Below are 144179 nucleotides of genomic sequence, written 5' to 3'. Positions count from 1 at the left end.
GTGGTGGTTAATGGAATTCGCTTGGAGGACGTAAAGGTGAGTAATGGAGTCCCTCAAGGATCGGTGCTGGGGCCAATCTTGTTCAATATGTTTATGAGTGACATTGCCGAAGGGTTAGAAGGTTCGCCTTTTTGCGGATGATACCAAGATTTGTAACAGAGTAGACACCGAGGAGGGAGTGGAAAACATGAAAAAGGATCTGCAAAAGTTAGAGGAATGGTCTAATATCTGGCAACTAAAATTCAATGCAGAGTAATGCATTTGGGGATTAATAATCGGAAGGAGCTGTATATGCTGGGAGATGAGAGGCTGATATGCACAGATGTGGAGAGGGAACTTGGGGTGATAGTGTCCGAAGATCTAAAGACGAAAAAACAGTGTGACAAGGCGGTGGCTGCTGCCAGAAGGATGCTGGGCTGTATAAAGAGAAGGTGTTGATGCCCCTGTACAAGTCATTGGTAAGGCCCCACTTGGAGTATTGTGTTCAGTTTTGGAGATCGTATCTGGCGAAGGACATAAGAAGACTTGAGGCGGTCCAAAGGAGGGCGACGAAAATGATAAGAGGTTTGCACCAAAAGACGTATGAGGAGAGACTGGAAGCCCTGAATATGTATACCCTAGAGCAGACGTGTCCAACCTTTTGGCTTCCCTGGGCCGCATTGGCCCCCAAAAATTTTTCTGGGGCCCGCGCAAATGTTGCAGCAAGACAAAGGAGGGAGCTAGCAAGACGGTAAAAACCCGGGGGCAGCAGAGGAAAACACTGCATCGCCCTCGACCGGGGCTGCACAAAATACTTCATGGTGTCGCATGCGGCCCTCGGGCCACAGGTTGGACACCCCTGCCCTAGAAGAAAAGAGGGACAGGGGAGATATGTTCAGACGTTTAAATACTTGAAAGTATTAACGTAGAACAAAATCTTTTCCAGAGAAAGGAAAATGGTAAAACCAGAGGACATAATTTGAGGTTGAGGGGTGGTAGATTCAAGAGCAATGCTAGGAAATTCTACTTTACGGACAGGGTAGTGGATGCCATGGTGTATGTGGGCTGGAGTGGGCTTTGGCAGGGACTTCAGTAGTTGGAACCTAAGAACAGTCCCGGGCAGAGCTTTGTATTCTTGCCCAGAAATAGCTAAGAAGAAAAAAAAAACTCAACAACAAATTTTTAGATTGAATCAGGTTGGGCAGACCGGATGGACAATTCAGGTCTTTATCTGCCGTCATCTACTATGTTACTTGAAAGGTATTTACATAGAGCAAAATCTTTTCCAGAGAAAGGAAAATGGTAAAAACAGAGGGCAAAATTTAAGGTTGAGGGGTGGTAGAGTAATGTTAGGAAATTCTTCTTTACAGAGAGGGTAATTGATGCATGCATGGCAGAGTTCAAACAAGCATGGGATGAACACAGAGGATCTAGAATCAGAAAATAATGCTATATATTGAAGAACTAAGGCCAGTACTGGGCAGACTTGCAAGGTTGAGGATGGGCTTCAATGGCTGGGATGGTTTAGATGGACTGGAGTGAGTTTTGACAGAGACTCCAGTAGACAGAGCCTGAGCACATTACCAGGCAGAGCTCTGGGTTTCTGGCCAAGAAATATCTAAGGAAAAGGACCATTTAAATTAAATGATTAATTTATAGAGCGTGAATGAATGTGTCAACTACTAGGATTTTAACCCAGAAATGGATAAATATAAGTTCCGAAAAACTCTAGCTGTGAAAGCCTGGCTGGCTCAAAGGTTGAGTGCTGGGTTAGTAACAGGAGGCTGAGGGTTCAAGTCTCAGTTAAGGATTAGGGATAATACTTCCTCAAGAGAAAAGGGTAGTAACCTGATGTTGAAGGTTCAAGTCTTTTTGTTTTTACTACTAGGTTTTGAACCTAGAAATGGATAAATATAAGTTCCGAAAAAGTCTAGATGTGAAAGTCTGGCTGGCTCAATGGTTGAGTGCTGGGTTAGTAACTGGAGACTGAGGGTTCAAATCTCAGCTAAGGAGTGCTGGATTAGTAACAGGAGACTGAGGGTTCAAGCCTCAGCTAAGGAGTAGGGATGATACTGTCCCAAGAGAAGAGGGTAGTAACCTGAAGTTGAGGCTTCAAGTCATTTTGTGTCTACTACTAGGATTATTTTGAACCTAGAAATGGATAAATATAAGTTCCAAAAGGGTCTAGACGTGCATGCCTGGCTGGCTCAAGGGTTGAGTGCTGGATTAATAACAGGGCTGAAACTACTCCATGTGAAGACAAGGGGGTAGTTTTACTCAAATCTAGTCCATTTTTCATAGTGAAAAGTTGCATAATCCCCAGCTGCTGCTGCTGGTGGCTCTTGCAAAGAGGGTAGTAAGATGTGAAGGGAAGAGGTTGAAGGTTCAAGTTTCAGTTTTACTGAAATTTAGTTCATAGTAAAAAGTAGCTTAAAATGTCTACTAGATTTCTTGCTTTCACTGTAGTTACTGAACCTATAAAGTATAAAGACACTGAAGAGAAACACTTAAATGTTCTAAATGTGATAAGTATAAAGACACTGAAGAGAAACCATTTAAATGTTCTAAATGTAATAAGTATTAAGACAATGAAGAGAAACTAATGTATCATAACACCTTTACAGAAGCTCATGTAGACCGCTCTGAATTGACTCCACTGTCATTAGTAGCGGTATAGAAGCTCTCAATAATCATCATCATAAAATACTGTTACCAGGAAAATTAACATCATTCTTTGTAAGAGTATCTGTGTGTGCTATGCAGTTATTTAATTATACTATGTATGCTGATTTGTAACCCATTCTGTACTCTTTTGGGAGGATGTTCCTCAGGGTTGCGGGGATCCCATGGGGATGGAGGCAGCTCGAGCTGAGTGGCTCTCGTCTTCTTTTTCTGCCCTCCTGATAAAAAGAACTTACTGCGTGCGCACTAGGAAGAAACCGATACTCCTGCTAATTTGTTCTTGCCTATTCCAGCCTTGAAATGGTAATAGAGTCTCTTGTTTTCTACAATGCTCCCAGCCACAGCAGCTTAGTTACTCAGCGAGTATCCACCCACTGGCACCCTATTGCATCATTCTGTCCATTCAAACCGGAAAGGTACCGCCTCTTCCCTTAGAGAGGAACCAGATTGGCTGTCTGCCATTCTTTGAAGACGTAACTAGCCCACCTAATAAGGTAGGTTGAGCTCTTGCTACTTAGCTTCCCTTATCCATTTGAACTGATTAAAGGGGAGAAGGTGGGTGTGGATGGCGGCATCTTTAAATTGGTGGGACCCTGAGGGATTAGTTGCCGTAGTATATCCTGGTTAGAACTGATCATAGTGGGCAGATTAGCGTGGTTTAAAAATACAAAAAAAAAAAAAAGGAGCAAATGAAGGTGGGAACAAAAGCATTGTTGAAGAGAAGTAATTGATCGTTTCTGAGTTGTATATTGACCATGCTGTTCTTCTGCTTGCTATCTATTTTTAAATTAACTAGGTTCTGTAGTTCAGAAGGTAACTTCCGTTGCTGCATAGCCAGTCTTCTGTGCCTTTTTATTTATGTTTTAAATCGTTAATGCTTTTTGAAAGTTGTTAAAGACTAGTTACTTTTAGCTGGGGTTTTCGAGTGTTTATGTAGAAACTATGGTCTCTTAATATAGTACCTCTTAGTATTTCTATACTGGTCCTATTATCTCGGTTTTGCTTGTGTAGGTTACTGTCAAGCTAGCAGGAGTATACTAGTCAAGTCTCAGCTGCCCTTTCCTATCATTTCTGTTAAGAAAGAGGTACCATATTTAAAGGGTTGAGGGATGACCGCAGCACTATAGAATTATTGTGTGATTAGAATTGTGTTTTTTTTTCATATAAGAGTTAATAAGGAGCTAAATGAGGGTCAATATCCGGCAATGGAAATCTGAAAGAAAACAACTGAAGGACTAAATTTCATTCAACAGCTATGTTTAGAAAACAACTGCCTCCAATAAGGAGTTACCCTACCTTTTAAAATGTATTTTATTATAGTATAGCACGCCATATGTGTGTCAGTGAGAGGGAAAGAAAAATGGTGTACACGGGGAATGGAAGCAAGTGGTGAATTTTTAGTCATAGGGAGGGAGTGAGGGAGGTACAGATAGGGAAGTGAAAGATGAGAGGGAGAAATGTGGTAGAAAGGGAATAGTGGGACAGATTGAAAGGGAGGAATGTTGGACATAGTGGTGAAGGGAATGGAGGGAGAGATGTGGCATGGTGCTGGAGAGGGGTGATAGAAATTGAAATGTTGGGCATGGGGCTGATGGGCAGGGGCAAAAGATGCTGCACATGGTCCGGGGGATGAGACATGAGAGAGGGATAAATGCTGGACCCTGGTAGGAGGAACCAATGGACAGCAACAGAAGAATTTACAGAAGACGGGAAAGCAGAAAAAAAGAAACTGGGACCAACTTGATGGAAAAATAAATCTCCAGACAACAAAGGTAAAAAACAGAATTTATTGACTAAAATATGTTAGCTTTGGGAAATGTATATAGCAGATGTCTTTGTATTGTGTTCAAAAGAAAAGGAAATGCATTTCTGGTTTTATTTCTACAGTGTAGTTTAAGTACTTGCTGACCCCTGGCTGTGGCTGCTGATGATCCCCAAGCACTGCAAGCAGAGGACCTCTTCTAGAGACAGCCAGAACTCCCTTCCACCAAGCACAGCAGCCACTGGCAGCATCCATGAGACACTGAGGTGCCAGCATCTGTGACTCAGGGACGCTACTGCTGCCTGCCAAGCTTGGTAAAAGGGAGCCTTGGCCACCTTCAGAGGAAGTCCTCAGCTGACATAGCTTGGGGGGTCCTCATAAGCTGAGTATTTATATTTTATATTTACATTAGAGGCTCTGGTAGAAACCATTTACAAAGTATGTATTCTTCCCAATTAATATTTCCAAATTAATAAAGTGTCTTTGCTTATTTGTAAATAGGTCTCTACCAGAGCCTTTAATTCACTAGCATAATTAAATGAAATAACTAATTCTGAAGTTTATAGGGATGGGCGGGGACGGATGGGATTTCTTTCCCCGTGCAACTCTCTAGTCCAGAGAAGAGTGGCTAAAATGGTTAAGGGGCTGGAGGAGTTGCCTTACAGTGAGAGATTGGCGAAACTGGGCCTCTTCTCCCTTGAAAAGATGAGATTGAGAGGGGACATGATCGAAACATTCAAGATACTGAAGGGAATAGACTTAGTATATAGGACAGGTAGTTCACCCTCTCCAAGGTAGGGAGAACGAGAGGGCACTCTCTAAAATTGTACAACCAAATGCTTCCCAAAACCCTTCAAAAACACCCCAGGGTTACTCCCCTCCCAGCACCTGTACCCAGCCCTCTACCTACCCAAGGTAGTGTAGAGGAGAGCAACAAATCCCGGGGAAGTCCAACCCTTCCCAAACTGATGGAAAACAAACTGCACCCCAGAATCCCCAACAGACTGCCAGCAACATAAACATCCCCCTTCAAGCCAAACAGGTTAAAAGTACAGACATTCTATAAAATCGTCTAATATTAGAACAAAAGATGAGAGCCAAAGGCAACAGACAACCACACAGTGGCTTTGCTGGCTCACAAATAGCTAGAAAAGCCCATGAACAGCACCCCTCCCCCCAAAAAAAAAAAAATCAAGTGGCAGATCTGACAGGTTTCTTTCCAGATCTCAACACTGTAGTCCATGTCCCGCTCGGCCTAGACGTCACTGCTATCTCAGGAAGGTTCGAGCAGCCCAGATCTTGCATCTCCGACCACGCTTCTGCTATGGTGCTCACTCGCTTAGATCTTCCATTCACAGTCAACCACACCCCAAAGGGAAATAGCCAGCGAAATCTATGTCCACCTGCACGCAAAGAAGCCTGGGTGACTTCTTTAAAGACCTTGCGTTTCTGTAGCGTAGACCATGCTAGATCCTGAAATACTCCCACAGCCAGATCTTGCCAATGAAAAGTCGCCTGCAAAACACGCTCCTTTAAATTGTAATTGCCAAAGCAAGCGATAATATCCTTAGTGCCCAGACCTCTAGTTGGCCCCAGGCTACGATGTGCCCTTAGTAAAAGCATGAGATCCAGCACGTCTGCTCCATCAGCCCACAACAATTGTTCGTAATACTCCTGCACCACCATTTTGCAGTCCTGATAGGCCTCCACCTCTGGTATGCCTTTAAAATGCAGATTACTGTGCCGGGATCGATTTTCAAGATCCTCCGCCTGTGCTTATAGGTCTTGCAGTTCAGTAGATATACGATCGGTAGATTCTTTAATCCCAGACACCGATGTAGAAAGGGTTTCCATGTGGTCTTCAGAGGTGGAAACTCATGCACCCAACTCACTAACATCAGAGTGAGTTCTACGCTTTAACATCGACGTGGACCCCAATCATCTCCTCCTTCAATGCTTTAAACCACATCTGTGAGCCTCCTCCGTATCTGAATGAGTCGCCTGCCCTGCCACCAGCTTTTTACTGGTCAGAATGGGGATGACCCAGGTGATAATAATCTCTTCATTAGGGTTGTGGGTCCCCCCAGTCAGTGGCGTACCTAGGGGGGAGCGGGGGGGGGGGCGGACCGCCCCGGGTACCAGCCCTAAGGGGGTGTTCCCGGCCTTGCCGTTCAGTCCCCCGCCACCCCCGAAGGACCGCTCGCCCCACTGACCTTCCTGCACCACCTGTGAAGCAGCCCGCAGCAGGATCGCGAAGTCAGCGTCAGCATCCCTGCGCTGCTTCCTGCGCCGCGATCCCGCCCCTCCTCTGACGTCAGAGGAGGGGTGGGACCGTGGCGCAGGAAGCAGCGCAGGGATCGCTGACGCTGACTTCGCGATCCTGCTGCGGCTGTTCATAGGTGGTGCGGGGAGGCCAGGGGGGCGAGCGGTCCTTCGGGGTGGGTCGGGGCATCAGGCCTTCAGGGTGGGGCGGGCAGGCAGGCAAGCAGGCTTTCAAGGGGGAGGGGGTGACAGGCAGGCAGGCAGGCCTTCAAGGGGGGACAGGCCTTCGGGGGGGGGGGTGCAGACCTTCAAGGTGTGCAGGCCTTCAAGGGGGGCAGGCAGGCCTTCGGGGGGGGGTGTAGGCCTTTGGGGGGGTGCAGACCTTCAAGGGGGTGCAGGCCTTCAAGGGGGGAACAGGCCTTCAAGGGGGGAAAGGCAGGCAGGCCTTCAAGGGGGGGACAGGCCTACAAGGGGGGGGGACAGGCCTACAAGGGGGGGGACAGGCCTACAAGGGGGGGGGGACAGGCCTTCAAGGGGGGGTGCAGGCCTTCAAGGGGGGTGCAGGCCTTCAAGGGGGGGACAGGCCTTCGGGGGGGGGCAGACCTTCAAGGGAGTGCAGGCCTTCGGGGGGGGGGGGGTGCAGTCCTTCAAGGGGGTGCAGGCCTTCAAGGGGGGGAAAGGCAGGCAGGCAGGCCTTCAAGGGGGGGACAGGCCTACAAGGGGGGGAGAAGCTACAAGGGGGGGGTACAAGCCTTCAAGTGGGGGACAGGCCTTCGGGGGGGGTGCAGACCTTCAAGGGAGTGCAGGCCTTCGAGGGGGGTGGTGCAGGCCTTCAAGGGGGTGCAGGTCTTCAAGGGGGGACAGGCCTTCAAGGGGGGAAAGGCAGGCAGGCAGGCCTTCAAGGAGGGACAGGCCTACAAGGGGGGGGGGAGAAGCTACAAGGGGGTGGGACAGGCCTTCAAGTGGGGGACAGGCCTTCGGGGGGGGTGCAGGCCTTCGGGGGGTGCAGACCTTCAAGGGGGGGGACAGGCAGGCAGGCCTTCAAGGGGGGGACAGGCCTACAAGGGGAAGGGACAGGCTTTCAAGGGGGGTGCAGGCCTTCAAGGTGGGACAGGCAGACCTTTAAGGGGGGACAGGCCTTTGGTGGGGGACCATGATTTAGAAGTACACGGAGGGAAGGGGGTGTTCAAAGAGACATGCATATGCCAAACTTTGGGGGGGGGAAGAAATAATGGGTCTGAAAATAAAGGAGAGGGAGAGAGATGATGGACCATGGGATTTAGGGAGGGAAGGAACAGAAAGGGAGAGAAATTGGACACAAGGGATGGTGTGGAGAAGGGATAGAGATACTGGATAGGAGGGTAATTAGGAAAAGAAACGGAGAGATGGTGGACTCTGGGATGGTGGGGAAGGAGGGAGAGATGCCGGATGAAAGGGTATTTAAGAAAAGGTGGATCTGTGGAGGGAGATGAAAAAAAGGAAAGATACCAGACTTCCTGGGAAGGGAAGGGAAATGGAAAGGGAGGACAGAGTTGGCAGATGGATGGTTAGCATGCAGAAAGAAGGAGACCCTGGCAAGCAAGTTATCAGAAGAAAACCAGAGCCTTGGACCAACAAGATTTGAAATATAACCAGACAACAAAAGGTAGAAAAATTAATTTTATTTTCTGTTTTGTGATTATAACATGTCAGATTTGAAATGTGTATCCTGCCAGAGCTGGTGTTGGACTGCAAACGTGAGCTAGGATTTAACAGAAAGAGGAAAAGTCCTTTTTGTTTCTTTATTTTATTTACACCACAGCGCCAGTGTGGTTAGGAGAAGCCAAAGGGGGTGAAAAAGCTATAAAACCCACCAGGAGTTTTGAAAAAAATCACCCAACTGGGCAGGAAAATCGAATTGAAAAACCAATTCAATAGGGCTGAATCGAATCAAAATGTTTTTTTCCTGTATCTGGCAGCATTAGTTTGCGCTACTGTCTTAGACTTTAGGACCTGGGATTGGGGAGAGATGGCATCCTCAGTACTTTATAATGCAAGTGAAACGAGGATTTGGTCAGACTTTTGAAGGGTCTGCAGAAAAAAAATATTGTATAGGCCGGGGACATGAGACAGCAGGAAATGGGAACTTTTCTTCCTTCTATTTTTGTGAATGGAAATGCTGAGGATGTCAGAGAGGTCAGTTAAAATATGTGCTTTATAAGAAAATATAATAATGTGTTTTATAAAGTTTATAGCATAGCTGGCCTACCCAGTGAGGTGTTCCTAGTGGTGATGGTGGCAGCGTGTCAATGTGTTGAGAGGAAGAGGTGGTCTGGGAAATTCTGCTGAGCAAACTCCGGGCCCATTTCCACCCCCCAGTTAGTCCACTCCACTCAACTGATTCACACACTGAGTGGGTCTTTGGGTGTTGTTTTGGGATCTCTTCCAGTGGTTTATCTCCTTCTGGTCCAAGGAAGGAAACTTTGTTATCCTTAGCATTGACCTACAGAATATGTTTGTAACAGCGCTGCTTGTGTGGCATTAGGCTATGTAGTGATCGAAAGAAAAAAACAGACCTTTGCACATTTTTTGCACTATATGGTGGGTGTATGAGGAGATTCACATTTCCTGCACAGCTAAGTCCATGTGAAGTTACCTTGTGCTGTATTTGACATCTAGCAAGGTCTCTGTTTGAAAGGAAAGATCTAAACTTAAAAATGAAGTGGCCAGAAGTTATGGTAAAAGCAGATAGTGTAGCTGGTTTTAAGAAAGATTTGGACAAATTCCTGGAGGAAAAGTCCATAATCTGTTATTAAGACATGGGGGAAGTGTCTGCTTGCCCTGGATCGGTAGCATGGAATGTTGCTACTCTTTGGGTTTTGACCAGGTATTAGTGTCCTGGATTGGCTACCATGAGAATGGGCTACTGGGCATGATGGACCATTGGTCTGACCCAGTTAGGCTATTCTCATGTTGTGTTCTCATCTGTAGGGGCCTTTGTTTTCACTTCTTATTTTAATGTATTTTTTTCTGTGAACTTATCAGTGTTTTTTATAATGGGAACAAAAATGGAAGAGAATTAATGTGTGTGGAATGGGGGGTAACTAATTTCTTCAGCTAAATAATTCAATCCACTTCAAACAGACATAGGAGAACTTGTGCACCATTCACACACCCTCCAACCAAAAACGTCAAAAGAAAAAAACTGTTCGACAACTTCCTAGCCATTCGAGCTGCAACACTCGACCCCCAACTCTACAACCAATTGATATCAACCACAGACTGCAAAACCTTCAAAAAGAAATAAAAACCCTTCTATTCAAAAAACACATAAAACCGAACTAACACAATCAGAACTGTCCCAAGCATCACCTGCAACTACTCCATATGTACTTCTAATGTCATGACAATTTAGACTTAATTTATGTTATGTTATGTTTGGAATAATGGTTACATATATGAGGTTCAATAAAAGAAAATTTTCACTGCCTGTTTCTATTCTGACCATTTATTCCATTTCATGGTTATTGCAAAAAAAAAAAAAAAAATTTTTTTACATGGGGGGGGGGGGGTGTCAAAAAATGATGGGCCCCGGGTGCCACATACCCTAGGTACGCCACTGCCCCCAGTGCTCTTCCAGTCCAATGATGCTAAAGTGTTTACAAAGTTCCCATAGGATGTGAGATGTTATTTCATTGCATTATTCATTGAAAATTACTACCCTCAGCACCTTGCAGGTGTCTAAAAATAGGGTAACTGTAACTAGCAGTTACATTTCTGGTTTTCCATTTTCCAACTCCTGTATTTGCTGCGATCCGTATCTCCCGTAATGCACTGTCCTGGGTTGCAATTTCCAATTTCTTATCCTTTGGTTTCAGTTCTCCTTTCCTTAAATGTGTCCAGTTTTGTTTGATTTACATTATCCACTCTGTTTCCATATTAACCACCTGTTCTGTTTTCGATGCTGATGGGGGTGATGTTGAAACTCTGCTCAGATAGAGGGAAAATGTTTCAGTGTTTATGCTATACATTTGCCACAGGAGGGCAGCACTGAGCATCTTTGCAGTATAAAGACATTGAAGAGATACCATCTCAATGTTCTGAATGTAATAATCATAAAAAGAATGAAAAGATACCTTTTAAATGTTCCAAATGTGATAAGTATAAAGACAAATACTGAAGAGATACATTTTAAATGTTCTAAATGTGATAAGCATAAAAAACAATGAAAAAATACCTTTTAAATGTCCCAAATGTGATATATATTCAGACATATACTAAAGTGATACGTTTTAAATGTTTTGAATGTTATAAAAACAATAAAGAGATACCATTTCAATGTTTTAAATGTGATAAATATAAGGACACTGATGAGATACCTTTAAAATATTCTAAATGTGATAAGCATAAAAACAATGAAGAGATACCTTCTAAATGTTCTGAATGTGATAAATATAAAGACACGGAAGAGATACATTTTAAATGTTCTATTTATTTTCAAGCATAGAATAAACAACGAGTAATCGTTGTTTATTCTTTGCTTAAAAATAAATAAAACTTTTTTGAACTTAAAAAATGTTCTAAATGTGATAAGCATAAAAACAATAAAGAGATACCTTTATGCTAGACATTTGCCACAGGAGGGCAGCACTGAGCATCTCTGCATTACTGATTCCTGAAACTGCTCAGATAGGGGGATAAAAGGTTCAGCCTTTATGCTATACATTTGCCACAGGAGGGCATCACTGAGCATCTTTGCAGTATAAAGACATTGAAGAGATACAATCTCACTGTTCAGAATGTGATAATCATAAAAAGAATGAAAAGATACCTTTTAAATGTTCCAAATGTGATAAGTTTAAAGACAAATACTGAAGAGATAGGTTTTAAATGTTCTAAATGTGATAAGCATAAAAAACAATGAAAAAATACCTTTTAAATGTCCCAAATGTGATACATATACAGACACATACTAAAGTGATACGTTTCAAATGTTTTGAATGTCACATAAAAAGAATAAAGAGATACCATTTCAATGTTTTAAATGTGATAAACATAAAAACAATGGAGAGATACCTTTATGCTAGACATTTGCCACAGGAGGGCAGCACTGAGCATGTCTGCAGTATAAAGACACTGAAGAGAAACCGTTTTAATGTTCTGAATGTTATAAGTATAAACACACTGAACAGATACTTTTTAAATGTTCTAAATGTGATAAGTATAAAGACACTGAAGAGATACATTTTAAATGTTCTAAATGTGATGTGTGTTTTTTTAGTTCAAAAAAGTTTTATTTATTTTCAAGCATAGAATAAACAACGAGTAATGGTCATGTCACAACAAAGCAGTAAAATAACAATAGTAGGGATTGTATACAGAGCCTGAAGAGAAACCAATTTAATGTTCTGAATGTGATAAGCATAAAAACAATGAAAAGATACCTTCTCAATGTTCTGAATGTGATAAGCATTAAAAAGAATGAAAAGATACCTTTTAAATATTCTGAATGGGTTCAGCATAAAAACAATAAAAAGATACCTTCTAAAAGTTCTGAATGTGATCAGCATAAAAACAATGAAAAGATACCTTTTAAATGTTCTAAATGTGATCAGCATTAAAACAATAAAAAGATACATTTTAAATGTTCTAAATGTGATCAGCATTAAAACAATAAAAAGATACATTTTAAATGTTCTGAATGTGATAAGCATAAAATAATGAAAAGATACCTTTTAAATGTTCCGAATATGATAAATATAAAGACACATCACATTTAGAACATTTTAAAAGTATCTGTTCAATATGTGTCTTTATACTTATCATATTTGGAACATTTAAAAGGTATCTTTTCATTGTTTTACACTTATCACATTCAGATCATTTAGAAGGCATCTCTTCATTGTTGTTATGATTATCACGTTCAGAACATTTAAAAGGTATCTCTTCAGGATGTGTCTTTATACTTATCACATTCAGACTATTTAAAAGGTATTTCTTCATTCTTTTTATGCTTATCACATGCAAAACATTTAAAAGGTTTCTCTTTAGTGTCTTTAACATCACATTTAGAACATTTAAAATGTATCTGTTCAGTATGTTATTTTTATACTTATGACATTCAGAACATTAAAACCTTTTCTTTTCAGTGTCTTTAAATTTATCACATTTAGAACATTTAAAAGGTATCTCTTCAGTATGTGCCTATAATACATATCATATTCAGAACATTTAAAGCATTTCTTTTCAGTGTCTTTATGCTTATGACATTCAGAACATTTAAATGGTATTTCTTCATTATGTGTCTTTATATGATATTGCAGAGACAAAGCATGCCTATAATACATATGACATTCAAAACTTTAAACTAATTTCTCTTGAGTGTCTTTCTACTTACCACATTTAGAACATGTAAATGGTTTCTCTACAGTGTCTTTAAACAAGTGTATCTGTTCAGGTTTTTTTTCATACATATGACATTCAGAATATTTAAACGGTTTCTCTTCACTGTCTTTATACTGCAGAGATGCTCAGTGCTGCCCTCCTGTGGCAAATGTCTAGCATAAAGGCTGATCCATTTATCCCCCTACCTGAGCAGAATTTCAACATCACTCCCGATTAATTAGGCTCATACTTTATCACATTATATTTAGAGAATGCCCTCTTCCCCAACTATGGAAAGCATTTAGAACATTGGTTCTTAACCTTGTTGTCATTTTTGCAACAAAGTCTGTTTCCTTTCTTCATTTTTATGTCCAGCATCCTCGAAAAGGATTGCTCACAAAGATATGTTGTAACAAACGGTATGAAAATTTCCAGAGCTTTCTTAGCAATAACAGGGTATGTTACCAATTGTTGACACCAAAACATTGAGAGCGTTGTTGTTCTGAAGAGTTGCTGTTGAACCTGGCTCTGCTGAATTTCAATGATTTCATCAAGGTATTCATCATTGACATCTGTTGTCTCAACACTAAACGTGAACGGCTGTCTCACCTATGCTGGATATGACTCTGTTGTAGGGAAGTATCCGTTGAGAGACTTTGCAAGCTCATCTAAGTGCGTGGCAATAGTTTGCTTCAGTTCCGCGGGTACAGAAATGTCTCCGATTCCAGATACATCTTCGATCTTACTTACACAGTTGTCTAGCAGGGGAAAGTTTGCGAAGTTATCATTTTCTGTTCGTCGTTTCCATAATGGTAGCTTTTTTGAAAAGTTTTCAGGTTTTCTTCCGCTTCGATGATGTTGACTCCACCACCCTGCATCTTCTTATTGAGATGATTGAGAGCTGCAAAGATATCAGCCAGAATTTTTGAAGCAATCTGCATGACAATGTTGCTGCTCTTGCAAAAACAGAGCTAATTCCACAAGCATGGCAAAAACACAATTCAGCACCTGTCCCAGGGATAACCACCGAACGTTAGAATGGTACAGAAGTACCTCAAATTCAGATCCCATTTCTTTACACAACTCCTTGAAGATGCGGTGCTTCAGAGCATTATTTCACACATAGTTCACACATTCCACAACAATTTTTAAAACTTCTGCCAGTTTTGGAGGCAAGGTTTTTGTTGCCAACGCATGCCTGTGCTGAATGCAGGTAAGCAACTTTGTACGATGCTGTGAGGATCGGTTTGTTGATGGGTACAAAGCCGAGAACAGGCAGAGTAGCCTTTTCATCAAATCTTGCTCTCTTCACCTTGAATTCAGCGAGCGTTGTGTTCTTATATTTTCCATCTCCATGCAGCTTAAGGAAGTGTTCCCTTAGTTTTGCCGGAGCTAGACTAGAATTACTCAACTTGGCATTGCAAATCATGCAATTAGGACACTGACTCCCATCACGTTCCGTTATACATGTGAATCCATATTGTACATATTCGTCAGACCACTTTCGTATTTTGCTCGACATAGTTAGTAAGGGATTAAAATATTAAGATAGGTATCACACGACGTACCATCACAACAGTTACAATTTGACTACTGTGCGCATCAAATCCCCTGCAGCACAGATAGGCCAAGCGATGTTGCGTGATCACCTGCAGCCAATTATGGACAAGCGGGGCGTATCATCACGAATCATAAGCGCTTCGGTCACGTTCAATCATCTATCAGTTAAATCACAAATTTTGATCAGGAATTGATTGATGTATATAAGGCGTTAGTTACAGATTGATAGATCAAGAAACCGAGTACACGATCAGTCTTGATCAAAATCACTGAATAACTGATAGATGATTGAACGTGACCGAAGCGCTATATGAGTCGGAGGTGTGTTTTGACCTCCGCCGGACCTGCGAGACTGACTCACCGAACCCCTGGGGTTCAGTCGAACCCAGGTTAAGAACCACTGATTTAGAAGGTATCTCTTCAGTGTCTTTATACTTATCACATTTAAAACGTTTTAAATGTATGTTCAGTATAAGTTTAAAAAATGAAGAGAAAACTTTTAAATGTTCTGAATGTGATAAGTATAGACACTGAAGAGAAACATTTTAATGTTCTAAATGTAATAAGTATTAAGACAATGAAGACAAACTAATGTATCATAACACCTTTACAGAAGCTCATGTAGACCGCTCTGAATTGGCTCCACTGTCATTAGTAGCGGTATAGAAGCTCTCAATAATCATAATCATAAAATACTGTTACCAGTAAAATTAACATCATTCTTTATAAGAGCATCTGTGTGCGCTCTGCAGTTATTTAATTATACTATATATGCTGATTTGTAACCCATTCTGTGCTCTTTTGGGAGGATGGGCTAAGCAACCAAATAAATATGTGTTTTTTTTAATGCATATAAATAAATTTTATGCTGAATTTCAAATCTTAGATTTATAGGTGCTATTCTAGATAGTGCAACACGAGTGCGCCATTGCCTACTAGAAATGACTATATTTAACAGCTCAGTGCTGTCCTCCTGTGGTCAATCCTCAGATTGCACATTGAATTGTTTAAATCTGTTAATAATAGAGACTTTCCCAACTGTGCAGAGCAACTGCCTGCTCTGCCCTCCTCAAACTGGCTGTGCAGCTGAAGCTCCTCTACGTTTAAATATAATAATAGCTTTATTCTTTTATCCCACCATAACCAAAAGTTCTAGGTGGTTTACACTAAAAAGAGCTGTACAATCAGCGAAATAAGGCTTCCAACTGGATCCAGTGCTGGGTTTACTCCCTTGCAGGTAAGGACTTGGATTTCTGAGTTCCCCATTGCATTCCCTAAGAAAAGCAAGATTTAGAAGGGAGATCATAGGTCAGTTCTGGGTTTCTGACAGCCTTATCCTTGATGCCTTTGATTTTCAGCACAAAGTTCAGTGGGTAGCCTGGAACTGGGCAACTTGCATGCAGAGACTTGTTCTAATTGTCCACTGCTTTTCTTGAAACAATCAGCCTGGCATTCAGTGGGGATAAAAGGTGGACTGGATCCATTCATTAACTAATCCAGGGAGGGATGGAGGCTTCAAATATTCCTGTGTTTCCGCTGCATTTGAAATGGGTCATACAGGACATCACTGTCTCTTAGCTAATGATGTTTAAAGCTTCCCTGGGCTCGACAACGGTGGCACCAGGTCTTCAGGGCAATGGGAGCCTAAGGAGAAAGGATGGGATTGTGCACCTGACACTCCTGGAGTTTGGAGAAGAGTACAGTTCCTCTGAAGAACATCTTGCTGTTAGATATTTTTAGAGAGGGTATATCCTAGATTCAGTGGGTAGCCTGGAACTGGCTTGGTTTGTTTGCTTACCAGCCTTGAGGGAAGATTTGACAGCTTCTGCATAGCACAGACTGTTTCAGTAGCCATCCTGAGGGCTTGTATAGCAAGTCTCATATGTGACCTTGGATTTGCTACGCCATCCCAGGTTGACTAATCTGATCCAGTCCTGAATTTTACCCTAATGCGTGCAGAGACTTGTTCTAATTGTCCACTGCTTTTCTTGAGACAATCAGCCTGGCTTTCATTGGAGATTAAAGGTGGACTGAGGTATGGAGGCTTCAAATATTCCTGTGTTTCCACTGCATTTGAAATGGGTCGTACAGGACATCTTAGCTAATGAGGCTAAAAGCTTCCCTGGGCTAGACAGCAGTGGCACCAGGTGTTCATGGCAATGGGTACCTAAGCAGAAGAAATGGGAATATGAATCGACACTCCTGGAGTTTGGAGAAGAGTACAGTTCCTCTGGGAACTCTGATGAGCCAAGCCTGTCCCGCTGAGGTGTTTGCTGTGTATTTTCCACAACACCTGACCAGTTTCTGTTTGCAATGGTAATAATTGGCAGGGAGCTTATCCAGGCACAGGAACTGTGGCTGGTGCCTCCTGACAAGAAGCATGCCATAGAATATTTGGGGTGAAAAAGGGAAGAATAAGTGCATCATCTCCTATTCACCACCCTCCCCAGATGAATGAACTGGCGTAATAATAATATCCAACCTATTAAACAAAGATGTATATCACTGATGCCTGACATAACATGTCCGGAATCACAAAATTCTGAGGGTTATGGTTCCAGGATAATTATTCTAGAATCGGAGAAAGATGGGGCTGGGAGAGACCACGTGGATTCATCTTCTACACTCCCTTGCCTCAATGCAGTATCCCTATATGTAAAATCTCCCAGATAGATGCTTCTCTAACCTGCTCTACGAACCACTCCCCCCCCCCCCCCCCACATCCTCCCATCATAGGAGTTGGTGGTTGCGTATCACCGAACTGGGCTTCCCCAGCCTCTTCTTCATTTCTGTTTTTCTTATCTTGGCACTGCATACGCCGGGTAACTCTTTATAAATTATCAGACTTTAGAAAAGCAGTAAAAACTTTTATTTTCACATGAACTGGACTGAAATTATAGACTCTGACTTCTAAATTGTTACCTGAACGAGTCTAAAATGTATAGTGTATTTAGCTGCAATAGTAAACCTTGTATTACATGTGTGCATACATAGGGCAACTGATTTGGTATAAACATGTGCATATAAGTAGGCATTAATAAGTCTGTAACATCACCACAGAGCTCTGTGTATTTCAGTATAGAGCCCATGCATTGTAACACCTCACAACTCGTACAGACTCCCAGATTAACATGCCAAGTAAAGTGATCATTCCAGTAAGTTTCTTCTAGTTATCTAGTGATTGAGAGATGGGGAAAGGGAGAGAGAGCAGAAAAAGTTTTCTGCACAGAATCTCTCTGAGATGAAGAGAAGTGGCATTGTGAGTATTAAAAGTGCAAGTTTAGTTTAGACATCCCGGCCAAGTTATGTTTCTCTGAATTCTAAATTGAACAGAAGCTGACACAAACTCAAAAGTGACTGGGCTAATGGCCAGCTGCTGCAGTTGGTTGGTTTTTCCAACCACCACCTGTGGTAGTGAAAAACCGATATCCAGAAGGAGCAACAGGAAGCTGCACGATCGAGATAGCGGTGATATTCACACCACTATCTCTCCACTGGCAGCCACACGAAAGGATGACTCATCTGGATGGTTCTCTGTGACGGTCTCTCCCATAGCCCCTCCTCCTCTGAGCTCCAGGCATTTTGGCCCAAATTCACAAAACCTCAAAACAGTGTGCGATCCATTTCCGTTTGCATGCCGGCCGACGAATTCACTAAAGGCCTGCATGCAAATGGCAACGATCGTTAACACGCCCCCTACCCACGGCCAGAGCGATCCCCGCTCTTGCGCACACCCTGACTGCAGTGACAAGAAAAGCAACCTCCTGTCACTGCTATCAGGGCTCAGCCCCAATCTCTCCTGCCTGATCCCAGACTCTCCTGCTCTCTGCCGCCGTTCCCTGCAGTGCAAGCCTCTATTTATATGTTTGGTTTATGTATATCACATGGAGTCTTACGTCACATCCCATTGTCACTCTATCACATTACTTATGTCATTGTTTTTATTCATTTATCATCACACCATATGTCCATTTTTCATGTCTTTATACATCTGTAATTGTATATTCTTAGCAATCTTTATTTATATTTGTTCAAACCCAGAGGAAGATGTGTTTACTGAAACACGGACCGTGGCGGGTCCTTAGTTTTGTTTGAAGGGTGGTAACACTGACCGCATTTATATTTGATATAATAAAAATAATCTGCATCTTGTACATTTTCTCTGCAGTCCTTTTTGTTTTTTGTTTGTTGGATTTTTTCTTTTGTTTTCGGTAACTCAGTTACTGACAGGTCTGCAGCAGTCGGGTTTGCCAGTAGTAAAACCGATTCGAAATAGCCAAGCAATTGTTAGTGAATCAATCGCTTGGCTATTTTGCATGGGGTTTTGCTAATTTGCATGGGAGGATCGCTACAGGCTTTAGTGAATGGGGTTGGAGAGAAATTTGGACGCAAAGGGCTCGCAAACCCAACAGTACACGATCGGTTTGCTTAGTGAATTTGGGCCTTTGTCCCTGATTTTGTGCATGTACACATACACGCGTGTGCACACACAAGCCACAGCAAATAAACAGTACAAAACAGTTCAGGACTTGTCCAGGGGAGTTCCCTGCAAAGCTCAGAGTTACAAAAGCAGGATCAAACCAGGAAAAACAAGGTTTAAATCCCACTGACCCCAATTGCAATCTTTTCATCCTTCATTGCCCTGGGTACAGAACCTGTTTGTACCTACTTGAAAAATTGAAGGTGGACAAAGCAATGGAAGCGGATGAGCCCCATCCCAGGATATTGAGGGAGCTTAGAGAGGTTCTGGTGGTCCTATTAAAGATTTGGTCAATAAATCTTTGGAGACGGGAGTGGTTCCTGGGGATTGGAGAAGAGTAGATTTGGTGCCAATTCACAAAAGTAGTCACAAGAGATGAAGCAGGAAACTGCGGTTCTTGGAAAAATAATGGAAGCGTTACTGAAAGAAAGGATAGTGAAATTCCTAGAATCATATGGGTTACAGGATCCAAGGCAACATGGCTTTACTAAAGGTAAATCGTGCCAAACAAATCTGATTGAAATTTTTGATTAGGTGACAAGAGAATTGGACCAAGGACATATGCTAGATGTAATTTACTTAGATATCAGTAAAGCCCTTGAACAAACCTGATGAGCTTAAGTTAAGACCTAAAACGGTGAACTGGATTAGAAACTCGTTGACGGACAGATGCCAAGGGTGGTGGTTAATGGAATTCGCTTGGAGGAAGGAAAGGTGAATAATGGAGACCCTCAAGGATCGGTGCTGGGGCCAATCCTATTCAATATGTTTATGAGTGACATTGCCGAAGGGTTAGAAGGTTCGCCTTTTTGCGTATGATACCAAGATTTGTAACAGAGTAGACACCGAGGAGGGAGTGGAAAACATGAAAAAGGATCTGCAAAAGTTAGAGGAATGGTCTAATATCTGGCAACTAAAATTCAACGCAGAGTAATGCATTTGGGGATTAATAATCGGAAGGAGCTGTATATGCTGGGAGGTGAGAGGCTGATATGCACAGATGGGGAGAGGGACCTTGGGGTGATAGTGTCCGAAGATCTAAAGACGAAAAAACAGTGTGACAAGGCGGTGGCTGCTGCCAGAAGGATGCTGGGCTGTATAAAGAGAAGGTGTTGATGCCCCTGTACAAGTCATTGGTGAGGCCCCACTTGGAGTATTGTGTTCAGTTTTGGAGACCGTATCTGACGAAGGACGTAAGAAGACTTGAGGCGGTCCAGAGGAGGGCGATGAAAATGATAAGAGGTTTTCACCAAAAGACTTATGAGGAGAGACTGGAAACCCGGAATATGTATACCCTAGAGCAGGAATGTCCACCCTTTTGGCTTCCCTGGGCTGCACTGGCGCCAAAAATTTTTTCTGTGGCTGCGCAAATGTTGCAGCAAGACATAGGAGGGAGCTGGCAAGACAGTAAACACCCGGGGGCAGCAGAGGAAAACACTGCATCGCTCTTGACCGGGGCCGCCCAAAATACTTCACGGTGTCGCATGCGGCCCTCGGGCCACAGGTTGGACACCCCTGCCCTAGAGGAAAGGAGGGACAGGGGAGATATGTTCAGACATTTAAATACTTGAAGGTATTAACGTAGAACAAAATCTTTTCCAGAGAAAGGAAAATGGTAAAACCAGAGGACATAATTTGAGGATGAGGGGTGGTAGATTCAAGAGCAATGTTAGGAAATTCTACTTTACGGAGAGGGTGGTGAATGCCTGGAATGCGCTCCTGGTGGAATGGTTGTGGAGAGGAAAACGGTGACAGAGTTCAAAGAAGCGTGGGATGAACACAGAGGATCTAGAATCAGAAAATAATAGTAAATATTGTAGAACTAAGGCCAGTACTGGGCAGACTTACACAGTCTGTGTCTGTATATGACCGTTTGGTGCTGGATGGGCTGGGAAGAGCTTCAGTGGCTGGGATGGTTTAGATGGTATGTGGGCTGGAGTGGGCTTTGGCAGGGATTTCAGTAGTTGGAACCTAAGAACAGTCCCGGGCAGAGCTTTGGATTCTTGACCAGAAATAGCTAAGAAGAAAAAAACCCCAACAACAAATTTTTAGATTGAATCAGGTTGGGCAGACCGGATGGACAATTCAGGTCTTTATCTGCCGTCATCTACTATGTTACTTGAAAGGTATTAACATAGAGCAAAATCTTTTCCAGAGAAAAGAAAATGGTAAAACCAAAGGGCAAAATTTAAGGTTGAGGGGTGGTAGACTCAAAAGTAATATTAGGAAATTCTTCTTTGCAGAGAGAGTAATTGATGCATGATACCTATGTGGGATCCCTACGAGGGTCGAACTAGAACATCAGTCGCTAGGTATAGACTTAAGAGGATGGGTCAGCAGACTTGATGGGATGATCGAGACCTGCATCGTGTTGGACTTTAAGAATAAATGGGACTTTAAAAATAAATGGGATGCCTATAGGGGATCCCTAAGAGAGTCAATCTGAATAAATAGTTACTAGGTATAGATAGACTTAAGAGGAAGGGATAGTAGGGTGGGCAGACTTGATGGGCTATAGCCCTTTTCTGCCGTCATCTTCTATGTTTCCATGGAATGCGTTCCCGAGGGAGGTAGCAGAGTTCAAACAAGCATGGGATGAACACAGAGGATCTAGAATCAGAAAATAATGGTGTACTGTATATTGAAGAACTAAGGCCAGTACTGGGCAGACTTGCACGATAGAGGATGGGCTGGGGAGGGCTTCGATGGCTGGGATGGTTTAGATGGACTGGAGTGAGTTTTGATTGAGATTCCAGTAGACAGCGCCTAAGCACAGTACCAGGCAGAGCTCTGGAAATCTGGCCAAGAAATATCTATGGAAAATGACCATTTAAATTAAATGTTTAATTTATAGAGCGTGATTGGATGTGTCAACTACTAGGATTTTAACCCAGAAATGGATAAATATAAGTTCCGAAAAGGTCTAGCTTGGCTGGCTCAATGGTTGAGTGCTGGGTTAGTAACAGCTTCGATGGCTGGGATGGTTTAGATGGACTGGAGTGAGTTTTGATTGAGATTCCAGTAGACAGAGCCTAAGCACAGTACCAGGCAGAGCTCTGGAAATCTGGCCAAGAAATATCTATGGAAAATGACCATTTAAATTAAATGTTTAATTTATAGAGCGTGATTGGATGTGTCAACTACTAGGATTTTAACCCAGAAATGGATAAATATAAGTTCCGAAAAGGTCTAGCTGTGAAAGCTTGGCTGGCTCAATGGTTGAGTGCTGGGTTAGTAACAGAGAGTTGAGGGTTCAAGCCTCAGCTAAGGAGAAGGGTTGATACCGTACCAAAAGAAGAGGATAGTAAACTGAAATTGACGGTTCAAGTCTTTTTATGTCTACTACTAGGATTTGAACCTAGAAATGGATAAATATAAGTTCCGAAAAGGTCTAGATGTGAAAGCTTGGCTGGCTCAATGGTTGAGTGCTGGGTTAGTAACAGAGAGCTGAGGGTTCAAACCTCAGCTAAGGAGTAGGGATGATACCGTGCCAAAAGAACAAGATAGTAACCTGAAGTTAAGGGTTCAAGTCTTTTTGTGTCTACTACTAAGATTTGAACCTTAAAATGGATAAATATAAGTTCCGAAAAGGTATAGATGTGAAAGCCTGACTGGCTCAATGGTTGAGTGCTGGGTTAGTAACAAGAGACTGAGGGTTCGAGTCTCAGCTAAGGAGTGCTGGATTAGTAACAGGAGACGTAGGGATGATGCTGTGCCAAGAGAAGAGGGTAGTAACCTGAAGTTGAGGGTTCAAATATTTTTGGGTCTACTACTAGGATTATTTTGAACCTAGAAATGGATAAATATAAGTTCCAAAAGGGTCTAGATGTGCAAGCCTGGCTGGCTCAAGGGTTGAGTGCTGGATTAATAACAGGGCTGAAACTACTCAAATTTAGTCCATTTTTCATAGTGAAAAGTAGCATAATCCCCAACTGATGCTGGTGGCTCTTGCAAAGATGTGAAGGGAAAAGGATGAAGGTTCAAGTCTCAGTTTAACTGAAATTTAGTTCATAGTAAAAAGTAGTAAAATCTAGTAGTAAAATGTCTACTAGATTTCTTGCTTTCACTGTAGTTACTGAACCTCCTCCTCTGCCCATTCTTCCTCCTCCACCCCATACACCCACCTCTTCCAGTCTATCTAATTCCTTCACTTACCTGCTATTGTCCCATCTAGCTTTGGACTAAGCTAGACTCGAACCTGTGACCTCCTATATTGAGGTCAAGCCCTTTAGCCACTGAGCCACCAGTCAGGCAGGTACTAGGTGCTTTCGGTATCTTCCCTTTATTCCTTTCATGCTTTGATTTGGATTAAAATTCAAATATCCTGTCCTGGGAGTCGAACCCAGGACTCTTTGGTGCAAGGTAACAAAGCATTCCTCTAGTCCAACACTGGACTCATGAAAATTTGTTAATTTTTCTCTTCCTTATACTTCTCCTTCCTTGATTTGGATTTTTAAAATTCAAATATCCTGTCCTGGGAGTCGAACCCAGGACTCTTCGGTGCAAGGTAACAAAGCATTCCTCTAGTCCACCACTGGACTCATGAAAGTTGGTTTAATTTTTCTCTTCCTTATACTTCTAATTCCTTGATTTGGATTTTTAAAAATTCAAATATCCTGTCCTGGGAGTCGAACCCAGGACTCTTTGGTGCAAGGTAACAAAGCATTCCTCTAGCCCACCACTGGACTCATGAAAGTTGGTTTAATTTTTCTCTTCCTTATACTATTCCTTCTTTGATTTCAATTAAAAATTCAAACAGCCAGTCAGGGGAGTTCAACTCAGTACTCTTTGGTGCAAGATAACAAATATTCCTCTAGTCCACAACTGGATTGGTGATGGTTGGTTCACTTTTTCTCTTTCTTATACGTCTCCTTCCTTGATATGGATTTTTTAAAAGTCAAATATCCAGTCCTGGGAGTCGAACCCAGGACTCTTTGCTACAAGGTAACAATCTTTCCTCTAGTCCACAACTGGACTGGTAAGAATTGGCTCACTTTTTCTCCCCCTTATACCTCTCCTCCCATCATTCTGGTTTAACTTTCAAACAACTCAAGAAATAGGGGATTTCAACCCACAACCTTTAAGTACTGATCATGTACACAACCACCATGCCACAAGCTGCTTCATATAATGCTGCTAATTTTGCTCCCTATTATACCTCTCATTCCCTAATATGAATTTAAAATTCAAACAGCTAGTCCGGGATGGGATTTGAACCCAGATTTCTCTGGTACAAGGTAACAAACTATTCCACTACTCCATCACTGGACTGTCAAAGTTTGGCTCACTAATAGCTAATTGTGCTTTTTTTCAGTTTTTGTAAATTGGTAACACTGGTACTGATTGAGGGCAATTATCCAGACCAATTATTACAAATCGCCTCATTGCTTCTCAGGTAGTGCCAGGGTGGTCTTTGGGCAGAATGAGAGGTCTCCAGTGTTACTCAGTTACCAGAGGGTCTTTTTTTAAATTCCATAACCACAGACCTACCCAGATATAGAGTTAAGACAGTATAAAGAAGTTTCTAAGTGTCTTTGAATAGCACTAGCTCTGACTGCCTCTCTGGATAAATGCACTGACTGTGTTTAATCTACTGTGGTAAGATTTACAAAAAAAAAAAAAAAAAATCAAAACACTGATCACCTCAGCTGTTCTTCTTTTCCCTATGATTTGTTGCAGCATATCTCAACTATAAAAAATAAAAGATCTCAAGTGATGGGATTATTCTCAAATCCAAGGCTCTCCACTGATGTCATGTACAGTCTGAGATAAGCACAGAGGATTCGTAGGTGTGAGGGCTTCAAGTCTGGGATTAGGAAGAACCTATTGGTTCAGAGACCAATTTACAAAAACTGAAAAAAAGCACAATTAGCTATTAGTGAGCCAAACTTTGACAGTCCAGTGATGGAGTAGTGGAATAGTTTGTTACCTTGTACCAGAGAAATCTGGGTTCAAATCCCATCCCGGACTAGCTGTTTGAATTTTAAATTCATATTAGGGAATGAGAGGTATAATAGGGAGCAAAATTAGCAGCATTATATGAAGCAGCTTGTGGCATGGTGGTTGTGTACATGATCAGTACTTAAAGGTTGTGGGTTGAAATCCCCTATTTCTTGAGTTGTTTGAAAGTTAAACCAGAATGATGGGAGGAGAGGTATAAGGGGGAGAAAAAGTGAGCCAATTCTTACCAGTCCAGTTGTGGACTAGAGGAAAGATTGTTACCTTGTAGCAAAGAGTCCTGGGTTCGACTCCCAGGACTGGATATTTGACTTTTAAAAAATCCATATCAAGGAAGGAGACGTATAAGAAAGAGAAAAAGTGAACCAACCATCACCAATCCAGTTGTGGACTAGAGGAATATTTGTTATCTTGCACCAAAGAGTACTGAGTTGAACTCCCCTGACTGGCTGTTTGAATTTTTAATTGAAATCAAAGAAGGAATAGTATAAGGAAGAGAAAAATTAAACCAACTTTCATGAGTCCAGTGGTGGGCTAGAGGAATGCTTTGTTACCTTGCACCAAAGAGTCCTGGGTTCGACTCCCAGGACAGGATATTTGAATTTTTAAAAATCCAAATCAAGGAATTAGAAGTATAAGGAAGAGAAAAATTAAACCAACTTTCATGAGTCCAGTGGTGGACTAGAGGAATGCTTTGTTACCTTGCACCGAAGAGTCCTGGGTTCGACTCCCAGGACAGGATATTTGAATTTTAAAAATCCAAATCAAGGAAGGAGAAGTATAAGGAAGAGAAAAATTAACAAATTTTCATGAGTCCAGTGTTGGACTAGAGGAATGCTTTGTTACCTTGCACCAAAGAGTCCTGGGTTCGACTCCCAGGACAGGATATTTGAATTTTAATCCAAATCAAAGCATGAAAGGAATAAAGGGAAGATACCGAAAGCACCTAGTACCTGCCTGACTGGTGGCTCAGTGGCTAAAGGGCTTGACCTCAATATAGGAGGTCACAGGTTCGAGTCTAGCTTAGTCCAAAGCTAGATGGGACAATAGCAGGTAAGTGAAGGAATTAGATAGACTGGAAGAGGTGGGTGTATGGGGTGGAGGAGGAAGAATGGGCAGAGGAGGAGGTTCAGTAACTACAGTGAAAGCAAGAAATCTAGTAGACATTTTACTACTAGATTTTACTACTTTTTACTATGAACTAAATTTCAGTTAAACTGAGACTTGAACCTTCATCCTTTTCCCTTCACATCTTTGCAAGAGCCACCAGCATCAGTTGGGGATTATGCTACTTTTCACTATGAAAAATGGACTAAATTTGAGTAGTTTCAGCCCTGTTATTAATCCAGCACTCAACCCTTGAGCCAGCCAGGCTTGCACATCTAGACCCTTTTGGAACTTATATTTATCCATTTCTAGGTTCAAAATAATCCTAGTAGTAGACCCAAAAATATTTGAACCCTCAACTTCAGGTTACTACCCTCTTCTCTTGGCACAGCATCATCCCTACGTCTCCTGTTACTAATCCAGCACTCCTTAGCTGAGACTCGAACCCTCAGTCTCTTGTTACTAACCCAGCACTCAACCATTGAGCCAGTCAGGCTTTCACATCTATACCTTTTCGGAACTTATATTTATCCATTTTAAGGTTCAAATCTTAGTAGTAGACACAAAAAGACTTGAACCCTTAACTTCAGGTTACTATCCTGTTCTTTTGGCACGGTATCATCCCTACTCCTTAGCTGAGGTTTGAACCCTCAGCTCTCTGTTACTAACCCAGCACTCAACCATTGAGCCAGCCAAGCTTTCACATCTAGACCTTTTCGGAACTTATATTTATCCATTTCTAGGTTCAAATCCTAGTAGTAGACATAAAAAGACTTGAACCGTCAATTTCAGTTTACTATCCTCTTCTTTTGGTACGGTATCAACCCTTCTCCTTAGCTGAGGCTTGAACCCTCAACTCTCTGTTACTAACCCAGCACTCAACCATTGAGCCAGCCAAGCTTTCACAGCTAGACCTTTTCGGAACTTATATTTATCCATTTCTGGGTTAAAATCCTAGTAGTTGACACATCCAATCACGCTCTATAAATTAAACATTTAATTTAAATGGTCATTTTCCATAGATATTTCTTGGCCAGATTTCCAGAGCTCTGCCTGGTACTGTGCTTAGGCTCTGTCTACTGGAATCTCAATCAAAACTCACTCCAGTCCATCTAAACCATCCCAGCCATCGAAGCCCTCCCCAGCCCATCCTCTATCGTGCAAGTCTGCCCAGTACTGGCCTTAGTTCTTCAATATACAGTACACCATTATTTTCTGATTCTAGATCCTCTGTGTTCATCCCATGCTTGTTTGAACTCTGCTACCTCCCTCGGTAACGCATTCCATGGAAACATAGAAGATGACGGCAGAAAAGGGCTATAGCCCATCAAGTCTGCCCACCCTACTATCCCTTCCTCTTAAGTCTATCTATACCTAGTAACTATTTATTCAGATTGACTCTCTTAGGGATCCCCTATAGGCATCCCATTTATTTTTAAAGTCCCATTTATTCTTAAAGTCCAACACGATGCAGGTCTCGATCATCCCATCAAGTCTGCTGACCCATCCTCTTAAGTCTATACCTAGCGACTGATGTTCTAGTTCGACCCTCGTAGGGATCCCACATAGGTATCATGCATCAATTACTCTCTCTGCAAAGAAGAATTTCCTAATATTACTTTTGAGTCTACCACCCCTCAACCTTAAATTTTGCCCTTTGGTTTTACCATTTTCTTTTCTCTGGAAAAGATTTTGCTCTATGTTAATACCTTTCAAGTAACATAGTAGATGACGGCAGATAAAGACCTGAATTGTCCATCCGGTCTGCCCAACCTGATTCAATCTAAAAATTTGTTGTTGGGGTTTTTTTCTTCTTAGCTATTTCTGGTCAAGAATCCAAAGCTCTGCCCGGGATTGTTCTTAGGTTCCAACTACTGAAATCCCTGCCAAAGCCCACTCCAGCCCACATACCATCTAAACCATCCCAGCCACTGAAGCTCTTCCCAGCCCATCCAGCACCAAACGGTCATATACAGACACAGACTGTGTAAGTCTGCCCAGTACTGGCCTTAGTTCTACAATATTTACTATTATTTTCTGATTCTAGATCCTCTGTGTTCATCCCACGCTTCTTTGAACTCTGTCACCGTTTTCCTCTCCACAACCATTCCACCAGGAGCGCATTCCAGGCATTCACCACCCTCTCCGTAAAGTAGAATTTCCTAACATTGCTCTTGAATCTACCACCCCTCATCCTCAAATTATGTCCTCTGGTTTTACCATTTTCCTTTCTCTGGAAAAGATTTTGTTCTACGTTAATACCTTCAAGTATTTAAATGTCTGAACATATCTCCCCTGTCCCTCCTTTCCTCTAGGGCAGGGGTGTCCAACCTGTGGCCCGAGGGCCGCATGCGACACCGTGAAGTATTTTGGGCGGCCCCGGTCAAGAGCGATGCAGTGTTTTCCTCTGCTGCCCCCGGGTGTTTACTGTCTTGCCAGCTCCCTCCTATGTCTTGCTGCAACATTTGCGCAGCCACAGAAAAAATTTTTGGCGCCAGTGCAGCCCAGGGAAGCCAAAAGGGTGGACATTCCTGCTCTAGGGTATACATATTCCGGGTTTCCAGTCTCTCCTCATAAGTCTTTTGGTGAAAACCTCTTATCATTTTCATCGCCCTCCTCTGGACCGCCTCAAGTCTTCTTACGTCCTTCGTCAGATACGGTCTCCAAAACTGAACACAATACTCCAAGTGGGGCCTCACCAATGACTTGTACAGGGGCATCAACACCTTCTCTTTATACAGCCCAGCATCCTTCTGGCAGCAGCCACCGCCTTGTCACACTGTTTTTTCGTCTTTAGATCTTCGGACACTATCACCCCAAGGTCCCTCTCCCCATCTGTGCATATCAGCCTCTCACCTCCCAGCATATACAGCTCCTTCCGATTATTAATCCCCAAATGCATTACTCTGCATTGAATTTTAGTTGCCAGATATTAGACCATTCCTCTAACTTTTGCAGATCCTTTTTCATGTTTTCCACTCCCTCCTCGGTGTCTACTCTGTTACAAATCTTGGTATCATACGCAAAAAGGCGAACCTTCTAACCCTTCGGCAATGTCACTCATAAACATATTGAATAGGATTGGCCCCAGCACCGATCCTTGAGGGTCTCCATTATTCACCTTTCCTTCCTCCAAGCGAATTCCATTAACCACCACCCTTGGCATCTGTCCGTCAACGAGTTTCTAATCCAGTTCACCGTTTTAGGTCTTAACTTAAGCTCATCAGGTTTGTTCAAGGGCTTTACTGACATCTAAGTAAATTACATCTAGCATATGTCCTTGGTCCAATTCTCTTGTCACCTAATCAAAAAATTCAATCAGATTTGTTTGGCACGATTTACCTTTAGTAAAGCCATGTTGCCTTGGATCCTGTAACCCATATGATTCTAGGAATTTCACTATCCTTTCTTTCAGTAACGCTTCCATTATTTTTCCAAGAACCGCAGTTTCCTGCTTCATCTCTTGTGACTACTTTTGTGAATTGGCACCAAATCTACTCTTCTCCAATCCCCAGGAACCACTCCCGTCTCCAAAGATTTATTGACCAAATCTTTAATAGGACCACCAGAACCTCTCTAAGCTCCCTCAATATCCTGGGATGGGTCTCATCCGCTTCCATTGCTTTGTCCACCTTCAATTTTTCAAGTAGGTACAAACAGGTTCTGTACCCAGGGCAATGAAGGATGAAAAGATTGCAATTGGGGTCAGTGGGATTTAAACCTTGTTTTTCCTGGTTTGATCCTGCTTTTGTAACTCTGAGCTTTGCAGGGAACTCCCCTGGACAAGTCCTGAACTGTTTTGTACTGTTTATTTGCTGTGGCTTGTGTGTGCACACGCGTGTATGTGTACATGCACAAAATCAGGGACAAAGGCCCAAATTCACTAAGCAAAACGATCGTGTACTGTTGGGTTTGCGAGCCCTTTGCGTCCAAATTTCTCTACAACCCCATTCACTAAAGCCTGTAGCGATCCTCCCATGCAAATTAGCAAAACCCCATGCAAAATAGCCAAGCGATTGATTCACTAACAATTGCTTGGCTATTTCGAATCGGTTTTACTACTGGCAAACCCGACTGCTGCAGACCTGTCAGTAACTGAGTTACCGAAAACAAAAGAAAAAATCCAACAAACAAAAAACAAAAAGGACTGCAGAGAAAATGTACAAGATGCAGATTATTTTTATTATATCAAATATAAATGCGGTCAGTGTTACCACCCTTCAAACAAACCTAAGGACCCGCCACGGTCCGTGTTTCAGTAAATACATCTTCCTCTGGGTTTGAACAAATATAAATAAAGATTGCTAAGAATATACAATTACAGATGTATAAAGACATGAAAAATGGACATATGGTGTGATGATAAATGAATAAAAACAATGACATAAGTAATGTGATAGAGTGACAATGGGATGTGACGTAAGACTCCATGTGATATACATAAACCAAACATATAAATAGAGGCTTGCACTGCAGGGAACGGCGGCAGAGAGCAGGAGAGTCTGGGATCAGGCAGGAGAGATTGGGGCTGAGCCCTAATAGCAGTGACAGGAGGTTGCTTTTCTTGTCACTGCAGTCAGGGTGTGCGCAAGAGCGGGGATCGCTCTGGCCGTGGGTAGGGGGCGTGTTAACGATCATTGCCATTTGCATGCAGGCCTTTAGTGAATTCGTCGGCCGGCATGCAAACGGAAATGGATCGCACACTGTTTTGAGGTTTTGTGAATTTGGGCCAAAATGCCTGGAGCTCAGAGGAGGAGGGGCTATGGGAGAGACCGTCACAGAGAACCATCCAGATGAGTCATCCTTTCGTGTGGCTGCCAGTGGAGAGATAGTGGTGTGAATATCACCGCTATCTCGATCGTGCAGCTTCCTGTTGCTCCTTCTGGATATTGGTTTTTCACTACCACAGGTGGTGGTTGGAAAAACCAACCAACTGCAGCAGCTGGCCATTAGCCCAGTCACTTTTGAGTTTGTGTCAGCTTCTGTTCAATTTAGAATTCAGAGAAACATAACTTGGCCGGGATGTCTAAACTAAACTTGCACTTTTAATACTCACAATGCCACTTCTCTTCATCTCAGAGAGATTCTGTGCAGGAAACTTTTTCTGCTCTCTCTCCCTTTCCCCATCTCTCAATCACTAGATAACTAGAAGAAACTTACTGGAATGATCACTTTACTTGGCATGTTAATCTGGGAGTCTGTACGAGTTGTGAGGTGTTACAATGCATGGGCTCTATACTGAAATACACAGAGCTCTGTGGTGATGTTACAGAGTTATTAATGCCTACTTATATGCACATGTTTATACCAAATCAGTTGCCCTATGTATGCACACATGTAATACAAGGTTTACTATTGCAGCTAAATACACTATACATTTTAGACTCGTTCAGGTAACAATTTAGAAGTCAGAGTCTATAATTTCAGTCCAGTTCATGTGAAAATAAAAGTTTTTACTGCTTTTCTAAAGTCTGATAATTTATAAAGAGTTACCCGGCGTATGCAGTGCCAAGATAAGAAAAACAGAAATGAAGAAGAGGCTGGGGAAGCCCAGTTCGGTGATACGCAACCACCAACTCCTATGATGGGAGGATGTGGGGGGGGGGAGTGGTTCGTAGAGCAGGTTAGAGAAGCATCTATCTGGGAGATTTTACATATAGGGATACTGCATTGAGGCAAGGGAGTGTAGAAGATGAATCCACGTGGTCTCTCCCAGCCCCATCTTTCTCCGATTCTAGAATAATTATCCTGGAACCATAACCCTCAGAATTTTGTGATTCCGGACATGTTATGTCAGGCATCAGTGATATACATCTTTGTTTAATAGGTTGGATATTATTATTACGCCAGTTCATTCATCTGGGGAGGGTGGTGAATAGGAGATGATGCACTTATTCTTCCCTTTTTCACCCCAAATATTCTATGGCATGCTTCTTGTCAGGAGGCACCAGCCACAGTTCCTGTGCCTGGATAAGCTCCCTGCCAATTATTACCATTGCAAACAGAAACTGGTCAGGTGTTGTGGAAAATACACAGCAAACACCTCAGCGGGACAGGCTTGGCTCATCAGAGTTCCCAGAGGAACTGTACTCTTCTCCAAACTCCAGGAGTGTCGATTCATATTCCCATTCCTTCTGCTTAGGTACCCATTGCCATGAACACCTGGTGCCACTGCTGTCTAGCCCAGGGAAGCTTTTAGCCTCATTAGCTAAGATGTCCTGTACGACCCATTTCAAATGCAGTGGAAACACAGGAATATTTGAAGCCTCCATACCTCAGTCCACCTTTAATCTCCAATGAAAGCCAGGCTGATTGTCTCAAGAAAAGCAGTGGACAATTAGAACAAGTCTCTGCACGCAGTAGGGTAAAATTCAGGACTGGATCAGATTAGTCAACCTGGGATGGCGTAGCAAATCCAAGGTCACATATGAGACTTGCTATACAAGCCCTCAGGATGGCTACTGAAACAGTCTGTGCTATGCAGAAGCTGTCAAATCTTCCCTCAAGGCTGGTAAGCAAACAAACCAAGCCAGTTCCAGGCTACCCACTGAATCTAGGATATACCCTCTCTAAAAATATCTAACAGCAAGATGTTCTTCAGAGGAACTGTACTCTTCTCCAAACTCCAGGAGTGTCAGGTGCACAATCCCATCCTTTCTCCTTAGGCTCCCATTGCCCTGAAGACCTGGTGCCACCGTTGTCGAGCCCAGGGAAGCTTTAAACATCATTAGCTAAGAGACAGTGATGTCCTGTATGACCCATTTCAAATGCAGCGGAAACACAGGAATATTTGAAGCCTCCATCCCTCCCTGGATTAGTTAATGAATGGATCCAGTCCACCTTTTATCCCCACTGAATGCCAGGCTGATTGTTTCAAGAAAAGCAGTGGACAATTAGAACAAGTCTCTGCATGCAAGTTGCCCAGTTCCAGGCTACCCACTGAACTTTGTGCTGAAAATCAAAGGCATCAAGGATAAGGCTGTCAGAAACCCAGAACTGACCTATGATCTCCCTTCTAAATCTTGCTTTTCTTAGGGAATGCAATGGGGAACTCAGAAATCCAAGTCCTTACCTGCAAGGGAGTAAACCCAGCACTGGATCCAGTTGGAAGCCTTATTTCGCTGATTGTACAGCTCTTTTTAGTGTAAACCACCTAGAACTTTTGGTTATGGTGGGATAAAAGAATAAAGCTATTATTATATTTAAACGTAGAGGAGCTTCAGCTGCACAGCCAGTTTGAGGAGGGCAGAGCAGGCAGTTGCTCTGCACAGTTGGGAAAGTCTCTATTATTAACAGATTTAAACAATTCAATGTGCAATCTGAGGATTGACCACAGGAGGACAGCACTGAGCTGTTAAATATAGTCATTTCTAGTAGGCAATGGCGCACTCGTGTTGCACTATCTAGAATAGCACCTATAAATCTAAGATTTGAAATTCAGCATAAAATTTATTTATATGCATTAAAAAAAAAACATATTTATTTGGTTGCTTAGCCCATCCTCCCAAAAGAGCACAGAATGGGTTACAAATCAGCATATATAGTATAATTAAATAACTGCAGAGCGCACACAGATGCTCTTATAAAGAATGATGTTAATTTTCCTGGTAACAGTATTTTATGATTATGATTATTGAGAGCTTCTATACCGCTACTAATGACAGTGGAGCCAATTCAGAGCGGTCTACATGAGCTTCTGTAAAGGTGTTATGATACATTAGTTTGTCTTCATTGTCTTAATACTTATTACATTTAGAACATTAAAATGTTTCTCTTCAGTGTCTTTATACTTATCACATTCAGAACATTTAAAAGTTTTCTCTTCATTTTTTAAACTTATACTGAACATACATTTAAAACGTTTTAAATGTGATAAGTATAAAGACACTGAAGAGATACCTTCTAAATCAGTGGTTCTTAACCTGGGTTCGACTGAACCCCAGGGGTTCGGTGAGTCAGTCTCGCAGGTCCGGCGGAGGTCAAAACACACCTCCGACTCATATAGCGCTTCGGTCACGTTCAATCATCTATCAGTTATTCAGTGATTTTGATCAAGACTGATCGTGTACTCGGTTTCTTGATCTATCAATCTGTAACTAACGCCTTATATACATCAATCAATTCCTGATCAAAATTTGTGATTTAACTGATAGATGATTGAACGTGACCGAAGCGCTTATGATTCGTGATGATACGCCCCGCTTGTCCATAATTGGCTGCAGGTGATCACGCAACATCGCTTGGCCTATCTGTGCTGCAGGGGATTTGATGCGCACAGTAGTCAAATTGTAACTGTTGTGATGGTACGTCGTGTGATACCTATCTTAATATTTTAATCCCTTACTAACTATGTCGAGCAAAATACGAAAGTGGTCTGACGAATATGTACAATATGGATTCACATGTATAACGGAACGTGATGGGAGTCAGTGTCCTAATTGCATGATTTGCAATGCCAAGTTGAGTAATTCTAGTCTAGCTCCGGCAAAACTAAGGGAACACTTCCTTAAGCTGCATGGAGATGGAAAATATAAGAACACAACGCTCGCTGAATTCAAGGTGAAGAGAGCAAGATTTGATGAAAAGGCTACTCTGCCTGTTCTCGGCTTTGTACCCATCAACAAACCGATCCTCACAGCATCGTACAAAGTTGCTTACCTGCATTCAGCACAGGCATGCGTTGGCAACAAAAACCTTGCCTCCAAAACTGGCAGAAGTTTTAAAAATTGTTGTGGAATGCGTGAACTATGTGTGAAATAATGCTCTGAAGCACCGCATCTTCAAGGAGTTGTGTAAAGAAATGGGATCTGAATTTGAGGTACTTCTGTACCATTCTAACGTTCAGTGGTTATCCCTGGGACAGGTGCTGAATTGTGTTTTTGCCATGCTTGTGGAATTAGCTCTGTTTTTGCAAGAGCAGCAACATTGTCATGCAGATTGCTTCAAAAATTCTGGCTGATATCTTTGCAGCTCTCAATCATCTCAATAAGAAGATGCAGGGTGGTGGAGTCAACATCATCGAAGCGGAAGAAAACCTGAAAACTTTTCAAAAAAGCTACCATTATGGAAACGTCGAACAGAAAATGATAACTTCGCAAACTTTCCCCTGCTAGACAACTGTGTAAGTAAGATCGAAGATGTATCTGGAATCGGAGACATTTCTGTACCCGCGGAACTGAAGCAAACTATTGCCACGCACTTAGATGAGCTTGCAAAGTCTCTCAACGGATACTTCCCTACAAGAGAGTCATATCCAGCATAGGTGAGACAGCCGTTCACGTTTAGTGTTGAGACAACAGATGTCAATGATGAATACCTTGATGAAATCATTGAAATTCAGCAGAGCCAGGTTCAACAGCAACTCTTCAGAACAACAACGCTCTCAATGTTTTGGTGTCAACAATTGGTAACATACCCTGTTATTGCTAAGAAAGCTCTGGAAATTTTCATACCGTTTGTTACAACATATCTTTGTGAGCAATCCTTTTCGAGGATGCTGGACATAAAAATGAAGAAAGGAAACAGACTTTGTTGCAAAAATGACAACAAGGTTAAGAACCAATGTTCTAAATGCTTTCCATAGTTGGGGAAGAGGGCATTCTCTAAATATAATGTGATAAAGTATGAGCCTAATTAATCGGGAGTGATGTTGAAATTCTGCTCAGGTAGGGGGATAAATGGATCAGCCTTTATGCTAGACATTTGCCACAGGAGGGCAGCACTGAGCATCTCTGCAGTATAAAGACAGTGAAGAGAAACCGTTTAAATATTCTGAATGTCATATGTATGAAAAAAATCCTGAACAGATTCATTTGTTTAAAGACACTGTAGAGAAACCATTTACATGTTCTAAATGTGGTAAGTAGAAAGACACTCAAGAGAAACAGTTTAAAGTTTTGAATGTCATATGTATTATAGGCATGCTTTGTCTCTGCAATATCATATAAAGACACATAATGAAGAAATACCATTTAAATGTTCTGAATGTCATAAGCATAAAGACACTGAAAAGAAATGCTTTAAATGTTCTGAATATGATATGTATTATAGGCACATACTGAAGAGATACCTTTTAAATGTTCTAAATGTGATAAATTTAAAGACACTGAAAAGAAATGGTTTTAATGTTCTGAATGTCATAAGTATAAAAATAACATACTGAACAGATAAATTTTAAATGTTCTAAATGTGATGTTAAAGACACTAAAGAGAAACCTTTTAAATGTTTTGCATGTGATAAGCATAAAAAGAATGAAGAAATACCTTTTAAATAGTCTGAATGTGATAAGTATAAAGACACATCCTGAAGAGATACCTTTTAAATGTTCTGAACGTGATAATCATAACAACAATGAAGAGATGCCTTCTAAATGATCTGAATGTGATAAGTGTAAAACAATGAAAAGATACCTTTTAAATGTTCCAAATATGATAAGTATAAAGACACATATTGAACAGATACTTTTAAAATGTTCTAAATGTGATGTGTCTTTATATTTATCATATTCGGAACATTTAAAAGGTATCTTTTCATTATTTTATGCTTATCACATTCAGAACATTTAAAATGTATCTTTTTATTGTTTTAATGCTGATCACATTTAGAACATTTAAAATGTATCTTTTTATTGTTTTAATGCTGATCACATTTAGAACATTTAAAAGGTATCTTTTCATTGTTTTTATTCTGATCACATTCAGAACTTTTAGAAGGTATCTTTTTATTGTTTTTATGCTGAACCCATTCAGAATATTTAAAAGGTATCTCTTCAGTGCCTTTATACTTATCACATTTTTTACATTTAAAAGGTATCTCTTCAGTAAGCGTCTGTATACTTACCATATTCAGGACATTTAAAAGGTATCTTTTCATTCTTTTTAATGCTTATCACATTCAGAACATTGAGAAGGTATCTTTTCATTGTTTTTATGCTTATCACATTCAGAACATTAAATTGGTTTCTCTTCAGGCTCTGTATACAATCCCTACTATTGTTATTTTACTGCTTTGTTGTGACATGACCATTACTCGTTGTTTATTCTATGCTTGAAAATAAATAAAACTTTTTTGAACTAAAAAAACACACATCACATTTAGAACATTTAAAATGTATCTCTTCAGTGTCTTTATACTTATCACATTTAGAACATTTAAAAAGTATCTGTTCAGTGTGTTTATACTTATAACATTCAGAACATTAAAACAGTTTCTCTTCAGTGTCTTTATACTGCAGACATGCTCAGTGCTGCCCTCCTGTGGCAAATGTCTAGCATAAAGGTATCTCTCCATTGTTTTTATGTTTATCACATTTAAAACATTGAAATGGTATCTCTTTATTCTTTTTATGTGACATTCAAAACATTTGAAACGTATCACTTTAGTATGTGTCTGTATATGTATCACATTTGGGACATTTAAAAGGTATTTTTTCATTGTTTTTTATGCTTATCACATTTAGAACATTTAAAACATATCTCTTCAGTATTTGTCTTTATACTTATTACATTTGGAACATTTAAAAGGTATCTTTTCATTCTTTTTATGATTATCACATTCTGAACATTGAGATTGTATCTCTTCAATGTCTTTATACTGCAAAGATGCTCAGTGCTGCCCTCCTGTGGCAAATGTATAGCATAAAGGCTGAACCTTTTATCCCCCTATCTGAGCAGTTTCAGGAATCAGTAATGCAGAGATGCTCAGTGCTGCCCTCCTGTGGCAAATGTTTGGCATAAAGGTATCTCTTTATTGTTTTTATGCTTATCACATTTAGAACATTTTTTAAGTTCAAAAAAGTTTTATTTATTTTTAAGCAAAGAATAAACAACGATTACTCGTTGTTTATTCTATGCTTGAAAATAAATAGAACATTTAAAATGTATCTCTTCCGTGTCTTTATATTTATCACATTCAGAACATTTAGAAGGTATCTCTTCATTGTTTTTATGCTTATCACATTTAGAATATTTTAAAGGTATCTCATCAGTGTCCTTATATTTATCACATTTAAAACATTGAAATGGTATCTCTTTATTCTTTTTATGTGACATTCAAAACATTTAAAACGTATCACTTTAGTATGTGTCTGAATATATATCACATTTGGGACATTTAAAAGGTATTTTTTCATTGTTTTTTATGCTTATCACATTTAGAACATTTAAAATGTATCTCTTCAGTATTTGTCTTTATACTTATCACATTTGGAACATTTAAAAGGTATCTTTTCATTCTTTTTATGATTATTACATTCAGAACATTGAGATAGTATCTCTTCAATGTCTTTATACTGCAAAGATGCTCAGTGCTGCCCTCCTGTGGCAAATGTATAGCATAAACGCTGAAACATTTTCCCTCTATCTGAGCAGAGTTTCAACATCACCCCCATCAGCATCGAAAACAGAACAGGTGGTTAATATAGAAACAGAGTGGGAAATGTAAATCAAACAAAACTGGACACATTTAAGGAAAGGAGAACTGAAACCAAAGGATAAGAAATTGGAAATTGCAACCCAGGACAGTGCATTACGGGAGATACGGATCGCAGCAAATACAGGAGTGGGAAAATGGAAAACCAGAAATGTAACTGCTAGTTACAGTTACCCTATTTTTAGACACCTGCAAGGTGCTGAGGGTAGTAATTTTCAATGAATAATGCAATGAAATAACATCTCACATCCTATGGGAACTTTGTAAACACTTTAGCATCATTGGACTGGAAGAGCACTGTGGGGACCCACAACCCTAATGAAGAGATTATGATCACCTGGGTCATCCCCATTCTGACCAGTAAAAAGCTGGTGGCAGGGCAGGCGACTCATTCAGATACGGAGGAGGCTCACAGATGTGGTTTAAAGCATTGAAGGAGGAGATGATTGGGGTCCACGTCGATGTTAAAGCGTAGAACTCACTCTGATGTTAGTGAGTTGGGTGCATGAGTTTCCACCTCTGAAGACCACATGGAAACCCTTTCTACATAGGTGTCTGGGATTAAAGAATCTACCGATCGTATATCTACTGAACTGCAAGACCTATAAGCACAGGCGGAGGATCTTGAAAATCGATCCCGGCACAGTAATCTGCATTTTAAAGGCATACCAGAGGTGGAGGCCTATCAGGACTGCAAAATGGTGGTGGAGGAGTATTACGAACAATTGTTGTGGGCTGATGGAGCAGACGTGCTGGATCTCATGCTTTTACTAAGGGCACATCGTAGCCTGGGGCCAACTAGAGGTCTGGGCACTAAGGATATTATCGCTTGCTTTGGCAATTACAATTTAAAGGAGCGTGTTTTGCAGGCGACTTTTCATTGGCAAGATCTGGCTGTGGGAGTATTTCAGGATCTAGCATGGTCTACGCTACAGAAACGCAAGGTCTTTAAAGAAGTCACCCAGGCTTCTTTGCGTGCAGGTGGACATAGATTTCGCTGGCTATTTCCCTTTGGGGTGTGGTTGACTGTGAATGGAAGATCTAAGCGAGTGAGCACCATTGCAGAAGCGTGGTCGGAGATGCAAGATCTGGGCTGCTCGAACCTTCCTGAGATAGCAGTGACGTCTAGGCCGAGCGGGACATGGACTACAGTGTTGAGATCTGGAAAGAAACCTGTCAGATCTGCCACTTGATTTTTTTTTTTGGGGGGGAGGGGTGCTGTTCATGGGCTTTTCTAGCTATTTGTGAGCCAGCAAAGCCACTGTGTGGTTGTCTGTTGCCTTTGGCTCTCATCTTTTGTTCTAATATTAGACGATTTTATAGAATGTCTGTACTTTTAACCTGTTTGGCTTGAAGGGGGATGTTTATGTTGCTGACAGTCTGTTGGGGATTCTGGGATGGAGTTTGTTTTCCATCAGTTTGGGAAGGGTTGGACTTCCCCGGGATTTGTTGCTCTCCTCTACACTACCTTGGGTAGGTAGAGGGCTGGGTACAGGTGCTGGGAGGGGAGTAACCCTGGGGTGTTTTTGAAGGGTTTTGGGAAGCATTTGGTTGTACAATTTTAGAGAGTGCCCTCTCGTTCTCCCTACCTTGGAGAGGGTGAACTACCTGTCCTATATACTAAGTCTATTCCCTTCAGTATCTTGAATGTTTCGATCATGTCCCCTCTCAATCTCATCTTTTCAAGGGAGAAGAGGCCCAGTTTCTCCAATCTCTCACTGTAAGGCAACTCCTCCAGCCCCTTAACCATTTTAGCCACTCTTCTCTGGACTAGAGAGTTGCACGGGGAAAGAAATCCCATCCGTCCCCGCCCATCCCTATAAACTTCAGAATTAGTTATTTCATTTAATTATGCTAGTGAATTAAAGGCTCTGGTAGAGACCCATTTACAAATAAGCAAAGACACTTTATTAATTTGGAAATATTAATTGGGAAGAATACATACTTTGTAAATGGTTTCTACCAGAGCCTCTAATGTAAATATAAAATATAAATACTCAGCTTATGAGGACCCCCCAAGCTATGTCAGCTGAGGACTTCCTCTGAAGGTGGCCAAGGCTCCCTTTTACCAAGCTTGGCAGGCAGCAGTAGCGTCCCTGAGTCACAGATGCTGGCACCTCAGTGTCTCATAGATGCTGCCAGTGGCTGCTGTGCTTGGTGGAAGGGAGTTCTGGCTGTCTCTAGAAGAGGTCCTCTGCTTGCAGTGCTTGGGGATCATCAGCAGCCACAGCCAGGGGTCAGCAAGTACTTAAACTACACTGTAGAAATAAAACCAGAAATGCATTTCCTTTTCTTTTGAACACAATACAAAGACATCTGCTATATACATTTCCCAAAGCTAACATATTTTAGTCAATAAATTCTGTTTTTTACCTTTGTTGTCTGGAGACTTATTTTTCCATCAAGTTGGTCCCAGTTTCTTTTTTTCTGCTTTCCCGTCTTCTGTAAATTCTTCTGTTGCTGTCCATTGGTTCCTCCTACCACGGTCCAGCATTTATCCCTCTCTCATGTCTCATCCCCCGGACCATGTGCAGCATATTTTGCCACTGCCCACCAGCCCCATGCCCAACATTTCTCCTTCTATCACCCCTCTCCAGCACCATGTCACATCTCTCCCTCCATTCCCTTCACCACTATGTCCAACATCCCTCCCTTTCAATCTGTCCCACTATTCCCTTTCCACCACATTTCTCCCTCTCATCTTTCACTTCCCTATCTGTACCTCCCTCACTCCCTCCCTATGACTAAAAATTCACCACTTGCTTCCATTCCCCGTGTACACCATTTTTCTTTCCCTCTCACTGACACACATATGGCGTGCTATACTATAATAAAATACATTTTAAAAGGTAGGGTAACTCCTTATTGGAGGCAGTTGTTTTCTAAACATAGCTGTTGAATGAAATTTAGTCCTTCAGTTGTTTTCTTTCAGATTTCCATTGCCGGATATTGACCCTCATTTAGCTCCTTATTAACTCTTATATGAAAAAAACACAATTCTAATCACACAATAATTCTATAGTGCTGCGGTCATCCCTCAACCCTTTAAATATGGTACCTCTTTCTTAACAGAAATGATAGGAAAGGGCAGCTGAGACTTGACTAGTATACTCCTGCTAGCTTGACAGTAACCTACACAAGCAAAACCGAGATAATAGGACCAGTATAGAAATACTAAGAGGTACTATATTAAGAGACCATAGTTTCTACATAAACACTCGAAAACCCCAGCTAAAAGTAACTAGTCTTTAACAACTTTCAAAAAGCATTAACGATTTAAAACATAAATAAAAAGGCACAGAAGACTGGCTATGCAGCAACGGAAGTTACCTTCTGAACTACAGAACCTAGTTAATTTAAAAATAGATAGCAAGCAGAAGAACAGCATGGTCAATATACAACTCAGAAACGATCAATTACTTCTCTTCAACAATGCTTTTGTTCCCACCTTCATTTGCTCCTTTTTTTTTTTTTTTGTATTTTTAAACCACGCTAATCTGCCCACTGTGATCAGTTCTAACCAGGATATACTACGGCAACTAATCCCTCAGGGTCCCACCAATTTAAAGATGCCGCCATCCACACCCACCTTCTCCCCTTTAATCAGTTCAAATGGATAAGGGAAGCTAAGTAGCAAGAGCTCAACCTACCTTATTAGGTGGGCTAGTTACGTCTTCAAAGAATGGCAGACAGCCAATCTGGTTCCTCTCTAAGGGAAGAGGCGGTACCTTTCCGGTTTGAATGGACAGAATGATGCAATAGGGTGCCAGTGGGTGGATACTCGCTGAGTAACTAAGCTGCTGTGGCTGGGAGCATTGTAGAAAACAAGAGACTCTATTACCATTTCAAGGCTGGAATAGGCAAGAACAAATTAGCAGGAGTATCGGTTTCTTCCTAGTGCGCACGCAGTAAGTTCTTTTTATCAGGAGGGCAGAAAAAGAAGATGAGAGCCACTCAGCTCGAGCTGCCTCCATCCCCATGGGATCCCCGCAACCCTGAGGAACATCCTCCCAAAAGAGTACAGAATGGGTTACAAATCAGCATACATAGTATAATTAAATAACTGCATAGCACACACAGATACTCTTACAAAGAATGATGTTAATATAACAGTATTTTATGATGATGATTATTGAGAGCTTCTATACCGCTACTAATGACAGTGGAGTCAATTCAGAGCGGTCTACATGAGCTTCTGTAAAGGTGTTATGATACATTAGTTTCTCTTCATTGTCTTAATACTTATTACATTTAGAACATTTAAATGGTTTCTCTTCAGTGTCTTTATACTTATCACATTTAGAACATTTAAGTGTTTCTCTTCAGTGTCTTTATACTTTATAGGTTCAGTAACTACAGTGAAAGCAAGAAATCTAGTAGACATTTTAAGCTACTTTTTACTATGAACTAAATTTCAGTAAAACTGAAACTTGAACCTTCAACCTCTTCCCTTCACATCTTACTACCCTCTTTGCAAGAGCCACCAGCAGCAGCAGCTGGGGATTATGCAACTTTTCACTATGAAAAATGGACTAGATTTGAGTAAAACTACCCCCTTGTCTTCACATGGAGTAGTTTCAGCCCTGTTATTAATCCAGCACTCAACCCTTGAGCCAGCCAGGCATGCACATCTAGACCCTTTTGGAACTTATATTTATCCATTTCTAGGTTCAAAATAATCCTAGTAGTAGACACAAAATGACTTGAAGCCTCAACTTCAGGTTACTACCCTCTTCTCTTGGGACAGTATAATCCCTACTCCTTAGCTGAGGCTTGAACCCTCAGTCTCCTGTTACTAATCCAGCACTCCTTAGCTGAGATTTGAACCCTCAGTCTCCAGTTACTAACCCAGCACTCAACCATTGAGCCAGCCAGACTTTCACATCTAGACCTTTTCGGAACTTATATTTATCCATTTCTAGGTTCAAATCCTAGTTGTAGGCACAAAAAGATTTCAGGTTACTACCCTCTTCTCTTGGCACAGTATCATCTCTACTCCTTAGCTGAGGCTTGAACCCTCAATTCCCTGTTACTAACCCAGCACTCAACCCTTGAGCCAGCCAGGTTTTCACATTTAGACCTTTTCGGAACTTATATTTATCCATTTCTAGGTTCAAAACCTAGTAGTAAAAACAAAAAGACTTGAACCTTCAACATCAGGTTACTACCCTTTTCTCTTGAGGAAGTATTATCCCTACTCCTTAACTGAGACTTGAACCCTCAGCCTCCTGTTACTAACCCAGCACTCAACCTTTGAGCCAGCCAGGCTTTCACAGCTAGAGTTTTTCGGAACTTATATTTATCCATTTCTGGGTTAAAATCCTAGTAGTTGACACATTCATTCACACTCTATAAATTAATCATTTAATTTAAATGGTCCTTTTCCTTAGATATTTCTTGGCCAGAAACCCAGAGCTCTGCCTGGTAATGTGCTTAGGCTCTGTCTACTGGAGTCTCTGTCAAAACTCACTCCAGTCCATCTAAACCATCCCAGCCATTGAAGCCCATCCTCAACCTTGCAAGTCTGCCCAGTACTGGCCTTAGTTCTTCAATATATAGCATTATTTTCTGATTCTAGATCCTCTGTGTTCATCCCATGCTTGTTTGAACTCTGCCATGCATGCATCAATTACCCTCTCTGTAAAGAAGAATTTCCTAACATTACTCTACCACCCCTCAACCTTAAATTTTGCCCTCTGTTTTTACCATTTTCCTTTCTCTGGAAAAGATTTTGCTCTATGTAAATACCTTTCAAGTAACATAGTAGATGACGACAGATAAAGACCTAAATTGTCCATCCGGTTTGCCCAACCTGATTCAATCTAAAAATTTGTTGTTGAGTTTTTTTTTTCTTCTTAGCTATTTCTGGGCAAGAATACAAAGCTCTGCCCGGGACTGTTCTTAGGTTCCAACTACTGAAGTCCCTGCCAAAGCCCACTCCAGCCCACATACACCATCGCATCCACTACCCTGTCCGTAAAGTAGAATTTCCTAACATTGCTCTTGAATCTACCACCCCTCAACCTCAAATTATGTCCTCTGGTTTTACCATTTTCCTTTCTCTGGAAAAGATTTTGTTCTACGTTAATACTTTCAAGTATTTAAACGTCTGAACATATCTCCCCTGTCCCTCTTTTCTTCTAGGGCAGGGGTGTCCAACCTGTGGCCCGAGGGCCGCATGCGACACCGTGAAGTATTTTGTGCAGCCCCGGTCGAGGGCGATGCAGTGTTTTCCTCTGCTGCCCCCGGGTTTTTACCGTCTTGCTAGCTCCCTCCTCTGTCTTGCTGCAACATTTGCGCGGCCCCAGAAAAATTTTTGGGGGCCAATGCGGCCCAGGGAAGCCAAAAGGTTGGACACGTCTGCTCTAGGGTATACATATTCAGGGCTTCCAGTCTCTCCTCATACGTCTTTTGGTGCAAACCTCTTATCATTTTCGTCGCCCTCCTTTGGACCGCCTCAAGTCTTCTTACGTCCTTCGCCAGATACGGTCTCCAAAACTGAACACAATACTCCAAGTGGGGCCTTACCAATGACTTGTACAGGGGCATCAACACCTTCTCTTTATACAGCCCAGCATCCTTCTGGCAGCAGCCACCTCCTTGTCACACTGTTTATTCGTCTTTAGATCTTCGGTCACTATCACCCCAAGTTCCCTCTCCACATCTGTGCATATCAGCCTCTCATCTCCCAGCATATACAGCTCCTTCCGATTATTAATCCCCAAATGCATTACTCTGAATTGAATTTTAGTTGCCAGATATTAGACCATTCCTCTAACTTTTGCAGATCCTTTTTCATGTTTTCCACTCCCTCCTCGGTGTCTACTCTGTTACAAATCTTGGTATCATCCGCAAAAAGGCGAACCTTCTAACCCTTAGGCAATGTCACTCATAAACATATTGAACAGGATTGGCCCCAGCACCGATCCTTGAGGGACTCCATTACTCACCTTTCCCTCCTCCAAGCGAATTCCATTAACCACCACCCTCTGGCGTCTGTCCGTCAACGAGTTTCTAATCCAGTTCACCGTTTTAGGTCTTAACTTCAGCCCATCAGGTTTGTTCAAGGGCTTTGCTGAAATCTAAGTAAATTATATCTAGCATATGTCCTTAGTCCAATTCTCTTGTCACCTATTCAAAAAAATTCAACCAGATTTGTTTGGCACGATTTACCTTTAGTAAAGCCATGTTGCCTTGGATCCTGTAACCCATATGATTCTAGGAATTTCACTATCCTTTCTTTCAGTAACACTTCCATTATTTTTCCAATAACCGCAGTTTCCTGCTTCATCTCTTGTGACTACTTTTGTGAATTGGCACCACATCCGCTCTTCTCCAATCCCTAGGAACCACTCCCGTCTCCAAAGATTTATTGACCAAATCTTTAATAGGACCACTAGAACCTCTCTGAGCTCCCTCAATATCCTGGGATGGATCCCATTCGCTTCCATTGCTTTGTCCACCTTCAATTTTTCAAGTAGTTACATACAGGTTCTGTACCCAGGGCAATGATGGATGAAAAGTCTTGTCCAAGATTGCTATTGGGGTCAGTGGGATTTAAACCCTGTCTTTCCTGGTTTGATCCTGCTGTTGTAACTCTGGGCTTTGCAGGGAACTCCCCTGGGCAAGTCCTGAACTGTTTGATACTATTTATTTGCTGTGGCTTGTGTGTGCACACTCGTGTATGTGTAAATGCACAAAATCAGGAACAAAGGCCCAAATTCACTAAGCAAACCGATCGTGTACCGATGGGTTTGCGAGCCCTTTGCTTCCAAATTTCTCTACAACCCCATTCACTAAAGCCTGTAACGATCCTCCCATGCAAATTAGCAAAACCCCATGCAAAATAGCCAAGCGATTGATTCACTAACAATTGCTTGGCTATTTCGAATCGGGTTTTACTATTGGCAAACCCGACTGCTGCAGACCTGTCGGTAACTGAGTTACTGAAAACAAAAGAAAAAAATCCAAAAACAAAAACCAAAAAAGACTGCAGAGAAAATGTACAAGATGCAGACTATGTTTATTATATCAAATATAAATGCGGTCAGTGTTACCACCCTTCAAACAAACCTAAGGACCCGACACTGTCCGTGTTTCAGTAAACACACCTTCCTCTGGGGTCTGAACAAATATAAATAAAGATTGCTAAGAATATAGAAACATAGAAACATAGAAGATGACGGCAGAAAAGGGCTACAGCCCATCAAGTCTGCCCACTCTGCTTACCCACAATTACAGATGTATAAAGACATGAAAAATGGACATATGGTGTGATGTTAAATGAATAAAAACAATGACATAAGTAATGTGATAGAGTGACAATGGGATGTGACGTAAGACTCCATGTGATATACATAAATCAAACATATAAATAGAGGCTTGCACTGCAGGGAACGGCGGCAGAGAGCAGGAGAGTCCATGAGCAGGAGAGTCCATGAGCAGGAGTCCAGGAGAGATCGGGGCTGAGCCCTGACAGCAGTGACAGGAGGTTGCTTCTCTTGTCACTGTCATCAGGGTGTGCGCAAGAGCAGGGATTGCTCTGGCCGTGGGTAGGGGGGCGTGTTAACGATCGTCCCATTTGCATGCAGGCCTTTAGTGAATTCGTCGGCTGGCATGCAAATGGAAATGGATCGCACACTGTTTGGAGGTTTAGTGAATTTGGGCCAAAATGCCTGGAGCTCAGAGGAGGAGGGGCTATGGGAGAGACCGTCACAGTGAACCATCCAGATGAGTGGCTGCCAGTGGAGAGAAAACTGACTCCCTAACTTTATCTACATAGTGGTGTGAATATCGCCGCTATCTCGATCGTGCAGCCTCCTGTTGCTCCTTCTGGATATCGGTTTTTCACTACCACAGGTGGTGGTGGTTGGAAAAACCAACCAACTGCAGCAGCTGGCCATTAGCCCAGTCACTTTTGAGTTTGTGTCAGCTTCTGTTCAATTTAGAATTCAGAGAAACATAACTTGGCCGGGATGTCTAAACTAAACTTGCTTTTTTAATACTCACAATGCCACTTCTCTTCATCTCAGAGAGATCTGTGCAGGAAACTTCCTCTGCTCTCTCTCCCTTTCCCCATCTCTCAATCAGCAGCTAGATAACTAGAAGAAACTTACTGGAATGACCACTTTACTTGGCATGTTAATCTGGGAGTCTGTACGACTTGTGAGGTGTTACAATGCATGGGCTCTATACTGAAATACACAGAGCTCTGTGGTGATGTTACCAAGTTATTAATGCCGGCATGGTTATGCCAATAATCCATCATCCTACTTATATGCACATATTTATACCAAATCAGTTGCCCTATGTATGCACACATGTAATACAAGGTTTACTATTGCAGCTAAATACAGACTCGTTCAGGTAACAATTTAGAAGTCAGAGTCTATAATTTCAGTCCAGTTCATGTGAAAATAAAAGTTGTTACTGCTTTTCTAAAGTCTGATAATTTATAAAGAGTTACCTGGCGTATGTAGTGCCAAGATAAGAAAAACAGAAATCAAGGAGAGCCTGGGGAAGCCCAGTTCGGTGATACGCAACCACCAACTCCTATGATGGGAGAATGTTGGGGGGTGTTCTTAACAGCAGGTTAGAGAAGCATCTATCTGGGAAATTTTACATAAAGGGATCCTGCATGGAGGCAAGGGAGTACAGTAGATGAATACCCAAGGTCTCTCCCAGCCCCATCTTTAACCATCCGATTCTAGAATAATTATCCTGGAACCATAACCCTCAGAATTTTGTGATTCTGGACATGTTATGTCAGGCATCAGGAGAGATCGGGGCTGAGCCCTGACAGCAGTGACAGGAGGTTGCTTCTCTTGTCACTGTCATCAGGGTGTGCGCAGGAAAAGAAAATTTGACTGATTTCAAACCAGGATAAATAACAATATGCAAGATTGTATGCGGGTTCTCTGAGGAAGCCAGTAAGGCGAAACGCGTCAGGACCCAGCCAAACTAACGCTAGCAGCAATCTTCAGCTAAGTTACTTAACCTTTGAACCATTCATACATTATAAGCAATTTGAAAGTGTGCAAGTTACAAAGTATCACTTATTTTATTCAATGTTTCAAAACAACTTTTCACAGCAGTCATGGTGCAATGATAGATACCACAAGAGTTCTGGTAGGGGTTAATCCCCCACTCTGAGTTCTTACATTCCATCTTGGATTCTGAGCACCGTTGAAAGTGGAAAGTATTTTTTGAACTGGTTCCTCTATCTGTTTATTTGTGAGGCATCAGTGATATACATCTTGGTTTAATGGGTTTGATATTATTATTACGCCAGTTCATTCATCTACCACTCTTGGGGAGGGAGGTGGATAGGAGATGATGCACTTATACTCCCCTTTTTCACCCCAAATATTCTGTGGCATGCTTCTTCTCAGGAAGCACCATCCCAAGTTCCTATGCCTGGATAAGCTCCCTTCTTAATAATTACCAATGCAAACAGAAACAGGTCAGGTGTAGTGGAAAATACACAGCAAACGCCTCATCAGGACAGACTTGGCACATTAGAGTTCCCTATATCGATTTATCTTTTATTTTTGAAATCCATTTAATCAAGGACAGCAAGATGTTCTTCAGAGGAACTGTACTCTTCTCCAAACTCCAGGAGTGTCGATTCACATTCACATTCCTTCTGCTTAGGTACCCATCGCCCTGAAGACCTGGTGCCACTGCTGTCTAGCTCAGGGAAGCTTTTAACCTCATTAGCTAAGATACATTGATGCCCTGTATGACCCATTTCAAAAGCAGTGGAAACACAGGAATATTTGAAGTCTCCATCCCTCTCTGGATTAGTTAGTGAATGGATCCAGTCCACCTTTAATCCACACTGAAAGCCAGGCTGATTGTCTCAGTGGACAATTAGAACAAGTCTCTGCATGGAGTAGGGTAAAATTCAGGACTGGATCAGATTAGTCGACCTGGGATGGTGTAGCAAATCCAAGGTCACATTTGAGACTTACTAGACCAGCCTTCAGGATGGCTACTGAAACAGCCTGTGCTATGCAGAAGCTGTAGAGTTTTCCCTAAAGGCTGTTAAGCAAACAAACCAGGGCTACCAAGTTGCCCAGTTCCAGGCTACCCACTGAACTTTGTGCTGAAAATCAAAGGAATCAAGAATAAGGCTGTCAGAAACCCAGAACTGAGCTATGATCTCCCTTCTAAATCTTGCTTTTCTTAGGGAATGCAATGGGGAACTCAGAAGTCCAAGTCCTTACCTGCAAAGGAGTAAACCCAGCACTGGATCCAGTTGGAAGCCTTATTTCGCTGATTGTACAGCTCTTTTTAGTGTAAACCACCTAGCACTTTTGGTTATGGTGGTATAAAAGAATAAAGTTATTATTATATTTAAAAGGAGAGGAGCTTCAGCTGCACAGCCAGTTTGAGGAGGGCAGAGCAGGCAGTTGCTCTGCACAGTTGGGAAAGTCTCTATTATTAACAGATTTAAGCAATTCAATGTGCAATCTGAGGAATGACCAAAGGAGGACAGCACTGAGCTATTAAATATAGCCATCTCTAATGGCAATGTTGCCCTCGTGTGGCACTATCTAGAATAGCACCTATAAAACTAAGATTTGAAATTCAGCATAAAATTTCCTTATATGCATTTTTTTAAAAAAATATTTATTTGGTTGCTTAGTCCGTCTTCCCAAAAGAGTACAGAATGGGTTACAAATCAGCATACATAGTATAATTAAATAACTGCATAGTGCACACAGATACTCTTACAAAGAATGATTTTTTTAAAGTTCAAAAAAGTTTTATTTATTTTCAAGCATAGAATAAACAACGAGTAATGGTCATGTCACAACAGAGCATACTTCTAAATGTACTGACAGTATCATTATTTCTCGCTGATAGCTTACAGTTTGTTTATGACATATTGATGCATAATCCTTTAAGCTGCTCTATATACAAAGAATGATGTTAATTTTCCTGGTAACAGTATTTTATGATTATGATTATTGAGAGCTTCTATACCACTACTAATAACAGTGGAGTCAATTCAGAGTGGTCTATATGAGCTTCTGTAAAGGTGTTATGATACATTAGTTTCTTTTCCTTGTCTTAATTACATTTAGAACATTTAAATGGTTTCTGTTCAGTGTCTTTATACTTATCACATTCAGAACATTTAAATCGTTTCTCTTTAGCGTGTTTATACTTATTACATTTAGAACATTTAAAATATTTCTCTTCAGTGATAACTATAAAAAAATGAAGAGAAACATTTTAAATGTTCTAAATGTGATAAGTATAAAAACACTGAAGAGATACCTTTTAAATGTGTTCTATAGTTGGGGAAGAGGGCATTCTCTAAATATAATGTGATAGAGTATGAACCTAATCCATCGGGAGTGATGCTCAAACTCTGATCAGGTAGGGGGGATAAATAGTTCAGCCTTTATGCTAGACATTTGCCACAGGAGGGCAGCACTGAGCATCTCTGCAGTACTGATTCCTAAAACTGTTCAGGTAGGAGGATAAAAGGTTCAGCCTTTATGCTATATATTTGCCAAAGGAGGGCAGCACTAAGCATCTCTGCAGTATAAAGACACTGAAGAGACACCGTTTAAATGTTCTGAATGTCATATGTATAAAAATAACGTACTGAACAGATACATTTTAAATGTTCTAAATGTGATAAGTTTAAAGACATTGAAGAGAAACATTTTAAATGTTCTAAATGTGGTAAGTATAAAGACACTGAAGAGAAACCGTTTAAACATTCTGAATGTGATATGTATTTTAAGCATGATTTGTCTCTAATAAAATATAAAACATATACTGAACAAATACCATGTATATGTTCTGAATGTGATATGTATTATAGGTATGCTTTGTCTCTGCACTATCATATAAAGACACATACTGAAGAAATCCATTTAAATATTCTGCATGTCATAAGTATAAAGACACTGAAGAGAAACCATTTAAATGTTCTGAATATGATATGTATTATAGGTATGCTTTTTCTCTGCAATATCATATAGACACATACTGAAGAGATACCTTTTAAATGTTATAAATGTGATGTTTACAGACACTTAAGAGAAACATTTAAATGTTCTGAATGTGATAAGCATAAAACACATACTGAGCAAATACATTTTAAATGTTTTGAATGTGATAAGCATAGCAACAATGAAGAGATACCTTTTGAATGTTCTGAATGTGATAAGTAAAAAACAATAAAGAGATACCTTAAAGATATTCTGAATGTGATAAGCATAGAAACAATGAAAAGATACCTTTTAAATGTCCCGAATGTGATAAGTATACAGACACATACTGAAGAGATACCTTTTAAATGTTCTGAAAGTGATAATCATAAAATCAGTAAAGAGATACCTTTTAAATGTTCTGAATGTGATAATCATAAAAACAGTAAAGAGATACTTTTTAAATGTTTTGAACGTGATAATCATAAGAACAATAAATAGATACCTTTTAAATGTTCTGACTGTGATAAGCATAAAACAATGAAAAGATACCTTTTAAATGATCCAAATATTGTAAGTATAAAGACACATATTGAACAGATACTTTTAAAATGTTCTAAATGTGATGTGTCTTTATAGTTATCATATTCAGAACATTTAAAAGGTATCTTTTCATTGTTTTATGCTTATCATATTTAGAACATTTAGAAGGTATCTCTTCAGTGTTTTTATACTTATCACATTTAGAACATTTAAAAGTTATATATATTGTTTCTATGCTTGTGACATTCAGAACATTTAAAAGGTATCCCTTCAGTATGTTACTGTATACTTATCACATTCGGGACATTTAAAAGGTATCTTTTCATTATTTTTATGCTTATCACATTCAGAACATTGAAAATGTCTTTATACTCATCACATTTAGAACATTGAAAAGGTATCTCTTTGTTGTTTATATGTGACATTTAGAATATTTAAAAGGTATCTCTTCAGTATGTGTCTGTATACTTATCACATTCAGGACATTTAAAAGGTATCTATTCAGTGTCTTTATACTTATCACATTTAGAACATTGAAAATGTATCTCTTTATTGGTTTTATACTTGTGACATTCAGAACATTTAAAAGGTATCTCTTCATTGTCTTTATACTTATCACATTTAGAACATTTAAAAGGTATCTTTATTGTTTCTATGCTTGTGACATTCAGAACATTTAAAAGGTATCCCTTCAGTATGTTACTGTATACTTATCACATTCGGGACATTTAAAAGGTATCTTTTCATTATTTTTATGCTTATCACATTCAGAACATTTAAAAGGTCTTTATACTCATCACATTTAGAACATTGAAAAGGTATCTCTTTGTTGTTTATATGTGACATTCAGAATATTTAAAAGGTATCTCTTCAGTATGTGTCTGTATACTTATCACATTTGAGACATTAAAAAAGTATCTTTTAATTGTTTTTATGATTATCACATTCAGAACATTTAAAAGGTATCTCTTTATTTTTTTATACTTGTGACATTCAGAACGTTTAGAAGGTATCTCCTCAGTGTCTTTATACTTATCACATTTAGAACATTTAAAATGTATCTGTTCAGTGTCTTTATACTTATCACATTCAGAACGTTTAAAAGGTATTTCTTCAGTATCTTTATACTTATCACATTCGAGACATTTAAAAGGTATCTTTTCATTGTTTCTATGATTATCACATTCAGAACATTTAAAAGGTATCTCTTTATTGGTTTTATACTTATCACATTTAGAACATTGAAAAGGTATCTCTTCAGTATATGTCTTTATACTTATCATATTCAGAACATTTAAAAGATATCTCTTCATTGTTTTTATGCTTATCACATTAAGAACATTTAAAAGGTATCCCTTCAGTATGTTACTGTATACTTATCACATTCGGGACTTTTAAAATGTATCTTTTCATTATTTTATGCTTATCACATTCAGAACATTTAGAAGGTATCTTTACATTGTTTGTATACTTATCACATTTAGAACATTGAAAAGGTATCTCTTTATTGTTTATATGTGACATTCAGAATATTTAAAAGGTATCTATTCAGTGTCTTTATACTTATCACATTTAGAACATTGAAAATGTATCTCTTTATTGGTTTTATACTTGTGACATTCAGAACATTTAAAAGGTATCTCTTTATTGTTTCTATGTTTGTGACATTCAGAACATTTAAAAGGTATCTATTCAGTGTCTTTATACTTATCACATTTACAACATTTAAATAGTATCTCTTCATTGATTTTATGCGTATTACATTTAGAACTTTGAAAACGTATCTCTTCATTATGTCTTTATACTTATCACATTCAGAACATTAAATCTGTTTCTCTAAAGTATCTCAGAGATGCTCAGTGCTGCCCTCCTGTGGCAAATATATAGCATAAAGGCTGAACCTTTTATCCCCCTACCTAAGCAGTTTCAGGAATGAGTACTGCAAAGATGCTCAGTGCTGCCCTCCTGTGGCAAACGTATAGCATAAAGGCTGAACCATTTTTCCCCTACCTGAGCAGAGTTTCAACATTAACCCCACCAGCATGAATAAAAACAGGTGGTTAATGTGGAAACAGAGTGGGAAATGTAAATCAAACAAAAATGGACACATTATTTTTTTAAGTTCAAAAAAGTTTTATTTATTTTCAAGCTTAGAATAAACAACCAGTAATGGTCAGGAAAGGAGAACTGAAACCAAAGGATAAGAAATTGGAAATTGCAACCCAGGACAGTGCATTACGAGAGATACAGATCGCAGCAAATACAGGAGTTAGAAAATGGAAAACCAGAAATGTAACTGCTAGGAACAGTTACCCTATTTTTAGACCCTGCAAGGTGCTGAGGGTAGTAATTTTCAATGTAGAAAGATGCAATGAAATAACATCTCAAATCCGCTTTGAAATTTGTAAACAGTTTAGCATCATTGGACTGGAAGAGCACTGGGGGGACCCACAACCCTAAGAGAATGAAGAGATTATGATCACCTGGGTCATCCCCATTCTGACCAGTAAAAAGCTGGATGCCGGGAAACTGGACACATTGGTGAAAGAGAAAACTCCAGATGGGCATTAATCAGCAAAGTTTCTTCCCTTAGCGGTAACTCTATAAGATGCAGGAAAAGAAAGAAGATCCGGACAGAGTAGTTGCCAGATTTTTACATCCCGGTGAATGGCTGCCTAAATCGAGAGCTCCATAGGGGCTGATGAGAATTGTGGAGTTAAAAGCCTCCAGCGCATAGCAATCTCTGACTCTTGGGAGGTCGAGAGTCAGTAAGGTTATGGCGAAGGGGGTGAGAAGTCCTCTGCAGACCTGCCTGGAGGTCCTCTGGAGAAAAATAAGATGGCGGCAGGGCAGGCGACTCATTCAGAGTTGGAGGATGAGGGTATCCCTGCTCAACAGTTGGAGGACGGCGTGGAGGCTCACAGATGTGGTTTAAACATTGAAGGAGGAGATGATTGGGGTCCAGGTCGACGTTAAAGCATAGAACTCCGCTCTGATGTTAGTGAGTTGGGTGCATGATTTTCCACCTCTGAAGACCACATGGAAACCCTTTCTACATCGGTGTCTGGGATTAAAGAATCTACCGATCGTATATCTACTGAACTACAACACCTACAAGCGCAGGCAGAGTATCTTGAAAATTAATCCCGGCGCTATAATCTGCATTTTAAAGGCATACCAGAGGTGCAGGCCTATCGGGACTGCAAAATAGTGGTGCGGGAGTTTTGTGAACAATTGCTGCAGGCTGATGGAGCAGACGTGCCGGATCTCATGCTTTTACTATGGGCACATCATAGCCTGTTGCCAACTAGAGGTCCCGGCACTAAGGATATTATCGCTTTCTTTGGCGATTATAATTTAAAGGAGCGTGTTTTGAAGGTGACTTTTCATTGGCAAGATCTGGCTGTGGGAGTATTTCAAGATCTAGCATGGTCTACGCTACAGAAACGCAAGACCTTTAAAGAAGTTATCCAGGCTTTGCGTGCAGGTGAACATAGGTTTCGCTGGCTATTTCCCTTTGGGGTGTGGTTGACTGTGAATGGAAGATCTAAGCGAGTGAGCACTGTTGCAGAAGCGTGGTCGGAGATGCAAGATCTGGGCTGCTCGAACCTTCCTGAGATAGCAGTGACGTCTAGGCCGAGCGGGACATGGACTACAGTGTTGAGATCTGGAAAGAAACCTGTCAGATCTGCCACTTGATTTTTTTGGGGGGGGCGGGTGATGTTCGTGGGCTTTTCTAGCTATTTGTGAGCCAGCAAAGCCACTGTGTGGTTGTCTGTTGCCTTTGGCTCTCATCTTTTGTTCTAATATTAGACAATTTTATAGAATGTCTCTACTTTTAACCTGTTTGGCTTGAAGTGGGATGTTTATGTTGCTGGCAGTCTGTTGGGGATTCTGGGGTGCAGTTTGTTTTCCATCGGTTTGGGAAGGGTTGGACTTCCCCGGGGTTTGTTGCTCTCCTCTACACTACCTTGGGTAGGTAGAGAGTGCCCTCTTGTTCTCCCTACCTTGGAGAGGGTGAACAACCTGTCCTATCCACTAAGTCTATTCCCTTTAGTACCTTGAATGTTTCGATCATATCCCCTCTCAATCTCCTCTTTTCAAGGGAGAAGAGGCCCAGTTTCTTCAATCTCTAACTGTACGGCAACTCCTCCAGCCCCTTAACCATTTTAGTCACTCTTCTCTGGACTAGAGAGTTGCACGGGGGACAGAAATCCCACCCGTCCCCGTGAGGAATCCCTCCATCCACGCCCGTCCCTGTGAAGAATCCCATCCGTTCCTGCCCATCCCTATAAACTTCAGAATTAGTCATTTCATTTAATTATGCTACTGAATTAAAGACTCTGGTAGAGACCCTTTATTAATTTGGAAATATTAATTGGGAAGAATACATACTTTGTAAATGGTTTCTACCAGAGCCTCTAATGTAAATATAAAATATAAATACTCAGCTTATGAGGACCCCCCAAGGTATGTCAGCTGAGGACTTCCTCTAAAGGTGGCCGAGGCTCCCTTTTGCCAAGCTTGGCAGGCAGCAGCAGTGTCCCTGAGTCACAGATGCTGGCACCTCAGTGTCTCATGGATGCTGCCAGTGGCTGCTGCGCTTGGTGGAAGGGAGTTCTAGCTGTCTCTAGAAGAGGTCCTCTGCTTGCAGTGCTTGGGGATCATCAGCAACCACAGCCAGGGGTCAGCAAGTACTTCAACTTCACTGTAGAAATAAAACCAGAAATGCATTTCCTTTTCTTTTGAACACAATGCAAAGACATCTGCTATATACATTTCCCAAAGCTAACATATTTTAGTCAATAAATTCTGTTTTTACCTTTGTTGTCTGGAGACTTATTTTTCCATCAAGTTGGTCCCAGTTTCTTTTTTTCTGCTTTACCGTCTTCTGTAAATTCTTCTGTTGCTGTCCATTGGTTCCTCCTACCAGGGTCCAGCATTTATCCCTCTCTAATGTCTCATTCCCCGGACCATGTGCAGCATCTTTTGCCCCTGCCCATCAGCCCCATGCCCAACATTTCAATTTCTATCACCCCTCTCCAGCACCATGCCACATCTCTCCCTCCATTCCCTTCACCACTATGTCCAACATTCCTCCCTCTTGCATCCCTTTCAATCTTTCCCACTGTTCCCTTTCCACCACATTTCTCCCTCTCATCTTTCACTTCCCTATCTGTACCTCCTTCTCTCCCAATGACCAAAAATTCTCCACTTTCTTCCATTCCCCATGTACACCATCTTTCTTTCCCTCTCACTGACACACATATGGCGTGCTATACTATAATAAAAGACATTTTAAAAGGTAGGGTAACTCCTTATTGGGGCCAGTTGTTTTCTAAACATAGCTGTTGAATGAAATTTAGTCCTACAGTTATTTTCTTTCAGATTTCCATTGCCGGGTATTGACTTTCATTTAGCTCCTTATTATCTCATATGAAAAAACCACAATTCTAATCACACAATAATTCTATAGTGCTGCGGTCATCCCTCAACCCTTTAAATATGATACCTCTTTATTAACAGAAATGATAGGAAAGAGTAAAAGAGACTTGACTAGTATACTTGTTTCCCTCTCCTGTTAGCTTGACAGTAAACTACACAAGAAAACACTATATACATTTCTTTATCAGGCACAGCAACAAACGGTTCAGCATGCACAACCGAGATAATAGGACCAGTATAGAAATACAAAGAAGTACTATATTAAGAGACCATAGTTTCTACATAATAAGAACATAAGAACATAAGCAGTGCCTCTGCTGGGTCAGACCACAGGTCCATCCTGCCCAGCAGTCCGCTCCCGCGGTGGCCAAAAACAGGTCAAGGCCTGTCTGAATCATCAGAAGGGCTCCCCTGCCACCTTGATTTCCCATTTAAGTTCTGCCCTCCTATCGAAGTCCTAGCCCTCCGGTCTTGCACATGCACGACCAGGTTGGTTTACTCAGTACCCCACGATCCCTCTATCCTTCAGGAATCCATCCAATCCCTGCTTGAATCCCTGTACCGTACTCTGCCTGATCACTTCCTCCGGTAGCGCATTCCAAGTGTCCACTACCCTTTGGGTGAAAAAGAACTTCCTTGCATTTGTTTTGAACCTGTCTCCCTTCAGTTTCTCAGAATGCCCCCTCGTATTTGCTGTCCCCTTCAGTCTGAAGAATCTGTCCCTATCCACCCTCTCTATGCCCCTCATGATCTTGAAGGTCTCTATCATATCTCCCCTGAGTCTCCTCTTCTCCAGAGAGAAGAGCCCCAGCCTATCCAGCCTCTCGGCGTACGAGCAGTGTTCCAGCCCTTTTACCATTTTTGTTGCTCTCCTTTGGACTCTCTCAAGTACCGCCATGTCCTTCTTGAGGTGCGGTGACCAATACTGGACGCAGTATTCCAGATGCGGACGTACCATCGCTCGATACAATGGCATGATGACTTCCCGTGTTCTGGTTGTTATGCCCTTCTTTATGATGCCCAGCATCCTGTTGGCTTTTTTCGAGGCTGCTGCGCACTGTGCAGATGGCTTCAGTGATGCATCCACCAGCACACCCAAGTCTCTCTCGAGTCTGCTGTCTCCCAACAATACCCCCCCCCCCAATTTGTAGTTGAACAACGGGTTCTTTTTCCCTATAAGCATGACCTTACATTTGTCTACGTTGAAGCGCATTTGCCATTTGTTTGCCCAGTCTTCCAGCTTGTCCAGGTCCCTTTGTAGGTCCTCACACTCCTCCCTGGTCCTAACTCTGCCGCACATTTTGGTATCGTCTGCGAATTTTATAACCTCACACTTTGCCTCCTTTTCCAGGTCATTGATGAATATGTTAAAGAGTAAAGGCCCCAGCACCGATCCTTGTGGCACACCGCTCGTGACTCCCCGCCAGTCAGAATATTGGCCCTTTACTCCAACCCTCTGCAGTCTACCCGACAGCCAGTGCTTGATCCATCTGTGCACATCCCCTCCCACCACGTGGCTCCACAGCTTCTTAAGTAGCCTTTTATGTGGCACCTTGTCGAAAGCCTTTTGAAAGTCGAGGTAAATGATGTCTATGGGCTCCCCATTGTCCATCCGGCTGCTTATTCCCTCAAAGAAGTACACTCGAAAACCCCAGCTAAAAGTAACTAGTCTTTAACAACTTTCAAAAAGCATTAACGATTTAAAACGTAAATAAATAGGCACAGAATACTAGCTATGCAGCAACGGAAGTTACCGTCTGAACTACAGAACCTAGTTAATTTAAAAATAGGGAGCAAGCATAACAACAGTACGTTCACTATACAATGCAGAAACGATCAATTACTTCTCTTCAACAATGCTTTTGTTCTCACCTCCGTTTGCTCCTTTTTTTTTTAAACCACGCTAATCTGCCAACTGTGATCAGTTCTAACCAGGATATACTATGGCAACTAATCCCTCGGGGTCCCACCAATTTAAAGATGCCTCCATTCATGCCCACCTTCTCCCCTTTAATCAGTTCAAATGGATAAGGGAAGCTAAGTAGCAAGAGCTCAACCTACCTTATTAGGTGGGCTAGTTACGTCTTTAAAGAATGGCAGACAGCCAATCTGGTTCCTCTCTAAGGGAAGAGGCGGTACCTTTCTGGTTTGAATGGACAGAATGATGCAATAGGGCACCAGTGGGTGGATACTCGCTGAGTAACTAAGCTGCTGTGGCTGGGAGCATTGTAGAAAACAAGAGACTGTATTACTATTTAAAAGCTGGAATGTGCAAGAACAAATTAGCAGGAGGATCGGTTTCTTCCTAGTGCGCATGCAGTAAGTTCTTTTTAGCAGGAGGGCAGAAAAAGAAGACGAGAGCCACTCGGCTTGAGCTGCCTCCAAAACGTGGGATCCCCACAACCCTGAGGGGCATCTTCCCAAAAGAAACCAGAATGGGTTACAAATCAGCATTCATAGTATAATGAAATAATTGCATAACACACACAGATACTCTTACAAAGAATGATGTTAATTTTCCTGGTAACAGTATTTTATGATGATGATTATTGAGAGCTTCTATACCGCAACTAATGACAGTGGAGTCAATTCAGAGCGGTCTACATGAGCTTCTGTAAAGGTGTTATGATACATTAGTTTCTCTTCATTGTCTTAATACTTATTACATTTAGAACATTTAAATGATTTCTCTTCAGTGTCTTTATACTTATCACATTCAGAACATTTAAAAGGTATCTCTTCATTGTCTTTATATTATCACATTCAGAACATTTAAAAGGTATCTCTTCAGTATATCTGTATACTTATCACATTCGGGATATTTAAAAGGTATCTTTTCATTGTTTTTATGAATATCACATTCAGAACAATTAGAAGGTATCTCTTCAGTGTCTTTATACTTATCACATTTAGCATATTTAAAAAGTATCTCTTCAGAATGTGTCTGTATATGATATTGCTGAGACAAAGAATGCCTAAAACACATATCACAATCGGAAGATTTAGAAGGTACCTCGTCGGTCTCTTTATACTTATCACATTTAGAACATTTAAAAGGTATCTCTTTATTGTTTTTATATTTGTGACATTCAGAACATTTAGAAGGTATCTCTTCAGTGTCTTTATACTTATCACATTCAGAACATTTAGAAGGTATCTTTTTATTGTTTCTATACTTTTGACATTCAGAACATTGAGAAGGTATCTCTTCAGTGGTTTTATGACTATCACATTTAGAACTTTGAAAAGGTATCTCTTCAGTATGTCTTTATACTTATCACATTCAGAACATTTAAACCGTTTCACTTTAGTATCTTTATTCTGCAGAGATGCTCAGTGCTGCCCTCCTGTGGCAAATGTATAGCATAAAGGCTGAACCATTTTCCCCCTACCTGAGCAGAGTTTCAACATTACCCCCACCAGCATGAAAAGAAACAGGTGGTTAATGTGGAAACAGAGTGGGAAATGTAAATCAAACAAAACTGGACACATTTAAGGAAAGGAGAACTGAAACCAAAGGATAAGAAATTGTAAATTGCAACCCAGGACAGTGCATTACGGGAGATATGGATCGCAGCAAATACAGGAGTTAGAAAATGGAAAACCAGAAATGTAACTGCTAGGAACAGTTACCCTATTTTTAGACGCCTGTAAGGTGCTGAGGGTAGTAATTTTCAATGTAGAAAGATGCCATGAAATAACATCTCAGATCCTATGGGAACTTTGTAAACACTTTAGCATCATTAGATTGGACCCACAACCCTAAGAGAATGAAGAGATTATGATCACCTGGGTCATCCCCATTCTGACCAGTAAAAAGCTGGATGCCGGGAAACTGGACACAATGGTGAAAGAGAAAAACTCCAGATGGGCATTAATCAGCAAAGTGTCTGCCCTTAGTGGTAACTCTATAAGCTGCAGGAAAAGAAAGAAGATCCTCAAGTACCAAGAGATACGGGCAGAATAGTTGCCAGATTTTACTCTGTAGACCTGTAGAACCCCCCTCCCAGTTCCACCCAACAATTTCTGATTTTTTCATTGCTGTTGACAGTGTGTAGCCTTCTGCAAGAAAGCGCACAAGCAACGATACTGGACTACGTATCCTATGCAAAAGTGACCCATTTGGAGACACTGCTCCTGAGAGAAATTGACTTATCTGTGTGTCCTGTAACCAGAGCATTTTTTAAAAAAAATTCTAATCACAAAAACACTCTACTTTTCTATGCTCTTGGATTAAGGGCGGTTGTCACTTATTATTGCATCCCCCCACCCCATTTCTCTGTTCAGCTGTTTGATATGTATTCTTCAGTTGAGTGTCTGTTTCATCACTTAGTTTTTCCTCCAGCCATCCGTGCTGTATTCATATGGCCTCAGACTACAGGGATCTGAAATTTACAATAGCAAGGCAGTTGTGTTCTATTGGTCCTTTTTTTCATATTCCAGAAAGACGGGAAAAGTTAAAACACACCTGTCATCTAACTATAAATACTTTCTGGAATCACTATGAAATTTCCCTCCCCTGATTTTTAGGGCATCCGCTAAAAATCAAGGGAGGGAAATTTCATAGTGATTCCAGAAAGTATTTCTTCACAGAACGGGTGGTCGATTGCTGGAACGAACTCCCACTGCAGGTGATTGAGGCCAACAGTGTGTCAGAGTTTAAAAGTAAATGGGATTTTCACGTAGGATCTCTAAAGATGTAAAGGGGGTGGGTCTGTAAAATCAAAGGGGTGGGTCATGAGAGTGGGCAGAATTGATGGGCTATGGCCCTTTTCTGCTGTCATCTTCTATGTTTCTATGTTTCTAAGTATAAAATACAAATACACCTTGTATTTCTGGAAAGAATATACAAGCAATTTTAAAATTAGAGAACCTTTACCAGAACCAGAAGTATAGATGGAGCCAGGAAAACACAGTAGAAAGTGTGAATGATAAAGTGTAGGGTTACCCTATGGCTCCAGAAAAAGGAGGACGGATTAAGGCATCTGGGTTTTACTTCCAGTGAAAACAATGGAAGTAAAATTCAGATGACTCAATCTGTCCTCCTTTTTCTGGAGCCATAGGGTAACCCTAATAAAGTGTCCTAATCCCCTGAGTTTATATTGTACCCCCAAGTCTCTCTATTCTTTCCCTCCCTCACATGAAATCCTCCATAGTATCCTGATCTCTATTCAGTTCCTGAACTCACTTCAAGTTTGTTTTCAGAACTATGCTGTCCAGTCAAACTCATTAGCTGGAGTCTCAGTCCCAGGTACTGAACAGATGAGAGATTTAAAGTAGAGGGGCTGGAATTAAAAGCGAGGAAATGCATTTCCTGATTCCTACCCTTACAACAGAGCTGTAACGTTACCCAGTTCCAGCAAGTCCTGGTTTTGAATTTATGTCCCAAGGTATTGTGGGACTTGTAGTCCCTGATCCTAAATCAGTACTGCAGATCCCATAGGGTCAGAAATCTAGGCCAGGCCCAAAATTTCCCTCCTGGAAATGGATATCTCAGAAACTCTGTTATAAGGAGTTTGGTTGGCTAGGGGTGGCAAACTGCAATACTGGAGGGCTGTGAACCTGTCAGGGTTTCAGGATATCCTTAGTAAATACGCTTGATTATATTTGCATATAAAAATAAGATATGCTAGTTACCGACATCATTATGAATATCCTGGAATCCTGGATACTTTGCTGCATTCCAGGACTGCAGTTTGACACCCCTAAAATCTCACCTTGGCTTCTGGGGCCAGGTTAACTGTTAATCAGCTTGGGCAATCAGGGCTGCTGAAAGCTTCACAGGAGACACATGGGGCAGGATAGGAAGGAAGTGCTTCTGTCCTAGTACTGCTCCCGCCTCCCTTTATAGCCTATTGGCTGGAATATCTGACCACTATGCTACAGGAGGAAGAGAGAGCTACTAGAAACAAGGATAAGCCACATCCTGACTGCAGCTGTCAATGGGGGTAAGTGAATCGCAAGAGGTTATTTCCCAGGACAGAGAATTCTGCAAAAAAGAAGAGTGAGGAAGGGAGAGGGATAGATGGATTAGGAAGAGGCCAAAAGAGACTATGAGGAAAAAATAAACCAAGGAGGTGAAGAACTTCAAGCTGTTCTTTTGATATATTAAGGGGAAACGACCCGCGAAGGAAGCGGTGGGACCGTTGGATGACCATGGAATAAAGGGAGCGCTAAAGGAGGACAAAGCAATCGCCGACAAACTGAACACATTTTTTGCGTCTGTATTTACCGAAGAAGATGTATACAGCATACTGGAACCCATCAGGCTATATGCTGGAAATGAAGACGAAATGCTGACAGGATTGACGGTTAGTCTACAGGAGGTATGTAGGCAGCTTGATAGGCTTAAGAGTTATAAATTTCCGAGACCGGGGATCCATCTGAGACCGGCATCCATCCGAGAGTCATGAAGGAAGTGAAAGGGACCATAACTGAACTGCTTCAACTAATAGCCAATCTGTTGATCAAATCGGGAAAGATATCGGAAGACTGGAAGGTGGCAAATGTTATGCCGATCTTCAAGAAAGGTTCGAGGGGAGATCTGGGAAACTACAGATCGGTGAGTCTGACCTCGGTACCGGGAAAGATGGTAGAGTCGCTAATAAAGGATCGCATCATTGATCACCTTGATGGACAGGGGCTGATGAGGAGCAGTCAGCACGTTTTTAGCAAAGGCAGATCGTGTTTGATGAACTTGATGCACTTCTTTGAGGGAGTAAACAGACAGATAGACATGGGCGACCCGGTCGACATTGTATATCTGGATTTTCAGAAGGCGTAAACGACTACTTCGTAAAATTGCGAGCCATAGAATCGAGGGTGAAATACTCAGCTAAGGAGGATGGGCTGATACTGCTCCAAGTGAAGAGAAGAGGGTAGTTTTACTCAAATTTCATTCATTCATAGTAAAAAGTAGCAAAGGTTAATAGTTTTATTGCAGTATTTACAGAACACAGGTCTATCTGATCCCTCCTCCCCTGGATCTAGCTTTCCCCCTCTTCAACCACTCCACTTACCTGTTCTCACCTAGCTTCTGACTCTCCAATCTATCTAACCCCTCTACTTACCAGCTCTGGCATCACCTTGCTTCTGAGTCTAACTAAGCAGGACTTGAACCCACAAACTCCTATATTGGGTCTCCCGGAAGAGGTGGTGGAAACAGAGACTGTCTCTGAATTCAAGAGGGCCTGGGATAGGCACGTGGGATCTCTCAGAGAGAGAAAGCGATAATGCTTACTGTGGATGGGCAGAATGGATGGGCCATTTGGCCTTTATCTGGCATCATGTTTCTATGTTTATTATCCTAGAACCATTACCCTCAGAAATTTGTGATTCTGGACTTGGCATCAGTAATATTCATCTTAGTTTAATGGGTTCAATATTATTATTATTACTCCAGTTCATTCATCTGTCACTCTTGGGGAGGGCGGTGGATAGGAGATGATGCACTTATACTCCCCTTTTCCATCCAGAATATTCTGTGACGTGCTTCTTCTCAGGAAGCACCAGCCCAAGCCCAGCCCAGCTTAATAATTAGCATTGCGAACAGAAACGGGTCAGGTGTAGTGGAAATACACAGCAAACGCCTCAGCGGGACAGACTTAGCCCATCAGAGTTCCAATATCAATTCATAAGAACATAAGAATTGCCGCTGCTGGGTCAGACCAGTGGTCCATCATGCTCAGCAATCCGCTCACGCGGTGGCCCTCTGGTCACCCTAACTGAGACTAGTCCTACCGGCATACGTCCTTGTTCATTATGAACTTGTCTAGCTTTGTCTTGAATCCCTGGAGGGTGTTTTCCCCCATGACAGACTCCGGAAGAGCGTTCCAGGTTTCAACCACTCTCTGGGTGAATAACTTCCTTACATTCGTACAGAATCTATCCCTTTTCAACTTTAGAGAGTGCCCTCTCGTTCTCCCTACCTTGGAGAGGGTGAACAACCTGTCTTTATCTACTAAGTCTATTCCCTTCAGTACCTTGAATGTTTCAATCATGTCCCCTCTCAATCTCCTCTGTTCGAGGGAGAAAAGGCCCAGTTTCTCTAATCTTTCACTGTACGGCAACTCTTCCTGCCGTTTAACCATCTTAGTTGTTCTTTTCTGGACCCTTTCGAGTAGTACCGTGTCCGTCTTCATGTACGGTGACCAGTGCTGGACGCAGTACTCCAGGTGAGGGCGTACCATGGCCCGGTACAGTGGCATAATAACCTTCTCCGATCTGTTTGTGATCCCCTTCTTTATCATTCCTAGCATTCTGTTCACCCTGTTTTCTGCAGCCGCACATTGCGTGGACGGCTTCATCGACTTGTCGATCAGAACTCCCAAGTCTCTTTCCTGGAAGGTCTCTCCAAGTACCGACCCGGACATCCTGTATCTGTGCATGAGATTTTTGTTACCAACATGCATCACTTTACACTTATCCACGTTGAACCTCATCTGCCATGTTGACGCCCATTCCTCAAGCCTGATTATGTCACGTTGCAGATCTTCGCAATCCCCCTATGTCTTCACTATTCTGAATAACTTTGTATCATTCGCAAATTTAATCACCTCACTCATCATACCAATGTCTAGATCATTTATAATGATGTTGAGAAGCACCAGACCAAGCACCGAGCCCTGCGGCACCCCACTGGTGACACTCTTCCAGTCCGAGTATTGTCCATTTACCCCCACTCTCTGTTTCCTTTGATCCAGCCAGTTTTTAATCCACATGAGTATTTCACCCTCGATTCTATGGCTCGCAATTTTCCGAAGTAGTCATTTACGCCTTCTGAAAATCCAGATATACAATGTCGACCGGGTCACCCTTGTCTATCTGTCTGTTTACTCCCTCAAAGAAGTGCAGCAAGTTCATCAAACACGTACTGCCTTTGCTAAAACCGTGCTGACTGCTCCTCATCAGCCCATGTCCATCAAGGTTTCCCCCTAATCCACAGTCTTTAGTTACCGCCCGTTCCCATCGGTCGGATTTTCTACAGCTCTCCATTACAACTTTTCTACTCATCACCTTGAAGATGCCTGAATCATCTAAAGAAATGACTGGGATGCAGGAGAAGGATGAAAGCACTGGATCCTCATGAATTGTGCGCCCACTGATTGGATCCGGTGCACGAGTTTTCCGTGTTGCTTGCATTGTGCGCACATGTCTCCACGTGCACGCAGGCTAAGGAAGAGGGCACTGAGAGACTTCATGAAAAGAAGTGAGGCCCGAGAATCTTCCTCCAGCAGCCATCCTCATCGGAATGCAGTAGCGGGGGATCCACAAGCTACAGCGTCAAGGAGCCTCCAGGATGCCCTGGCTCAGCTAATCCCCCCACCTGCACTCGGCCCGGCAGAGAAATCTCTCCCGGAGTCTCTGCATGCTGCCGCGTAAAGCCAACCTCTGCAGGCAGCCGATCGGGGTTTCCCCCTCCAGCCCCAAAGGTAAGTCCTATTTGCTTGTTTTTGGGAAAACCTCTGATAATCTTTTGCAGCCCCGAGGGCTCTGCCCCACCCTCCTCCCAATATGAACTTAAGGAGAAAGAAACTCCCATGCTTCTTTCCCTCAGGGAGACCTGCAGACCTCTCCCACCGGCAGGAGACATGCAATCTCCCCACATTCAGAAAAATAATAATAATAATAATAATAAACTCGATGCTTTTTCCCTCTTGGGGTCCTGCAGAGTCTGCAGTGCAGACCTCTCCCCCCTCCCCCCCCTCATGTCGGGAACGAGGAGTCTGCCTTTCACATTAGCCTTTCCGAGCTCAGACTGGGCAGGGTCTCAGCAACCAGCCATGATGGAAACCGCTGGCAAAAAATTGCAACACAGGTTTTTCCTTCCTCCCTGGCAACAGGGGCAGTCCCGGGGAACTCTTCACAAAGTATAGTGCTGATGTCATCAGTGATGCGGCATGTCAGACCACGCCTCCCCAAAGGTGGGGGTTTGAAACTCCTCAGCCTAAAGAGCTGTTCACTGCATTTCAGATACCTGCTTTTCCACAGCTCACAGCCAGCAGAAGGGACTCTGAGCACGTGCAGTGCCCGGGCCCCACTGGGCATGCCCGAGCCCTACCCATTTCCCCCGCTTCCCCCTAATCCCCAGGCCAGTGAGAGAAAATAAATAAATAAAATGAAATAGGGACTCCAGCTCACTACCGAGCCAGTCCACACTGGCAGCAGTCTTGCCCCAGCGCTACTGCCTCGACATAGCATTCCACGCTCCAAATGCATTTGGCCGAGCAGTCTTGGAAGTGGCTCTTCCCTCCCGGGAGGGACAGCAACCACTAGCACAGCCTTGACAAACACTGATCAAGTAGGGTGTTATAAATATCGACAAACACTGATCAAGTAGGGTGTTATAGATATTGATTAAGTAGGTCTTCCAGCACTCCTGCCTAGACTGAATGTGGAATAGGCAAATATGAATTCTCACATGCAAGTACGAATTGTCACTGTTGACCAGTTGGTTTCTCACTGTTCATTGATTGTTAATGACCAGTTTCACTGTTCTGTGAGTATTATTGCTCAGTTAACACAGCGCTTTATCAAAAACCTTGTTTCCTCAACTTCACCTGCTTCACCTGATTACCCTGCCCGGCTCGGCCTCCACAGCCAGGCGAGGGATGCACAAAGCGCTAAGGCGCGGGTCCAGTCGGTACATCCCTTGGCTAGGGAGTCACCCATATGTGGCTGACTCATCCTGCTTATCCTAGGAGAAAGTGTAGTTACTTACCTGTAACGTAGGTTCTCTGTGGACAGCAGGATAGTCAGCCACACAACCCACCCGCTTCCCCATACGGCCAACCAGGCCACAGCTAGGAACATCCTGTGGATTAGGGGGAAGCAGGGGGAAATGGGTAGGGCTCGGGCATGCCCAGTGGGGCCCGGGCACTGCACGTGCTCAAAGAAAAAAAAAAAAAAATCTCTCTGAGCTATTGGAGAGCTTATCCGCAAATTGGGAGCTGTTGGGACAACACCCATATGTGGCTGACTATCCTGCTGTCCACGGAGAACCTACAGGTAAGTTACTACACTTTACCCGTCCCCGCGGGAACTCATTTTTCCGTCCCGTCCCTGTGACTTCTTTTCTTGTCCCTGCCTCATTCCTGCAAGCTCTGTCCTCTTCTGCACAACCCTCAAACATTTTAAAATCATAAGTGTTTGAGGCTTGTGCGGTTAAGGCAGAGCGACAAAACTCATGAGGATGTGGAAATTGAGTTTCTGTAAGGACGTGGACAAATTTGTCCCCATGTCATTCTCTACTTCTGCATGTGGTGCTGCAAGAAAGACTTAGTTCAAGGAAGGATTCTTTTGGCCAGTTTTGAGTCTAGACTTCACTTCCTGGCATCCCCCAACGAAAAAATAAATGAAAATACAATTCACTTACAGAGTCGAGAATACAAAATTGACCAAACCATAAAGATACTGGGGGTAACCCTTGACAAACACCTAACCCTGGAAAATCACACAAACCTATTGTTTAAAAAAAGTATTTCGGTTCTATGAAAACTTTGCACTATTAAAAAATTCTTCGACGAAAAGTCATTCCGTTTACTAGTACAATCATCCATCTTAAGCACTCTAGATTACTGTAATATCATATACCTCAACAAACTGAGATTAATTCAGAACACCGCAATCCGATTAATCCACGGTTTAAAAAAATGGGAACACATTACCCCTTACTATCAGAAACTCCACTGGCTACCAGTAGAATCCAGAATCATCTTCAAGTTTGCTTGTATCTGTTACAAAGCTCTCTTTGGGATGCTTCCAACTTACCTAATCTCCCAGTTCTCCCCCAACGAGTCCAACAAGAGCACTCGCAGAACAAACCTATTTAATTACCCCTCCCTGAAATCCTACCAATACAAAAAGTTTTTAGATAGAATGTTATCTTTCCAGGCTGAACACATGGCTTGGAAAACCCATACTTGAGGCCACCACATACGCAGACTTTAGAAAATCCCTGAAAACTCGATTGCTTAACAAATTCTAAATTCCCTACCCACCTCTTCCTCGCTACGGCACTCCTCTCTACCTCGCCACTACCCCCAACTCTAGCTTTGAGACTAACCCTTACCCTCTCTCCCCTTGTATCCCATGCCCTGACAAAATGTAGCTTCATTGTAAACCACTTAAGAACATAAGAAACGCCTTCACTGAATCAGACCTTTGGTCCATCCAGTCCGGTGGCCAAGCCAGGTGTTCCCCGATGAAGACCTGTTTATCCGTATCCATCAATGTGATTTGCAAGAACATAAGAACATAAGAACATAAGAACTGCCATCTCCGGATCAGACCTTCGGTCCATCAAGTCCGGCGATCCGCACACGCGGAGGCCCCGCCAGGTGTACACCTGGCGTAATTTATAGTCCACCATATCTTTATATGCCTCTCTTAAGGAGATATGCATCTAGTTTGCTCTTGAAGCCTAGGACGGTCGATTCCGCAATAATCTCCTCTGGGAGGGCATTCCAGGTGTCAACCACTCTCTGAGTGAAGCAGAACTTCCTGACATTAGTCCTGAACCTGTCCCCCCTTAGCTTCATTACATGTCCTCTAGTCCGTGTCAAATTGGACAGTGTAAATAATCTTCTCTGCTCTATTTTGTCGATTCCTTTCAGTATTTTGAAGGTCTCGATCATATCCCCACGCAGTCTCCTTTTCTCAAGGGAGAACAATCCTAGTGTTATAAGTCTGTCCTCGTATTCCAGTTTCTCCATACCATTCACCAGTTTTGTTGCTCGTCTCTGCACCCTCTCCAGCAGTTTTATATCCTTCTTTAGGTAGGGGGACCAATGTTGGACACAGTATTCCAAGTGTGGTCTGACCATTGCCCTATAAAGCGGCATTATAACTTTCTCCGATCTACTCGAGATTCCTTTCTTTATCATGCCCAACATTCTATTTGCCTTCTTTGCCGCTGCCGCGCATTGTGCCGACGGCTTCAGGGTCCTATCTATCAGTACACCCAGGTCCCTTTCTTGTTCACTCTTCCCCAGAGTTGCACCTGACATTGTATACTCGTATTCCTTATTTTTATTGCCTAAATGCATTACCTTGCATTTCTCCACATTGAACTTCATCTGCCATTTCTCCGCCCATGTTTCTAACCGACACAAGTCGCTCTGGAGTTTCTCTCTATCCTCCTGCGATCTGATTTCCCGGCATAGTTTTGTATCGTCTGCAAACTTGATGATCTCACTGGATGTTCCTTCCTCCAGGTCATTGATATAAATATTAAAAAGGATCGGCCCAAGTACCGAGCCCTGGGGTACACCACTAGTCACTTTCTCCCAGTCGGAGAACTTCCCATTTATGCCCACTCTCTGCTTTCGGTTTTCCAACCATTTGCCTATCCATCTTTGTATATCTCCCTCTATGCCATGGCTTTGTAGTTTCCTGAGAAGTCTTTCGTGGAACTTTGTCGAACGCTTTCTGGAAGTCCAAGTATATTATGTCCACCGGCTTCCCACTATCAATTTGCTCATTCACGGTCTCAAAAAATTGGAGTAAATTCGTCAAACACGATTTCCCTTTCCTGAATCCATGTTGACTGGGTTTCATCAAGTCGTGTGCGTCCAAGTGCCGGACTATGCTATCCTTGATCAGTGCTTCAACCATCTTGCCGGGGACCGACGTAAGACTCACAGGCCTATAGTTGCCCGGTTCCCCTCTCGATCCTTTTTTGAAAATTGGCGTGACGTTCGCTATCCTCCAGTCGTCCGTGTGCATCCAACTTGCCCTTGAAACCCAGAATGGTGGTCTCCGTCACAACCTCCTCCGGGAGAGCATTCCAAGCGTCCACCACTCGCTGCGTGAAACAGAACTTCCTGGTATTTGTCCTGAGCCTGTCGCCTCTCAACTTCAGTCCATGACCTCTTGTCTGATTCACATTTGACAACGTGAATAACGATGCTTCTCGCTCTATTTTGTCGAATCCTTTTATTATTTTATAAGTGTCTATCATATCCCCTCGCAGTCTTCTCTTCTCAAGGGTGAATAAGCCCAGTTTTCTGAGACATTCTTTGTAGCTCAAATTTTCCATACCTTCTACTAGCTTCGAAGCTCGTCTCTGCACTCTCTCCAGTAGGGTCACATCCTTCTTTAGGTAGGGAGACCAATGCTGGACACAGTACTCCATTATGATGTCCGCCGATCTACTCGTGATTCCCTTCTTTATCATGCCCAACATCCTGTTTGCCTTCTTTGCCGCCGATGCGCACTGCGCCGACGGCTTCAGGGTCCTATCTATCAGTATCCCCAGATCCCTTTCTTGTTCGCTCTTGCCCAATGTCACACCTAATATTTTATATTTATGTTCCTTGTTTTTCCTTCCCAGGTGCATCACTTTGCATTTCTCTATATTAAACTTCGTCTGCCACTTTTCCGCCCATTTCTCTAGCTGGTTCAAATCTCTTTGGAGTTCTTCAATGTCCATTAGTGACCCAACTGTCCGGCATAGTTTCGTGTCATCTGCAAACTTGATTATATTACTTGTTGTTTTCTCTTGAATCCCATGTACTGTCAAAATGTATCTTTACTGTAAACCGCTTTGAACTTCACGGTATAGCGGTATATAAGAAATAAAATTATTATTATTATTGATGACTTACGGGGTTTGTGGACATTAAACATCAGGATGGCATTGTCAGAAATCCAGGATCTCCCTACCTACTGTTACTGCTTCTCATTTCTACAATGCCATGCCATGCTAGACATATGCCGCTGAACTCAGTCCATTGGCATCTCTACAACTGGGTGGAGGACAAGCAAGCATCTGACCTTCAGCTGAGTGTGAATGTTAGTCTCGAGAATGTTATAAACTGGAGGGAAACTGTGTTTGCAGCTATCTCCTTCCTCTGGGAATCCGTAAAAGGCAGTCTGGATCCTTCCCAAACCAGGCCCGCTTCCTGGCACTTAGTGATCTCAGGTCAGACAGCTGAAAAGAGAAGCCAGGCTGGATGGGGGTGGGTGGGTGCTGTTTCCATTTAGCAAAAGGTGGTTTCTATGAAAAGGCAAATAAATCCTCTCTGGAACAGGTGGAAATAATATCTGTGGCAAGAGAGAAATGCATTAAAACCCCATGACAGACATAAGAGGATTATTAGCACCTTTCCAGCGAGGAGAAAATGGCTCCCCCAGGATCATGCACCAGAGAGTCAGGGATGGAGAAAGCAATTACAGCCGACGAACAGGGAGATAGAGCGACTCCTACAGGGTCAGTGACAGAGCTGGGAACTGAGGAAGAGGGAGATAAAGTGACCTCCCCTCTAGGATCATGCACAGAGGGTCAGGGTCAGAGCAGGGGATTAGAACTGAAGCCCTGGGAGACACCGAGGCATATTTTCACAGCACATAGTCACACAACTTTCATAGGGTACAATGGTACTTTGTGTGTCTAAGTCAGTGACAATGATGGAGATTAGAACTGAGGTCAGAAACAGAGCCAGGGATTAGAACCAGGGCGCCAGGAGATCCAGTGACTCCTCAGGGTCACAAAATCAGTGACAGAGCAGGGGATTAGAACAGAAGGTCCTGGAGATACAGCGACTTTCCCCAGGGTCACACATAGAGAACAGGTGACAGGACCGAAGATTAGAACTGAGTCATGGAGAGATAAAAGAGACTGACCCGGGGGTTACATCCACTCCTGCTCTGTTTCCCCCTCTGTTCATCCCCCCTTCCCCGTTGTGCACCTCAATGATGAGGAAGATGTATGTCCTTTATTTGATGTAGAAGATGTGTGTGTGTGATGTCAGCCTGCATCAGATTCAGGAGACGATTCTGCTCTTCCTGCTGTCTCCAGAGATAAGCACATGTGGCTGCCTTCAATGTCAGAAGGAGGTCACAATGCTACCACAGGGCTCTGCAGGCAACAGTGTAATTATCAGTTCTCTGTGCTCTCCCATAACCCCTACCTCTGTAGCGGTAGATCTTCAGAGACAAGTCCTAATGCGTTTTTTTGCCTTCCTGCTCCATTTTACAGTCTGGTCCCTGCTTTCTGAGTCTCACTTCCACTCTGCATTGCCTTTGTGAATTTTGTGGTAAATACAGACCCAGAGATGGGGATCCCGTGTCCAGCTGCAGAACTTCAAACAGCAGCAAACCCCCACAAAATATGGAGAGCCTAAAGGCTGACAATAGCAGAGACCCCCCCCCCCTAAAATGCAGAGTATGAAAGGGCTAAAAGCAGCAAAGTGCAGAGAGGGGGCAAAGCAGGGGGTGAGGGAGTTGAGTAAACTTAAGACACACATTTTTGCTTCTTTCTGCAAGAACTTAAGGATCTAGTTTGGGTTATGCTGGGGTATCCCTGAAACAGCGATGCTCACATATGTTACCGTATATATCCATTTCTGGACACCCCTCCCTTCCCTTTGCACCTTAGAGTAATGATGTCGCTCACTTTTCCCTCTTTCCTCCAGGATATTTTGTAAACCACGTAGATATTTATTTCATTTGCGGTTTATTAAATGTGAAACGTGAGACTGCAGCAAAATGCAGGCAGCAAAGGGGCTGAAACTAGCAGAGGTCTAAATTCTGTCAGCGAATCTCTTCTGAGGTTTACGGTGCTGTCTGCCACTTGTGGTCCATGACAGGCAGGGATGCAGGACTAGGAGGCTGCTAGAGAAACAGCCACTGCTGGAGCTTACCTAGCCTAGGCAAGGCGAACGAGAGGAGCGGAGGAAAGGGACATGCTACTGTTTTGAATCTTCCCAATCACAGAGACTGTTAAGCTGTTTTTTTTCTTTTGCTGGAGTAGCGATGTCTCACCCCACCCCACCCCCACCACCGCGCAGTGATATACCGCGGAACCTCAGCTACATTGCCGGGCTCTATGAAAGGGCATATTACCGTGCAGCACGGCCCAGCTTGGAGATGGAAGAAAGTGAGAGTGAGGAGAAGGCGGAAGAGTCTGGCGAGGAAGAGCCGGGGGCCTCCCATACCCACAGTGTCAGCCGGGGACGTGACCCTAAGACAGCATGGAGGACCCCGTCCAAAACGTCTGCAATGGCTCGGCGCAGGGCACACTCTGCGCCTGCGGACAGGACCCGAGCTGAGGCCTCCACACTGCGCAGTTGCAGCCCAGATACTAGAAAGAGGGTGCGCTTTGCGGACTCCCTGGGGCTAGAGCTGACCGATGTTCATCATTTCCGACAGACGGATCTTCCCCGCGTCCCCGCACATGTTCAAGCCCAACTCCGCCGTGATGCCATCCGTCATTTTGGACCCTGCCAAATTGGCCTTCCCCTAACGGTAAGAATGGAATCTGTATTATTTTGCACCCAGATTTCTGCTCTGCTTTAACTTGGTCCCGTCCTGTATAAACCCCCTGGGGTGGGGAAGTAACCTAATGGTTAGTGCAGCGGATCCTGGGCAAGTCACTAACTCTCCTTTGCCTCAGGTACAAAAAATTAAACTCAGATTGTGAAGGTACCTGCTTCTAATGTGTACAGTGCTGTGTATGTCTAGTAGCGTGAAAGAAATGATTAATAGTAGAATCCTGCCTGGCAGCACCCCCTAATAGCCAGTACCACACCCAGCTCTGCCAATGCACCTTATTCCTGCCCTGTGGCTCCTCTATTATTCCAGTACTGAGACCCCCCCTCCCCAACACAGCTCTGCCAATGTACCTTATTCCTGCCCTGCAGCAACTCTGTTATTCCATTACTGAGACCCTCCACCACAGCTCTGCCAATTCACCTCATTCCTGCCCTGCAGCAACTCTTGTTATTCTAGGACTGAGACCCTCAACCACAGCTCTGTCAATGCACCTCATTCCTGCCCTGTGGCTCCTCTATTATTCCAGTACTGAGACCCCCCCCCAACACAGCTCTGCCAATGTACCTTATTCCTGCCCTGCAGCAACTCTGTTATACCAGTACTGAGACCCCCCCAACACAGCTCTGCCAATTCACCTCATTCCTGCCCTGCAGCGACTCTTGTTATTCTAGGACTGAGACCCTCAACCACAGCTCTGCCAATTCACCTCATTCCTGCCCTGCAGCGACTCTTGTTATTCTAGGACTGAGACCCTCAACCACAGCTCTGCCAATTCACCTCATTCCTGCCCTGCAGCCACTCTGTTATTGCAGTACTGAGACCCTCGACCACAGCTCTGCTATACAAAAAAAGAAAGAAAGAAAAAAATCTAAATGACTCCTGCCCTGCAGCGACTCTTGTTATTCCAGTACTGAGACCCTCCGCCACAGCTCTGGCAATGCACCTCACTCTTGTTCTGCAACATCTCATGGAGTTCTGATTCTAGGCATTCTACTGCCCTCAGTTGCTAGAGAAGCACTCATAAGTCATGGACAGTGCAGGGATTATATATCAAATATTGAAGAGCTGAACACGGAGCCATGCTTTTTGCCTTTATTTAGCACGCACGAGTAATACACGGTCCCAGCGGTGCCTCTGTTCACATGTGTTAAATAATAGAGGATAGTGGAGGCTTCCCATTAGACTTCAGTTCCCAAATTTTCAAACTGTTAATGGATTTTGCATCAGAGGGACCAGACTGGAAAGGGCTTCTCTTGCCTTTCCTTTCTGTTGCTCTTTCCTGTTGCTCTCTGTGTCTCTTTCTTCTCTCGTTCAACCCCCCCCCTCACACACACACACACACACACACTTGTGTGTGAACTTCTTTTTAATTCATGTTTGTGTCTCTCTTTCTTCCCTAACAGCAGAACTCATCTTTGCATCTTCCTTCCCTGGAGCCCACGTTCACTGACCCAGGTCTGGCTGAAGACTTTCTGGAGCGGGTGCGGACACAGAAGATCTGCCTGGAATCCATCACCGTGGAGAGCTTCTTCATTGCGGGACGCATTCGCGTGCTGAACCTGGCCTTTGAGAAGAGCGTCTCCGTCCGCTACAGTGCCGATGGCTGGCAAACTCACCAGGACACGCGTGCCCTGTATGTGCCTGAGGTGTCTGGTCAGCGGCCCCAGCCTGCTGATCTGTTCTCCTTTCGCCTGCCGTTACCTGCCTGCCCCAGCCACACCGGTCTCCTGCAGTTTGCCATACGGTACCAGGTGGGACCTGTAGAATTCTGGGACAACAACCAGGGAAAAGACTACAGTCTGAGATGGCAGGAGAGGAGGCCCCCCTCGCCACCTTCATCTGGGGACTTTGAGAACGGATGGGTCCACTTCATATAGGTCCCCTTTTTACAAAGCCGCGGTAGCGTTTCTCCCACGGCAAATGCGCCGAAGCCCATACGAATTCAACGGGCTTTGGAGCATTTGCCACGAGAGAAACACTATTGCAGCTTTGTAAAAGGGTCCCTTAGTCTTCTCCGGGGTTGCTGCTGCCAGGCCTAGATTTAGACACAGGTAACATAGGCAACTGCCTGGGCGCCAAATCTATAAGACATTGAATACCTAAGTTGAACAGGAGCACGATTCCACTCGTTTTGAAACAGGGGTTGGCAACCTTTATACACAGTACGATCCCGGTACCTAGAAAACAAAACTCAATGTCATGGCTGAATGAACAGAAATGATCATCAAAACGATCTGCCATTACTTTAAAAGTTTACCCCATCCTTATACAAAAGCGTAACAGCTCCGACATTCATAGAATTCCTATGAGCGCAGGAGCTGTTACCGCCGCGACTGGCGCTCAAAACCGCGCTATGCTTTTGTAAAAGGGGGAGGATTAATGAGATCTCTGCTGCTAGTCTGAAAATATTTGCCAAATACCAATATTTGTGAAAATATCTGTGAAATCACCAAAACTTTGGTTAATGATATTTATACGGGTGATTTTCTTGGTGTACTTCCCATGACTCGTAGAGCACATCAAAGTCAATGGCGAGCCTTTGTTTGAACTGTACTTTACATCCGTATTCTGGAACAGAAACCTCACCAGTCCTGTCTATGGGTGCCAGTATCTTAAATCTGGCCCTGGCTGCTGCTGAGAGCTATAGTTACCCCAGAAATAAAGAGCCTCCCCCCCCCTGAAGTTCTATGGCTGAAAACCAAAGAAATAAGACTCAGGTCATTGGGGAGAGAGAGGGAGCGAGCAAGTGATATGGAGAAATCTGTGAGGGATATCCAGCCAGCCACAGACTGTTGTCATTAGGTGAATTTAAACATTATGAATGAAATAAAAACTAAATGTGCTCATATACATTGAATAGCAGTAACAATAATAAATGGAAACGGAAGAGAGGCAGAAAGTGGTTTTATCGTTGTTTTATTTTTAACTTCACGCCTGCTCCAGATGCAGACCAAAATCGACTTCCACTATCATTCAAGTTTCAAGTTTATTAATATTTTGATATACCAACCATCACAAGTATCTGGTCGGTTTACAATAATAAAAAAGTTATATATAAAAAAAGAAAGAAAGAAAAAAATTCTAAATGACTTGATTACGAAGGGTATGAGACAAAAGGGAAGGGAAAGTTTTTAAATTACATTGCATAAATGAAAATAAAATGCAGTAGTTCGCAAACCTGTCCCGGAGGTTCCCCATCCAGCCAGGTTTTACCGCTCCTTATAATTTCTATAGTGCAGCTAGACATATACAGCGCTGAACATTGAAACAGTCAAGAGACAGTCCATGCTCAGTAGAGCTTACAATCTAATCAAACAAACTAACAAAACAAGTAGGGGTTAGGGAGTTTCTCAGGCATGGGTTTTCAGGATATCCACTTTGAATATTCATGAGAGATATTTGGAGGCAGTGCAAGAAAATCTCTCATTATGGATATCCTGAATACCCGTTCTCTTAGGCGTCCACAGTTGGCGTCATCATTGTTGCAGTTGTCCGGGTCTTGTCGCTTCTGGGTAGGTAGAATCAACCTTGCTGTGGCTTTCTTCAGGGTGATAGAGAAACCTGGACAAGTGCAACAAACATCCTGAACACCTGGCCTCCCAGGACAGGCTTGGGAACCACTGCATTATAGATAGTTAGAAAAACAGTGAAACAAAACAATGTAATATGTGTTGTAAACTAGCATACATAATACCAAAACAATATACCAAAGGGAGTCACACATAGGGCTCCTTTTATCAAGCCGCGGTAGGGGTTTAATGCGCGGAATACCGCGCGTAAAACGCCTGCCACGCTAGTCGCTAATGCCTCCATTGAAGAGGCATTCGTTTTTTGGCTTGCCGCGGGGGTTAGCGCGTGATGAAATGTCCGATGCGCTAACCCCGCTAGCGCACCTTGGCAGGTGTGTGTGTGCGTGAGTGATTATGCATTCGGGCCAGTACTGGATATCCTGACAACTTGCCTCCAGGACCAGGTTAGGCAATTACCGGTAAGTTGAAAAGCAGGAATGTCCAAAAGTCTCCAGTCGGCAGCCCCGACGGGTGTGTTTGCCTTTAGTGCGCTGGAGTCTATGTGCATGAGAGCAGGTCTGGTGGCGTCTCAGGGCAAAGCCCAGCTGCAGACTTGCTAAGTCACCCAGTTCCAGGAGGGAGGCTTTCTACCCAGGCCTGGTTTTGAACATGCATTTCCAGTAGTGAAATCAGCGCTGCAAATCCTCTAATGCAGTGTTTCCCAAGTCGGTCCTGGAGTCCTCCTTTGCCAGTCTGGTTTTCAGGATAGCTACGATGAGTATGCATGAACTTGATTTGCATACACTTGTCTTCAATATATGCAAATTTCTTTCATGCATATTCATTGTGGATATCCTGAAAACTTGGGAAGTCACTCAATCCTCCATTGCTCCAGCTACGTTAGATGGTGACAGGACATAAATGCGCGCCGACATTTGAGAGCGGACAATTGCGCGCAAGACTTCAGCGTGCCGCTCTAAAAGCTTATTTTAAAGGGCTCCGACAGGGGGTGTACTTAATACTGTTCACGCAGCTGTGTTGGGGGGGGTGTAACCCCCCACATTATACAGAAAACTTAACTTTTTTTCCTATTTTTTCAGGGAAAAGATAAATTTTCTGTATAATGGGGGGTTATACCCCCCAAAACCACCCCCAATTTCAGCGCCAACACTATTAAGTAAAGTGGAAGTGGGGGGTTTCCTCCCACACCTCCCGTCGGAGCCCTTTAAAATAAGCTTTTAGAGCGGCGCGCTGAAGTCTTGCGCTCAATTGTCTGCGCGCATGATTGTGAACCACGTTAGATAGATTCTGAGCCCACCGGCACAGACAGGGAAAATGCTTGAGTACCTGATTGTAAACCGCTTAGATAAGCTTGACAGGCAGTTTATACATACCTAAAACAAAATAAACCTGACTGGCAAGCGGGGTTTAAAAAAAGGTTTGGATAATTTCCTAAAAGAGAGGTCCAGAGGCCAGAGGCTAAACCACCTTATTCGACCGCTGAATCCAACACGTCTCTTTTTGAATTGAATCTAACTTCACCTTATTCTGGCCACATCAGACTTCTCCTCCCTGTCAACAGAGCCTTTCCCGCTTCCCCTCAAACAAGGCCTCCTCTCTAAGTGCCCCCCCCCACCGCCCCTTGCCCCCCCCCCCACCGCCCCTTTAACCCTCTCTGTAAGTCGCCTAGAGCCTGAATAGGTATGAGTGACACACAAATGGAAGATTAGATTAAAATGGACGGGGAAATCCACTGCTTAATCTGTTTTGCTACTTGGGACCTGGGTTGGCCACTGCTGGATACTGGGCTTGATGGACCTTCAGTCTGTCCCAGTACAGCAGCTCTTATGTTCTTATGTGAGCCAGGTATAGGACAATCGAGCCATTGTGACGTCACTGCTGAGGTTGGCTCTTAGGCATTGGGGGAATGAGGCATTATGACGTCACAATCTCAGCTCTGGAATGTTGCTACTCTTTGGGACCTGGGTGGACCTTCGGTCTGTCCCAGTTTGGCAGCTCTTATTTGCTCTAATGCCCCGAGATGGGGCTGCTGGAAAAGCTCCTGTCAGGAAGAGGGCAAAGTGCAAACTGTGTGCATTTGGACTAGGCTCGGGCCTAGTGTGTGAGCGCTCCTTAGCCCGGATACAGCCGCTGCTGCAACGGACGGAGGTGGAAGGACAGACAGACCCCGCCCCGCGGCAAGGCTCAGTTTGAAGCGGCAATTCGCTCGCAACAAGCTGCAGGAGCAGCCAGAGAAGAGGCGGGACTACAACTCCCGGCAGGCCCTGCGCGCCCAGGAAGCGCCGGCTGACCCTGCGTGTGAGAGGCCGAGCGGAAGCCCCGCCCCAGCAGCTGTCTCCTCCTGGGACCTTCCCCTCCTCCCTCGGATCACGTGGCCTCCCCCAGCCAATCGCAGAGGACCCCCTTCACCTCCCTCCCATCGGTGTCATAGGGCGGCAGGCAGGCGGGGAGGGGGGTTATTGTGTCTCACGCAGGCAGACAAACCTACCTTTAACTCCCCCCCCCCCCGGGTGCTACATCTGGAGACAGCGACAAAGCAACCCCCCCCCCCCCCCGAGGTAGAAGAAAGGGCAACCCCGATCCCAGACGGAGGGAGAAAGAGCAAGCCCCCTCCCCGCCCCACCAACCTAGAAAGAGACAGCAAGACCCCCCCATCCCAGACATAAAGGTCAAGGATCTCCCCCCCCCAACTCCTTAGGAGAGCAGCAAGGATCCCGCCCCTCCCCCACCCCAGCCTGACAGATTCCCCAGACAGACAGAGCAAGGAGGGGGAGCCCCCTTTGGCCGTCCCCCCACATTGCAACCGGGGCCTGAGTAAAGATCCACGGGGGCCCTGGCCCCCCACCAGGCTCAGAAGAGGCTGGAGTGACAAGCCAGGGTGAGACCCCTTTCTCTCTCTCTCTCTCTCTTTGTGAAGTTTCTATTTCTGTTCCTCCTGTCATCTGGATGCATTTCAAGAGGCTGGATGGTTTCTTACATCTAGTGTAATCCTGTTGGATTTGAAATCATTTTTGTCTTGTGCTGGCACTGCTTTGCCAAAGAAACAGATTGCTGCCAACACGTGGATCAGAAGGGCAATTTTAAAAGAGGGGAGTAACTGCAGACTGGATGGGCCAAATGTGTGTGTGTGTGTGGGGGGGGGGGGCTCTGCTGTCAACTTTGGTTAATGTTTTGGCTCATTTATGAACATTTAGATCGCTTGTATTTTCCTTTTCACAGTAACAGTAGAAAATGCATTTTTAAATAAAAGATGGGTACAGCAATTAACAGGGAATGAGGACAACATCTCTGGAAGGGATGGGGTCTAAGCGGGTTACAGGAGGGAGGGACAGACTACATCAGTGAGTTAGCCGCCAGTTCCTACTTAGGTTCTCAGATTATATCCCTTCCTGTTTTCACTTAGAGACAACATACATGCAATCCCCTGTGTAATTTCTGATGTGACTGTCACAGTGAATAAGTAGAGGGTGAGGAAGGGAGACATGGGGTATATGAGTGGGTTAGTAGGGTTACAGGAGAGAGGGACAGGGTAAGTCAATGAGTTGGGTGTCAAGTTTGGTTTTTAGGTACTTCCTAATTGAGGTTATCTAAGCATGTCCCTCTCTGTCCTAGTGGGCTCACAACCTATCTAACGTACCTGGGGCAATGGAGGATTGAGTGACTTGCCCAGGGTCACAAGGAGCAGTGCGGGATTTGAACCCACAACCTCAGGGTGCTGAGGTTGTAGCTTTAACCACTAGGCCACCCCTGCTTTCCTGCTTAGGTTCTTGGATTATATCCCTTCCTGTTGTTTTCTTTGAACTTTATGTTTTCAAAATATATTTTTTATTTTTTTAGATGTTTGGTTTCCATGGAAATTGATGATCGGATATGCATGGGGTGGGTAGAACTTGGGAACCGATTGGCTGGCTACTATCTGTGACATCACAGAGCGCCCTCTGAGGACTCTCCCATTACTCCCTTGAGAAGTGCTTGTGGGAGAAGGAACTTTTTTTCTCTGTAGCCCCCTGTTTTGTCTTTCTTGAGGTGAACACTGAATATTGTGTGGGGTAGCAGTAATACACTATGACTTTCTGCTGTCTGTCCCACCAAGCATCTCCCACCCCTCCAACGGCGGCATGGAACGCTTCTTCTGTCCCCATAAGTAAGCAGTGGTTTCTGAGTAACCCCCACATCTGGAGGCCAAGCCTTTAACACACTGGTTGGAAGGGGTGGAAGCAAGGCTATTCATGAGGTGAGTGAGGCATTTTTATTTTAAATAGAGCACTCGGGTAGGTTCCCAGGAGAAGTAGAAAGCAATAAAGACATGCAGATAGGGGTGATTTGGCTAGGAGAGTCTGATGTGACTGTCACAGTGAGTAAGTAGAGGGTGGGGAAGGAAGAGACGACATAAGAATGGGGAAAGAGGACTACAGTCGCATTTTACGTTCGATTCTGCCACCAGACTAGAAATGTAGCATAACCATGGACAAGACTGACATGGGATATTTTGGCTGTACCAGGTAGTGTCAGTAAAGTTTCGTTTGAATTAGAGAGACAGGAGGAGAGGCACAGAGAGAAGAGCAAAATGAGGAGAGTGGCTTCAGCAGGAGACAAAGGAAGATGGGGGTGGGGGGAGGAGTGCTGACCTCTAACCCTCTGTCACATTGTGAGCTAAGTCGGGGATCTGTGGTACAGAGTCTGATTCCCAATGGCCTTTGCCTCCCCCCTCCTTTTTTTTTTAATATTGGACCAGAGTGAAAATTTGAAGACCAGAATAGCTGTTGTGCATCAGTGATCTGATGTAGCCAGATCTCTTCTTTAGAGGCTGGATAAGGAAGAGCAGAGGGAACGTGCTTTACCGCCTTCCGTTTCTTGTTTTATTCCCTCTCGGATTCAGGAAGCTTTTTTAGGCCTGTCGGATTGTATGTGCTTTGCTAAACTAGTACTTGACTGACTGAATTAAAAAGTATATAAAGACAATTTGCAGGTTCTGGTACTCATCCATATTCTCTGTTCCCATCATGTATCAGAGCAGGTGGCAGGATATGACATTTTGCTTCTAAAACTGCTGTTTCTCCCATCTTAGGCTTTCTGTATCTTTATTATAGACCCCTCTCCAGCTTTCTGTATTTGTGTTATTTTCCTCTTTCCCTTCCTGTATCTTTAATTCATTTATCTTCCTTGCTTCATGTTTCTCTTCCCTTTAGTTTTCATTCTTTCCCTTTTCTATCTTCTCTTTCTTTCCTGTTTGATTTTATTCTTTATCTTTAACTCTTCACCATGGTAAATGTTGGCAGATAAAGTCCTGTCAAGGTGGCCACAGTTGAATCTGACACTTCTTCGTGATTAAACACTGCTGCCAATTTTTAGTTTTTAACTGTACCACTTCTCTCCATTCTGTCTTTTGACTCTTCTTTCCTTCCTCTGGTTGTAACAGATTTGTCAATAAGCAAGTAAACAACAACCAGGCTTTGATTAAGTTAAGGAAAACCTCCCTGCATAATCCACAAGTAAATATTAAGAAGGCAGAATAAGTAAAAACATCCAAGTTGGATATCAAGGCCAGAAGAGGCAGAAAATAATCCATAAGATTGTTAAAAATGTTGCAACCCATTCATGTATATACAAGAGTAACATTCTAATTTCTACCAGCAAGTGCAGTTTACTCTGAAGATAATCTGATGTCAGATCTTACTATTTAGCGTTTCTATAGCGCTGAAAGGCGTATGCAGCACTGTATATTTAACATTCAATAGGTGGTTCCTGCTCAGAAGAACTTACAATCTAATTTGGACAGACAGGACATCTTAGCGTTGAGTTTCTAGTAGAAGGAATGATACGATGGGTACAGGAATGATACGATGAGTGTTAAGAGTTGAAAGCAGCTTCAGAAAAGATGGAGCATGACGTATTGACTCTGGCAGCCTGAGAAAAAAAGAACAGATTTGGCCTGGGGTGGTGAAAATATGAGATTTTGTGGTAACTATAGAGATTTGTTAGGAGTTATGTTGACTCCAGGTTGACTGTGAGTGCACAAATAGCATAGCTGGTTTTAAGAAGGGTTCCTGGAGAAAAAGTCCCTAGTCTGTTATTGAGAAAGACATGGGGGAAGCCACTGCTTGCCTTGAAACCGCAGCATGGAATGTTGCTACTCCTTGGGTTTTGGCCAGGTACTAGGGACCTGGATTGGCCACCGTAAGAACATGGACTATAAGGCTTAATGGACTAATCCAGTAAGGCTTGATGGACTAATCCAGTAAGGCTATTTTTATGTTCTTATGAACAAGTGGCACAGTCATCATTTTTTTTTTTTTTTAAATTACACTTGTTGAAGAGATTGAAACCATTGTTTTTGCAATTGTATTTTTGTACAATTTTGCAGAATCTTGTTCTGAGTAAAGTGGATTACTGTAATGCATTACTCGTATTTGGGAATTGCAGAATGTAAAATCAAAGCCTACAGTTAATTCAAAATGCAACAGCCTGGATTTTAGTAGGTGGAAGTCGTCCAATGCATATAACACCAATCTTAAAGCAACTACATTGGTTACCATCAGAGATGTGGGCTCCAATATACGGTCTTGATGATAATTCACTAGACTTTGTATGATCACACAACAGAGTATCTACAAAAAGTATTAGCAGCGAACGTGCCGAAAGATCATTAAGATCAGTTGTTGGTGGATTCAGTACATTATGTCAACAAATCAGGCATCTTTCTCAATAGGAGGAGCTAGATTGTGGAATTTATTGCCAGGTCAAGTACGTTTATGTCAAAATGTTGAACAATTTAGAAAACTGCTCAAGATTCATTTGTGAAGGAGTTTTGTTGCTGAGCTCAATATAAGAGAAGAAATGTTAATGTGTGTTGTTGCAGTTGTTATCTTTTCTGAAGTTGTAAGCTGCCCACGTGTTAGGCAGGACAGAAATTTTAAAATAAATTTTAAAAATTTAAATGTAAAACCTGCTGTAACTCCTCAAAACTGTCTCCTGGTATTTGTTGTGCTTCTGGATAAATAAATAAAAAAATGCTCTGATCACAAGAGGTGAAGTTCTTAAACTTGAAAAGAAACATGTATCTAACTCCGAAGCAAGTCACATCAGTGTTGCATTTTCTTTCATCAGTTGGGATACTTCCAATAAAGTCAAGAATTAACATATCCAGATACTCTCTCCCTCTTCTTGACTAGATGGACAGATAAAACACCTTTGAAACAGGCTCTAGTCTGGAGTAAACGTCAGCCCTTCTAATATCTTCTCAAAATCACAGGCGGCTGAGGTTTATATTGTGGGAATATATTAGTAAACCATAAAGAAAGATTAGAACTCGGTAGTCTTCTTTCTTGAAGATGTGCGCTAGGGGTTTTTGTATCTGAACTAGCAAGTTGCTTGCAGAAAACTGTCAATCATGTTTTCCAACTTCACCTCCTTCCTGGGGAGCTGCTGCTCCCTTAGTTTGTAAAAAAATAAAAATAAAAAATCAACTAGCCCTGTAATAAGACATAACAGGAAGGAGGAAAATAGGGGAAAATCCCCAAAACTACAGTTTTGTTCTGCTCTGTAACAAACATAGGAAATAACATTATAACATCCATACTTGTACAACCAGCACTAATTATGTATAGAGGTTGTAGTTACTTGTATGACCTGCTGTCAAGCAGAGACTAAAGACAGACTAGGGTCATAAAGATTTACCTATGCGTCATCTTTCTTTCTTTTTTTTTTTCCTCTCAGCTCCTCTGAAAGACAGAAAATTATTCAAATCCAGACTGATCCTAAGACAGAAGGCCGGCAAAGCCGGGGCTTCAGGACCACTAGACACATGTATAGAGAGATTACTGAGGTAAGAACCTAATCTTTCTTTCTAGTGCAATGTGTTTAGTGGTCCTGAATGCTAGGGATGTACCAAAGCAGTCCCCCAAGAGTCTAGGGATTCAAAAGTGGCATCTTTCCTTGCTGCTAGAACCTGGTAAAGGTTGTTGATTTGAGAAATTTCTTCTGAGTGTTCGGGATTTAAAGGGTGAGACAGTTGAATGTCATCTGCATAGGTGTATGAAGTGAAGCCAATAGATTGGCATAAACTTAGTAACGGTGAAAGGAAAATATTGAACAGTAAAGGTGATAGTATAGATCCTTGAGGAATTCCATAGCTGAGGGAGTAAGGTTTTGAACTTGTATTGTTGAAATGGACTGTATATTGTCTGTTTGCTAGAAAAGAAACGAACCATTGTAAAACCTGGTCGCAAACACCAATAGATTTTAATCTATCTAAAAGTACAGCATGGTCTATCGTATCGAATGCAGCCGATAGGTCCAAAGAAAAAAGTATAACGGAATTATGGTGATCTAGGTGATAGTTTATATTTGTTGTAAGCCCGATCAATGAATATTCTGTGCTATGGTTTTTTCTAAAGCCAGTTTGATTCGGGTGTAAAACGTTGGTAGATTCGGCAAAGTCAGACAGTTGTTCAAAGACTACTCTCTCGGTTAATTTAGCCAGAAATGGGATGTTAGTGATAGGGCGGTAATTTGAAACTTCCTCAGAACTAATTGTCCGATCTTTCAATATAGGCGAAATTTTTGCATTTTTCCAAGATACTGGCACGGAACCTGTACTAAGGCTTTTTAAAATAAAGGAGTGAATAAAGGGGCCTAAGTAAGAAAAAAAAATTTTCAGAATTATTGGAGGAATAATTTCTGATCGTGAACCCTTGATGTTAATTCTTTGGAAAAGATCTTCAATATTTTTTAGAGAGGGTAAGTTAAAGGTGGAACATTTGGCAGTGGGAAGATAGGTATTGTGAAAATTGTCAGAATCATCTGACACTAACTGATCAAAGTTTTGGCGGATATTTCTGATTTTTTTTAAGAAAATAATAGGCGAGATCTTGAGCTGTTGGGTTTTTACTGTTGCCATCCTTCTGGGAAATAGGAACAATAGATTTTAAGATGGAGTAAAGAATAGATGGATTTTTAGCCTTTGATATTTTGTTGGAGTAATACTTTCTTTTGGTCTGATTGATTTTTGTCTTGTATAATGATGCTTGATCTTTATAAAATTTTAAATTTTCAGCAGATTTGTTTTTACGCCATTTTCTTTCGAGTGATCTTAGCTGTATTTTGAGTAAATACAGTTCTTGAGTAAACCAGGGATTTGGGATTTTATGAGGCAAAATGATTTTATTTATAATGGGGGCTTCTTTATCCAATAAATTTTGAATCACTGAGTTCCAAGAATTAAGATGTTCCTCAAGGGAGTCAGTGTGTAGATTAAATTCAAGAACCCCAATGCTATACCTTAAACTTATAATAATCCTACCCATAATGTGCTTTCCTGTCCCAGTTACTAACCAGGGCAGATATGCTGACCCCCAAAAGCCCTCCCAAAACAGCCCCCACAACCAGAGAAGAATCTCCTTTTCCTCATACACCCTGCACAATGAAAACATATCTATCACCCTCATAGAAGCCAGACTAGTAAATAAGAAAGACATCCTAATAAAAGACCTCATAGATAAAAACGGGACATAGTCCTGACTGCTAAAACCTGGCTTAAAGACAATGATAGTTACACCAGGTATATGTCCCTTACATTATCACATTTTTAGCAGGCTCCGGTGCACAGAAAAGAAGTAACAGCCATTACCTGCCCATGACCAATGGATTGCAGAGAAATATCTATCGGTACTAGATCTCAATATGTGTCACAGGTTAAAAATTTCTATTGTAAAAACATGCCCTGCCAAGGATAACTATACAAATTGTAACCTGGAGAATCAAACTGTATTAGATCCCTAGTTTGAATCAAGGTAGGATACAAACTTGCTCTGTAATTATGTCAAATTGTAACCTGTCAACTGTATAATATGTATGTTTAACCTGTAAGCCGTTCTGAGCTCTTTGGGGCCAATGGAATAGAAAACAAATTAAATAAATAAGTTGTTGAAGGATTGAATGTTGAAAATGTAGGATTTGACACTGATGAGCCATAATGGTAGATGAAAGCATAGAGCCCTGAAAAACTGTACAGCCAGCGGAATCCAGGAGGCGACAATTTTTTCTTGGAGGAGCATTAGCAGGACAGTTTGATGCTTTTGATTTCTTAATAGCTGACTCCAAGGCAATGGAATGGTGAGGTAGTTGAAGCAGGCCATGACCAGTTGCCTCTTTCACCTTGAATTTTAATGCAAGTCTCTTAGTGTGGAGACTGATGGGGGTTTTGCCAGTTAGCCGGTTGTAGGTCTTGTAGTATCTGATGTACTGGCAATTAAATGATTTCCTTTGATGGAGTTTTACAGCACTGATAGCTTGAAAATCCTTACTGCCTGTGGGTGTAGCGGCCTGATGAAGACTCAAAAGGGTAGAAACCCTTTGTAAGAATTTAGGATAAGAATACGTCTCTTGGGACTAGCTGCAGACAAGGTAGAGAAGGCTAGTCTAGGTTGACATAAGGATATCATCATGATCTGGCCAATCCTTAGAAGAATCTGCTGCTCCCTGGAGAAAAGTGGTTGGGGGGTGAAGGGACCACTGTCTTGTGGTACTTCAAAGCATGTGACACCATAGGGTTCTCTGAAGGATGTTACTCTACACAAGGAGGGTCTCAAGTAGAGGAGGAGCAGGAGTTGAATGCTGCAGTAAAACAGCACTATCCTGCATAAATCTTTGCAACAGAATGAAAAAATTAGAAACTGCCTGAAGAGAATCTGAACTTTGAGAAGGAAGTTCTGAAGGTAAAATAGAAAGAGCAAGATGCTTAAGAGGTACCTGGTCTTGGTCCAAGGGAGGAGAAGCAACCCATTTAGTTTTTGCCTGGGTTATTGCATGTTCGAATGAAGATCCCAACTTTGCAGTCAAATTCTTTACCATAATACTGGGAGAGGACGGTGAGGCTGAAACAGAGCCACCAGGAGCCTTCCCAGACACTTCAAATGCTAGCAGTGGTGTCCCTGTACTTTCCTGTGAGAGATGTGCTGTTAATGTTGCCTCTGGAGAAGGAGTAGCAGCCCTGTGTAGAGGTTTGTTTTTCTTCCCCGCCGCAACTGTTGGCTTTTTCTTTTCAGGCGGCAGCACTGAGCTTCCCTCCCCCCAGAGGGGGCGAGACAGGGCCCTGGGGGGAGGGAGCAAGCTGCGAAGTTTGCTTCTTTGAAGAGCATCCAGCTTCCAGCCACGACTTTCTCTGGAATCTCATGGGAGGACAGTCCACCTCTCTTCGTTCTGCCATCTCAAGAGTGAACTGGCGGAGCTGCAATGTTTGGTTTCAGCCTTTCAGGAGCAGGGAAATTGAAGTAGAGGAGTCACTTTTGTGATACTGGCCCGGACTAGCCTGGCTCGATTGGGGACATAGAATTAGAAGCTGATCGAGGATGGTGAGACTGACTGGGGTTTAGTTTTAATTTGGGGGGCTTGTTTAATTTTGCATTTTGCCTGCTTTTATTTTTAGGATTTTGCTCTGGGGTTCTTTGATATTGAAGTTTTCCCTTCTGTTGTGCCTTTTATGTACCTATAGTATTGAATTTATTGTATTATATTTTCCCTCTTCCTTCTCTTTATATAGGTAAATGTAAATAATTATTTCTTTCATAGGTACTATAGTTAGATTGAGAGCCTGTTGGGACAGAGAGGAAAATTCAAAGTACCTGATTAGATTTTTGGCCATTACTTAAGTCAATTTAATTGTTTTGTAAAGCACTTTAAATCCTTTGGGAGATTTAGCAGTATATAAAACACCACATTAAATTAAATGATAGCATGAAAATATCAGATTGGCCCATCTAGGCTGCTCAACACTGGCTTCCCCATCCATATTAATCCCAAGAGTGTCTATAATATACTGAAGTACTAAATGCCAACACTAATCCAATGGCCCATGTCTTATTAACTACAAAAACTAACAAAACTATTATCTCATACATCTAGTCTCTCCATGCTTGTAGAACTTTGGATTTTAAACAAAGGTCATGCCATCTTGGAAGCCCAGATAAGTCAGGGTTGTTACTACTGCTCCATGCCTGTTACACCAATGTCTTCTTTCAAGCATGTTTATGAATATTCTAACTTTTACTATCGTTTCTTGAATATATCTTTCAAAAGGAGAAATACAATTTGGTAAGGTGTCAGTGTTCTTTTAAACTTGTATATGCTAACAGACCTTAGTTTTTGTTTTCAGCAGTTCAGCGGAAAGAAATTGAGAGGGAAAAAGAAACCAGAGAAGTGGAATGCAGAAAATGATTCACATACCAGGTAACTGCTATTCTAATTGTAGTCTCCCCACCCATCCAAAACAGGCCAATGTAATAGATTAAAACAGATAGAAGCAGGAAGACTGTGGAAAAGTGGGAAGGAACTTGAGAATGTTGACTGAGGTAGTGAGAGGCAGCCATGACAAGTACATTTTCAGTAAGGCATCTAATTAGCAATATGCACCTGTACTTTTCAACCCACACTTTTTGAATACAATGTACCCACATATGTTTGGATGTGACTAAAAGTATGTGCATATACAGTGTTAAATAATGGCATAAAGGATTTGTGTTGGTGGTGTGTCTATTTGCATACTTTTTAATAAAAATCTGTCAATGCTCGTATAATTTATAACCATGTTGTGGAGCAACCGAACCTGGAACTGATAGCCAGGTAGATTATTCAAGATCTAAGTCTCCATGCAATGCAGGTTCTGTTGCAGATATACAAGAGTCCATACTTGAGCTGTTGATTCCCATTTCCCGTGAACTGCAGAAGGATATCCCTTTAAGAACTGAGAACTCCTCTTCTTCTGCAGTGGAACACAGCATCCTCCTCAGTTATTCCTTCTGCAAGCAAACTTAGAAGGTGCATTTTGCTCTGCTCTGTTTTTTCTTTATTGGTTTTGGGGTTTTTTCTGCCAGATTTTTTAAATTCTTTGTGGCTTCGGTGCTCGGAGGTCCCCTTCGTGGGCATACCCTGGCTGGGAAAGAACACAGTCCTGCATGGAAGGACTGCTGCTCCCAGGACAATTTCTGAGCTTCTGCAGAGCCAGCCTGCTTTGGATTCCTTCAGGAGCTTGGGGTATGTCCCCCTGGGAGTAGTTCACCTACTGATTCGGTCAGAGGCTTGAGCACAGGCTGTATGGCCTCTGTGTAAGACCCTAGGGGTATCAGAAAGCCAGCTAAGTAATTTCTCCCCCCCCCCATCACTGTGCGAGGAATCTCGGGATGGGAGTCAGTGACCATGGTCCATTGGCCGACAGACAGATTTATGGTCGCTGGTTGAGGATCTGGGCAATTTTTGAGGCAAAAGTCATTCAGCCAAGCTGATTCAGACAAAAAAGCATCTGAAGTCACAGTGAGTACTCCCATTACTCCTTATGGGGAACATTGAGGTGGAGGGGGAGGGAGCAGGTTTTGAAATTTGGAATTTTAGGGTTTCTGTGGTTAGTGCTGGGGTTCTCCTCCTCTAAAACCCTAAAAAGGAAAAATTAGGTTCTTAACTGCTAATTTTCTTTCTTTTAGTCTCTCCAGACCAGCACAGCTTCACTGATGGGAAATAGCTCACCATGACCAGCAGGTGGAGACTGAGACATAAACTTTTGTGTGTAGTACAAGTGGGCTGTGCATTGCCATATACACTCAGTTTGCCGAATAGCCAAGCAGAACTAAGAAACTAATAAGTGCGAATTATAACAGTAACACTCACAACAGGAGTAACAACTAACAGAGAGCAATACTATTGGAAATTGAATAGGAGAAGTACCTTCAACAAACATCCCCACAGTTTGCCAGCTATGCTAGTCAAGCCAAAAGCTTTTAATCTCCCATACCCTTCTAAAAACACAAGATCACACAGAAAAACCCACACACTTTACGTGAATCCCAAAAGAAATAGATAGGGTGGGGGCTGTGCCGGTCTGGTTCCCCTCTGACAATTGACGTAAGCCACCGCCTTGGTGTTGTCCGAGAAAACCCGAAATAACTTGCCCATCAACAATGTCTGGAACGCTAGCAACGCCAATCGGATGGCTCTGGTCTGCAGAACATTGATCGACCAAGACGCCTCCTCCGGAGACCAGTTGCCCTGAGCCGAGCGACTGAGACACTGAGCTCTCCATCAGAAGAGACTGGCATCTGGGAGAAGCACTGTCCACTGGGGCTGATCCAGACTCACTCTCTGCACCAGATTGGAAGACTGTAGCCACCACCAGAGGCTGCGACAAACCAACCCCCGAAGAGGAACAGGAGAGTCTAGATCATTTAACTGAGGCGACCACCACTGAAGTAGAGCATAATGAAGTGGCCACATGTGAGCCTGAGCCCACTGAACCACATAAACATAAAAATCTACTTCTAGACCGCATAATCTTGCAGATTTATGCGTTTTACAAAAGATTACACCAACTTACAACTGAGCAATCATCGTGGAATTTAATTACCAAAAACTCTAGAGAATAAGTAAGTCTTCAAACGCTTTCTAAATTCCAAATATGAGAAGGACATGAGAGATAATTGTTTGAATTTTTTGCTCATCCCAACAAAAGCTAAGTGCCTTTTTTGGATTCCTATAAATATGTGGATACAGCTTTAAATTTGGGGGATAAATTCACTTGATTTTTTGCAATTAATAAATTAAATCGATAAAATAGTTAAAATAATAAAATTAAAAATTAACAAGGTTTTTTTGGAGGATGATAAAAATCATACCCCAGTAAGCCTCTCATTGGAAGGTGAGGGTTGGGTGTTTGAGGTCCTTTGTTCCTTGTTTTTTTTATTACACACCACCAATTATACATTTAACTTTCTCTCCTTTTCCAGGTGACATTTTGTATATTTGAGAGAGTTTTCTTCTCTTCTCTTAGTATAGCCTCCAAAGCGACCATTTCCAGATGGATCTGTATGGCGATGTGATTTCCTTTTCCTGCATTTCTGCCGGGAAACAGCCGCCTCTTTCCCTGGCCGCGCATTCCACCAGAGGTATAGTGACCTGGGCAGAATCCCAGGTCATTTTGCCTGATGAAATCTGCAGAGCTACTCTTCACACTTCTACAAAGTTCTACATAGTGGATGCTGCGGCTCGAGAGGATGCTGCTTTTGGGTTCTCGGTTGTCTCTCCCTAGATATTTGCCACTGCTTTAGTATTTCAGCTCAAGTATGGACTCCTGTGTACCTGCAACAGAACTATAGATTAGGTTCTTATCTCGGTAATCTGGGTTCTGTTAAGATACACAAGAGTCCATACGGTATACCTTCCCTGTGTGAACTTGTTTTGATTCGCCTAATTTCTGCCTCAGACATTACCAGTGTCCATCTCGGGACCTCTGCTATTATACTTAAGATAAAGCAAATATGTGTTTCCAAGTATTGGGTGTTTCCCTTTCTCTTTCCCCCTTGGAAGGGTCCCATAACTCCTGCTTGTTACCTTTAGCATATTCAATCTTGAGTTACTCATGCGAGTGTTCTCTGTTTACTTTGTTAAATTTTTATGATTGTTCTATTTTCTAAATCTACTCATTCTCGCAAGAAACAGAGCAACACATCTCATCAGTACTTACCATGGTCGAACACTGGACTACTCAGTCCAAACTGAAACTAAATCCAGAAAAGACTAAACTCTTCCTAGCAAGTCCCAACCACAAATTAACGAACACTACCTTACAACTCAACAGCCTAACTTACCCTATTAACCCCACCATCAAAATCCTTGGAGTCATCCTAGATTGCTGCCTGACCTTCGAAGACCACACCAACACCCAGGTCAAAAAATGCTTTTATACCCTCTGGAAACTCCGTACCATCAAACATTACTTCGACTTCCCCTCCTTCAGACTGCTGGTCCAATCCCTAATCCTAAGCACACTGGATTACTGTAATATAATTTATATGGGCTCCTACAAGAAAACCATCAAACGACTGAGACTTATCCAAAACACCGCGGTCCGCCTAATCTTTGGCCTCAAAAAATCAGACCATATCACCCCTTACTATAGAAAACTGTACTGGTTGCCAATAGAAGCGAGAGTCATCTTCAAATTCGCCTGCCTCTGCTTCAAAACTTATCCCCGATTTATCTGTCTCACCACTTCATGTTCCCTGGAACCACTCGCACGCGTAATGCCAACCTGTTTACATACCCTTCCCCAAAGGGATGCACCTACAAAAGATTCCTCAATAGAACTCTCTCATACCAAGCTGGTAGATGGACAAACTGCCTGACCACCCTCATCTCATCTGCCCCATCTTACTCATCCTTCAGGAAATCTCTCAAATCTTTCCTCTACGACAAATTTCTTGAACCTCCCTCATCACCAAATAATCAAATACTTCCATCCTATAACTGATACTGGTTGTCTTCTTGACATTCACCACCCTGCATTGGTTTTGTACACTGCTTTGTTCTTTATAAGCCTCTCGCACTGCCTCTCCACTATATACATATCTCTGCTGTATATGTACAGTCTCCTGCATGGTAAATCTACACTGTTCTTTGCTGTATAAACACCTTTACTGAATATGTTCTTTGCTGTATAAACACCTTTACTGAATATGTACAGTTCTCATTGTATCTTCGCTGTAAATGTACAGTCTCTTACACTGTAAACCGCTTTGAACTGTTTGTGGTACTGCGGTATATAAAAATAAAGTTATTATTATTATTAAATTTCAGAGCAGAGCAGAATGTGTTTCTTGCTGGGGAAGTTCCCTGTGCCTCTCCTCTTTTCTTATGTTTCAGTGGAGTTCGATTTCTTTGGTACCAAATGAAGAGAGTGCTGTGCTCCACTGCAGAAGGGGAGGAGTTCTCTTTTTTAATTCTTTATTTAATAATTTTAATACAATAAACTCAGTGCAGAACACAATTAGTATTGAATATACTCCGTAAAGTTAATAACTAATAAGAATAATACATCTTATCAATGCTACAATTAGAACATTCCCATTCCCTATCTCACCACCCCCCACCCAAGAGACCTGGTTCCAAAACCGTAATGGTTAGATAGTTCTTTCATAAAGCTTCTTTTTCCAATTCAATATAACTCTCCCATATATCATTAAATTTTGCCCATTGGTTAGTTAAAAGGGCCGAAAGTCTATATTTTTCACATACTATTCCTAAACGTTCCCTCACATCTCTCAAAGTAGGTACATTTAACATATACCATTGCTGAGTTAATGTCAGCCTTGCGGCTATGAATGCCAAGTCCAAAAGTTTAGATTGAGAAAATGTTAAACCTTCTATTCTTACTCCCAACAATGCCCTTTCAGCATTAAGCTTAAGTGGGGTCTGAATTAGTCTGCTTACATACTTGAAAACTTGCTCCCAAAACTTCTGGACCCTTTCACCACATCCTTTCCAACAGTTAGCATCACTCTGCTTGGTATATTTACTGATTAAAACCGGGGTAGAGTACCAACGTACTAGGAATTTAATAGCATTTTCCACCAAGGTGGCAGCCCCAGCTGTCTGAAAAAGATGTGATACAGTTGTCCCCTACTCATCTATGGACCATTCCTTCCCCAGATCTTTTTCCCATGCTTTCATATATGATGTTTTGGTTACTTTACATGATTCTTGTATCCTTTAAAATACTTAATAAAAATTATTGAACTTACATTACATTAGGGATTTCTATTCTGCCATTACCTCGTGGTTCAAGGCGGATTACAAAAGAGTTAAAGAAGGTTGATTACAAAAGATATCTGGTCATTTTCCGGGAAAATAAAGAGTAGAATAGGTTATTTTGGGGGGTTGGGGAGTTAGTGGAGGAATGGAAGAGGACTTGTGGTGTTAGGTCTTTTTTAGGGACTTCTTGAGCAGTATATATGTGGAGTTAGGTCTTTTTCAGGAATTTCTTGAACAGTGAAGTCTTTATTTTTTTTCTGAATGTTTTGTAGTCTGGGGGTCGCTATCAGTAGATTGGGTATTTGCTGCTTGGGTGGCCAGGAGGCTATCATATAGTTTTTTCCTGGATCTTTTTCTTATAAGAGGCTATAGAAATCAATTCTCCCCTTAGGACAGTTTTTAAAGATTCCCAAATCGTAATAGGTGAGTAGTGATCAGTACTGTTATTATCCAAAAAATTTCTGATAGATTGTTCTATTTTCTGGACTACCTTAGGATCTTTTAATAGCGTATCATTTAATTTCCAATATCGTGTCCCCATTTTAGTATATCTCCATGCTATGTCAACCCATAATGGGGTACGATCTGTCCAACTGGTTTCCTCTGTTTTTGCATCTATTAACTTACCTCCTAAGGATTTATCCATCCAAATCATATCAATTCGGGAGTACACTCTTATGTGGTGAAGAATAGTAAGTATAGTCTCTTCCTAGCATATGTATGTTCCACCATCCATCTAATAAATTTAATACTTCCAGAAATCTTTTTAATTGTTTTCTATCTTTTTTAGTTCTATCACTTTTAGTACTCGTAGTATCCCAGCGAGGGTCCAAGACCAAATTAAAATCCCCTCCTAATAATAATCCTTCCTGGGTTTTTTAAATTATACTCATAAGATCTTCAAAAAATTTCCCTTACTTGTTATTAGGCGCATAAAGATTCTCCAATGTCACCTTTACCCCATTTAATTCACCCACCCAGATGATCCATCTATCTCCATCATCCCTCCATTCCTCCTTTGTCAGTACTTTATTCCCACCCCCGTTTTCTTTTTCTCCTTTTTATTAGAGGCCCAAACTCTCACTGGATAGTCTTTGAAATGGAACATCTTTTCTCCAGGTTTTTGTAAATGTGTTTCTTGTACATAGCATATATCAAGTTTCAACCTTCTCATCTCATTTAAAAGCAACTGGCGTTTGAGGTATATTAAGTCCATTCAAATTTAGACTTCCTAATCTTATCTTACTTTCATACATTCTTTCAAATTCCATTTCAATTTTTTTCTAGCTTTCCTAGGATTACAGATCTTATATATTTTTTCCCCAGGTCACCTTATCTCCCCCTTACCCCCACCCCATCCACTCAATCCTAAAAAGAAAACCCTTACCCTCCACCCACTCCCTCTTCTCCCCCCTTCCCCTATCCCCTCCAAATCTCTCCCTGGTTCTAGATCCAGACATTAGTCGATATAAGAACATAAGCAATGCCTCTGCTGGGTCAGACCTGAGGTCCATCCTGCCCAGCAGTCCGCTCACGCGGCGGCCCAACAGGTCCAGGACCTGAGCAGTAATCCTCTATTTATACCCTTCTATTCCCTTTTCCAGCAGAAAAATGTCCAATCCTCTCTTAAATCCCAGTACTGTATTCTGCCCTATAACGTCCTCTGGAAGCGCATTCCAAGTGTCCACCACATGTTGGGTAAAGAAGAACTTCCTGGCATTTGTATTGAATCTGTCCCCTTTCAACTTTTCCGAATGGCCTCTTGTTCTTTTATTTTTTGAAAGTTTGAAGAATCTGTCCCTCTCTACTCTCTCTATGCCCCTCATGATCTTATAAGTCTCTATCATATCCCCTCTAAGTCTCCTCTTCTCCAGGGAAAAGAGACCCAGTTTCTCCAATCTCTCAGCGTATGAAAGGTTTTCCATCCCTTTTATCAGACGTGTCGCTCTTCTCTGAACTCTCTCGAGTAACGCCATATCCTTCTTAAGGTATGGCGACCAAGTGTCAGATCTATTTCCAGATATCAGAGTTGAAGAAAGTTAACCTTGACCCGGTTCTCCATAACTTTTCTTAAAATCTACCCCCTTAAAATCTCTTATTTTTATTTTGTCTAACAAGAAATAAAAATATTAATATCAGCAAATATTCTCATTGTCTCTGTAATCTCTTTTTTTGTTCTACTCTATGCCATTTCTGACTTTGCGGTTCCATGGGTGGAGGTTGTAATGGATCCTTTTGGTGTTTTTCTCCTTTAGTAGTCCAAAGTTTGGCCTGTATGAGTAGCTGTTGGGCTTCTGAAGCTGATGCAACTTTATGTAGCTTGCCTTCTAGCATAAAGGAGATCCCAAATGGATAGTGCCATTTGTAACGGATATTATTCTGTTGCAAACATCTGGTTACTTCATGGTAATCTCGTTGTTTCAAAGTCGCTGAGGAGATATCCGCAAACAATTCCACATCAAATGGCCCATTTTCCGAGCTGCTTGCAGGACTGTCTCCTTCTGTGGATATCTTAGGAAGCATATTATTATGTCCCTTGGCCTTTCCGATTTACATGGGCCCAGAGCTCGATGTATTCGTTCGAATTCTATAGCTGGAAGCTCTGCATCTGGGTTTTCTGCTTGTAGAAACTTATGGCATATAGATTGTATAAAGGCTGATGGGTCTTTAAGATCTTCCGATTCAGGGATTCCTCGGAATCTCAGGTTATTTCGCCTTGACCTATTTTCTCCATCTTCAACTTTAAGGAGTAACTCTTCTACTGATAGATCTATTTGTTTGCAATGTTGTTGAATTTCTGTTATCTCCTGTTCAAGCTAAATAACCCGTTCTTCAAATTCTTGAAGGCTCTGACTCATATCGTCCATTTTTTTATGAAGGGCCATCAATATTTATTTTGATATCAGAAGTGAAGACTGCTAATGAAAGTTTCATATCAGCCATCCATTGTTGTAAGTCCCTTTTACTGGCCAATGCTGAATCTGCTGAGGGAGATTCTAATGGCTCTAAAAGTTCTTTTACCAGTATAGTTGTCTCCTCTTCTTCATGTGTTAAGTTTTGTTCTACAGCTGGCACCTCTGTTACATCTTCTGTTCGGTAGGCAAACATTTTGAGGTCAAGCCTGTTTTTTGTTAGCCATGTTCCCACAGTTAAAGTGCCAATTATATTTAAATGTAAAGTCTCAAAAACACTTATAGGCCTCACCAGTGCCAGAAAGCCTTCAGGGGTTCTTTATGCTTAACCCGTTTCCAATTTCAAGTAGTGCTTCCCTTTTTCACTCTCCTCTCAACCCACATTCATCCTCGGCTTTCAATACAGGAAAGGCAAAAACAACTTATCTGCATCAGAAGTCGTCTGCTGCTACAATGCAGTCCTGCCGCCTACTTTCTCAGGGAGAGGAGTTCTCAAGTTTTTAAAGGGATATCCTTCTGCAGTTCATGGGACATGGGAATTAACAGCTCAGGTATGGACTCCTGTATATCCTAACAGAACCCAGATTACCAAGGTAAGAACTTAATCTGTCATTCTTGTGCAAGAGGTATCAGTTGTGTGGCAGTGCATGACAATAGTGATCATAACATAATTTCAATTTAACATTATGAAAAACAGCAGCACAGGTGTTTTTAAAGAAAAAAATGAGAACTGGTTGCAAAGGTTAAAAGTTTCTAGCATGGACATTATTTTGGAAGCCCAGACTAAAAATGTATTCTGGAAAAAATAGAAAAAAAAAAGATAAAATGAATGCAACCATGGTTAAATGATGAGGTGAAAAAAGTGATGAAAGCCAAAAATTGTGGAAAGTTAAAAAAAAAAAAAAATTGTTTTCAAGGGCTATGGTAAGTTAAATGTAAAATATTTGTAAGGCAGGTCAAAAGAGGACATGAAAACTAGTGTGCTAGACAGGAAAAATATCAGGTGGTATTAGGAAAGGAATGAAATATAATGCCTCCATATTAATCCATATGACCACATCTTGAATACTACCGTGTTTCCCCAAAAATAAGACGGTGTGTTATATTAATTTGGGGCCCAAAAAACGCACTAGGTCTTATTTTTTCAGGGATGTCTTATTTTTTTCATGTACATGATCATCTCTCCCTTCCTCTCCTTCACCCCAATTCTTCCTCTTTCTTTTCTCTCCCCCAAATGTGCAGCATTTTTCCTCCCCTCTCACTCATCCCCTTGTGCCTTCCCTCTGCAGCATCTTTCTATCCCTCCCATCCCCCTGTGCAGCAGAACTCTTGCCCAGCTTCTATCCTTCCCTCCCTCCCATCCCTTGTGCAGCCGAACCCCTGCTTACCCTCCATCCTTCCCTCCCATCTGAACCCCGCCGACCGCGAGCCCTACATGCCTCCCCTCCAGAGCAGCGTCGGGCCAGCAGCACTCTAAACAGGCTGCTTTGCAGCCTTCTCTCATTGGGGGCCTTCCATGTGCTGCTTACTGATATCATCAGTAATGTGGCAGAGGGAATTCCCCGATGAAAGAAGGCCGCGAAGCAGCCTGTTTAGAGTGCTGCTGATCTGAAGCTGCTCTGGAGGGAGGTATGTAGGGCTCGTGGTCAGCGGGGTTCGGATGGGAGGAAAGGACAGAGGGTCAGCGGGGGTTTGGCTCTGCGGCGGGGAGCGCACTACTGCTGGCAAAACCAGGGACTAGGGCTTATATTAAGACCTACCCCGAAAATCATTTAGGGCTTATTTTTGGGGTAGGTCTTATTTTCGGGGAAAAATGGTATGTACAATTACGGTTATCCTATCTCAAAAAAAGATACAACACAACTTAAAAAGGTAATAATGAAATGGAAAGAGCAGCTGTTCTATGAGGAATTGCTATAGAAGAGGTGATAGGAAATACTGAGGTATAAAATCATGAGTGGGGTGAAAAGGATAGAAAATGGTCACCTATCCCTTCAAATAGGACAAAGAACTAGCCCATGAAGCTAACAAGTAGCATATTTAAAACATCTGCAAAGTATTTTTCACTTGGCTTGCAAAATATGGAATTCCTTGCTGAAGGATGTGGTGAAAACACCTAGAATAACAGGTTTAAAAAGGGTTTGGACAAATTCTTTAGGAGATATCCATAAACCATTATTAGCCAGTTGGACTTGGGGAAAGTTACTATTTATCTCTGGTTATAAGCAAAAAGGACTGGATCTGTTCTTTGAGATATGCTGGGTACTACTTGTGATCTGGATCAACTACTTTCAAAAATAGAATACTTGAATGTACTTTGATAATAATAATAATTTTATTCTTATATACCGCCAAAGCCATGAAAGTTCGAGGCGGTTTACTGATCTGATCCAGGATAGCAATCTTAGGTTCTGAAACATCTCACTAACCACCCTGCCCCACCCCAGACTGCTTTTTTGAGCAGTCAAAAGTATATCTTTCCTGAAAGTAGGCAAGCACTTTCTAGCAGCTAAAATTCTACTTATTTAGATTGATTCAGGAATATCAAGAGTGCCTCAACAGTTGAAAAGTTGCTGTGTGATAATGGTGTGTTCTGAAATTCTAGCTTGTTATTTATTTGATTCCTTTCTTTCCAGGGTTTCCAGAAACACATACTTCTTTTCCTGTTCTGAAGTGCTAACCGAATAAAATAAGACGAGAGAAGAACTCTCAGAACCAGAATCCAACAGTAACTTATCCAAGCTAAGGAAGACTGTTCTGACAGAAAGGAACAAGGACCGACACATCTGCATCTCCCCAATCCCAGTATGCCTCCTACTACCAGGAGCTCGGGGGGTTGCCCAACTAGCTCATATGGGCTGATATGCTTGCCTCCTATATCTGAGGATCTGCAGCTGATCTGGACCCAGGCTGAGCTGACTAGTGAGCTAGATGAGAATGAGCATCTGCTGCATACCTTCAGCTACTTTCCTTATCCAAGCCTGCCCGAGATTGCTTTATTGTGCCTGAGATATGGCCTGCAGATGGAGAAGGTGAAGGCCTGGTTTATGGCTCAGAGGATCCGCTGTGGCATTAGCTGGTCCTCAGAAGAGATCGAGGAGACCCGAGCCCGGCTGCTCTACAATCAGGACAAGCTCCATTTTAAGCAACTGGTTTCTGGGTCCTGTGATGCAGGACGCCCCCCTGAGGGGGGCATAACCAAGGAGATGCCTGGTCCCTGTGGCTTCCGTAAAGCTGAGCAGCCCATGTCAGGGAAAGTTGAGAGCAACCTTCTGAAGACTACTACAAATGCTGTCAGCAGGGACGACACCTCTAGGAACACTCTTCCACATACTTCCAAGCGACCCAGGCCAGAGACAGATTGCGTTACTAGGACACCACTCTCTGGAGTGGATCATCACCAGCAGCACTTCACCATGTCTCAACCAGCAAGGGGGATCTCCCCTAGGCCCTCACCAGCAAATCCGCAGAAGCAGAGAGAGCAACGGTTGCCTGGTGGTTATCCCCACTCCAATGTTCAGTTTAGTGTTCTCCACAGAGAAGGAGGAAGCCTGCAGCAGCAAATACCAGATTCAAGACTGGGAACCTGGGATATACATACACCTCCAATACAGCGGCAGCAGGCACCCTCTGGGAGAAGGTTACATGGGATTGGTAACCTGTTTGGGGTAGATGGCACGGAGGTGAGTGCAGCAATAGCTTGCCTACCATCTGAGGAGGAGTTGCAGAGGCGGTTTGAGGTTGGCTCCTGGGGAGCAGATTTTCTGTTGCCGTCAGCAGCCAGGCAGGGTCCTGACTGGGGATGGCGGAGTGATGAGACTTTCTTTCCTGTCACACGGAGGCAGCGTAAGACCAAAGAACAGCTGGCTATTTTAAAATCCTTCTTCCTGCAGTGCCAGTGGGCCCGGCGAGAGGACTACTGCAAGCTCGAGGAACTCACGGGACTCCCACGTCCTGAGATTATCCAGTGGTTTGGAGATACCCGGTATGCCCTCAAGCATGGACAACTTAAGTGGTTCAGGGACCATGTAGAGGGTTGCCCAACCTGGCTGGGGCAGGAACAGCAGACGATACGTTCAGGAGACAGAGGAAGGGGAGAGAGTGGGAAAGAGGGCAGCCCTGACCTGCCCACACCAATGCTACGGCCAGTACATAATGGGAGGCAGGAAGAGAAATCACTGCTAGCTGGGATATCTGGCCAGTCACTATTACAGCCAGATTACAGGATCTTGGAGCAATACTGGGCAACGCACCGTCAAATCCAGGAAGGGGACATAATTAGGCTATCACGGGCCTCTGGACTGGAGCCACAGCAGGTGATGGACTGGTTCTTCCACAAGTCCTCAACACCTGCGGAGGTGGAGGTATGTTTGGATGAGGAAGATGAGGAGGAGGAGGTGGAGGAGGAAGAAGACGATGATGTTATCATACAGGACTAAGTTAATCCCTGGTGCATCTACATCTTGAGAACTGTGTTAAGCGATTTTACAAACTATTAAAATATATTTTACCCCAAAGTATGGCCTTCCAAAAAAAAAAAAAAAAAGAGAGAAAAACTTGTATAATAGAGCAAAATAAAGGGGTGGGGGGTGGGAAGTAGATTATTAATGGTGATGGGGAGGGTTGGGTCGTTACTAGAGGGATGTTCCTTCTATTCCTATTTCACATCCACACCTAAAAATAAATTTCAATCTTCCGTGCCCTCCATTCATCCTGATTATAGCTACACTCAACAAATGTTAAAATGTATTTATTTATTTCAGCAGGAGTGGAACTGCAGTTCTTGCTGTCTCAGGACACCACTTTCTGCTTTTCTTGTCTTTTTCTTCTAAGGCATGGTTAGGAGAGGATGGACCAGGAGCCTGATAAAAGCAGCGGGGGGTGAGGGGGTCTTCAGACCAAGTTCATTCTGGCTCTGGAGGATGGCCTAGAGGAATGAAGAGAAAAAAAAAGTAATGAGCAGATTATTAAGGTTCTGGCAAGAGGAGATGGATAGAAAGAAGCAGATTCTTCTTTCTTTCTTTTTTTTTTTTCAAAATCTTTAACAGTGCTTTTGTGGTAGAGGGCAACCTGAAAAGTGGGCAGTTCATTCCATGGTGCTCGGGGGAGAAATTTGCGCTCTGGGGAATTGAAAATATGGGTTATGCTGACTGGGACAGGCCATTCCAGAGCTCCTGGGGAAGAGCATAGCATGCCACAGCGTCCTTGGAGTTGGGAGAAGTATGGAAGTGTCTGGAAATAATGTAGCAGAGCTCTAGGAAGACACTTGGGGGTATAACGGCTTTGGACTAAAGTTGCTCTTTATTAAATAAAATATTTGTAGAGATTTTCTTACATGGTTGTAAGATGAGACGCAGCTGCCCTTGGTGTGAATCTCAGCTGAAAATGAGAAAAGAAGAAACATCACAATGGTTTTGCCTCCCTCCCATCTTCTGCAGTGTAACTGAAGAGACATTTAGTGAGACTAAAGGAAGTTATGAGGGTCCCATTCCCTTTTCCATGGGTGGCAGTGAGTACCTGTTTTGCAGGACAGTGTTATAGCAATGTATAGGAAGAAGCCTGCCCACCCCATTCTGCCCTCCACTACTCATGATGTAACTGAAAAAAGGCACTCGTTCTCCAGGAGGCATGGGGCAGCGAGTGACGTCAGATCCCTGGTCACTTACTGCCAGGCAGCACTTGCTCTTCATGACTTTGTTAGAGTGCTGTGCATGAGGAAGAAGGTAACAAACCTCTGCTCTGCAGATGGCAGACTGCTTTTCAGTGGTTAGCAGAGGAAATTTGTTATATGAATGTTCAAAAAAAAAAAAAAGCCACTGCCTACCTGTATGGGATTCAGGCGTTCTGTGCGGATGCTGGCGTTGGCGGGCTGGGCGTTACCTGCTTCTCGCAGTTGCACTGTGTAGAGAACAGCAGACAATAGTATCAGTAAATGCAGGCAGAATAATGAAAGCAAGGTGAAATTTGGACATTTCTGTTCTTAGCAGTGCCAAAAACAGCGCCTTCTCCCATTCTGAAGGGGCTTACTGGCATTTTCCATCAGTAACCTGGGCCTTAAAATTTCTGTGTCAAAATTCTTATCGTTCACTTGAAAAGAGATCTGTTGTCCTCGCAGTGAGGATCCTTTTATCACTGTTACAAGCCAGTGAAGAACCTGTGTGAACTTCTAGTGTGTTCCTGCAAGAACTCTGTGCCTGTGAAGATCTCTCCAGCAATGATACTTAAATAGGAATCCCTGCAATAAAGATTCCAAGTTTATCCTCTAGCAGTGAGGTGTGTGTGTGTGTATGCGCTACCTCTGTATAACTCCGATGTATGAGGATGTCCCTGCTGCTGTAGGTTTTCCCCTCGTGCTCCAAGGGAGTGTGCCAAGAGGTTTACCCCTGCAGAGTTCAGTAGGGTTGTGGAAGATGGGACCCTAAAGAAAGTTAAAACAGAATACACACACACAAATATAGCATAAATAGATTATTGAAAAAGTATTTAGAAGAATGAAAAAGTAGGAAAGAACCAGGTGGCAGGCAACAGCTACTCACCTTTGGAAACGGCCATGTGCTGAGCCTGGTGTGGGCGTTACTAGAAAATAGACAATGACACCAGTAGGTTTAGAAGGGTACTATGTAAAACTGAAGGATAATTCCCAGAATGTGAGAAGATGGGTAGATAAAAGGACCAAGGCTGGCTTGGGGTTGGTGGGTAACATGTACAAGAACACAAGTAAACTGCTCCAAGGAAAAATACTGACAACATAGAAGAGGGCAGACCCCTACGTGGTCTGTTTCTTACCATTGTTAGACACCAGAGGAGTAGCATTTTCCTGCACAGTGACTGGCGTTGGCTGCTGGAAGAGATATGGAAAAGGAGAGAGAGATGACTTAATGTATCCTGAATCTGTGATAAAGGACAGGTATGCAATCTCTATAGTATATGCATATAATGTTATAGTACACGATATGATAAAGAACAGCTCTTACATTCTGGCCCCCAGACCGGGATACTCTGTATTGAATCGATTCCGCAGAAGAACACCGGCTGCATATAAAACATCCATTCTTAGATATCCCCCTTCCTCTCTTATCTTTCCCCTATTACAGATCGCAGCTTCCTCCCCTGTCTGTCCACCACTACAGCTCCTAGCTCTTATTCCTCCAGTAGGCAAACTGCTTTTCTCCCATCCATCCCTCATACAATTATCATGCTTCTATCTATTCTCTCTCTTTTATTCTGACTTTAGATCCCAAATCCCTACACCTTCTGCTGCTTTGCCTCTCTCTTGTTATAACTTTTGCATCCTCACCCATGCATTCTTACCTTACCACCTGGCTAGAGTGTTGGGAACCATGCCGTGGAGTAACTAAAGAGAAGAGAGAAACAAAAGTGATAGGGGCATTTATGACATTTCAGATGTTGTCTGAAAGCAGGGAGAAAACAGTTGCTTAAACCACAGTCATTTTCTTCTCAAGCTCTGATTTGTGGCATTCTCTTATCTTCTTTGTTTCTCTCCCTCCGTTACTCTCTTTTCCTTGCTTCAAACCTAAGCTAATTCCATAACCACCCTACAAACTAGAGGTCTGCACAGGAACTGGGATCGCGGGACTCCCACGGGGGTCTCACGGGAAACCCCCCCTAACCCACGGGACTCCCAAGGGGACCCCTCTAGCCAACTGGACTCCCACGGGGATGGAAGGCTTTGGAAGCAGGGTTCGTCCTTATAATATAATGGACACGTCAGCCTTAGTAAAAGAGGGGGTTTATAAGTTAATTACCTGAACAGAAAACAAAAAAAGGGTTCCACCAAAGAGATTCCACAAGGAAAATAGCAGCACAAACACAATAGAAACTGTGGAATTGATGATCCTGTCAGAATTAATTGCTGCTTTTTATGGGGACAGGCGGGGATGGAGGTAATTCCTTGTGGGGATGGGTGGGGACGGAGAGGATCCTGGCGGGGACGGGTGGGGACGGAGAGGATCCTGGTGGGATCGGATGGGGATGGGTGTGATTTCTGTCCTCGCGCAACTCTCTACTACAAACTCCATACGAAAACTGTGTACATGCCATAACTGAACACATACTAGTGACCAAAATTCAGTTGGCCATCAGCCTTCTTACCTTGCTGTGATGGAGAGGTAATGGCTACAGGCCTAGGTGTACTGGACCTACAGAAAAAGGAAGGCAGAGTGGGGGAGAGTCAACGCAAATACTGAAAGGTACATATGCCAGGAGAAGAAAAAACAGCAAGTGTACCACGGACTGAGAGAAAAGGTACTGCAGAACAGGAACGAAAGGAAGGAGACCAGAAAACATACTACAAAGCAGAAGATGGGAAAACAAGTGTTAAATGTCACTACAAGCCAGGAGAGGTGGAGAAGTAGAAGTGAAAAGGAAGTGAAGGAATTTTAAACTGACCTGCTGCAGCTCTGGGGTTTGTTCAATGATTCCTACAAAACACAGCAGGGTTAGGCAATGCACTCACATTTTTGGTTAATCTATTGTACCTGTAAAATTTACAGAGTAAACCAACATTCTTGTACCACATTGTGCACACATTCAGTACTTCACCGAAAGATGGCAAAGTTGCTTAACTGTAGCAGGTGTTATTTGAGGACAGCAAGACATATAATTAAACGTGGGTGACATTCTTTAATATTCCAGAAGCTTCTGGCAAGCCCAACTGTGCATGTGTGCATTCCTCCCTGCCTGCCCAACTTATGTGGGACCTGCATAAAAAATTCAACTCCTAGGGGAGACGGGAAGGTATTTGAGAACATATGTTCTGCTGTCCTTAGAAAACACCTACCATACGTGAGTAGCTTTGTTTTCTCTGAGGACAAGCAGGGTGAGTAGTTTTCACATACGGGAATCTCTAGCTCCTATACGCACTGAAAACAACAGGGACTTGCAACAGCAAAGTCAATCTAATGACAAAAACTTCTGTGCAGCCTGGAATCGAAAAGAATGGGCCTAGGAGGGTGGAGTTGTATTCTAGGACTCTAACAAATTCTGCAGAACTATCTTGATCAAACTGGCTGCAGTGAGACGTGAATGTGTGGACTGAAGACCACGTCGCAGCTCTGCAAATCTCATAAATAGTTGCTGACTGCAAATGGCCCTGATATTGTGGGCTATGACATTATTCTCAAGAGTCAGCCCAGCCTGAGCATAATCTGCAAGCCAAGCGGATAAAGTGACATTTACCTATAGCTTCCCCCATCCTGTCTATGGGCTTTATTCCACTCAGCATATTGGGAAGAATAACCCAAATCACAGTACTAGAAAAGGCTCAAAGAAGAGCGACCAAGATGATAAAGGGGATGGAACTCCTCTTGTATGAGGAAAGACTAAAGAGGTTAAGACTCATCAGCTTGGAAAAAAGAGAAGACTGAGGGGAGATAGGATTGAAGTCTACAAAATCCTGAGTGGAGTAGAACGGGTACAAGTTGATTAATTTTTCACTCTGTCAAAAATTACAAAGACTAGGGGACACTCGATGAAGTTACAGGGAAATACTGGAGGAAATATTTTTTCACTCCGCGAATGCATTGCCAGAGATTGTGGTAAGAGCGGTAGCGTAGCTGGTTTTAAGAAGGGTTTGGAAATTTCCTGGAGGAAAAGTCCATAGTCTATTATTGAGAAAGATATGGGGGAAGCCACTGCTTGCCCTGGATCAATAACGTGGAATGTTGCTACTTTTTGGGTTTTGGCCAGGTACTAGTGACCTGGATTTGACACCGTGAGAACGGGCTACTGGGCTTGATGGACCTTTTGTCTGACCCAGTAAGATTACTCTTATGTTCTTAAGGAGTGCAGTGTGCTTTTGTCAGGATGGGCATGAAGTTTTGGGAAAAATGTTTGCAGGACAGAAGTAGCCTAGGATAGGTGCAGAAGACTATTCTGTTATGATGAAACTTTGTGTAAAGTGGATTTGCTACTAGGGACTGAAACGCACTGACCCTATGAGCTTTCATCAACTGGATAAAGACTACTTTCAGGTCCCATGACACAGCTGGAGGATTGATAGGGGGGTGTTTTGTTAAAAGGAAACCCTGCATAAAATGAACTAGCAACTGTACAGAGATGGACTGACCTACGTGATGAAGGTAAGCACTAATTGCACTGAGGTAAACCCTTACAGAGCTGGTTTTCAAACCAGACTCAAAGAGATGTAGAAGGTAGTTAAGAAGTTTTTGTGTAGGACAAGAGAGGATCTAGAACTTTGTCCTTGCACCAGAAGGAAACCCTCTTCCATTTAAAAAATATAGCATCACTTGGTGGAATCTTCCTTGAAGCCAGTAGAATCTTGGAGACACCTTCAGGCAGATGGAGGGATGCAAATTCAATGCTCTCAACATCCACATTTTAAGGACTACAGATTGGGGATTGGGATGTAGAAGCGACCCCTCATTCTGGGTGATGTGGTCAGAAAACACTCCAGTCTCCAAGGTTCTTTGTTGGATAACTCCAGTAGAAGAGGGAACCATACATATCTGTCTTGACCAGTGTGACATGATGAGGATCATGGTGCCCCAGTCCTGATTGAGTTTCAACAATGACTTGTATGCATATCATCCCAACAGAGATTTGGGACGATTTGCATACTGAAGGCCCATCCACTAATCTAGAAGAAAGGCATCTGCTGCTAGTCATGTCATGTTCAACAGCCAAAGTCTGAAGGCCTACGTGTTCCCTCAGAGATTGTAGCAGCTGGGTCTCCTGAGAAGACTGGTGCATCCAAGGTTGGAAGCATCTGTGGTCAGAATTGGAATGAAAATCCCCACGTCAAATTGTTCAAAACTGATCTACCAGAGAAATGACTGTAATAACTGAGGTGACTGAGATGGCATTCACTAGATTTCCCATGGCTTAGCACCACTGAGAAATTAGAGTCCATTGAACACCTCACAAATGGAGGCACACTATGGGTGTTACATGCACTGTGGAAGCCATGTAGCCCAACATCTACAAACCTGTGACCTAATCCTGAGTGGCGATGTAAATGAGCACATCTGGCCTCACCTGAGGCAAATGGGCTCAAGACTGAATCATGTCTGGAGAGCTCCTACATATTCCTGTTGTTAAACTGGAAGCTGATGGGACTTTGGGTAGTTGGGTTCTTTATCAACTTGTACCCTAGTAGCTCCAGCTAGGGAAACACAGCGATGGCACTTTGTAAAAACTCTGGGAGTGGATGTGAGGCCAAACAGCAGAATACAATCTCAAAATCCCTACTGTGACATATCTGTATGTGGGTGTCCACATCCTTTAAATCCAGTGAGCAAAGCATGTCATTTGCTTGAATCATGGGAAGAAGGGTACCCAGGAAAACCATCCTGATCTTTTCTTTGACCATTTGTTCATGACTCTTAGTATAGGATGGGACCTTCGGCAGCTGTGTGGCTGACAGGAGAAGCCCGGACTTCCCCACTGTCGACGAGTGGTGCACATGCAAAGGGGAACCCTGTTCACCAGCACCTGAAGCCGATGAAGATTCCCCTTTGCACAAGCCAGCCACATCCACCATTTGTCGGGAACACAATGAGCACTTTTTCTGCTTCTTTAAAGTGCTCATTACGAACCGCTAAAAGGGAAAGTAAAAAAACACTGTTTAACAATTAGTCAATTAAAGCTAATTTAAAGCTTCTTTTTAGACTTTACTTAACAAATGAGCAGACCTCACAGGCTCTCAAAGCTATTTGCCTTGCCTGAACTGCGGCACATTGGTTGAAAGATTAAAAATGAATAAAGAATTAAAAAAAAAAATTAAAAATTGGGGGAGGTGGGGGAAAATGAGGGGAGGGACTTGACCAGTCAAATGTGGCGCCGAGGTCAGGCAGATGGACAGACCCCAGAAAGGGTTCCCCAAGCTCTATCCGGCAACCATAAACAGGGACAAAAAGGCCACTAATCAAATCTAACAGGCCCAAAACTAAACAAGGGAAAGACTGCGCAGGCTTACCACCTCCACCTGCTAGAGACCGAGAACAGACTGATTGTAGATGGGACTGCACAGCCCATTTGTACTACAGCCAAAAGTCAATGTGTCTCAGTCTCCACCTGCTGGCAGAGGAGCGTAAACCCATCCGTTCTGTGCCGGTCTGGAGGGACATTGAAGAACATCCCCTTTGCATGAAGTACAGAATGCTAGCTTAAATTAGTCTCAGGGGTCAGAAGAAGTTTTCAGAATCCCTGTTATGCCCCTATAACTTATACTTTACCATGCTTGCAAGTGATCTGAGTCATTATAGAGTCAAATTGGATCATGTTAGTCTTTGCTCTCCAAGTTTGCTGGTGGCACAGTTATGATTTCTGTATCTACTAACTGAAGGAAGGGGAGACAACCAAGAGCTGTACAGTTAAGAATAACCCTAGGAAATTGACTAGAAGTGGAAAATGATCCTCAGGTCACAGATGACATCAAAACAGTGTACAGAATTATGGGGAAAGAGAAATCTGCAACCAAAACCTGGATAATGCAAAACCTAGAAACAACTAAATAAAAGAAGGATAATTACATGAGAGAGACAAAGAAGCTTCATCATATTTGCTAGGTGGATGTATGCTTCTAAGACAACCTTTGAATAAAAAGATCAAATTAGACCCTACATGAAAAATCAGAAGGGAGTGCTGCTCACCTTTACAATGACAAGAAGAGACTTCAGCTCTCCATTCTCCTTCTTCAAGGCTTTCAATTCCCTGGGTGGGAGGAAAGCATCCAAGTTAGAACATCAGAAAGCACCATTCCCAAAGGAAAGGAGAGAAGGATTGTGGAAGTCAGGAGTATGTGCTCACCGGTCCTGGCTGCTGATTTTTAGCAGAGCCTCTTGTACGGCAGTCTGTACCTCAGCCAGCTCTTTCTTATAAAAACAGATCAAGCGCTCTGTCTGCTGCTTCTGGAAGCTTGCCACCTGATGGGGAGATGCAGAGATCATATATAAAAAGAGAGAAACAAAGTAAACATATGTACTCTACACATAAGATATATGCTTTACAAAGGCAGCTCCTAATTGCGAGTTCTCTTGGCTTACTCTTTCTGCCATGATCAAAGAGAGCCTATTGTAGGCGACTCTCTCTCCACTGCAAAGCAGGCCACCTGGATTGAACTTGCATCCCAGAGGCACAGAAAGCCCTAGAGCTAGATCCAGATGCAAGAATGCTAACTCTAGTGGGCATATCTTCACAACTACTCATATGTTTCAGATGTTACTTTATTATCATCATCTTAGGGGTTGATATTCAGCCCAAGGCGGTAATGGGTAACAAGCCGCGTCCACCTGTGAGCTGAACTAACTTCAGGTATTCATTGCTGGGGCATGTGTGGCTCCCAGCATTGAATATCTTGGTGTGATTGCCAACCCTCAGTGGTTACTTAGCCAGTTAGTGGACCAAAGATGATCACTAACCAGCAGGAGCCTCTCTTGGCAGTTAAAACAAAAAAGGATCAATCTTCAAAGACATTTAAAGATCACATAGTAGTCCTAGTTCAGTGGCATCAGTTGAGCCTGAGTTGATAGATGATTTACCAGCTGTCTCATCTTTGTGCATCAGGATGGCCCTGCAAGGCTAAAAGGACGTACCTGTGAAATGTGGTCGAAGTACTTTAAAGCTGTTTCCTTTAAACCTTTGAAGTACATCTTCTCCTGTGGCTTCATCTGAGAAAATGGAGGGAAAAGGACAGGGACAGTACTGAGGTTTTGCTACAACACTGTGTGCAGAAAAGACCACAGAAGAAGGGCAAGGCCTGTGCCTTCAGCAATCAGACAATAACCAATATCCTGCAGCAGTCAACCTCACAGTTCATTTGGCTCAGGGTAAATCAGTGGTCTCAAACTTGCGGCCCGGGGGCCACATGCGGCCCGCCAGGTACTATTTTGAGGCCCTTGGTATTATAACGAATGATTCCTTATGGAAAACTTGTGCCTTAAGTGTCCAGCGGTCACATTGCCCACCTGACTGCTTTAACCTCACGAAAGTGCTTTCCTGCGTCTGTACATAATTGTCCTCTCCACTCCACCTCACAATTGCATCTCTTGCAATTGATACTTTGATATTTTTCATTTTCTGCACGTTGCAGTTTATAAACCTTTCCTTAATTGCTTCTGATAATTTCAGATAATCCACATTTTGGATTTGTAGATACTTATGTCATGCAAAGTTGTCATTTCTTTAATAAGATGTTAACTATTTTTTTTCTGCGGCCCTCCAAGACCTACAAATCCAAAATGTGGCCCTGCAAAGGGTTTGAGTTTGAGACCACTGGGGTAGATGGTAACTCTAAGAAGTGCATAGGTATAATGAAGAAAGCAAAGTTGCTTACCTTTAATAGATGTTCTCCGTAGACAGCAAGGGAATGCAGCCACACTTGTGGGGGAAGTCCTCTGACTGAGCCTGTGCGTCAGTGCTCTTTCCTAGCTATAGTAAGCTTTTGACTTACTGAGCATGTGCAGGATGCCCTACACTTGGAACCCCTCCCCTCATCCTGTCAGTTTTGTCTCTAGCAATATAACAATTTGAGTTGAGGGGATGGTAGGCGGGCAAGTGTGGCTGCATTCCCCTACTGTCTACGGAGAACACCTGTTACAGGTAAGCAATTTTGCTTTCTCCGGAGACAAGCAGGGGATATGCAGGCACAATTGTTGGCGAGTCCCAAGCTGAAAAAGCAGACGGGCAGGAACGGTGGATACGAATCACAATGCAAATAAATTACATAAGTCGCAGAGATCCAAGATGGCCACTCCGTACTGCTGAAATATCACTATCCCCTGACGAAGCCTATCGAGGTGAAACGGAGGCCCCGTCGGGTTTCACTGAGCAGTGCTGATACTTTTCAGCGGCATTCACAAAGATAAGTGCTCCTTTTAAAGTATTGGCACTTTCTTTGAATGTTTAACTCTGCAAGTTTAAAGATTTTAAAATTTATATTTATTAAAAAATTTTAAAATGATAAAAACATTTAGCGACTAGGTGTTGGGCCAATGATTGAGACTTAGACCTGCAAGCATATCTAGCAGTCAACTGCCTGACATTCAGGTCTCTGAGGCCCATTCCTAACATCATAGAAGACTTTTTTGGTGCATTGATCTTATAGGGTGCATTTTGATGTTCTATGGGCACAGGACTGATTGTAGGATGGGATGTTACATTTGGGGGAAGGGTGTGGGTTGGCGGGGGCTGCTATTGGTGAAGGTCTGGGGTGCCGTCACCAATCTAAAGGGGATAGCCACAAACTGAATATGCTCAATCTGCGCTGCACCCACTAGCACACAAACCTTGACATGTGTGCTCTCCTTGCTATTGTTGATGGCGGGGTTATCAGACAGCACCACAAGGTACTTCTCTGCCCCCCAAGGTACTCCGAGGGCGCCCACTGGCCCTGCACGGGACAGACATGCATACTGCTCCCCAGCCTTTGACACTCACAACCGTTGATAGGATCACCCAATCCAAGATCTGGAGCCAAAGGCAACCACCAAGCTACACCGCTAAGCGCCACCATCGTCCAGGGCAGAGGTGCTTGTAACGGGTCCCGCTGTGGATTCTAGCATGACAGCAGAGCTTCCTGCAATGGATGCAGATGGGCTCTGGCCCAAGGGACCACATTGATCATCGCCACCATGGTCCCCAACACCTAGAGATACTGCCACGCTGTTGGGTTCAGAGTTGCCAGAAGGTCTCTAATAACCTGACGAAACTTCTCCCAACAGGACACGGGTAGAAACACTGTGTTCTGACCCGTTGAAAATTGAACTCCCAAGTACTCCAAATTTCAGGTGTGCTCTTCCTGAAGTTGATCACCCAGCCCAGACGTTGCAGCAACTGTAGCACCTGCCAGACCACCTGATGCCCCTCAGACAGAGAGGGAGCTCTGATCAACCAACCCATTGCGCACAGTGCAGGTGAACTAAGAAACCCAGGGAGCAAAGATGGGCTACCACCCCCACCATCACTTTGGTGAAGGTCTGGGGTGCTGTCACCAATCTAAAGGGGATAGCCACAAACTGAATATGCTCAACCTGCGCTGCACCCACTAGCACACAAATCTGTGGTGAGCTAGCTCCCAAGGAAAGGGCCCGGAGCCCAGATCAGATGTGCAGGCTGTCCCAAGGGGCTTACTGCTGAGCAGACATTCTCCAACAGTCTGTGATCTCCCGCTGCAAGGATGTCCCTGCAGCACTAGGGCAAAACTATGACCGAAAAGTACCAAAATTAGTGATAAAACCAGAAAATAAAACATGAGCAGTAAAGATAAGCTCCTACAGCCTGGCCTGTAGGAATTTAGACTTACGAGTTCAATGGAGCATGCTCAGTGGTAAGGTGTGAGAGGGAGGGGGGTAAAAGCTTCAAATGTTTGAGGCTTCCTACAGATCCCTGGCGGGAGGAGGTAAACAACCCACTGGTCCCAGAATAAACTGGGATTGTACAAGAACAGTAATTTTACAGAGCAATATAGTAAATTTTGGCAGATAAAGTGTACCGTCAATCCATTCCACCCAAGGTGTTCAGACTTGTATTTTGTTTGCCTCCTTGGTATGACAGTGCTCTCTCTAAATTTATATATGTTCCCTTTTCTATTATGGATGGCATTCTTATCTTTTTCTGTTTGTAAGCTGCCTTGTTTGGTCTTGGAAAAGCAATATATTAAGCACAATAAACCGTACTTCCAATCCCATTTACTCCAACATCTTTAGACCCAGTCTATTACCACCAACTCATATTGTGTTCTCCACCAAGTTATTTAATTTCTCTGGGACTATAAATGCAAGTTCTTCAGAAAATAACTTTTCACATTACAAAGCACGAATACAGTCTGTAAGCATAGAGCATCCTCCCCTCAGATCACTCACATTGTCTGACAAGGCGAGGTACTTGCAGGCGTTCTCACAGATGCCACATTGATCTGAAGGAAAAAGTTGATAGCATGTTAATTACTAGCTGTTCACTCTTGAACATTCTTGGGATTAACAAGTGGTTGTGGCCATGTAAAGTCTCACTTGTTTCTTTACTGTATTCCTGATTCTCTTCTGCTATGGGTCCACAAATGATTCGTTTCTCTAAATATTCCATTTACATTGCAAACAAACTATGAACAACATTTCACAAAAAAAGGAAAGAATAAAGTTCATGCTTTTATAATTCTTTAAAGAACTTGAGATATAAAAGCTACAGTCAGGGACCAAATTTGAACTCTTCTTATTATGGAACTTCTTTCTTCCTGTCTGTATTTCTGAGTTTGTTCTAGCTCTGCATTAATCCCTTCTGAAGAGCCAAGGCTTAATAAATATATCTTTGTCTAGAAATCTGATCAATATTACAGAATTTGGCAGCATTCATACAATTAGTAATATACTCAACTCCTTCCCCATCTGCTAACACGGTAATACTGCAAAAAAATACCTTTGGGACTGTGAGAAATTATCCACGGGAGAAGAAAGGGAAGAGATGAGGCTGTTCCATGTTATCCCGTGTTGCAGAATTTACTAATGTTCCAAAATAGTTTCACAAGAAAGATACAAAAAATGTCATATACAATGTAGATAGTGCTGCTTTGGTTTAAATGGGGTGTGTTTCAAAAAATGGAGGAAAAGCCTTAGACTGAAGCCCTCCCATCACCACAATGGTGGTCCAAGGTGGTTGGGTGATAACCTCACTGGCAAAAAAACCTCCATTGCACTTCCAAAGTGTAAAAACCTTAAGCAGGGCTGTCTATGCAAATTGATAGAAGAAAGAAGGTTTTTACACTTTGGAAGTGCAATGGAGGTTTTTTTGCCAGTGAGGTTATCACCCAACCACCTTGGACCACCATTGTGGTGGTGGGAGGGCTTCAGTCTGAGGCTTTTCCTCCATTTTTTTGAAACACACCCCATTTAAACCAAAGCAGTGCTATCTACGTTGTATATGACATTTTTTTGTATCTTTCTTGTGAAACTGTATTTTGGAACATTATTGAGTTTTCACATATCCGAGTTCATTTTGCCAGAATTTACTAATAACACTTTACCTCTTTTGGCGCAGTTCTGACATAGTATATGGCCACAGCTGGTGACAAAGAAGGCAGTACCCTCCCTGCGGAAGCACTGGTTACAGTGGAACCAATCCATGCCTACAAGAAACTCAATTATGAAAACAAAAAGGAATGGCTGTTAAACACGCATGCAGTTCATGTTCCACTGTATTTCATTTGGTCTCTTTCCCCAACCAACGAAAATCAAATCGGTTAAAATCTTGTATTTAGCACAAATATTACTGAAGAAAGTTATCGGTGTTGACACACAACAGTTAATGCTGGCTAAAGTACAGCACTAAAAGTTGCAGAGTATATATATATATATATGGTCTTATACTATATATAATAGCAAAAAGAACATTAAAATCCAGGATTAAAATACTGCAGTGTTTTTTTGGGACATCTTTGTCTTGGGCAAACATGCTTTAACATGACATAATGTGAAAGATTTGCCAGTATGAATTTGTTGCCCAGTTATCATATAGTTGTGGAAATTAACCATTTATTGAACAAACCTTAAAATCTGGTTAAAATGCAAAAATTATTGTTCGCAGACTTGGAATGAAGAGTCCATTTTAACCTAAATTCATCAAGCCAAACCCAAAAAATCTCTTGAAAATCAGTAGGAATACCGAGGTTTACCTTTAATCATAAGAACAAAAGGCAAGAAGAAAGAGCTAAACAGCCAAGAAGATTAGAAACATGATTATTTTAAAAATATTCAATATTCACTGAGTTCTGCTTCATTTGCCGTGCTTAGATACAATGGATACAGCAAACGATAGGGACCAATACAATATGAAAGCATATATTCTTACTTATTTTACATTTTCTTAATATAGTAATATAACATAATAAATGACGGCAGATAAAGACTTGAACGGTCCATCCAGTCTGCCCATAAGCCATACCCATTAAAAAATGCTGACATACAGCTTGTTTCTTAAAAGGCAGCTATCCAATTAGCAAAATTCAGAAGCATCAAGATGTAGAACAGAGTCAAGCATCTACCATTCCGCCTAAAGGAAATCTTCAGATCCCTACTATCACTGGAATCCTGAGTCTGGTGCAGCAAGAAGGCTTTATGATGAAGCAGGACAAATTAGGTGAAGGGGAGTAGGGAGAATTCCCAAGAGCTCCTTCAGAAGCATGAGTAACCCACTCTGTTCTCTCCTGTTCCTCCCATTCTTGCCCTACAGGAGGCTCCGGAGTCCCCGGCTCAGCGGACTAAAAATTGCTGCCTTTTTCATGTCTCTTTGTGTCTCGGGCAGCTCCTGTAAGGGAATTCCTGGGATCAAAAGGCCTCACCATTGTCTCTGATTCACTGGCTTGCAACCTCACCATGATATCCAGAGCACTTTCTAGCACTGCCGTGACAACAGCCATTCAGAGCTGTACTCTTTTAGTAACATAGTAGATGACAGCAGATAAAGACACGAATGGTCCATCCAGTCTGCCCAACCTGAATGAATTTAAACTTTTTTTTTCTTCTTAGCTATTTCTGGACAAGAATCCAAAGCTCAAACCGGTATCGTGCTTGGGTTCCAACTACTGAAGTCTCCGTCAAAGTTCACTCCAGCTCATCTACACCCTCCCAGCACATCCTCAACCAAAAGGCCATATGCAGACAACATACTGTGCAAGTCTGCCCAGTACTGGCCTTAGGTCTTCAATATTTACTATTATTTTCTGACTCTAGATCCTCTGTGTTCATCCCATGCTTCTTTGAACTCAGTCACCGTTTTTCGCTCCACCACCTCTCAGAAGCACATTCCAAGCATCCAACACCCTCTCCGTAAAGAAGAATTTCCTTACATTGCTCTTGAGTCTCCCACCCTCAACCTCGAATTACGTCCTCTGGTTTTACCATTTTCCTTTCTCTGGAAAAGATTTTGTTCTACATTAATACCCTTCAAGTATCTGAACGTCTGAATCATATCTCCCCTGTCCCTCCTTTCCTCAAAGGTATACATATTCAGGGCTTCCAGTCTCTCCTCGTACATCTTTTGTCGCAAACCTTTCATTTTCATTGCCCTCCTCTGGACCACTTCAAGTCTTATGTCCTTTGCCAGATACATTCTCCAAAACTGAACACAATACTCCAAGTGGGGCCTCACCAACAACCTGTACAGGGGCATCAACACCTTCTTTCTTCTACTGGCTATGCCTCTTTATACAGCCCAGCATCCTTCTGGCAGCAGTCACCACCTTATCACACTGTTTTTTCAACTTTAGATCTTCAGACACTATCACCCCAAGGTCCCTCTCTCCGTCCATGAATATCTGCCTCTCACCTCCCAGCGTATACGGTTCCTTCCGATTATTAATCCCCCAAATGCATTACTTTGTATTTCTTTGCATTGAATTTTAGTTGCCAGATATTAGCCCATTCCTCTAACTTTTGCAGATCCTTTTTCATGTAGTCCTTTTTGGTAGTCACTACAGCAGGAGCAGTATTTAGAATGCTCTGAGGAAGCTATCATGGTTAGATGTTAAAATGGCACTCGCAAGCTGCCCTGTAGTGCCTCTTCTAGTGCAGTGACCAGGCATTCTCCTGGCCTTCCTCACCAGAAAAGCCTGCAGTAGTTCCCTCCTGCACCCAAACTGCTGCTACAAATGCAATTTAGCTCTCAATTTCTACACAGTGCAGGTATGAACTAGCTCTGAGAACCTGTACAGCTCTGAGAACCAATGAAGGTATGAACCTGCTCCTCTTCCCCTATCTCCCTCCCCCCCCCCCCAGCAATAGCTCTCCACTCTCAGGGGAGGTAGGGAGACAGAGGCAGAAAGAGCTAAGGGAAAGCCAGGAAGACCCTGAACTCCTCCAGGTATCAACTCAGATGGGCAAGTCACTTAACCCTCCCTTGCCTCAGGTCCAAAACTTAATGAGCCCACGAAGGACAAAAAACGCTTTGATATACCACGGAAAAGTAGTATATCCAATCCCTGACCCCACCTGAATTCAGTTGAAGACCTAGTTCCCCATCTGAGCCCTGAGGTCTATTACAACCAGTTGTTCAGGATACCTTTACCATCTGATGGAGACAGAGAATACTGAGGAGTGGTTGTTTGTACAGTGCCCTATATAAAGCAGGACTTATAAAAGTTTGTTCCTTGTCTCCATCTGGTAGATGCATTGGGGCTGATCTGGTGAATAACTAAGTTCCTTTTTTTTTTTAGCATCCATAAATCAAACAAATGAAAATACCACCCATGTTGAGTTACAGCTGGTCAATAAATTATTATTTTGAAACATATTTTTAAATTTAGAGAAAATGAAAAGCAAAATACAACTCAACCACAAATGCTAAATAAATTATGAAGGGTCACTGAGCCCTTCAAAGTACTATCAAACAATATTTGAAGGGGAACAAATAAAGGGATTCCCTGGTCAATATACTACGTTCCTATGCTTCTCTACTGCTTAGCATAGGAAAGAAAATGGATAGAGTATAGAGAAGACTGCACTATTTGTTCTGATGTTATCCTGCAGGAATGACCATGACAGAGTTCAAGAGATGGGTCAATGTGTATCCACAATAACTTTAATAATAATAATAACTTTATTCTTCTATACCGCCATAATCGTGCGACTTCTAGGCAGTTCACATTGAAGAGAGCTGGACAATCAGTGAGTTACAATATGCAGATAGTCAGTGAAATTACAGTATGCAAAATCTTAAAATGCAGCGAATTACAATATAACATACAGTTTGTTAAAAATTTCAGAGAGGACATATTAGAAATAATAGAATTGGATTTGGTGTAGTTACTGTTTAGGTGATATATCTGTCAAATAAGGCAGTTTTTATGACTTTTCTAAAAGCGTCATAGGTCAGTCTAGCTCCATTAATGTAGTTGTCTAGCCAGTCACAGAGCATAGAGGAGTATTAAGAGGAGATAGAAGTAGTGGCTGTTGGTTTTGGTGAGCTGCAGCACACAGGTCTGGTCCCAGGGATCACTAATCCAGGGGGACTGAGCAACCTGTACCAGAAGCCTAGTACTGAGCTGTGTATTTGTCCATTAAAGTTTAGGACCTAGCATAGGAGCCATTCTGGCTAACACTGACTGTACACATTGTTCTAATCTGTGGCAGTGGAGTAGAATTTGTCATGAGTCACCCATGGATTCCAGAGGCAGAGACAACAAAAGCTGAGTTAAAAGATTCAAGCTATTGAACATATCAAGTATCATGAATCCCTGGGGAGCCCTGTAGGCAGGAGAGGACTCATAATCTAGAGCAGCAGTTTCCAATGGCTCATGACCCCAAATGGGATCATAAAATCTTGATTTCCGTTTATAAGCTTATCTATACAAATCAAACAAAACAAAAACGATGTTTTGTGTTTGAAAAAGGATTATAAAAAAACAATGCAGTAAAGTGCAATTATTGTGGTGGATTTGGATTTAACTCATGCTTTTTTCAGTAGTGCAAGGTGAATTACATTCAGATAGTCGGTATTTCCCTATCTCCTGTGGACTTACGATAGGTTTGTGCATGAGGCAATGGAGAGTTAAGTGATCTGTCCAACAGGGCTGGCTCAAGGGACTATAGCACCCTGAGACAACTTTTGTATTGGCACCCCCTTCACCTGTGATTCAGTATCTCCCCCTCCTGCTGGACCACGTGAGGCACTGGCTTAGTGCACTGATGAGAAAGGTGCCAAAATCTCAGTTGAGTATCTATCCCTTTAGAAGTTTGAAGGTAGACCAGGATAGGAGTTTGGCATCCTTTATTACCTAGGCCAGGGCCTCACCTAGTCTGATTTGAACTCTAGCTTCTCTTGTTCTCAGTCTACTGCTCCAACCATTTGACCACTCCTTCATTCAGTTGGCTTGCATAAGCCAAGTTACAGAGTTGGTGAGACTGACGTAGTCCCCACTTCTCATTAAGACCACACACATTATGTTCAGACAGTGACAAACAAGAGTACGAAGCCCTACTCTATAGTTTTCGTTTAACATAGATGTTTTTTAATAGCACTTGAAAAGCTTAGGCAGTGAACTTGCCTTTTACTTTCAAAGAAATAGGAATGCATTTCTCACCAGATCCCCACTTGAGAATTTATGACACAGGTAAGAGGAGGGGTGGGGAGATGATTGTGTAGATATGACACCTTGAAGGTTGGAGGCATGGCCCATGGTTCAAGTGTTAAAATATCAAAGAATCCTAGATGGGTAGACTGGATAGGCCATTTGGCCTTTATCTGCTATCATGTTTGGTGATGGAAAAATCCCTGAGTAGGCCAAAGGTTCACAGTCCATGTCTCAGCCTGGTTCACAGGATGGGAAGAAAAGGAGAAGAGAATTGCTGGGCTAAATAAAATGTAATCCCCCTCCCCCTGTCTTTTCTTAAAAATTTGTTTTACAATTTAATTAGTTAGGGTTTCAGCTGCAATTTACCTCGCATTTCATCTTAAACCCCTTTTAATTAACCAGTAGGCATCCATTAACACGCTCCCTTTAAAACACAAGAAGAAGCCATTGTGAGGGAAAGCTCCTTCCATCGACGCCTTCCATCAGTTTTAAGCTTTTTGCCTCCTTTTTTTCCTTGCCAGCGTGGGAAAAATAGAGAGAAAACTACAGTCCCGAGATGGGCCTTTGTTTCTCCCGCCAAAACACCAAAATAACAAACAACACTAAGCAGATAAGCCACAGGAGCGCATCAAGACACTCACACGAACATGCAGACAAAATGGCGGCCCAAGGAAATCCCACCCAAAATAACTGCCGGAAGGGCGCGAGCAGAGGTCAACCGAAGGGATGGAGTCACGTGCGGCCTTGTAGCCGATCGCGTCACGAGTGCGCCTAAGGCCGGGAACCGGTCAACCAACCTTCACCCGCCCGCGGCTGGGTTCAGGCGGCAGAATACGGGGGCGGAGTGAGGATAGGGGGGGGGGGGTGGAGCGCGCTGCTTGTCAGGCTATAAAGAGGGAAGGAAATGGCTGGGGTTTTATTTCTTTTGAATTACTGATTTGTGAGGGTTGTAGATGGTGGTTATTTTGAAGAAGGATTAAGGACCAGAATAAGGTTGTCAAAAGACTGAAGAGCAATGAGAATTAAGACAACCAAATGAAAAAAGGACAAGGAGTTGGGGGGGGGGGGTGGAAGAGAGAAATTAAATCACTGAAAAAGAGAGGAGACCAATAAGGCAGAACAAGCAGGACTAGTTTAATCATAAGGCAGACTATGAAGTATAGGTGCCAACCTTGGGTGTATAACATCCCTAATATTAAAACTTAATTTTGTCCTTGAGAGGATCATTTATATTAATTCAGCATCACAAATAAGTTAAAAAAAAGTTAACTTCTCTGAAAGGGCTGGCTAGGTCTAGGACAACATTTATGGGGAACCGAAGAGCAACTACAAAGTAAAACAATAGGTCCTTGTTGCCATAAAACTAAAAAAAAAAACCCCACAAAAACCTTATCAGTGTGTACTTCTACCTTAAGAGAAAATGGACAGTTTTCAAATAGCCAATTTAAATGGGGTAAATAACGTTTTAGGAAGTGCTTTAGAGCTTACCTGTAGAAACTGGCTGTTAAAAAATTTGGTGGGTGTAATTGTATATCAAATAACATGGTCTAAGAAGAGCATTTATACTTGTACATGATCTATACATAGGCATTTCCAGGCATATAGTTTAGGTGAAGTAGGGAAAGAGTTGGGATGTAAGACCATGGAAAGCCAAATTGCTGCTGTAGTTCGCAAAGGCTTTGCAGCACTCTGGAAACTATGATCTATCTGTACCTTTGATACCCTTCTAAATCCTATGCCAAGCCCTGATCCTCCCCATGCTAGATTACTGCAACCTCATCTACATCTCTTGCCCCAAGAAACACTGCACTACAGCTGTGCGCCTTCAGACTAAGGAAAACCAACCATGTCACGCCTTACTACAAGCAACTACACTAGCTCCTGATTGAGGCCCGCTCATTATTCAAACTGGGCTCTCTCTTTGGTCTTCTACCAAACTACATGACTGAAGTATTTTAGTTTATCGACCCACCTTTTGTGCTCCAACTGCTTTTTATTTATTCATTCAATTTTCTATTCCATTCTCTCAAGACAGCTCAGAATGGTTTACATGAATTTGTTCAGGTACTCAAGCATTTTCCGTGTCTATCCTGGTGGGCTCACAATCTATCTATCTAATGTACCTGGGGCAATGGGGGGGATTAAGGCCCAGATTCACTAAGCAAACCGATTGTGTACCGATCGGTTTGCGAGGCCTTTGCCACCCGATTTCCCTCCGACCCGATTCACTAACCTCACTCCCCATCCACTCCGATTCTGATCCGATTTTTGCATGCAAATTAGGGTAAATGGCATGAAAAGTAAGAAGGGCCTTGATTCACTAAACAATTTAAGGCACACCGACTGGGCTGGCCGATCGAAAACCAAGCGACTGCCGAGGACCAGTCGCTCACTGAAATCCCAGCCCTGCAGCCCTGAAAAATCTGCTCTCTGCCACCCTGCCTGCCCGTGTGTTCAAGCATCAAGCCTGCCTTTCCGTCCTCCTCGTTCTCCCAGCATGTGGCTTCTCCCTTCCTGCTTGTGCAAACGCAGTTAGGAGGAAAAAAAAAAATAGCAGTGGCGAGGCAGTACAAGCTCCCAGCCCGGCATTGATGGCCATTTCACCTCACTGGGACTGAGCTTTCCATTAGTAGCTTGAAAAATGTCTAAAGAAAGAAGCAGCGCAGCATCGAGGTCAGCACAGGGAAGGGGAGGAGAAAAATACACTTTTAAACACCATCCGGGCTCTCTCCTGCTCTCTCACACTGAGAGGAGAAACTCTGCTCAACTTGGAAAATGGCCAGAATTTTAAATTCACAGTTAATAATACAGCCACGTGTATCTGTTGCTTACAACAGCTGAATCGAAGAGAAGTGCCGCCTCGACATGTCGCAGTGCACCTCTGCTTTCCCATGGGTTAAAACACCAGAGGCAAGAAGGGGAGGGAAGGCAGAGGTGAAGGTGCAGAAGGTCAGGCCGAGGCAGGGCTGCTTAGGCAGGTTCCCTGCTCCAGGAGTGACAGGCTTACATGCTGGGTGAGGGGAGAAGATTAGAAGAGGAAGGCGCATATGTCGCGATCGCTCAACAGCGATCCGTGGGCGTGCTTCTGACTAGATAATTTGAATGCAGGAACTGTTGTGGATCGGTCGCCCAGCAAGGATCGCACAAAAAAATGAGGTTAGTGAATCTAGGCTTAAGTGACTTGCCCAGGGTCACAAGAAGCAGTGTGGGTTTGAACTGACATCCTCAGGGTGCTGAGGCTGTAGCTTTAACCACTGCACCACACTCCTACCCCTTCCTGCAAGGAAAGCCCAAAAAGGCTTACGTGCCAAAACTACTATCAAGCAGCTCACCTCAGCCGGGAACTACTCCCCATTATAGGGCCTTTGTCATAAAGTATTTCAGGCAAGGATTAAAAACATACTTGTTCAACAAATTCCTACTACAGCATTATATACTGTGCTCCCTCCGCGTTCTTCAAGACCATGGTAAAAGCTCTAAACACGGATTCATTCAACTACTACTACCTGTCCCCTCTCTTCTCTTTTGCTGCCTCCTTACCTCCATCGGGTTCTCCATGTCTATATCTGTACCGGTATTCGAAAGCTGTTCACTTGGAATTAAATTGTAAAAAAAAAATTGCTTACCTCCTAGTTTCCACCATCTCCTTTGAAGTAGTCCCTTGAAACATAGAAACATGACGGCAGATAAAGGCCAAATGGTCGATCTAGTCTGCTCATCCACAGTAACTAACTAAACTAAACTTTAAGTTTATATACCGCATCCTCTCTCTGATTATAGAGCTCGGCATGATTTACAAGAGCTTAATAAAGAATCCCAGCGTTTTTCCCATGAGTCCATGCATCTATGGAAGTCATCTTGGGTGAGTGCTTTGAGGACCTCCTGCGATTCTGCCTGGATTTCTTCAGTCGTGTTAAAACGGCGCCCTTTCAGTCGTAATTTCATTTTGGAGAATAGGAAAAAAATCACAGGGGCCAGGTCAGGTGAATAGGGAGGGTGTGTAATCACTGTAATGTTTCTGAAAGTTCTGAACAGACAGAAACGCAATGGGCCTTCTGTTCACTGGTTAGCAGTCTTGGCACAAATTTTGCAGAAATGCGACCCATGTTCATTTCATCCAACAAAATTTGTTGAACTGTCTCGTATGACTGTCCTACTATCTCACAAACATCATGGATAGTTTGCCTACGATCACAAACTTTTGCTATGGTTTCCGGTGTTGTGCTTGTTGACAGTTGTCCGGAACGGTCATCATCGTGGACAGATGTTTGTCCATCCTTGAAGCGTTTGTATAAAAGAAAGGCTTTGCTTTGGCACATGGCATTATCTCCAAAGTACCTGGCAAGATCCCAAAAATCAATGTTTTGTTATTCTGCAGACGCTCACCAGAGGGAACCATCAGAACAGGAATGTAGTCTTAATCAGGAACCGGTGTTTGCATATGAGTATCTGCTGTACTAGGTAGATTCTTCAAATGTCTAGCTGGTTGAGGTTTTCTAAATTTCATTTACTCTGAGTACTATTGTGTTATGTCTCTTCATGTTTCATTTTCTTTAGTGTAAAATGTGGCACTGGTTGTGCTCTTCCCCCTCTGCATTTGCTGTGATAGGGGAATAACAAGTCAGCGAATACAGAAAAAACGCAAATAACTTTTCGTATGTTATTCGTGGCTTTCTGTTACAAAACCCTGGAGAATATAATAAAACCGCGAATAACTGACCTATTCCTTTGAAGAAAGATCAGCGATTTTCTCTGTGCAACGCTGCTCCCAGTGATTTTCTGTGACATAATTTTGGTGGCGGAGTCTGCAAACAAAAAAGCGCAACTAACCGAAACTGTGATTGGTGAAACCGCGAATGAGGAGGGGGAAGTGTATAATTGCCAACTAAAAACAAGTCTTTAGAATTTCATGATTCTTTTGAAAAGAGCATACTTTATGGTTACTAGAGCAAGAAGGGCTATGGCCGTGCATGTAGTTTGAGGGTTTTTTATTTTGTTTTTGTTCAGATTAATTTTTGTTGCTTCTTTTTCTCACTATACTTTTGTTCTCTCTCTATGACTTCCTCCTCTCTGGCCTCTGCAAATTCATCACTTTTTTTCCACCACCCAGCCACACCATGTTTTTCATCAGCTGTCCTGTGAGGTGTCGACCTTTTTTCTAAATGTGTCATGGAAAGGACTGGAGGCAGGCCAGAGATGGAATTGTGGTTAGAGCAGCTGCCTCAGCATCCTGAGGTTGTGAGTTCAATTCCCACTGCAGCTCCTTGTGACTCTGGGCAAGTCTCTCTCAACTGAATGGCCATATACGGGACACAGAGTGTGCAAGTCTGCCCAGTACTGGCCTTAGTTCTTCAATAGATACCCGTTATTTTTTGATTAGAGATCTTCTGTGTTCACAAGCTACTTCTTTTTGCTGACGTTGGATTCATCAGAACCATGATAAAATGGTTGTTTTTTTCTCAGTCTGTGCTCACTACCTTCTCCACTCCCCTTCCTCTCACTTGTGCTGTTCCACAAGGTTTTGTATTGGCACCCCTTCTCTTTAACATAGTTCTTAGTCCTCTTGTTACCATTATTCAGGCTACAAATGTATCGTTTTATTTCTATGCGGATGATATTCTACTGTTTGTTCTACAAGACCATGTCGTCCCTGATCTTTCTTAGAGTCAACAGCATCTTGATTTGATTTCTCTCCAGTTCAAATCCAATCGTCTGTTCTTGAATACTACAAAAATGGTTTCTGGGTTACAGGTGTCAAGGACTGTTTGTCGCTTTCCCTGACATTGATAGTCAACTAATTTAAGAACCTTGGTATTTACATTGTTTGTTCTACAAGACCATGTCGTCCCTGATCTTTCTTAGAATCAACAGCATCTTGATTTGATTTCTCTCTAGTTACAATCCATTTGTCTGATCTTGAATACTACTAAAACAGTTTCTGGGTTACAAGTGCCAAGGAATGTTCCGTCGCTTTCCCTGACATTGATAGTCAACTCAGAACCTTGGTATTACATTGACTGGCAATTCTCCTTCCTCAGATTTCTCATGCTATTTGAACATTGCATTGGGGCAGTTTAGATCAATCTGGTCATATCTTGACCAAGAATATCAGATCATGTTACTGCATGCTCATATCACATCTCAGTTGGCCTACTGTAATACCTTGTACACCATCCTCCATAAACACTTCAGTTGGTACAAAATTGCCCATAGATTTGATTATATCACTCCACTCCCCCATCAGCATCTTTGACTGCCAGTTATGTTTGAAGGGACACATCCTTGCGAGGGATGGTTGACAGCATTCTGTGGGCGACTTATAGGTTCGGAATCATGGTCTAGCATCCGGGACCACTAGACACATCTACAAGACAGAAGATTACCCATCATATCATTCCTTCTGCTAGAAAACCCCCACCCCTGAGATGTCCTGTCTGTCTGTCCAAATTAGATTGTAAGCTCTTCTAAGCAGGGACCATCTACTGAATGTTAAATGTACAGCGCTGCATACGTCTTTCAGCGCTATAGAATTGATACCAGTAGTATAATTTTTTTTCCAATCATGAGATTTCTTAACTGATGGAGCCCTTCTCATTGAATATTGCTCCCAAAAAGCAGAAACTGTCTACAACTTCAATGCCATCATTATCAACTCTGAAACCGTTTCTTGTACCTGTTGTCATGACATTTGTTTTCTTTAGATTTAGTTGTAATCCTATTCTTTCCTCTTTTTAAAAAAAAAATTTTATTCAGGAGGAACATTGTTGTCTTCACTTTCTGCTGCGGTGTCATCAGTATATTTGAGGCTGTTGATGTTCCTTCCTCCTGTTTTGATTCCATGCTCATCATCTTGCAGTCCAGCATCTCTCATGATGTATTTGGCATAGAATTGAAACAGATTGGTTTTCAATTGACAAGGCTACAGTCTGTTTTGACTATTTCTTCTTGTCCAAAGTAAAGATTCCTCATTAGAATAATATTATGTTCAAGAACACCCTTTTTCCTATTTGCAAAGTATTAATGTACAGACAAAAGAAGAAAATTAAACTGTAGGATTAGAGGACAAGATAAGAAGCAAAACAACGATATGTAGTTCCCAAAGATTCTTAATCAAGCACTAAGGGCAGTAATGAACATACTTTTTGCATTTTTAAGAAAGCATGGCAGTTAGAACCCTAGTTGTTTTTGGTTTGGTTTGGTTTTTTTGAAGACTGGTTCGGCCATTTTTTTTTTTAATAATAATTTTATAATACAGTTCAATTCAGAACAGTACAAGATGAAGATAAACATAACACAAAACACAATTTAAACAATTTCTTTTAGATAGAATCTTCCTAGCCCACAACTATGAAGGAGTTAGAGGTAATATTACAGATTAAAGTATAAAGGAAAATATAAGCTCAGGAGTAAAAGCTAAAGAACCCCTGAGCAAAACTTCTTAGTGCAAATTTACGTTCTCCCTTCCAAGATCAACCTTTATTATCATCCTGAACTTGTTCCCGTGATTCTGCTCCTTGCTCACGTAAATTTAGTAACTGTTGCAAGTGTAGAGCATCCCCCCAAATAAATTCTTTGTCCTGAAGTTTAATAATACATTTGCATGGAAATTTTAAGAAAAATAATGCATTCAAGGCTAATGCACGGGTCTTTACCCACCCTCATCTCATTGCCTTCTGGCGCCACACTGCAGCTCGCGTTCTCAAGCAAAGTTCTAGGCACCATTAGTGACTCTTCTCTTTCCTTCAATGACCATCTTAACTCCTTGATGACGTCATGCTTTTTCAGCCTCCACATGCTGAGGAAAGGCAGATCCTGCTTCCACCAGCAATATTTTGCCGTCCTTGTACAATCTATCATCCTCTCCAGACAAGACTACTGTAACTCCATCTATTTAAGTCTTAACTAAAAAAAGTCTTCAAAGACTTCAGTGGATTCAGAACACTGCGGCCAAGCTGATGTTCGCAAAAAGCAAATTCGATCATGTTTCCCCACTTCTATCCAAACTTCACTGGCTTCCAGTAATTTCAAAGGTTCACTTTAAATGCGCCTGCCTAGCTTTTAAGATCCTTCACGGCATCCTCCCTTCCCTAATTCCTCTATCTTGGAACTCCTTGAGTCCTGATTCTACCAGATCCACCCCAAAACTTAAACTATTCTTCCCCTCGCTAAAAAGGTATCCTCTTTGCGGGAAAATTAGGGAAATCTCTCTTCTTCAGAATCACCGAGCTTTGGAATAACCTTACTGCCCCACTACGGAATCCGAAGCTAGACTATTTACAAAAATATAATGCTCTCTTCCCCCCTATACTCAACCTCCAACCCCATTATGTTGTTCCTTCCTTACATTAAGCTCTTGTAAACCGTGCCGAGCTCCATAATTATGGAGAGGATGTGGTATATAGACTTAAGGTTTAGTTTAGTTGAAATTCAGAAATTCTTTTCTCCGATACTGAGTTGCTCTAGCAACGTCAGGGAATATTGATACTAAATCACCACAAAATTTCATAGATCTGTTTTTAAAGCTACAGCCTCAGCACCCTCACGCTGCTCCTTCTGACCCTGGGCAAGTCACTTAATCCCCCCAATGCCCCAGGTATATTAGACAGATTATGAGTCCACTGGCACAGATAGGGAAAAATGCTTGAGCACCTGAATAAATTCATGTAAACTGTTCTGAGTTCCCTTGGGAGAACGGTATAGAAAAAAATTGAATAAATAAAGAGTTTGAACGGTATGCGGAAGCGGATAGGGAGCCAATGAAGTGACATACTTGATGACAGGTCCCTTCTTTGCTCTGCAATTGTGATGACGGCCTATCCTGATTGTAGCAGGCAACAACACCGGCACAGATTATTTCATTAAAGCTTAGAAGGATGCTGATAAGCAGAGTTGGCAATGAACTTGGGACCCATTCAAAGGGAACAGAGAGGTGAGGGGGGTTGGGGTGGAGCATTTAGTATAAAATCCCAAGACTGAATCGAGTGATTATATTCCCCAGAGATATCTTCCAGCCCTAGATCTTTGGAAAATAACAATATTAATTCCAGGAGCATGATCCACGGAATAAAGCAGACAGGATTATTAAAAGCTCCTCTGGAACTCATTTGAACTTGTGAAATTTTCCAAGAAGCCGAGAACAAAATGTTCTAGTCTCTTTCCTTCTGCATGTCTTTCTTTGTGTCTGATCCTGTCTCCTCCTTCATCTTCAGTCTGTCACAGAAGCTGTTATTTTCTCGTCTTAGGTGTTCTTTTCTGTTGTTGATAATCCTTGCAGCGTTTATTTCATTCATTGCATAGTTCTATAGACATTGCTGCTCAGTTTCGTACTTGGTTGTATAGACTTCTTTGCCCATTTAGATGTATGCACATGTGTGTTTAAGTCTGTGTGCATGTGTTTGTGGCAAAATCAGACAGTCAAAATGACCAGCCTTTCTGGATAAACTCCTTATTCCATATTCTACATCATGAACTTTGAGATCAACAAATCAACCTCTCGTAGTTCCTTCTTTAAAGATAATTAATACAAGGTGAAATGAAATATTCTCGCTTACGGCACCCCAGCAATGGAATCGTTTAGCTATACACCTCCGGGAAGAAGCAGTATTAGAACGATTTAAATGTTCATTAAAAAGTTTCCTTATCATCGATGCTTTCGGGAATTAGCTTAGCTTAAAATTAATTGTTCGTTATGCTCCCCCATTAATGCGGTGTTCTTGAACTAACAGGGTCTCACTTCCTTAATGTTTTCCCCCTAATTGTTCCTTTTCTTTGAAATTTGTAGCTCTACACCTCTCTCCCTCCCAGTCAAGTATGACGTCTGTAGTTAGTCCATAGTATGTTTTTTATGTGACACATTTTAATGTGCATCGCTTTGAATTTATTATAAAAGTGTTTTATCAAATTTTAATAAAAACTTGAAACTTGATGTAGAGTCCTCCAGTTCTTGGGATCATTTGCTTCTTGACCTTTGTTGGTAGGGGACAGAAAATATTTCTAGGTCTATTACTGCTCACAGTGAGACATTCCACCCCTTAGTTAGAGCCTGTTTACAATCTCAAGTTTCACCCTGTGGCATATATACACAGAGCTACTGTAAAAGCTTGAGAGCGAATGTTGCTTTTCCAAAGTGCCTCTCTGTCTGGTCAGAGATAACACAACTATAACCCTGAAATAGAATTACCAGATGCCCGGATTTCCCCGGACATCTTTTCAAAACCCAGCACTTTGTCCGGGTTTCAAAAAGCTTTCTTTCGAGCAGTAGAGCATCCGCGCATGCACTGATACGACGCGATGATGTTGCACGCACGCATGCGCGGATGCCCTGCCCGACGAGGAGGGGTAGGGTTGGGGCATGATTGGGGGCGGGACCAGGACATGACAGGGCGGGGATGGGTGGAACTGGGGGGTGGCCGGGTCTAGGGGTCCGGATTTCCAGGCGAAAAATCTGATCACCCTACCCTGAAAGAGCTGGAGGTTGAGGGGGAAGGAAGAGACAGGGGAACCGCAGCCCAACCTGCTCTCTTCTGTCCTCAGTTAAACAACAATGCAGCAGCTTGGGTTTTAGTAGGTGTAGGGTTACCAGACGTCCGGGTTTTGGAAAGCCCCGACGAGCTCCAGCTGCGTCTGGAGGGCCTCTGAACATGCGTGGATGACGTCACACACATCCGCGCTTGCTCCAGGCCCTTCAGATGTGGTTGAAACTCGTCCGGAAGAAGAGAGGAGGTTTTGTGGGGGCGGGGCTGGAGGCGGAACGGAAAAAATATGGTAACCTTAAGTAGGTGGCAATGACAACCCTTCGTTGCATATAACTAGGGTTACCAGACGTCCGGATTTTGGTCCAGATGGCTTTTCAAAACCTGGCACTTTGGGTTTTGAAAAGCTTCCCTCAAAATCACGTTGGGAAAGGGCATCCGCGCATCACGTGCGTGAATCATTGCATCACTCATGCGTTGATGCCATCTGGGGGCAGAGCTGGGGGCAGAATGGGGCGGGACACAGGCGGGACAGGGCACGCCTAGGGTTGGGACTATGGGTCTGGATTTTCCTTTGGGAACATCTGGTAACCCTCCATATAACAGTTCAAAAGGAAGTGGGAACGGACAATGAACACTCCACTGAAGATCACTGATGGAAAACCAACTTGTTTATTTCATAAAAGGACACAAGCAGAAGCTGTGGAGTGTTCATTGTCCGTTCACACTTCCTTTGGTACTGTTTTATACTTGTGGGTTCTCTGTCCTGTTGGACTTTTTGGTGTTTACTAACCCTACATATAACACCAAGTTTGAAGCAATTACATTGGTTACCAAGGTGTAATATAAGGTTTTCATGATAATTCACAAGATTTTATATGGACAAACAACAGAATATTTACAAGAAACATTAGCAGTGTATATGCTAGGGTTACCAGACCAGGGAAAAAGCGATATTGGATCTGGTCCTCACAAATGGAGAGAGTATCTCTAATGTTCGAGTGGGTGCTCACCTGGGAAGTAGCGATCATCAAACGGTTTGGTTTGATATAACGGCTAAAGTGAAGAGCAGCCGCACGATACTTAAAGTCCTAGATTTCAAATGTACAGACTTTAATGCAATGGGAGAGTACCTGAAGAAAGAGCTGTTAGGATGGGAGGTCATAAGAGAAGTGGAAAGACAGTGGTCTAAGCTGAAAGGAACGATAAAACTGGCTACGGACCTTTATGTGAAGAAAATCAATAAAAACAAGAGAAAAAGGAAGCCGATATGGTTCTCCAACCTAGTGGCTGAGAAAATAAAGGTGAAAGAGTTGGCGTTAGTGAAATATAAAAAAACCCAAGAAGAGGAGAGCAGAAAGGACTACAGGGTGAAACTGAAAGAAGCCAAGAGAGAGATACGTCTGGCGAAAGCACAGGCGGAAGAACAAATGGCTAAAAATGTAAAAAAGGGAGACAAAATTTTTTTCAGATATATTAGTGAAAGGAGGAAGATGAAAAATGGAATTGCTAAACTAAAAGATGCTGGGAACTAATATGTGGAAAGTGATGAGGAGAAAGCAAATGTGCTAAACAAATACTTCTGTTCTGTGTTCACAGAAGAAAATCCTGGAGAAGGACCGAGATTGTCTAGCAAAGTTACACGTGAAAATGGAGTAGATTTTGCGCAGTTCACGGAGGAGGTTGTTTATGAGCAACTTGAAAAACTGAAGGTGGACAAAGCGATGGGACCAGACGGGATCCATCCCAGGATACTAAGGGGGTTCAGAGAGGTTCTGGCGAGTCCTATTAAAGACTTGTTCAACAAATCTCTGGAGACGGGAGTGATTCTTGGGGATTGGAGGAGAGTGGATGTGGTCCCTATTCATAAAAGTGGTCACAGGGATGAAGCAGGAAACTACAGACCAGTGAGCCTCACGTCAGTTGTTGATAAAATAATGGAAGTTTTGCTGAAAGAAAGGATAATGTACTTCCTTGAATCTAATGGGTTACAGGATCCGTTTGGTGGAGGATGGGTTGGGGAGGGCTTCAGTGGTTAGGAGGGTGTAGATGGGCTGGAGTAAGTCATAACAGAAATTTCGGCAGTTGGAACCCAAGCACAGTACCGGGTAAAGCTTTGGATTCTTGGCCAGAAATAGCTAAGAGACATAATCAAGCTCAAGAAATGGGCATCGACATGGCAAATGAGGTTCAACATGGATAAGTGTAAAGTGATACATGTCGGTAACAAAAATCTCATGCACGAATACAGGATGTCCGGGGCGGTACTTGGAGAGACCTCCCAGGAAAAAGACTTGGGAGTTCAGATCGACAAGTCGATGAAGCTGTCCGCGCAATGCATGGCAGCGGCGAAAAGGGAGAACAGAATGCTAGGAATGATTAAGAAGGGGATGCCGAACAGATCGGAGAAGGTTATCATGCCATTGTACTAGGCCATGGTGCGCCCTCACCTGGAGTACTGCGTCCAGCACAGGTCGCCATACATGAAGAAGGACACGGTACTACTCAAAAGGGTTCAGAGAAGAGCGACTAAAATGCTTAAGGGGCTGGAGGAGTTGCCGTACAGTGAGAGATTGGAGAAACTGGGCCTCTTCTCCCTTGAAAAGAGGAGACTGAGAGGGGACATGATCGAAACATTCATAATACTGAAGGGAATAGACTTAACAGATAAAGACAGATTGTTCACCCTCTCCAAGGTAGGGAGAATGAGAGGGCACTCCCTAAAATTGAAAGGGGATAGATTCCGTACAAACGTAAGGAAGTTCTTCTTCACCCAGAGAGTGGTAGAAAACAAGAACTCTCTTCCATAGTCTGTTATAGGGGAAAACACCCTCCAGGGATTCAAGACAAAGTTGGACAAGTTCCTGCTAAACTGGAACGCATGCAGGTGAGGCTGGACTCATTTAGAGCACTGGCCTTTGACCTGGGGGCCGCCGTGTGAGCGGACTGCTGGGCACGATGGACCACTAGTCTGATCCAGCAGCGGCAATTCTTATGTTCTTAATAACATTGATGAACCAGGATTTTTTTTTTTTTTAATCTGCAAACATTGGCAGCTCTTCTCTAGCAAATCTTTCTTTATCTTGATCTTTGGATGCTTTACCTCTTTTCTCCCTCCCACCTGAAGTGTTTATCTCTTTCTGTATTATCAGGTTGCCCAGGAATGTGTTTTGAAGCCCTGGTAGAATAAAATAGATTACAGGGATGCCCTTCGGACACAAGAGCAGATTTACTACACATAATCTGAATAGTTCATTGCTTTCGACTGCTCGGGGCTGGCATAAGGCGCTTGTTCAGGACGCCAAAGTTCACCAGTTCACCTTGTGCAGCAACCAAAGCATGCTATTCTGCTGTGGCATTATGCTCTCCTGCACAAATGCAGTTTAAAAGCAAGAACAGGTGTAAATCTTTGGCAGTGCCAGTGGCAGACATTGAGGCCCCTGAAATTCCCTCCAAGGGATCTCAAATCCCTGGATGGTCACTGGGCTCAATTTGACATCTCGAAGCCCCCTCTCCCAGTACACTGACTCACCTCGAGGATCGTGGGATTAAGATTGATCCTCACTTGCTCCTGCCCTGGCAACCACTTTCTTCCAAATGGCACTGCTGATCTTTAGCAGTAGTCTTGCAGTAATACCACTAAGGGATCTTATATAGCAGCTTGAACCTCCTAGCTGTAGTACTGCAAGACTACCACCAGGAGTCAGTGGTGTCATTTTGAAGAACACAATTGCCAGGATATACAGTAAGCAGTGGCAATCACTCATGTCTCTGTTGTCCTCGGGACCCCTAGGGTCAATCGGGGTATGCAGGTGGGCCGGGAGAGGAAGGCAGCTGATATAGATGAGTGGGAGGAGAGGAGCTAGCTGGCTGGTTGGGAGCTAATGTGGGCAGGCTGGCTGGAAGTCAGCCGTGGGGAGGGGATGTGGACGCAATGCAAAAGTTTACTCAGGGCACCATAACCCCTAGAGCTAGCCCTTCTGTTTCTGTCACATAGGAAAATTAGAAATTGTAGTTGACAAGCTATACCTTAGCATTCAAAGCCTGGCAGCTGCCACTAAGGTGCCAGCACGTATTAAATGAGGTGTGAAAACAAGGGTCAGATATCTTCAGTTGTACAAAGTTGCTTTTAAAATTTATGACTTATACGTTCTATTCACTCTTTACTCCAACCTTCAGCTATAAATGTTCTTATTCATTCTCTTGTTATTAGTCATCTGGACTATTGTAATTCCTTATATAAAGGTATACAGGTATAAGAACTTAACAGATCCAAAATACTGCAATAAAACTTATAACAGGTCACAAAAAATATGATCATGTTACTCTATTACTCAAATCAGCTCACTGGTTACCTATATCATACCATGTTACTTATAAAATTCTATTATTAATCTTCAAAATTTGTTCTACAAGTACTCCTTTATTTCTCTGTAAATTTTTAACACCCTATGCTCCCTCTGAAGCTCTTAGATCTCTTAATCAAAACCGTCTAGTAGTCCCCATATTTAGAGAGATTCTTAAGACTATACGCAATTCCATTTTCTCAGTCCAAGGTCCCGAACTTTGGAATGTGCTTCCTGATCATCTCTAACTTCAAACTTCTCTTAACATTGACAATAGCAGAAAGAAGGTGTTGATATCCCTGTACAGGTCAATGGTGAGGCCCCACTTGGATTATTGTGTTCAATTTTGGAGACCGTATCTGGTGAAGGACATAAGAAGACTTGAAGCAGTCCAGAGGAGGGCAATGAAAATGGTAGGAGGTTTGCGCCAAAAGATGTATGAGGAGAGACTGGAAGCCCTGAATATGTATACCCTAGAGGAAAGGAGGGACAGGGGGAGATACATTTGGAAAGAGAAATTCTGAATGCACTCTTTGCCATATTGCCACTTCTCCAAAGCAATGATTGGCTTGCGTCCCTTGACCTCCATGATACATACATCCACATTCTTATTCACTGTTCACACAGGAAATACCCGTGTTTCTCCATCTTGGACCAATATTGCTGGTACATAAGAACATAAGAACTGCCATCTCCGGATCAGACCTTCGGTCCATCAAGTCCGGCGATCCGCACATGCGGAGGCCCCGCCAGGTGTACACCTGGCGTAATTTATAGTCCACCATATCTTTATATGCCTCTCTTAAGGAGATATGCATCTAGTTTGCTCTTGAAGCCTAGGACGGTCGATTCCGCAATAATCTCCTCTGGGAGGGCATTCCAGGTGTCAACCACTCTCTGAGTGAAGCAGAACTTCCTGACATTAGTCCTGAACCTGTCCCCCCTTAGCTTCATTACATGTCCTCTAGTCCGTGTCAAATTGGACAGTGTAAATAATCTTCTCTGCTCTATTTTGTCGATTCCTTTCAGTATTTTGAAGGTCTCGATCATATCCCCACGCATTCTCCTTTTCTCAAGGGAGAACAATCCTAGTGTTATAAGTCTATCCTCATATTCCAGTCTCTCCATACCCTTCACCAGTTTTGTTGCTCGTCTCTGCACCCTCTCCAGCAGTTTTATATCCTGAGTCCTTTCATTTGGCTTCTTCTCAGGCCGAAGAGCATTCACCAAATGTGTGGTAAAAGAAGCAGGAAATCTGTGTCTTCACATACCTCAATGATTGGCTGTACAGGAGATTCAGACCTTGGTCTTTGAAACCATCATACTACTCCAAACACCGTTTCCTCATCACATTAGCGCAATCATACCTGTCTCTGTCCAAGTCCCTGGAATTCACTGAAGTAGACATCTACACAACCAGTTCTAAAGCCTTCCTGCCATCTCCCAGGTACAGGATATCACCTCCAAAAAGTCAACCTTGGCCAGGAACATCATGTGCTTTCTGGGCCTACTAGAGGTGGCAATCAATGACGTACCACTCAACAAATTCCACATGGATCCCCTCCAGTGACATCACTGCACTGGAATCAACGCATGCTACTAATGTCTCACAGGATTCCCTTCAATACTTCAACTCGAACAGCTATTTCCTGGTGGCAGAATCAGGACAACCTCTTCACCAGCAAACCATCGCTTAACAAATATTTCTGTTCTGTGTTCACGGCTGAAGTGCCAGGAGCAGGAATGCAGAAGACAAACTCGAATAGGGATGGAGTAGTGGTAGACCCTGATTGATTTTCAGAGGATTGTGTTCATGAGGAGCTAAATTAAAGGTAGGCAAAGCGATGGGGCCAGATGGTGTACATCTGAGGGTGCTGAAGGAACTTAGGGAAGTTCTGGTAGCTCCGCTGACTGACCTTTTCAATGCTTCTCTAAAGTCAGGAGTGGTACAGGAGCACTTGTGGTCCCTCTACACAAAAGTTGAAGTAAAGAAGAAATAAGGAATTAGAGGCCAGTAAGTCTGACTTCTGTGGTAAGCAAATTAATGGAAACGCTTTTAAATCAGAATGGTCAAGTTTCTGGAATCCTGGAGGCAACATGGATTCACTAGAGGTAGGTTTTGTCAGACAAATCTGATCAATTTCTTTGACTGGGTGACCAGATAATTGGATAGAGGATGTGCGCTAGATATGGTGTATTTAGATTTTAGCAAATACCCACATACGTCTAATAAATAAACTGAATGCCCTTGGGATGAGCCCCAAAGTGACGGGCTGGGTCAGGAACTGGTTGAGTGGAAGACGAAAGAGGATAGTGGTTAGTGGAGATTGCTCTGAGGAAAAGAATGCTACCAGTGGTGTGCCTCAAGGTTCTTTTTTTTTTTAATTCTTTATTTATCAATTTTAAATTTTAACAAAATCAAACATTTTGTACAGAAAGATTGTCTGATCATACATATATTTAAAAGAGGAAAGAAAAAAAGGAAAGTAATTTCCGTAATAATAAATCTCTACTCAAACAATCTCAAGTCCTCAAAAAAAGATGATCCAAGGATTTATGAGTGAACTTTAAGGAAATCAGTTTGACCTGTTCTTTTTAACATTTTTATAAGCGATATTGATGAAGGAATGTGTCAGGTAAGATTTGCCTCTTTGCGGATGATATCAAAATCTGCAATAGAGTAGACACCCCGGATGGTATGAATAACATGAAGAAAGTCCTAGCAAAGCTTGAAGAATGGTCTGAAATTTGGCAGCTAAAATTTAATGCTAAGAAATGCAAGGTCATGCATTTGGGCTGCAAAAACCCGAAGGAACAGTACAGATTAGGGGGTGAAGAACTTATGTGCACAACAGAAGAGCGGGACTTGTATGTGATGATTTTAAGGTGGCCAAACAGCTAGAAGGATGCTAGGGTGCATAGGAAGAGGTATGACCAGTAGGATGTGCCTATAAAACTCTGGTGAGACCTTATTTAGAATATTGTGTACAATTCTGGAGGTCACACCTTCAAAAAGATATAAAAAGGATGGAGTCAGTCCAGAGGAAGGCTACTAAATGGTGCGTGGTCTTCGTCATAAGGCATATGGGGACAAACTTAAAGATCTCAATATGTATACTTAGGAGCAAAGGCGGGAGAGGGGGAGCTATGATAGAGACATTTAAATTAGAGAATGATACGGGGGTCAAATCTTTCCCCGTCCCTGCAGGAACTCATTTTCCCATCCCGTCCCCGTGAGTTCTTTTCCTGTCCTTGCCCCATTTCTGCAAGCTCTGTCCTCATCTGCACAAGCCTCAAGTTTATCTATCAAACATGTGTCTAAATGGTATACAATAATATGAGATTAAAAAGAAATAAAAAGGGGCAAATTAAAAGAAATGTCTTATCAGATGTTAAAAATACTGGACAAGTTCGCACTGACGTATATGAGAGAGACTGAACAAATTGCAGCTCTACACTCTTGAGGAACGTAGGAAGAGGGGAGACATGATCGAAACATTTAAGTACCTCACGGGACGTGTCGAAGTGGAAGATGATATTTTCTTTCTCAAGGGACCTTCAGCCACAAGAGGGCACCCGCTCAAACTCAGGGGCGGAAAATTTCATGGCGACACCAGAAAGTATTTCTTCACAGAGAGAGTGGTTGATCATTGGAACAAGCTTCCAGTGCAGGTGATCGAGGCAGACAGCGTGCCAGACTTGAAGAATAAATGGGATACCCATGTGGGATCCCTACGAGGGTCAAGATAAGGAAATTGGGTCATTAGGGCATAGACAGGGGGTGGGTAAGCAGAGTGGGCAGACTTGATGGGCTGTAGCCCTTTTCTGCCGTCATCTTCTATGTTTCTATGTTTATATGGAACAAAAGGGAAGTAGGGGAGGGAAAGTTTTTAAATACATCGAAATAAAATAATAAAAAAGGGAGGTAAATGGAGAATGGAGACATGAGGGAGGGGAAGAGAAGCGTTTTGGTGATTCAGGGCAATTCAGCGTATCGTTTTCCAAGGGACTTCACACTTTAAAATCATAAGTGTTTGAGGTTTGTGCGGTTAAGGCAGAGCTTACAGGAATGGGACAGGGACAGCGACAAAATGCACGGGGATGGGGAAATTGAATCCCTGCTGGGAAGGAGACAAATTTGTCCCTGTGTCATTCTCTAGTTTAAATACTTATGTGCATGAGTCAAGTCTCTTTCATTTGAAAGGAAGCTCTGGAATGAGAGGCAAAGGAATAAGTTAAGAGGTGATAGGCTCAGGAGTAATCGAAGACAATACTTTTTTTACAGAAAGGGTGGTAGATGTGTGGAACAGTCTCCCGGAAGAGGTGGTGGAGACTAAGACCGTGTCTGAATTCAAGAAAGCCTGGGATAGGTGCGTAGGATGAGGTTCAACGTGGATAAGTGTAAAGTAATGCATGTCGGTAACAAAAATCTCATGCACAGATACAGGATGTCCGGGTCGGTACTTGGAGAGACCTCCCAGGAAAGAGACTTGGGAGTTCTGATCGACAAGTCGATGAAGCCGTCCACGCAATGTGCGACTGCGGCAAAAAGGGTGAACAGAATGCTAGGAATGATAAAGAAGGGGATCAGAAACAGATCGGAGAAGGTAATCATGCCGCTGTACCGGGCCATGGTGCGCCCTCACCTAGAGTACTGTGTCCAGCACTGGTCACCGTATATGAAGAAGGACACGGTACTACTCGAAAGGGTCCAGAAAAGAACAACTAAGATGGTTAAACGGCAGGAAGAGTTGCCGTACAGTGAAAGATTAGTGAAACTGGGCCTTTTCTCCCTCGAACAGAGGAGATTGAGAGGGGACATGATTGAAACATTCAAGGTACTGAAGGGAATAGACTTAGTAGATAAAGACAGGTTGTTCACCCTCTCCAAGGTAGGGAGAACGAGAGGGAACTCTCTAAAATTGAAAGGGGATAGATTCCGTACAAACGTAATAAAGTTCTTCTTCACCCAGAGAGTGGTAGAAAACAAGAACTCTCTTCCGTAGTCTGTCATAGGGGAAAACACCTTCCAGGGATTCAAGACAAAGTTAGACAAGTTCCTGCTGAACCGGAACATACGCAGATCAGGCTAGTCTCAGGGCACTGGTCTTTGACCTAAGGGCCGCCGCGTGAGCGCACTGCTGGGCACGATGAACCACTGGTCTGACCCAGCAGCGGCAATTCTTATGTTCTTAGAGAGAGGAAGAGTTAGTGGTTACTGCAGATGAGCATCATGTTTCTATCAGCAGCAAAAGATGCTTATAACAGATGCCTCCAAGTGGGACTGGGGAATCCATCTTTTTATTTTCTGGTGGCTGATTGTTTCACTTGTTGGTTTGCATTTATGGTACATTTGAAACTGCTTCTTTCCTAGCCAAAATTATGGTGTTCTTTTCCTCATTCTATTTTAGGTTATATGCCGCCATGACCTATGTGTCAGATAAAGTGATATAGAAAATTTAATAACAATAAATGATCTCCTCCACCTACGCACATCAATGTCCTAGCATTCGGATTCATTGGGGGAATGAAAGCCTTCTTCTGCTGGATCTCTGGAATCATATGCCAAGAGGGCCGAGACTAGAGGCAATTCTGACATCTTTTAAAATTATGTTAAAAACAGTATGTTTTAAATTAGCATTCATAAGAACATAAGCCGTGCCTCCGCTGGGTCAGACCAGAGGTCCATCGTGCTCAGTAGTCCGCTCACGCAGCGGCCCATCAGGTCCAGGACCTGTATAGTCGCCCTCTATCTATACCCTTCTATCCCCTTTTCCTTCAATAAATTATCTAATCCCTTCTTGAACCCCAATACCGTACTCTGTCCTATCACACCCTCTGGAAGCTCATTCCAGATGTCCACCACCCGTTGGGTGAAGAAGAACTTCCTGACATTGGTTCTGAATCTGTCCCCTCTCAATTTTTCTAAATGCCCTCTCGTTCTTGTAGTTTTCGAAAGTTTGAAGAATCTGTCCCTCTCCACTTTCTCTATGCCCTTCGTGATCTTGTAAGTCTCTATCATGTCCCCTCTAAGCCTCTGCTTTTCCAGGGAAAAGAGCCCCAGTTTCCATACCTCTTATCAATCAGTCTGATAAAATCAGATTTAAATCAGTCTGATATTACTCATATCTTCTGAATGTTCTTGATTCTCAGTGAGCAGTCTTAGGATAATTTAAAGCTTAATGGTAACCATATGATTTTCTTTAGGAGTGAATGTTCCTTAGCATGCCTGCTGTTAATACGGATTAGGTCTATACTATCTAATAATGGAGTTCATTTTTAGATTTCTTTTATTTCTACTATATTTTGTAAATCTCTTGGACCAGTAAAATGAACGAGCGGTATAACAAGTTTAATAAATCATAAACCATATTCTTCTTCAGATGGTCAGCCAATAACCGAAGCACACCAGTTCCCACAAGCTTTGCAGGAAATTAGCTATCTCCTACATCCCCCCATACCTGCCCGGTGACCTCAATGCTCTGGCAAGCAATCTGAGCCGTCAGTTAGACCCCCCCACTAGTGGTCTCTCAACCGTGACCTAGCATTGGAGCTCTTCCTTCCAATACATCTGGGGAGGGATCCACAGAGACCACTTCTCTCAGCCTCACTTTCAGCATCCTGCAAATACATGCCCTCAAGAGGAGAGAAAAACTTTCTTGCCAGGATGACAGTGTCACTCCATTTTTAGAGAGACAGCTGGAGATCTAATTCTGTTTGTCATTACTCCAATTTATGCAACATTCCTATCAACTGATCAGAAACAATTTACAAACACAAAGAAAATACACATATAGTTATCTCACAATAAATCAATAACAAACTCTACCAGCCATTTTCACTAGCTCATCCACTCCTTGTTAGGTCTAACCTAGTGGTCGCAAACTCGCCAGGTACTATTTTGAGGCCCTCGGTATGTTTCTCATAATCACAAAACTAAAATAAAACCGTTTCTTGATCATATGTCTCTTTAGCTATAAATGACAATATTATCATTAAGACTTAATTAAAAGGAAAGAGTTTTACCTCATGCAACATTGTCACTTCTTTAATAAGACATTAACTCTTTTCTGAGGCCCTCCAAGTACCGACAAATCCAAAATGTGGCCCTGCAAAGAGTTTGAGTTGGAGACCACTGGTCTGAATTCCCCTGCATCTAGTGGAGGTAAAATTTGGTGTGGCACAGCTCGTTCCTGTGAACAGAGAGGGACGCGGGGTCACTGACTTTTAAAGAGGCAGGAGCTGTGACTGCTACTTTCTACCTTCTGGTGTTGGGGTTCCAGATTTGCCTTTTTACAGCAGGTCATTTAGGAAAGAGGTGACAGTCTCAGCCACAGAAAGAGAGACTCCTGCCTACACGCGGCCTCGCCCCCTTCCACTTCCCTGTCTTGTGAGGCTAGAGACCCTCCACCAAGTTGGAAGCAGCAGATGGGCTGGACCACAACTGGAGACCTTTCTCCACAACATTTCTTAAGAGTTTGCTGCTTTTTCTGATGCTGGCACCTAGTACAA

The 144179-nt window shown here is 42.7% G+C and overlaps 3 protein-coding genes across 13 annotated transcripts; 2 read left to right on the top strand and 1 right to left on the bottom strand.

Moving 5' to 3' along the window:
* Nucleotides 1-74279: 74279 nt before the first annotated feature.
* PPP1R3E (protein phosphatase 1 regulatory subunit 3E) lies at nucleotides 74280-76675 on the top strand. The gene is made up of 2 exons (XM_033924650.1): nucleotides 74280-74771; nucleotides 76202-76675. The coding sequence occupies exons 1-2, from the start codon at nucleotides 74280-74282 to the stop codon at nucleotides 76673-76675; spliced, it is 966 nt and encodes a 321-aa protein (XP_033780541.1).
* Nucleotides 76676-80777: 4102 nt separating this feature from the next.
* Nucleotides 80778-103367, top strand: HOMEZ (homeobox and leucine zipper encoding). Of its 6 annotated transcripts, XM_033924993.1 has the most exons (5): nucleotides 80778-81206; nucleotides 86045-86153; nucleotides 89374-89679; nucleotides 90480-90553; nucleotides 101448-103367. In XM_033924993.1, exon 5 carries the CDS (start codon nucleotides 101619-101621, stop codon nucleotides 103248-103250), a length of 1632 nt encoding a protein of 543 aa, XP_033780884.1. In that variant the 5' UTR covers nucleotides 80778-81206; nucleotides 86045-86153; nucleotides 89374-89679; nucleotides 90480-90553; nucleotides 101448-101618; the 3' UTR covers nucleotides 103251-103367. The 6 variants fall into 6 exon arrangements, with proteins under 6 accessions (XP_033780884.1, XP_033780883.1, XP_033780881.1 ...); XM_033924992.1 differs by lacking the exon at nucleotides 89374-89679 and having other exon boundaries at nucleotides 90483-90553; XM_033924990.1 differs by lacking the exon at nucleotides 89374-89679.
* Nucleotides 103368-103443: 76 nt separating this feature from the next.
* Nucleotides 103444-125598, bottom strand: RNF212B (ring finger protein 212B). 6 transcript variants are annotated; one of them, XM_033925002.1, is made up of 16 exons: nucleotides 125476-125598; nucleotides 116807-116918; nucleotides 115653-115705; nucleotides 112386-112460; nucleotides 111601-111716; nucleotides 111444-111504; nucleotides 107221-107252; nucleotides 106924-106970; nucleotides 106123-106165; nucleotides 105786-105843; nucleotides 105598-105652; nucleotides 105348-105387; nucleotides 105108-105229; nucleotides 104636-104709; nucleotides 104147-104190; nucleotides 103444-103738 (listed from the first exon to the last, which is right to left on the bottom strand). In XM_033925002.1, exons 2-16 carry the CDS (start codon nucleotides 116904-116906, stop codon nucleotides 103705-103707), a joined length of 954 nt encoding a protein of 317 aa, XP_033780893.1. In that variant the 5' UTR covers nucleotides 116907-116918; nucleotides 125476-125598; the 3' UTR covers nucleotides 103444-103704. The 6 variants fall into 6 exon arrangements, with proteins under 6 accessions (XP_033780893.1, XP_033780892.1, XP_033780886.1 ...); XM_033925001.1 differs by lacking the exon at nucleotides 125476-125598 and adding an exon at nucleotides 123338-123914; XM_033924995.1 differs by lacking the exon at nucleotides 125476-125598 and adding an exon at nucleotides 122216-122661.
* Between the last annotated feature and the right edge of the window lie 18581 nt (nucleotides 125599-144179).

Source organism: Geotrypetes seraphini, chromosome 16 (assembly GCF_902459505.1).
Source record: "Geotrypetes seraphini chromosome 16, aGeoSer1.1, whole genome shotgun sequence".
Classification (NCBI taxonomy): Eukaryota; Metazoa; Chordata; class Amphibia; order Gymnophiona; family Dermophiidae; genus Geotrypetes; species Geotrypetes seraphini.
This window is presented reverse-complemented; position numbering and strand designations above follow the sequence as displayed.

Excerpts from the sequence above, each read along its gene's own strand:
- PPP1R3E (XM_033924650.1), top strand. The coding sequence starts at position 74,280 with ATGTCTCACCCCACCCCACCCCCACCACCGCGCAGTGATATACCGCGG. Across the intron at positions 74,772-76,201 it reads AAATTGGCCTTCCCCTAACG|CAGAACTCATCTTTGCATCT; the intron begins GTAAGAATGGAA and ends CTTCCCTAACAG.
- RNF212B (XM_033924995.1), bottom strand. Across the intron at positions 105,844-106,122 it reads CACTCTAGCCAGGTGGTAAG|CCGGTGTTCTTCTGCGGAAT; the intron begins GTAAGAATGCAT and ends TTTTATATGCAG. Across the intron at positions 105,653-105,785 it reads CCCGGTCTGGGGGCCAGAAT|CAGCCAACGCCAGTCACTGT; the intron begins GTAAGAGCTGTT and ends TATCTCTTCCAG.
- HOMEZ (XM_033924994.1), top strand. The coding sequence starts at position 101,619 with ATGCCTCCTACTACCAGGAGCTCGGGGGGTTGCCCAACTAGCTCATAT.